This window comes from Strix aluco, chromosome 26 (assembly GCF_031877795.1).
Source record: "Strix aluco isolate bStrAlu1 chromosome 26, bStrAlu1.hap1, whole genome shotgun sequence".
Classification (NCBI taxonomy): domain Eukaryota; kingdom Metazoa; phylum Chordata; class Aves; order Strigiformes; family Strigidae; genus Strix; species Strix aluco.
This window is the reverse complement of record NC_133956.1, coordinates 5,149,014-5,261,487: the sequence shown is the minus strand read 5'-3', so window position 1 is coordinate 5,261,487 and position 112,474 is coordinate 5,149,014. Positions and strand designations below refer to the sequence as shown.

At 49.8% G+C, this 112,474-nt stretch overlaps 2 protein-coding genes across 38 annotated transcripts; one reads left to right on the top strand and one right to left on the bottom strand.

Moving 5' to 3' along the window:
- The first annotated feature begins 2,332 nt into the window (after window positions 1-2,332).
- TMEM200B (transmembrane protein 200B) lies at window positions 2,333-12,217 on the top strand. 4 transcript variants are annotated; one of them, XM_074850768.1, is made up of 2 exons: window positions 2,333-2,523; window positions 10,554-12,217. In XM_074850768.1, the coding sequence occupies exon 2, from the start codon at window positions 10,577-10,579 to the stop codon at window positions 11,879-11,881; it is 1,305 nt and encodes a 434-aa protein (XP_074706869.1). In that variant the 5' UTR covers window positions 2,333-2,523; window positions 10,554-10,576; the 3' UTR covers window positions 11,882-12,217. The 4 variants fall into 4 exon arrangements, with proteins under 4 accessions (XP_074706869.1, XP_074706867.1, XP_074706870.1 ...); XM_074850766.1 differs by lacking the exon at window positions 2,333-2,523 and adding an exon at window positions 8,226-8,600; XM_074850769.1 differs by lacking the exon at window positions 2,333-2,523 and adding an exon at window positions 8,227-8,666.
- Window positions 12,218-21,644: 9,427 nt separating this feature from the next.
- Window positions 21,645-109,291, bottom strand: EPB41 (erythrocyte membrane protein band 4.1). Of its 34 annotated transcripts, none has more exons than XM_074807283.1 (26): window positions 109,205-109,291; window positions 108,895-109,025; window positions 73,035-73,503; window positions 70,468-70,698; window positions 67,967-68,071; window positions 64,892-64,934; window positions 62,873-62,948; window positions 62,157-62,375; window positions 59,837-59,924; window positions 59,112-59,264; window positions 58,136-58,233; window positions 57,613-57,785; window positions 56,425-56,541; window positions 54,966-55,094; window positions 53,777-53,881; window positions 51,310-51,521; window positions 49,458-49,514; window positions 49,292-49,336; window positions 48,416-48,478; window positions 45,398-45,577; window positions 31,290-31,745; window positions 29,908-30,036; window positions 28,119-28,220; window positions 27,569-27,649; window positions 26,669-26,776; window positions 21,645-25,316 (listed from the first exon to the last, which is right to left on the bottom strand). In XM_074807283.1, the coding sequence occupies exons 3-25, from the start codon at window positions 73,494-73,496 to the stop codon at window positions 26,678-26,680; spliced, it is 3,423 nt and encodes a 1,140-aa protein (XP_074663384.1). In that variant the 5' UTR covers window positions 73,497-73,503; window positions 108,895-109,025; window positions 109,205-109,291; the 3' UTR covers window positions 21,645-25,316; window positions 26,669-26,677. The 34 variants fall into 34 exon arrangements, with proteins under 34 accessions (XP_074663384.1, XP_074663388.1, XP_074663385.1 ...); XM_074807287.1 differs by having other exon boundaries at window positions 108,923-109,025; XM_074807284.1 differs by having other exon boundaries at window positions 108,895-109,005; window positions 109,205-109,287.
- Between the last annotated feature and the right edge of the window lie 3,183 nt (window positions 109,292-112,474).

The window sequence follows — 112,474 nt, the reverse complement described above, 5'->3', positions numbered from 1 at the left end:
TGTAGGAGCTTGTCCCCTGCGTGGTCCAGCTTTAACCCCTGGAGGCATCTTTTATCACGATAGTGACTGACCCACAGGGAGACCAACCACTCGGGGCATGGAAAACTGCTTTTGAGCAGGCTCCTGCGTGGGGATGGGCACTGCCTGAGCGTGACGGCCCTCTGCCAGCTCCGTGCTGCCAGATCCCATCCCTGCCCGCGCTGCCGAGAGCGCTGACCCTCGCTCCTAAAGCTGCCGCGCTGAGTTCTTGCCTCTCCCCCCTCCGGCTCTTTGGCCGGCTCCGCCTGGCACAGGTACAGCCTCTGAATAGAAATCAAATTTTGCTCAAAAGCATTAATTTCTTCTGGATCATGGAGTGCCCAGATGGTCTCCAGTGGCAGCGAAGGGAGACCTTGAACGTGTCTCTTGAACAGCGTGAAAAGCCAAAGTGAAATATCATTCCTGCCTGGGCAGTTGTGTTTATTACCGTGCCTGGATGGCCAGGATGAGCGAGGCACTGCCCCGGTCCGGCAGCGCAGCTGGCACCTGGAACCCACAGCTATAATCCCTCACCTTCCCCAGCGCTCGTCGCTCAAGAAACTCCAAAGTTTCCCAAATGCTGCTTTAATTGAGCCTGGCAGGGGGTCGAGGGAAGATGGCCCTGTGCAGCATCTCCACAGCGTAACCCAGAAGTGGGGATTTTATTTCTCTCATCACTGACTCACTGGATGGTGCTCCCCTGCCAGAGACAGGTGAGGAACCCGCCATCCTGCACCTCATTTCTGAGTTTTACACCTAAAAACCTTTCCTGGGCAGTTCTTCTTGCCATAGAGCTGGCTGACTGGATTCTGCATCTGCTTACGGACCATGGGGTGCCGGTGGCAAAGTCACGGGGAATTACAGAGTTGGGTTTTGTGGCTCCCTGGGGAGAGCAGGGGTCTGGCTTGATGCTCTTCAATTTACCACAACTATGGGGAAGAGGGGGAATGCAAGCTTGGTACATTTTTAATTAAAGGCTGATAAACAGCCTCTCTGCCTGCAAAACATTGATGGCCCAGGCGTGTAATGAGGCCGAACGTCCTCAGCACTTACCAGTGTGTTGTGTTGTGGTGTTGGTGCGTGACTGTGTTGGTGAAAGCTGGGATCAGCTGTGTCAGAGCATCGTGATGTGCCACCACCCGTTACAGCTTTGGGACACTGCTCACTGCCCCACAGGGATGGGGATGTGGGGATGGGAATGTGGGGATGTGGGGAGGGGGATGCGGGGAAGGCGATGTAGGGGTGGGGATGTGGGGGTGGGAATATGGGGATGGGGATGCAGGGATGGGGATGTGGGGATGCAGGGATGGGGATGCGGGGATGGGGATGTGGGGATGGGGATGCGGGGATGGGGATGTGGGGATGCAGGGATGGGGATGCGGGGATGGGGATGTGGGGATGGGGATGCGGGGATGGGGATGTGGGGATGGGGATGTGGGGATGGGGATGCAGGGATGGGGATGTGGGGATGGGGATGTGGGGATGGGGATGCAGGGATGGGGATGTGGGGATGCAGGGATGGGGATGTGGGGATGGGGATGTGGGGATGTGGGGATGGGGATGCAGGGATGGAGATGGGGATGCAGGGATGTGGATTTGGGGATGGGGATGTGGGGATGGGGATCCGGGGATGGAGATGAGGGGATGCAGTGCCATGATCCTTGGGGCTGATGGCGAGGTCTGCATGTGTCTGGCAAGTTCAGAGGGAGAAAAGCAAAGCGCCGCTCTCAGAGCCAGCTCCGAGCAGAAGCTCTGCTCTTCGTGCCTGCCTGGAGGAGAAGGTGCCTCTGGAACCTGCTTTAAACACTGCGGGGGGTGCATCACACGCTTCGGCCCCCAGAATTAACTTGGGGTGATGCTTTTATCCCAACTGCTACCCCCCCCTGCGCTCTCACAGCTGGATGGGGAAACCACTGCAAGCCCAGTCCCAGCGCAGACTGGCCTGGCTGGGAGACGTGGGATCTGCTGGGGCACCGCAGGCCGCGGGCGGGGCTGGGGGGTCTGTGCCGTGGGAGTGGGAGAAGGGGCTCCGGGCTGCGGTGGGGGGGTCCCATCCTGCCCGGGGGCTGCCTGCCCTCTTCCCTCCCCGGGCCCCGCTCGGAGGCAGGACAAGCCCCAGCGATCCCCGCAAACCCATCGCAACTTTCCCACGGCCGGGAACCGGCTGCCGGCCCCGCCGGAGCCCGCACCCCCGAGGGGGGGTGTCCCGTCCCGTGTCCCGTGTCCCGTGTCCCGTGTCCGTCCCCCCCCCCCGCCCCGTTCCCCGCCATCCCCGCGCTCCGCCCCCCCGCGGGGCCGCGGCCGGGGCCGGGCGGGGCGGGGACCCGGGGCCGGGCGGAACCCGCCGCCCCCCCCCACCCCCTTCCCCGGCACCCAGACGTCCCGGCGGCGGCGAGGGCGAGCTGGGAGCCGGGAGCTGGTCGCCCCGCTGCCTCCCGCCGCTCCATGGCCCCGGCCGCGGCGGCGGAGCCCAGCGCCCGCCACCCCCGGCCCCGGCGGGAGGCGGTGAGTGAGGGATGGGGGGGGGGCGCGGCCGGGAGGGGAGCGGAGCCCCGGGGGGGGGGGCGGGTGGGTGGGTGCGTACCCACGCGAGTTCACGGACACAGCACCGGCGGGACACGCATCAACCCCGGGGACACAGCGGGCACCCACGGGCACAACCACGCACACGCGTGTGCAAGCCCACGGGCAGACACACACCCCCCCACCACCCCCCCCACCCCCCCCCACCACGGCCAGAAGCCGGGACCTGGGCAGCAACCGGCTGTAGTAGCCAAATCCCGGCACTTTTTGCAGTTCCCCGAGGCTCCTCGCAGAGGGAGCGGTCAGGCAGCTCATCCCCACGCAGGATTTGATGTAGACACTCGAGAGAGGAGAAGCGGGTGGAAATTATCCCTGGAGTTTGGGATCGGGAGGGTCTTCAAGGGGCTCAGCTTTGCAGCTTGGACGGGGGGGGGAACGACCGCAGCCACGGCTCCCGCCTCGCTTCCAGGTGGGTTTTGATTCCTGTGCCTGAAATCAGGGAGACGGGTTTTTGCAGAGTAAAGAGTAGGGGAGATGATGGGAGGTTTAAAATGCTGGAGGCAAGAGTAATCCCAGCTGGGAATACGGCCGGGAACTTCGCTGCTTGCAGGCAGAGTGGGATGTGGGTCCCTGGGGTGGGAGGAGATGGCTTCTACGTGCTTGGACCCGCTGGATCACTTGGGCCATGCCTGGGAGCAGGGAGGACTTGGCAGCCCCCGGAGTCCCGTCCCTCCCTCCACAGTGGCAGGGATTTTTCAAAAGAGCAGCAGGGAAGGTGCCAAATTCAGAAGGAGTTTGGTCCTAATTCCCTGGAAATCCCAGCCGACGGATATTTTTTTCTCCCTCCTTCCTTTTCTCTTGGCCAAGAGGATTTGCAAGGTGCTTGGCCGCAGCCTGCATCCCCGGGTGCCCTGTCACCCTGCACCGCTTCCCGGAGGCAGGAATTCTCCCAGGAAATCCCCCTGAGCTCCCCACTCCTCCTCCTCCTCCTCCTCCAAGCAGGCAAAAAGCTGCCATTAGAAATCCGCTCTCTGTTTAAATTTAGATGCCTGCATTATCTTGAATTTGGATTTATTAATTATTTGCATCTGGTTCATATCAAAAAAAGTTGAGCAATGCAGATGTCCTGATTTCGGCATCAGCTTGGAGGAGAAACACAAAATTTGCCGGCATTTCTATTGTCTCCTTAAACAATGGCCCGTTAGAAGCAGCCGGGAATTACGATCCCCCTCGCAGGGGTCTGACATGAGTTAAGCATCCATCCAGCTTGCGTGATCTCCTCGCTATGGGTGACTGCTGCTCATTTCCCAGCCGTAGAGATTAGTCTAATTAGCAGAGCAAATCTGGGTAAGGCAAACTCTTGTAATTAGTAATCAGCTGGATGTTTTCACACACTTTCTTTGCCTGAGGGGTAGAGAGGAGTTTAGCGGATGGCCCCATTTTGGAGCAGGGAGGACTTTGGAGAAGTCAAGGTGAATGGAACTGGAGCTGCTGGTGGCACTGGTGGCGCTGGTGGCTCTCCTCGCTCCCGGGTGTTGCTGCATCCCATTTGCCCATCGGAACCTTCTCGCCCGGGGGAACCTGTCAAGCACAGGGTGGAAAGCAAAGAGCTGGACCCATCTGTGTCCCCAAACCACCCCAGCACCGTCTCTCCCCATAGCCTGCTGTCCCAGATCGTGTTCCAAGTGGCAGCGGTGGCCCCGGTGGCTCCTGGCTGCTGTTTGGGACGTGTCACCTGAGGATGGGAAGCCGGCAAGATGCTTCTCGGCAGCTTGGCCAGGCATGGAGGTGACGTCTCCATCAGCAAGTGCTTCATGGTGGTGGTTGTGTGTTAACGTCTCGTCCATCCCGTCCTTCGCTCAGGGAGACTGCAGGAGGGAGAAACAAGGTGTAAGGGACGTGACACAGGGGATGTTTCAGACGGATGAGCCATCACCTCTGGGTGGCGGGCGCAGGGTGGTCACACCCAGGGTCTTCCGTGCTGGACCAAAGGTGAAAAATGTATCACAAACCCAGTTAAAACCAGGTGTGAGACCCCCAGCCCAGGACCAGAGGTGGTTCCTGCTGGGAACGGGGATAATCCTTCCCGCGCCGTGATAATTGGTGTTACTGGGCTAATGTGGAAGCTTCTATGAGGGAACGTAATTAATTAATATTGATTAACAGGTGTCCCCAGCCAAAGCTGAAGCTGGAGAGACAGATTTGTCACCGCCTTGGGAACACGTTTGTGCTGGGGGCACGGCAGGGAGATTTTACCCCTTAGGACTGAGCCCGGAGGAGGCTTTGCAGCTTTGAACTGGGAGCTGCTGGTGGGTACTGGGATGGTGACAGGGTTTTCTCCTGCTAGGAGAGACCCAGAAAGATGCCCAGCAGCTTTTTATCGTGTTTCTTCTCTCTGGACACCTTTGATGTGTTAGCCAAGGGGGGTGGGAAATTGAAGCAGACTGAGAAAAATAGGAAAGGAAGAGGCACCACACAGGCGAGGACGTGAGGCCTCAAACCACCCCGAGCATCCAAGATGCTGCGGGGGGAGATGGGGAGCGGGGAGCCAGTGCCTGGGGGCTGCTCTGCGCGATCCCCTCCCTGCCCCGAGCCGGGGGCGGCGTTGGAGGTTAGGCTGAAAAAGGGAGATATTTTTAAGCGTCACATCTCGGCACAGACTGTCATTACCATTCTCCGTACCTTCCCCGGTGGGTGGGGAAGCCGGGGGGGCCCTCGCAGCACAGCTCAGCGTGTCCTCGCACCCAGAAGGTCTCAGCTGCCTGGGTCCCCCTTCCCTGCGGAGGGGGGGGTTGGGGGAGCTCAGCCACCACTGGCTTTGGTGTCACGGGCTCCCTCGGGGGCTTGGACAAGGCACAGGGGGCTGCGCTGTGCCTCGGAGTTTTGGGGGTCTCACCGATCACCGCAGCCTTTAAACACGCTGTGGGTTTTGCTGCCTGATTTGGCACTAATTTCAAAATCAGTTTATTCCTAAAATCAGGAGAGTGGCTTTAAAGTCACAATATTTTAGGAAAAGAAAAGGAAAAAGGGGATGCTTTCTGTTTGTCAGGCGTTTCTTGAGAGTTCATTAGAGCCTGGGCTGCTCCCGGTACCAGCTCCTCAGGGTGATGCTCTGCAGATGTGATGCACAGGACGGGACACTGGGCGCAGGATGGGATCACGCTCAGAGGACGGGCAGCACAGCCCAGAGCAGGGCGGGACAGCAGCGATGGAAACGCTCTCCCTGGGGAGATGCTGGGTGGTAAATCCCTGCTGGCGTGGTGGAGTCCGTCCCGCAGCGAAGCCCTTTCCAGGTGTGAGCCAAGCGTGCTCCTGGAAAGATAACTGGCAAGGGGGATAAACCTGCAAGGGGGAGGCAGCTGCCCTCAGTGCTGCCCGCACTTGGCCCTTTTCCACAGGGTGTTTTTGCAGCTCTCCAGCACATCACCGAGCTGGCTGCCCGCTGGCTGGCATCTCCTGCGGCAGATGATGCCTGGGCATCTCCCAGGCACAGCACAGCCCCTCATCCCTCGGCCGGAGGGAGATTTTGAGGCCAAATCTGCTTTTTGATAACCTGTGGCATGCTGCAAATTCAAGCTGGCAGCGTGGTCGTGGCATCCCCAGGGCACCCAAGGGATGCAGGGAGCCGCCTGCAAGAGGGACCCTTCCCACGTCCCGCTTTACTCTCAGTCCAGCTCCGCTGCTGTCGGATGCGTTGGGGTTTAGCGTCAAATTTTAGGAGCGTCTGTCTGAAGGCGGCGGGAAAGGATTGGGGTGGGAGGGTGGAGCCAGCCTTCATGATGGGGGGGATTAGAGAAATATTTGAGTTTATTTTAATGCTGGGCTTATTGCGGGGATTGGAAGCTTATCTCCGAACCTGGCAGCAGAGCAGCCCTCATCTCGATAACGCTAACGGCGTTTACATTTCTATACTGACATTCCTCCCCACCGGGCGTTGAAACCTCAAAACTGGAGGTGTCAGTCCCGGTGAACCACGGCTGCCTCCGGGCTGGAGGGAGGTGGCCGGGAACCCTGAGCCAAGGGACTGGGCTGTCCCCCTGACCCGGCAGCACCCTTGGGACCCCCGGCCCTGCCCTCCAGCTGAGCTGTGTCTGGCGTCGCTGCTCCAACACTGAATTAATCCGTTCGCGTGAGTGTCGGCGTCTGGGAGTTGCAGAATTGGATGGCAACGCTGGGGTTTATATTTTTTTAATTTTTTTTTTTTTTCTGTAAAGAGCTTATATAACCTTGGGGATTCTATTAATAAAAATAATGGTTTTGAACTCTGGGAACAACCAGCCCCGGCGATGAGCAATTAAATGCTCCAACTTTAGAAAGCGGGCAGCTATCGGGCAGCGAGGAGATAAGGGGAGAAGCGCTCGGCGCAGGAGTGGTGGCAGGGGGCTGGGGAGAGGGCGAAGGGGATTCCCTGCCTGCAGGCAGATCGCCGGCATCTGCCTGTCCCTCCTGCCCTGCGTCTCCATCCCTGTGCCCGGGGAAAGGGAGAGGAGCGGGGAGTGGGGCTGGGGCTGGCCCCCCTGGACGCGGGGTGGATGGGCACCCTCTCGTCCTGCTGCGCCCATTTTTAAGCCCCCCAGCTCGCACGTTTAACCCCGGGCTGTACCCAGCACAAAATTGTGGGAAGAGCAGCCGGCCACGGCCCAGGTCAGCGTCACCTGGACCCCACACGACACCCTGGGTGGGACCCCGGGGGGAGGCTCGTGGTCCCCACGGGTGCTGGCTTTGGCTCTGTGGGGGCTCAGGGGGGGTTAAAGGCGATAACGGCAGAATTGAGTTTAAAGAGGCACAGCTGAGGGGGGTGTTCAGTGCCACTTCGGGGGCCATGAGCCCTGGGGGGTTCTCATGTCCCCCCCCCCCCCAGCTGGTAGCAAAGAGGCTTTGCTCTGCTCTCGCAGTTTAGGGGGGTCTTACTTTTTTTCATCCCTAAGTAGCCAGCAAGGCATTTAAAGGGTTTGATCAAAAATTAAGAGAGATTGACTCTAAGATGGTAATTAGAGAAAGCTGGGACATAACCTAAATCAGGGCACTTGGAAGGAAAAAAACCCAGTCTTTGGGCTGTGTTCAAGTGCCTGGTTGTTTCCCTTTAATAGCAAAATATTTAAAAACTCATTTTTCCTCTCAGGGTGAACACTGCATTGGGTTTATTGTGTTTCCCCCTTTGCAATGCAGAATTATCAGCTTGTTTCATAGGAAGGTTTAACACCCCACTCAGCAGTGGGCTGTGGGTTTGGGTTGTTTTGTTTGGGACTTTATTTTTTTTTCCTTTAAATCTCCCCTATTCAGATTGTCACAGCTTGACAGCCTTGTGCCAGGAACACACTGTCATCCTGAAACTCATATCTTTAATTCCTTCCCTCTGATGCTAATAACACCTTAAGATGATTAAGACTGGGAAAAAAAACCTTAGTATCTTATTTTTCTGCCGGTGGTGATGCTGGTTGCTGGCTCTTGGTGCTTCGCGCGGTCACCCTCCTCCTGCGGTCGCTGCCGCCCGTGCTGGGGTGTTTCTCCTCAGTTTTACTTTCTGGCTTTTAACTGCTGATTATCAATGCTGCCGGGCTACCCAAACGCTTTTCTTTTGGAATTTAAGATGCCACAGCGCAGCGAGCCCCCTCCCGCAGCATCCCTTGGCTGGGGGCCACCCTGCAGCGCTCCCCGCTCACACGGGTGACGTGGCCCCGGTTCGGGAGCAGCCCGGGCAGCGTGCCCGTGACAGCCCCGGCCGTGCCAGGAGACGCGGGCGAGGGCACGGACACGCCGTCCTGCCCGGGCTGCACAGCCACAGCCCACACCGCCGGCCAGCGCTGGGCACACAGCAGCGAGCAGCCGGGCTGCAAGGACACAGATTCCTGTCAACGTGAGGTTATTTTGTTATTTTTTTTTTTAAAGATGTTTTCAGTCTGGAACATGTTCAGAGCGTGTTTTAGCTTCCCCGTATCGCGGGGCACCGTTTACCCCGTGCATGACGGTGCCAGCCCAGCTGACGCTTCCCTGCCAGGCTGGTCACCGGCTGGTTTTGGCAGCAACTCCGACACCTTCTTGCTCATCTAAGAAACGAGGTACTGGATAAAATGGAATACGCTCTGGAAGGCCCTGGAGATCCCTGGATGTGGAGCTTTACCTTGGTGTGTGCGAGGGCAGGACCCTGTGGATGCACCGAGCAGGTCGGCTTCCCCCTGGAGCAGGAAACAGCAGCAGATCAGGAAAAATGCCTCTTTCAGCTTAAATCCTGCGTGGGTGCTGGGTTGGTGGGTCCCATGGTCTGACAAGTGGCTTGAGTGCGATGGGATGTTGCTTTTGGTTTTTAGGTCATGTTTGGGTAGCGAGCGGAGAAAACTGGGGAGCTGCATCGCTTGCAGGGCCCCGTGCGGTGTCAGACCTTTGGTTTGGGTTTCCATGTGCAGCCGTGCCTCAGTTTCCCCAGTGGGCAAATAAATGGCCCTTTCCCTCGCTGCTGTCAAGCCGAGCTGGCTGCTGGAACCCTTTTGGAGGTGTAGTAGGACTTGGTGACCCAGGACAGGTCATTTGGGCCCCCCGATGCCGGTGATGTCTCTGTGTTGGTGCAGCGCGGGGCACAGCGGGGTCCCAGCCCTCCTCGCTGCCCTGTGCAACCCAGGGGGTTTGGGATATGAGTGCTGAGGCTTTGGCAGCGCGGGCGGAGGGAGCTCCTTAGCCCTTCCACTGCTCTCGAGTGGGGAGAGAGAAGTGGCGAGAGGAAAGTAGGAAGGTGAGGGAGGAGAGCAGAGCTGCTGGTCCCTGACGTGGTGCAGCCTGTGGGCTTGGTGTCCCCTGTGCTCCCGGCATCCCCCTGCTCCCAGTGTCCCTGTGCCCCCATGTCCCTGTCATCCCCCTGCTCCCAGTGTCCCTGTGCCCCCATGTCCCTGTCATCCCCCTGCTCCCAGTGTCCCTGTGGTCCCCACTGGCTGGATGGTCGCACTCAGAGTTGTGGTCAATGTCTCGATGTCCAAGTGGAGAGCAGAGACAAGTTCCGTTCTCCAGGGGTTGGGGTTGGCACTGGCGCTGTTTAACATCTTTGTTGGTGACATGGACAGTGGGATCGAGGCACCCTCAGCACGTTTGCTGACACCACCGAGCTGTGTGGTGCGGTCACACGCTGGAGGGCAGGGATGTCATCCAGAGGGACCTGGACAGGCTGGAGAGGTGGCACATGCCAACCTCATGGAGTTCAACAAGGCCAAGTGCAAGGTCCATGTGCAGGGGCAATCCCAAGCAGAAACACAGGCTGGGTGATGGGTGGGTTGAGAGCAGCCCCAAGGAGAAGGACCTGGGGGTGTTGGTGGGTGGAAAACTGACTGTGAGACAGCAACGGGCGCTGGCAGCCCAGAAAGCCACCCGTGTGCTGGGCTGCACCCAGAGCAGTGTGGGCAGCAGGGCGAGGGGGGGGATTCTCCCCCTCTGCTCCGCTCTTGTGAGACCCCCCTGCAGTGCTGGGTCCAGCTCTGGGGGCACCAACATCAGAAGGACACGGACCTGCTCGAAGATGCTCGGGGGGCTGGAGCACCCCCCTGTGAGGACAGGCTGAGAGAGTTGGGGGGTTCAGCTGGAGAAGAGAAGGCTCTGGGGAGACCTTAGAGCGGCCTCCCAGGACTGAAAGGGGCTACAGGAAAGGGGGGAGGGACTCTTGATCAGGGGGGTAGGGATAGGGTGAGGAGTAGTGGATTTAAACAGAGGGCAGATTTAGATCAGATCTAAAGAAGAAATTCTTCCCTGTGAGGGTGGGGAGGCCCTGGCACAGGTTGCCCAGAGAAGCTGTGGCTGCTCCCTCCCTGGAAGGGTTCAAGGCCAGGTTGGACGGGGCTTTGGGCAACCTGGGCTAGTGGAAGGTGTCCCTGCCTGTGGCAGGGGGGTTGGGACTCTTTAAGGTCCCTTCCAACCCAAACCAGTCTGTGATTCCATGATTCTATGTTCCCAGCATCCCCATGCTCCCAGTGCCCCAGACACGCAGACCCTCAGTGATGCCTCTTCACCTTTTTCTCCTCCCCATCCCGCAGGAAGAGCGGCCAAGCTGGAGACGATGACGGCTGAGAGCGCTGAAACCAACGGACCCATGCGGGAGCCGGAGGCCGGGGGGACCAAGCCAACAGTGCCCCCCGCCCCGCCCCGGCGCCGGGGCCGCAGGCTGCGGCACAAGTCACCGCCGGAGGTCCCGGTGAAGGGGCAGCTCCGCATGCGCTCGCCGTCGGGAGCCTTCGTCATGGTGGGCATCTCGGTGGTCCTGGTGGGCATGACCATTGCCGTGGTGGGCTACTGGCCCCACCGGGGACCCGGGGGCACCGGGGCCAGCGTGGGGAATGCCAGCATCGCGGGGGACATGAGGAGGGAGGTGGCCGCTGGGCGCCACGTGCCCCACAGCGAGAAGCTCAAGCTGATCGGCCCCGTCATCATGGGCATCGGGCTCTTCATCTTCATCTGTGCCAACACCATGCTGTACGAGAACAGAGACATGGAGACCCGCAGGCTGATGCAGAAGGGGCTCTACTGCATGGCGGGGGTTCTCCCTGAAGGCTCTGGCCCCGAGGACGGGCACTGCCAGCACGGGGACAGCCAGCCCGTCCCCAAGGCCAATGCCGAGTGCGTGGAGGGCTGCTACCAGGTGGATCTCTCCTGCCAGCCCTGTCCCGGCCCTGGCAGCAAGTGGTCCGACTGCTACGGCCCCAACAGGCTCCAGACCACGGCCGAGTTCCTCCAGCACCCAGCAGCATCCCCCGCCGCCTCCCTCCTCAGCCTCCGCTCCGGCACCTCCGCCGAGGCCAACTTCAGCCTCTCCTGCCACACTGGAGCCGAGTCCCTCCTCTCCTCGGCCATCGGCACCTTGGCGTTGCCCGTCATCAAGCTCAACAACCGCTTGCTGGATGCGGCAGCGCGGGGGCCCGGCGAGAGGGTGGAGGGGGGCCCCACCAAGCCCCCCTGTGAGGCACCACAGCTCTCCCAGGCTCCACTCTCCAGAGGCAGCAGCATCACACCCCGTGGCCAGGACTGTGGTGGCGGTGGTGGCCACATCATCATCAACGTGGATGGCAGCTGCCCCGGTGCAGAGCCGGCGGTGGCAGAGCTCAGCCCCGATGTGCAGCTCCACACCCCAGGACACTCCAAGTCCCTGGACCTCGGCCGGCCGGGGGTGCTGCTGGTGGCCCCCATCAAGGACCGTAAGAACCGGAGCTGGCCCCGGCTGGACCACATCAGCCTGGTGGGTTACGCCAAACTGGAAAGTACTGGCGAGTCCTCGGACCGGCTGCTGGAGCCCAGCGAGCCCCCGAGCCGGGGCGAGCCCCGACCCAGCTCCTGGGTGGTGGGGGTGGAGCAGGGTGCGCAGGTCTGACATCCCCAATGCCCTTGGGGACCGTGATGTCACAGTCCCTCATCCTGGCCCCCAGCACCCACCAGCGACCCCTAAACCCCACGTCCAGGAGGGGTTCAGGGACAGCGTTTTTTAAGCAGATGCCAAGAGGGAGGTCCCAACCCACTGCTCCTGGGGGAGGACTGGCCTGGGGTGGGATGTCCTCTCCTGGCTGCCTCTCGACAGCTTCCTGGTGGATGCCCTTGGCCTTACAAGCCCTTCTCCTGGTGGCTTTTCCAGAGGAACCCTCACTTTGAGACCCAACACAAACTGCGGGATGGGGGACATGGGGGTGGGTGAAGTCCCACCAGTCCCCACAGCACTTTATTTCAGTGGGGTTGGGGTGGGGGGATGTTTTGGGGGGGTGGGGGTCCCCTTGACCAGCCTCAACCCACCAGAAAATTTGCTTGACCAGAGCACGTAAGCCCAGCGGGGCTATTAAATACTATCTCAATGCCATGCGGTCCCACCTTGCCTCGTCGTCTTCCCCACGAGATGCTCGGGGTGGGCAGCGCACCCGTGGCAGCCGGGCCCAAATTTTTGCAGGGTCAGGTGATAAGCTCAAGGTTTGGGGTTTGTTTTTCACAGAGTAGGGATGCAAAAGGTGCCCAGGGGAGCTGCAGGCAGTGAGCGGGGTGCTGCTGTCCAGGCAGCTGCAGAATTAAACCGGAGTCGCTGGGGTGTGACAGTTCCCAAAGCCCGTCTGTGGATTGGGGTTTATTTGTGCTGTTTTCTGCTGGGGTGAAGTGGGAGGAGGGATGTGATGGGGCAGAGAGGTAAGGGTGAGTGTTGGTGCTGGTTTTGCTGGGCCCCGTTGGGTGCCGTCGCGTTATTTGGTGTCTTTTGGATGCAGAACAGGAGCAGCACGGGACGAGGCCAGAGAGGTGGCTTTGGCACAGGGGTGGTGAGATCCCCAGAGAGGAGGTAGCACAGAAACAAAACCCTGGGGGGAAAAAAAAAAAAGAGCATAGCAGAAAAACGCAGTAGGAAAATGTGGATAAAATGAAAAATGAAGTAGAGAAACAGGATTCGCTGTGTCGGGTAAGGATGTGCTGCGGGATGCAGCTCGTGTCCCATCTCGGGAGGCAGCTCCAGGCTCAGCAGCCCGGAGAAGGGAAACGTCAGCTGCCCAGTTTTCTTGCAAATGATCAATTTTTGCTCCAGCATTTCTTTCCGGGTCCTTTCCCAGGGCCTTTGCCATGTTGGCCCCCGGGGAAGGCGTGGGCTGGTCACTGCTTTGGTGCTCAGCCCCGATTCCTGTTGATTCCCCCCAGCACGTGGCTGTGAGGTCCCCCGTGGGTGAAGCCCCCCTAGGAGGGCTCGTGGGGACAGGGGGTGAGGAGGTGTCAGGTCCCACTTGGCCGTGGCACAGCCACGAGGCAGCGATGATGGGGCCTGGTTAAAATAAATAGGAACTGGAGGAATATCCTTCACCTTTGTATTTTGAAGGCAGGGGCTGGAGTGTCCCAGCTGTGCCACCAGCTCATGCAAACGCAGGGACAAACCTCCACCAGGGTGTCATCCCGTGATCCTGGGAGGCACCACACCAGGGTTCCTGGTCTTCCCCCCAAAAAAACCCCTTTTTTTAACACCAAGTCCATCTCTGGCTCTGGTGGAGGCCTGGGGGTGTTTGGGCACCCACCGCTGGTGGGCGCTGAGCCTCGGGCAGCTGCCGAGGGCACGGAGGTGGGAGCATCCCCGCAGCCCCTCCGTGGCAGGGTACCACTTGGGCACACGTGAATCTTTCCAAACCATCTTTTTGGTCTTTGCTTGTTTCTTTTCCCCCATCTGCGGGGAGATGTCACCTACCAAAAAGCAGAGAAGGATTTTTTTTGCAGCAGCAGCAGCTTTGCCTTGTCGAGGCATCCAGCACCAACATCTTGCCAGGCACCTGAGGACCACCCCTGATCCTGCCCTCCCCATCGATCCAGAAGTTGGTGGTGCCCCTCATGCTCTGATCGCTGCCCTGATCCTGGTCTCCAGCCAGGAACACCCCATCCGTCCACAGCAGCCGCGCCTGCTGGTGCTGGGGGCTCAGCCCAGCCCAGCCCACCCCCCCAGCTCTCAAGCAGGAGGAGCCCCGGGATGCTGGGGGGTGTCAGAGGCTGGATCAAGCAAAGGGACGAGGACAGCTTTGCTTTCCAGCGACTTGGGAGGCTTCAAAATGTGACGTTGCAGCTTAGATGGGATCTCTGCCTTTTGCCTTTCCAAGACCAGAGCCCACTGTGGTGCCTGGAAATGGCTGAAATGTGTTTTATCTGGATTAAGTGTTTTGGGGGGTTTTTTTTTATTCCTGTCTCTGCTTCTCCCTCTCTCCCATCTGAAGTGAGCACAGAGCCTTGGACCTTGCAAACCTCGGGGACAAGCCTTCTCCAGAGCAAAACATCCCTGCAGAATGGCTTAGAAACTGCCTTTTCTGGCAAAAATATATTCCCAGCATAAGTTCCTAGCCGCTTGGAGACTGATGTCCCCCTGGCCTGGGACTGGGCAGAGGGGAACCGTCCCCAGCTGGGGCTTTTGTCACCCATTTTTGTCACTCCGTGGGGCTGGGGACAGGGGATGGGGCTGTGGGAGCCAGGCAGGGTTGTGCTGATGATGCTGTTGCCTCTCACTCGGCTTTCGGTGCCTTCCACATCGCCCCACGTTACCACCGGGGCTGGGAAGCGGCAGGTTAAACCCTGCAAGAAACAAAACTGCTCTGTGCTCGTTTTGGAAAAGCCAGGGTTTCTACAACTATTCAACTATTTTTTTTTTTTTTTCCCCTCCCTTGGAAAACTCAGCATGTTTTGTTTCAATTTTTATTTTTTCATTTTAATTTCTAGTTTGCCTTTCAAACAGGAGCTTTGTGTCCTATGGCCTGGAGCAGATCTGGCCCCATCTCCACCTTTCCCCCTGCCCCTCCACCCGCTCCCAACCTGCCCCATGCCAGAACCCCCCTGCTCCGGGGCTGCTGAACCCCTCTTTTCCCAACTAAGCTCCCCCCACACCCCTGCAGAAGGTTTTTTTCCTGCTTCACAAGAAAAGGCTGTCTCTCTTTCTGATGCAAACTGTCCCACGGAGGTTGGGTACCAGCATCCCCCTTTGCAGGGAGGCAGAGCTGGGGCTGACGCCTGCGGTTTGGGAGTCGGTAGCATCCCTGAGGTTTCGCTGGGAGTGATACCAGCCCGCAGCTCAGCTATTTATTTGGTTATTTAATCTCAAAATTATTTAGGCACTGGTTCAACGCAATAAACAGCAACAACAAAAAGTCACCAGCGGGGTCTGCCCTGAAGCAGCATCCCAAGGGACGTGCCAGGAGGTTGTTTTTAGCTGAAAATAACTTTTCATTCGGGCCTAACCAGCTGCAGCCAGAGCTAACGCCAGGCCCTGGGCCACGCTTCGCAAACCGGCAGCAAGAAATCGGAGCCCAAAATGCCGTGAGGAGCTGCACCAGGAGCTGCTTCAGGGCTGGGGGCTTTTATTTAATTTTTGGCCTTCCTTTTCTGTCTGGGGCTCAGCCCAGCCTCAGGAAGTGGATCCAACCCAACGTGGCAAATGATGGGGGACAAGAGGGGAACCTGCCTGCAACATCTGCCTGGACCACACACGCCCTCCAGCATCCTCCTCCTGCCCAGTTTGGCAGCATCCTCCGGGGAGACATTTCTGAGCCACGTAGGGATCGTTTCAAAATGCAAAGCTGCTTTATTAATTAATCCAGTGGGGTGAGAAGGCCCACGCTGTCTCTGGGGAGAGCGTTATCTGCACATCCCTTACCTGCAGCTCTGCCTGCAGATACGGCTTCAAGAGCGTTTGTGGGATTTTAACAGCGCTGGTTTCGATGGGTGGATGCTGTGGATGTAGATTAAAAATTCAGCTTTATCACCCACCAGTGTATCCCCACCCCAGGAGGGGCCTGCTGCAGGAGGAGATTCCTACCAAGAGAAGAGGAATTCACCAAAAACACCAGCAAAAGAAAATAGTGGGGTTGTCCCCCATGCTGACACATCCAGGCTGGCCATGGGTGTCCCTTGGGCCACCGTGGCAGAGGATGGAGGAGGGAGAGGCCCCACTCATTGCAATTATCCCCACATCACCGAGGGACCTCTAGGCTGGTGCATAGCTATGGGACAGCCGTAGTTTGGGCCAAAAATGGACAAAATGTGGAAAATGGGTTGGGGGGAACTGCTGCTGCAGGCTGTGTGTGGGAGAGATGCCCTGGGGAGGGTGCAGACCCCACCAATGGCTGTAAGAGGGTCTCCTATACCCAGGGCCACCCCAGACAGTGCCAGTGGGACTCGAGGTTTGCTTCTGGGACACCCCCGTCCCCAGGGGAGGGAGTGGGGGGGTCAATAACAGCCATTCAACCACCTCTTTAACAGGGCACCTACAGGGAGCTGGAGCCAAGGACTGTGCAGCAAAAATGGGGCAGGGTTGGAGCTGGTCCAAAAAACATCCCCCAAAGAGGTAAAAAGGGGGAACAGAGAGGGAAGGGCCAGAGCAGCCACACCAAAAAGCAGCAGATCCCAATTGCAGAGGATCCAGACCCAACCCCCTGAGCACAGACCCCTACGGCCACGCTCAGCCAGATCACCCACAGCTGGGGGGTCAATGACCCCCCACCCCACACCTGGTGCTGCTCAGCCCACCGGGTCCCACCAAGCTGCCAGCCCTCAGGCTGGTTTGCAGCCTTTGCAGCCCTTCCTCCCCCTCCTCCTCCCTTCTCCTCTTCCCCCCGCAGCGAGGGAGGCCACAGCCATGAGTCTGCTTGGCTGGTAAGTCCTTCCTTAAGATTTAAAGTCTCTGCGAAGGAAAGCGCTCTGCGAGCGGCCGCGCACTTGTAGTACAGCCAGGGAATGCAAATGTTGGTGCATTATTTAGGGCGAGTGCTCTCTGCTATAAATCTCCTTCCCAAAGTGCTGGGAAGATGAAGTGTCGGGGCTTTCCGTGCCGGGGCTGAGGCTGGGGCCAACGTGACCTGTGAGAAGCGACAGTGCGGTGCTTTGCACCTTATCTTTAGAGATGAGGACCCCGGAGCAGGGCTGATGGGGTGTGGATGTGCTCCCCAGTGCTATAAAGTCTTGTGACCTCTTGGCGTGGTATATAGGGTGCTGCTTTTGGATGTTTTATTTTAAAAAAAGGAAATAAATGTGAGGCAAAGTGCCTCTCTGCATTAATGAGCCAACACTGCACCAAGGGCACCCACCTTGGTGCTTCCCAGCACCCGAGGGAGCCGAGCTGGGGCTGGGACTGGAGCTGGGGTGGGTTTCGGGGTAGTTGCTTGATTTTTTTTTTTTTTTTTTTTGCTTTATTTTTTGGCTCTTGTGAGTTTGGGGGTGTCCTTCATAGACTCCCTGGCACCCCAGACTCTGCACATTTCTCCTGCTGCAGCAACGGGTTGAGCAACGTGGGGCTGATCCCCCTGGGGCTGGTTCTGGGTGGGACAGGGTGAGCTGAGCTCCAAAGTCCCCCATCAGCTGTTATCAGCAACCGTGCGGTGTGTGCTCTCCTGACAGCCCAGCACTGGAGCCCAAATCCTCAGGGCTTTGGCTTGGAGCCCATGGGGAAGTGCTGCCTGTGCTGGGGGCAAACTAGGGGAAGGAAAGGATGTGTGGATAATGTGGTATGTCTGGCATGCAAGGGGTTAACTGGGCTGGGGGCATTTAATGGCTGGGAATCTGGGCTTTGGGAATCCATTCCCACCTCAGGAAAACTGTCGTATCTGGAGAAGCCTGGTAGGATGTGCATGTTGGGGGGCAGCAAGGGAAAGGTTGTGCCTTGAAGTTGTACTGCCACGGACCCGGAGCAGCGTGTGGGTCAGAAACAGCCCAAAGTCCCTGCGTGTGGCTCCCTGGGGGCTCGGCGTGGCCAGCTCAGAGCCTGGACCAGCCTCGGTGTCCCGTGGCGGGCAGGACGGGCAGGGGCCCTGTGGCTGCCTGCGGGAGATGAGGTGTAGCCCCTCGGGCTGGCAGAGCTGGGACTGATGGAGCAGAGGAGCAGCCATCGGCTCCTGGACGTGTCCTGCAGGAGAGAGCTCCCACAGCACTAAACACTGCGGCCACCCGAGATGGCCCCTGGGTGCCAGAGCTGCACCCACCCCACTGCCTTGTCCTGGGCGAGCATCTGGGTGCGGGTTTGTACCAGCACAACTGGCCCTGCTGCTGCCTCGGATCCCACGGAGGCAGCTCTGGAAGTTTCCTGGCACTCGCTGAGGGCGGTGGGATGTGTCCAGCCTGGGTGTCCCACTCCATGGGGTGACAGAGGGACCAGGGAGCAGCCGCTTCCCCCGTCCCGGGTTTCGGAGGGGGAGGCGAGGCAGCAGCGATGGAGCGGGCTGGAGGGATGCTGCTGCACATCTGGGTGTGATCCTGCCATTGATTTGGTTTTCCAGTCTCCCAGGGGCTGGCGTGGTCCCCGGCTGCTCTGCAGAGCGATGGGGATGCCCTGCTCCCCCAAACCAACTTGGGGGGCTGCTCCTGGGGGAGCATCAAGCCCTTAGAGCTGGGGTGGGAGTGAAGAGTTGCTGGGGCTGATGCCTACGGCCCTGCAGGTGTCCTGCAGTGGTGTTTATCCCAGAGGGACAGGGACAAACCTGGTGCCACCACCCCAGCTGCTGCAGGACAGGAGGTCACTCCCTGCCTCTGGCTTTGACTTTTCCTCTGTGCCTCAGTTTCCTCAGTTACGGAGCTCAGGGCTGAGACCGGTGTGTCCTACCTGCCCCGTTGCAAATGCAATTCACAGAATCACAGAATCATTCAGGTTGGAAAAGCCCCTCGGGATCAGCGAGTCCAACCCTCAGCCTGACTCTACAAAGTTCTCCCCTACACCACATCCCCCAACAGCTCACCCAAACGACCCTTAAACACACCCAGGGATGGGGACTCCACCCCCTCCCTGGGCAGCCTATTCCACTCTCTGACCACTCTTTCGGGGAAACATTTTTTCCTCATGTCCAGTCTGACCCTCCCCTGTTGCAGTTTAAAGCCGTTCCCTCTTGTTCTGTCACTAATCCCCTGGGAGCAGAGACCAGCACCAACCTCTCCACAACGTCCTTTCAGGGAGCTGTAGAGAGTGATGAGGTCTCCCCTCCCCTTCTCCTCCTCACACTGAACAGTCCCAGCTCCTTCAATCTCTCCTCACAGGATTTATTCTCCAGGCCCTTCCCCAGCTCATTGCCCCCCTCTGCACTCGCTCCAGTTTCAACCCTGTTTATCCCAGACCCTAAATCACCCCGAGCTCTCCCATCTAGAAGTGATGGAGTCAACCCCGCTGCTTGCCTGGCTCCCGCAGCAACTCCCCTCGGGGCCCTGAGAGCGGCCCTGACCCCGGGGCACCGCACTGACCCGCCACGAACACGACTGGCTGCCCGAGCCCCCGAAACGAGAGGAACGACCTAAAAATAACCCGGGCTGGAACGAGCTGGTGTTTGAATGGGAACTTTCTCTTTCCAGCGTGATGGCTGCTCCTCCGGGTCCCGCGTCGGCGTCTGGGATGGAGACCTGAGGAAGGCCGAGGGATGGGTGACAAAAGGAAAAGGCTTTTGTGGCTCCTTCCCAAAGGATGGGACCTTTGAGATGGAGCCGTTGCCTTGGGTGTGGGATCTGGGGGCTGGAGCTGGTGTGGGGCCACCCAGGAGCCTGGGCTCAGCCCCCTGGGAGCCTGCGGGCTGCTGCTGCCTTCTTCTGGTATTGGGACAAAGGGTTTGGTTGGGTTTTTTTTTTATTTATTTATTTGCATCTCTCTAGATTGCCATGGTGTTTGTTTACCTAATATTTTCCCCTGCTTGTAGCCAGGCAAAGCACCACGGGGCTCCGGGCTTGGCAGACTTTGCACTCGAGAGGGGGAAACTGAGGCACGGGGCTAAAGGGAGGCGATAGGGCTGCAACCCCCGGCTCTGGCTGTTGGGGGGGTAAATGCACCCCGTGCCTGGGACACCCGGCCTGGGGGAGGCTTTAAGAGGGGGGAGCTTTAAGGAAAAGTCTTTGTGGTGGTCTCCTGGTTGCCAGCCCCGGGGCTCGGTGGCAGAGCGAAGGGTCGTGGCCAAGCATCAGCGGTTGGTGTTCGCTGTCCTTGTCCTTCTCCCCTGGGGAAAGGAGCTGGGGACAAATTCCCCCTGGGCACTTGAGATGGGGCTTAAATGTCCCCTGTGCTGTGGGTGTCCCTGGCCCTGCCTGGCAAAGCACCGTGGCTCGGGCGGAGGGGCTGTGTGGGATCAGGTCCCTGGTGCCATCGATGTCCCCGGGGTGGCAGGGCTGGTGGTCAGCTCGGCCTCCCCTCGCCGTAGGGCTGCCCTGACACGGGGCTCCCAAGGCTGATGGATTTTCTGCCAGGACACACAGCTGGAGCCCAGCGCCCCCGGGTACGTGATGGTCCCCCCGTATCGCTGGGTGCTGTGGGGATGAGCTGGGACCCACCTCCGCTGTGGGGCAGCTCCTGGGAGCCAGGCAGAGCTTCCTGCTGCTCCCGGGGTGATGTGAAACAATTCTTGGAGGGGCAGGAGATGGCCTGGCTGAGCTTGACACCCCAAAGTGCTGCTCTGAGCAGAGTCATTAAGCTGTTTCTTTGCTGTTTGTCCCCCAACACGATGTCTTGAGCCATGGGTTGTGCCCAGCTGTGGCTCATCACACCAGTGCCTTGTCTAAAGGAGCCAGGACCCCCGCAAGCCCCAGCTCCCTGGGACAGGGTTATTTAAAGTGCATTTTGGCGTGCAGGGGTCCAGCGTGACCCTAATCGGGTTGGACAAGGCGAGGGGCCCGGGGCTGCCCCGACCCTGTGCGACAGCCCGCAGTGGCTTGGGGAAACAACGTGATGCTCGACTCTGCCTCGTTGCTGTAAGTAAATCAAGTTGCTGTGACATGGTGCAGACAGGCAGCCCCAGCGGTGGCTGTTTCCCAACGATCCGGGGCCGAATTCTGTGGCTCCTTTGTAATTTTTGCTTTAGAGTACACGGAGATTGAATACTTGGAGCAGCTTGAAAGCCAACTGGCCGAAGGCAGGGCCTCAGCGAGATGCAATGACTTGTCCCTGGAGCAACGTGAATTCATGTTGCTTTTAGCATGTGAATACAGACATAACATGGCGTAACCCTTCCCCTTCTGGCTGCTGGGGAAACTGAGGCACGGGGTGGGTGGTACCGCTGCCAGCCCGGCGCTGCTCCTGCCCCCAGGGATGCTTTTCCCATCCCACCCCCAGTCTCTGGCTGCCCTAACTGGGCCAACTGGCTTTTGTTCTCTGTCGGGCTGGCGGCCAAAATGCCCCGTCAGCTTTCTGCTCAGTATTTCTGTCCCTCCTAAAGCTGCTGCAGTCAGAAGAAATGAGACGGGACAAAAAAAATGCCGGGTTAGACCATCGCCCTGGGTTCCAGTTCAATCACATTCACTCGGGGTTAAGCAGCAGCTGCTGAGCTGAAACCCTCACCTGAGCCGACCTCAAATTCAGTAGCACAAAGGGAGGTTTTATATCAAGCGATGATGCTTTAGGGAAAACTTGGACTCTGGGGCTCCCTTCTGGGGGCTCTGATCCCACACGTGTCCCTGCTGGGAACCGTTTAAAGCGTCTCAGGTCACTGAGAGCGCAGGAAAACGCAGCCAGCAGCGGCGGCAGAGCCCGGCGTGGGGCCGGGGAGAGCTCCAGGTGTCACAGCCGGGGACACGCTTGGGAGGCGACGGGTCCGGCTTAGGTCAGAAAAAACAAATTGCCACAAAGCCAGGCTGGGGAGAGAGACCTGAGGGAGGGTGAGAAGAAGAAAAAAAGGCTTCAGGGCCAGGGAGACAGTTTTGTTTGAAAATTTATTGAAAAATGCAATACAAGAAGCAATACTGAACACTTACGTCTGTCTAAATGCTACGGCAACTTTCCCTTTGATTTACTATGAAAGTCCAAAGTAAGAGCTCCCATCACTAGTCGATCTATAAAGATTTGCCAATTTTAAAAGTTTCTATTTTTATAAAGAGTGTAAACAGCTAGCCTAGACAATTCACAATTGCCTTAAAAAATTTTACAAAGCTCCTTCATATTCTCAACTAAATTTTTTTTTTTTTTTTTTTTTTACAAGTTTCATCTCTAAGGCTGGGACACTACCACCTCTTAAGGTAATTGTACAATTAGGAAAATCAGCAAACCACAGTTTATTAAAACCAGAAATCAGTCAGTCCTTTACTAACACATCTGTGTTGGTCAGAGATTGCTATTTGGCAACCGGAGCTGCCGTTCCAGTTTAATGGAGGAGAACATGAACTCCTTGCCTTCCTTTCTATAAAAACATTCATTCATATATAAATAGCTTCCATATAATGTGTATTATACAATCAAGACAGTCTCTGGGTGAATTTGTGGAGTGGGAAGAGCTGGGAACATTCATATAAATAGACCTTACTTAGCTGGTTTGTCCCTAGAAAAATAACAGCAGGCTGAGAGCCAAGGATTTTAAAAACCCGACGGAGGTGGAAGGGGTGCGGGCAACCCCACCACGGCCCCGGCCGAGGATGGGAGAAGCTTCTTCTGCTCTTAACTTTTATCTTCTTCCCAGGCTGCCGCTGCTCCTGTCCAGCTCGTGGGCTCAGGCGCTGCAGGCAGGCGGCCGTGGTGGCTGGAGAGGGTGGGCAGGGCTGGAAATCCCCCGAGGGGGCAGCAGGGCGATGGCAAAGGTCGGATGAGGCTCAGCACAAGGGATGAGCTTGCTTGTCTGAGACCAGCTCCTGTCAGGGCTATCGCCGTGAAGAGGCGATAACTTGTGTAAAATACTCAGGGAGAAGCAAGAACTTAAAAAAAGGGGAATTATGAGAATGAACCACCTGGAAACAGCCACCCAAAATCCAGGGGAAAAAAATTAAAATAGGGTTATTCTAGTCTACGGGCCCTTAAGAAGGGATGTAACGCAGCCACAGGGAGCACATCCTTTTGGAAAGGAACCACCTCTCGTGCCAGCAGGTTTCTCACCCTAGAAATCCCCTGCTCGGGGTGTTTTGTCCCGCTCATTGTGCTCAGGACACCCCAACTGAACACCCAGAGCCCAGCTTCAGCCTCGCACCACGTTCCCCTACATTCTCGTGCCAGCCAAGTGCCTTTAAGTGCTATGGACAAACTTAATTTATCACACTGGCTTTCTCTAGTAAAGCTCAGAAATCCTCCTACTGACAACTCGGCGTGCCCGTTTACTCCTCAGGTAACTGCTACAGGGTGAGAAGGAAGGACCAAGGGGCAAAATGCTAAATTCCCAGCAAAGGGACATTGCCAGAGGGATGCTCAGCATGATGGGCGTTTAAGGCAAGCGTTACCCAACTAAGTTGAGAACAGCAGGGACACAGACCTGTTAAAGGATCTGCACTGCAGAATAAGGAAGGAAAGGGCTGTTCAGACATAAATAGAAGACTTAATCTCTACACTACAGCTGTAGAGCTCAGGACTCCCTAAATCCCCGGAGTAGGATGCCTGGTACCCAGTGGGAGGCAGAGCATCATCACGGGAGGGGACCAGGCACCCAGAGCAGCCCGAGAAGCAGCTACTGGCATGGGAAGGCTGGAGGCTGGTAAGGACTCACGGCCAGCAAGGCTCAAAGAAAGCAAAAATCCACCAGCTCCAGCGTTTTCAGCATAGTCTCCAATCAATACTGACAGCTTAATTAAAATTGCACCTGAACCTGAGAAGCTACACTAGCCCCAGTGTAGTTCGAAGGCTGTTTGCAGTTAAACAGCAAGTCGTTGCAGCCTGAGCTAAATCCAGTGACTTCTAAAACACATTATTCAAATTTAAAATAGCAGAGAGCTTTTTTTATTGCCATTTTCTTCCCATCCTCAACTGAGGAGCAGCAGCAGAGCACTCCATGCCCTCAGCTACCAATGTGCCACACTATATATAAAAAAAAAAAAGAAAGCACAATCTAAAGTGTACTAAAGTGTTCACACGTGTCTGGGCAGACTCTTTACAAAGCTTGTTGCTTTTTTTTCTTTTTAAATTTAAATGCTGGAAGGAGAAACCAGGGCATGATTAAAACACTTCCATGAAGCTCAGAAAGCAGCAGCAGGAGCTCAGCCCCCAGTGCCGTGGAGGGAAGCACATCCAGCCCCAGAAAAGATGGTCTCTGGTCATCCCCACCACGCTGGAGCTGGCCCTGGTGGTCTGTAAGCTCAGCCTAAAGATGCAGACACTAACCCTGGTATTTCATTCCAGCACAGCGGTCACGAAGCCAAACGAAGTACAGACCCTTAAGCCAGCGTGGAAGAGGGGGTGCCAGCACTTTCCACGTGGCTTGGCTCTATCACGACCAGCAACACCTGACACCTCCTAAGATTTCTTGTTCAGCCTCTCCAAATACAGCTTTACAGGCCTAGGAAGGATTGTCTGAAGGATTTTAAATTAAACGATAGTAGGATATACGCCCTGGTATATGGATAATGTGTTTAGCTTTAAATAGCACTGTGAGGGGAGAAAAAAAAACCAACCCATGACTTACAAAAAAAAAAAACCCTAATTTAGAAATCATGAACACAAACAAGTGAAAAACTATGACACTGAAAAAAAATCAGTTACTGTGAATGCTGCATAAGCCTACCTTAATAGCATTCAGAGTCCAAACACCTTAAACGCACACTTCTAAGGGCTTTTTAATTTAATGGCATCTAGAGAACACAAACAGGTAGGTAGCACTCGGCAGAGACACACAGGAGGAAGGCGAGGTGCTATCACAGTCCTCTTAAAGCTCTAAAATTCACAGTATAAGAAACTTGAAGCAACTTCCAGTATTCCTTAAATCTAGTCAACTATTAAGATGTGTGCACAGGCTACACCACAAAACCCTACTGTGTTCACACACCGGGGGCCTGAAACCCAACGGGGAGGAAACTCGGAGCGAAGGCAGCAGCTCCGCTGCGCACGCCCAGGGATCGCGGCTGGAGTTTCAAGCTCCCTAGAGCTAAAAATAAACTCAAGAGGCAATCGGAAATGCTGCACAAAACTGAAGTCTGATTTTTTTTAAACTGACTCTCCTGGCAGAAGGACCCGTGGCTTTTTGAAGGCGCGTACGGATCCCGCGCTCGGAATATGCACGGATGTGGCTTATCTCCGTTATCCCTGACGAGGCGGAGGAAATACGACTTAAAAAAGTGACCCTTTGAGCCCTGCGAGGTGTGTCTGGGTCTGTATCTGAAGAGGCTATGCGTGAGAGGGAATGCAAAATTGAAAACCTGTAAAAAATATTCAGTACAGTTAGAAATATGGCATACTTTTGTCACAATATATATAAAAAAAAAAAAATCTATATCCAATAGGATCCAGTGGAGTCTGGAAAACCCCAAGTAAAATGTCAAAGAGCAACTCTTAATAAATGATATGAGTGTCTCTGAGTGTCAAGTCTTGTAAATCTGAGGTCTTTGTGCTCCAGGTAGTTTCTTGGTAGTTTTGCTGGGTTTCTTCTTCCTGGTGTTGTGTCTGGCAGGAATGCTTCCTAGAGAGAGAGAAACACGGTAAGTTATAGCTACCAACAGCTTTCTGGGAAAGAGAGGAACCTGCTTCCCTGAAGGTGCTGGAGAGCCAAAATCAGAAGGCGAGTTACCATCAGTGGTGGTGTGAATTCAGGCTGAGCCACCGCCAGGCACCTGGCACAAACAACGCCCTGCTCCCATCCCTGAGGGACCGTATTTTAAGAGCTACAAGTCCAGGAACCCTTAGGAAACCTCTGCCATTTTTATTTAGGTTTGGAGAGTTAAAAAGCTCAACCACAATGTCTGTTAAACCATGCTGCCTTTCTTCTTGCTTAACTTCTTCTTGTTCCACCTCCCAAGTTTCTGCAAGTACCAGCTTTGTTGGGCTCAGGCACAAGCGGGGCTGCGTGTGGGCAGCACCAACATCACCAGTGTGGGATAGAATGGGCTTCACAGCACTGATGCACAGGCAGAGCTCCTGGACTCCTCAAGCAGCTCTATCCCAAAACCATCAAGGCTGCAGAAAAGGCAAGTCAGGAGCTTGGGGTCCAGCTCAGGGGCTCCCTGGCACTGATCCAGGCAGGGGTCTAGGATGAAACCTCCAGCTCAGTGTGCTGCTGGGGCATCGAAGGTCTCTGGCAAGGCAAAACAGCCTCGTCACAGGAGTCATGCAGCTTCTTTGAGACTTTTTTGGCTCATTTCCACTGCAGGATTAGTCTGTATTTGTGACTGCTTCATCAGCCTTAAATGATTTAATAGGAACAGCCTGAGCGGGACTCATCAGCTAATAATTTTACTTAAACTTTGACCATATTTAGTCAAACTTTGCTTGCACAAAGATCAAGCCCCCTGCCCGGGGTGGGGGAAAGCAGCACACGTCACTCACAGAATCATTCAGGTTGGAAAAGACCCTCGGGATCAGCGAGTCCAACCCTCAGCCTGACTCTACAAAGTTCTCCCCTACACCACATCCCCCAACAGCTCATCCAAACGACCCTTAAACACACCCAGGGATGGGGACTCCACCCCCTCCCTGGGCAGCCTATTCCACTCTCTGACCACTCTTGCTGGGAAACATTTGTTCCTCCTGTCCAGTCTGAACCTCCCCTGCTGCAGTTTAAAGCCGTTCCCTCTTGTTCTGTCACTAATCCCCTGGGAGAAGAGACCAGCACCAACCTCTCCACAACGTCCTTTCAGGGAGCTGTAGAGAGTGATGAGGTCTCCCCTCCCCTTCTCCTCCTCACACTGAACAGTCCCAGCTCCTTCAATCTCTCCTCACAGGATTTATTCTCCAGGCCCTTCCCCAGCTCGTTGCCCCCCTCTGCACTCGCTCCAGCACCTCGATAACTCATTTGTACACAGCCCCCCTACTTACTCAGCCTCGCTACTCCTCTGCGATCTCTGTCTCCTGGTGCACCACCACTTTGGTCACCGACATGTCCGGGTGCTGCTCCTTTGCTGCTTTTATCGCCTGCGCTAGAACCTGAAAGAGAGACAAGAGACTATTTCTAACCCTGGGGAGAGAAAAAGGAAAGTGACTCCACTTCAGCTGCACAGTTTGGTGACTTTAGGTAGTATTAGATTATTTCTGAAAAGAAAAGCTGTTTTCTAAGAATACACTGTTTCTCTCCACTGCCCCATGGATGAATATTCTTCCAGCAAGTGTGATGAGCACATTTCAAACATCTTCTCAGACATTTTCTTTTGGAATTAATAAACTAGTTCTTCTACGAATATTCTCCAGCCCCATGACACTTACAACTAAAATTAAACTCAAAGTATAATTCTCCGATGACAAAATTATCACTTCCAACACACGCTAGAGGCCAATGCGGCTGACTCATCAGAAAGGTTTCATATAAAGCCGATGAGATTTAATGCAGGTGCTGAGTGCTATGAAATGACTTCTGGCACTATACAGCAGCAGTAGCACTTCAGAGTTACTAGAAAATTAATGCAGATCACCTAGATGTGAAGGAACACTTTTATTTCGTATTTTTGTGTATTTTTTAAAATCGCATTTGTCCAAAACAATTCTGGAATCAAAATTTTGCTGCCAACACCAGTTTCAGGGCAGAATTAATCTTTCCTACCCCAGCTATACAGTTGTGTACTGTCAGAGAGGAATTTATTACTGAAATCAGTTTTGAAGTTTTATTTCTACCCCAGCAGAATTTCCCTAGGTTGTTTTCTGGTTAAGTTGTCTTCAGAAAGGCAGCCTGTCTAGTTCGTGCCAGCTCTGAGAAGCTCTTTTGGACGACATCCAAGCTCCTACCTGGTCGTGATCTACATCTGCATCTCCTGTGATGACAATCCTCTTTTCAATCCGTGTCTCTGAAATGCCACCTTTTACAGTCTAGTACAAAAGGAAAAAAACTACTGTTAGTCTAGAAGTGAAAAGGAATTCAAATGCACTGGGGCTGCCTGTCTAAAGATGATATCCCAAAATAGCATTACCAGATACTGCCGTCATACCACGGTATCAGAATCACGGGGGAAAACTGCTGCTGCTCAGAGAAAAACTGTCAAATGTTTGTTTTCTGATAACTGAGCCAGAGAAGAGCTTTGACCCACAGTACAGTTCTTACCCATTGTACCCCAGGACAGTCAGGGCCCGTGTCCACAGACCACACTGCAATTAATGTGTAATCTACAGTCTTAATTCAGTGCAGGTGAACCTGGGAATCTCATGCTTTCTTTCCAGTATTAATCACATTTTTTTAAAAAGAACTGGGGTTTAAGCTTTTTTTCCTATTACTCAGCTCTGCCGATCTCTACCACGGTGTTGTTTTAGCTGTTGTTTTATTGTGTTCCCGTGCTGTTACCTTTGTGATCTGGGTGGTGGTGGTGCTGCTGGTGGTTTCCGAAGTGATGGTCTGAGCAGTCAGCAGGATGCCAGGGTCTAAATCTCCATTGCCACCATCTGTCTGGGGGACAGAAGAACAGGCCATCAGTCTCTGCGGGCAGTGTGGACAGCGGCAGGGTCTCCACATGGACAGAGCAAGACACAATCCGAGGACAGAAACTCCTCTCCATCATGGACGGTGGGACAGAGCAGGACTGTGCAGGTCTCTGAAGGCTCAGCACAAAGCCCACGGACTTTAAGGCTGGAAAGGCAGGGATCCATAAAACCCCCCAGGCAGGATCTATGACACCCCTCAGACCAGGTGGGCTGGGATATACCCAAATGTGGGTGCACTGCGATGCTGGTCATGCTGCGCCATGCCAAGCTGCATGCTTTGGACCACGAAGGGAGACCAAAGCAGACACCTATCCTGAACTACACCTGCCTGGATCCACAGAGCTGCACAGAGTCAGAGAGCACAATCTCATTCAGAAGGTACTTTCTACCCTTCCTCCCTCCTGCCAACACCTTGCACATCACTCGCTTTAAACTCTGCAGAAGCAATGGATGTCCAGATACTTGTTGAACTAGGAACAACGTCTTTTATAGCTGGTTACTTGGTTCCCATCCTGCACGACTCAATCTTTCAAGATCTGCCGAAAAACCTAAAATAAATCATCCTTGCCAACTCGTGCTGGCCACGTGTCCCTTATGGTGCACCAGTAACCAACGCTGGGCAGCATCCCCGGAACCACGGTGGGACGATATCTGGAGTTACCACAAGGTGGGACCATTTTCCACAGACTGAGAGAAATCTCAGGGCACGTCACAAGCCAGTGCGTGCAGGGCCGACTTCTCCCAGCCCCAGAGACGCACTTCTCCTTTTCATTTCCCAGTTAGAAACGGTAACGGCAGTAACCGGAGCAGAACTGCTCTATTCATCTCCTCACTCGCTGAGGAACAGGGCGATGCTCACCACTGCCCGGTGCTGACGTGCCTGAAAACCCCCTCTACTCCTGCGATGGGGGAGGATGCTGAGCAGCCACGGGACCCCTTGGGAATCCAAAATTATACAAGTGTCATCCGCAGGATACCCATACCCAAACCTACATCCCAGAGCCGCTGCGCTCCAACAGCAGAGCACGGGCTGCTTCTAACAACCACAGTTACGACAAACCCAAAGCTAACAAAGGCTCCAAATTCTCAAAGACATAAATAAAACCTATTTTAGGTTGAGGATTAATTTTAACCTCAGCAGTGAAACCAGACCTGCGTATGCCAGTATTGCCCCACTAACGTTTCTAGTTTCCAATCACCAATACCCACTCTGGTTGCATTTTATACAGTATTTTTGGTTTTCAGGGTTGAAACCTAAAGGACAATCCATAAACATTTCCAAAATAATTTATAAACCAAGTTCTGAAGAGGCATAAACAGCAAGGAGAGCCAGGGAAGGCAAGACAAGGCATCTCCCGCAGAAACTCGAGTTAACTCTGTGCGGCCTACATCCCAAAGCCACCAGTGGCTGAAGATAAATTCTCTTCGCACGCTTGAAAAAATAATTACTCTTCAGGGATAGTAAAACCACTGCCACTCTAAAAATACCAGATACACCTGGAAATATAATCCACAATACTGGTTAACTTCTGTGCTGTGACTCAGATGCTTGGAGAAAGGTCGGTGCTGCTGTCTCATCCGGAGGATTCGGAAACAGAACGCTTACTTGAGTTTAATTAAGCGCCTGGAAAATTAATCAGAACACACCTTACCTGTGCAGCTTCATAGGTGATGGTCTTTGTCTCCGTGTGGACAATGGGAACTTCTTTCGTGGGAATTTCACTTTTGACGGCGCTGGACACGTCGGAGATGGTGACTGTCTGTGTCTTCACTAGCGGTGGCTATGAGACAGGGTTAAAAACACCTCCGTAAAGACCCAGTTAGCACTGCCACATCCTGACTGTGCTGCTGGCAAATGTTCTGACACTGATCTGATAAAAGCACTGTGGGAACCAAGGTCAGCCTGGAAATCTTTGTTCTTAAGCCTCTGGTACAACACGCTGCTCAGAGGGCAGAGATCATGCGTGAGGATTAAATGGGCAGAAAAATCCTCCAGACCTTCCCCAACACCGTGCCCTCAGGTCAGCCTAAGCGAGGCATTAAGGGTTTAACCGGTGTGTCACAATACCACAAAGAAACTGCCTCCACTGATTATTAACTTTCTAATTACTAGAAGCTCATTGCCAGCTGCCAGTAAAAGATGACCCTCACCTACCGATGACAATGTCAAGATTAACACAAACCCTGGGCAAATAAAGACTTGATCATAGCAGAGAAGCTTTATCCTGACTGCAAGTGAAGCACTGCATTATTTAAAACCCTCATCAGATCCAAGGTCTTTAACTTTTATTAAATCAATGTCAGACAAAACAGAAACATGACATCTCAAAAGAGAAATGGAGGGGGGGGGGGGCGGGGGGAGAGAAATCAGTTGTTCCACCACCTGATAATTATCCAGAAGAAGACAGAGTTAGTTCAGCCCCACAGTGTTTTCCCACGTGGCTCGATTTCTGCTCACCATCCCCAAACCTGACAGATGCCACCGTGATTGTTAGCAGGGGAAGTGGACATCTATTTAACCGTAAGCAATTAATATCAACACTGAAGCAGGCAAAAATATCTCCCACGGTGGGGAGCAGGAAGGGGACATCAAAGCCCACGTTCAAAATATAAAAGCACGTTTGACAGCGCTTCAGATGGCTCTGCTGTGCTAAGGCTCAGCCTCCGGTACAGCAGGAGACAGTAAAAACCTTGAGGAACTAAAATTACATGGTTTTGGAGCCTAAATATTTCCCTTTTGGGGGATACAATGGGCTGCTTTGATCAAAGAAAGGCAAAGGGCGCTGCGCTGCAGCGGTTGTATTTAACGCACAGACAAATCGAGAGGGGCTCGTATTCAATGCAAGGAGAAACTGAGAGGGGCTTGTGTGCACTGACTGCGGGAGATTAACCAGCTAATTAGCTCCAAGCAGGAGCCCGAGCCAAGCAAACACAACTCCCCTCTGGGTGCGTGGCATCTGCTTGCTGCAGTGTTTGGGTTCCCGCTCCAAAGCCGGCCGGGGGGGTGGGGGGAGCAGGCGCTGGGGCTCACTACCTGGAAGCAGCGAATGACCACCGGCAGCCCGTTATTAACCTCCGAGTCGTGGCACTCGCCATTTAGCCTTCTAAAGGCAAATCTGTCTTCGCCATCCTCTGCCACCTCCTCCTCTCCTCCCCAGGGCTGCCAGGGAGGTGCGGCAGGGCTGGCGGGGGGCTCCAGCTCAGAGAGCTCCGAGTCCTTCTCCGCATCCACACAAACCCCCTTTGCACAGCTCAGGTCCTCCTCGCTCGCGGGGAGGCTGGGAGCCGCCGCCTCCTCCTCCTCCTCCTCCTCCTCCTCGCTGCTTAGGGAGGAAGCACCAAAGTCCCGGCTGGGAGAAGGCTCTGAGGCGGGTGGCACTGGGGTCTCACTAAAAGCTACCGACTGCTTTGAGCCCTCCCACGCAAAGTTAACACTGCTCCTCTCTGGCACTGCAGCCACATCCTCTCGGGAGAGAAAGTCACTCATTTTCTAAAAAGAAACGAATACACAAAAAAGGCCAGAGAGAGAGAAAGAAAGAGAGCGTTAGGGAGAACAGGAGGTCATGAAGCATAAAGGCAAAACATCGGTTTCTTACATCACATCTCCAGTAATGCATGCAACAGCAGTGGGTGTGGACACCTGAAAGCTTGAAAACCTTTGTGCTATGCGATGTATCCAGTGCATTTACTGACACGGCCTTCCCGGTACAGCAATAATCCACTCTCCTAAAGTTTAAGGTATTCATATTAAAACAACTCTCTGCAACTAAAGGAAGAGCCACCACTAAGCACTTTTTGCCCAGTTTGGAAACAGGAATAATTTCAGTGTAGCAAGCGGGGACTTGTGCACAACCAAAATTCCCATGTGCAATGAAACCCACCGACTACACCAAAACCATACCCCAGCTCTGCTTTTAAGTCCTTGAAATATTTTATGCCGTGTTTTAATTTGCACATGGAGGTGAAGAGAATAAGCCCAGAATTAGTGTGCACAATAATCCGCAGAGCCTGTGCTTCGCTCTTTTCCTCGCCCCCGGGAACGCTCACACCTCCAAGCACCCTCTTTGCTGTTGCAGTCTCCAGGATAACTTGTCATTATGGCTTTGATAAAATTATTGTAAGAATATCCGCAAGTTAGTACCGAAATCAACTGCTTCAATAACCGAGAGGCTCCTGAATTGACGATGCAGTCTGGTCATCTGAAAGAATTTGTGTTATTTCGTCGAGACAAACCAGTACAATTCACTCGCACAACTTAGCACAAAACTTTTCAGCTGAGGAATAAAGAAACGTGGCTTTAAACTGGAAAGCCAGATGTTGGCGCTGATGCGTGCTGACCCCACCGCCACCGAGCATGCGGTTCGGTTTATTGCTCAACAAGCTCCATTTGACTGTTTATTTGGGACTACTGAAATATTTGTAACATACTTTATCTCAAAAGCAGTTGGTGCACGGAAACCTTTGCAGTAGCTAAACCTCCTGAAGGGACAACGCAGTTGGCATTTGTGATGGTGCACGGGAGAGAAGACACGCAATGAAGCGACTCAGCCCTCCGAAAAGCAAGCAAGCATGTCTAGAGCACCTGAGGTATTTGGGAAGAGTGTGCCAAGCCAGAGGGTTTAACTAAGGCTGGTGCTATTCTGCTCTCCATTCAGCTCGTTAGCAAGGTCTCAACTAGGTCTTCTCACATCTCTGGGAGCCCTCTAGCCAGGAGGGAAGCAACAGTGACAGAAGAGAAGAGAAGCGTTAAAACATGAACAAGACAGAAAGCTTTAGCAAAACCCAGCTGTTTGCCCAAATGCCCGAGTGATGAATATTTCATATGCACAGAGAAGCAGCATTTCAGTCACCAGCCGTGTATGATGGCTCCAGTCCTGCCCTGTGCTAGAAATTGTGTTTCTCTCATTATTGACGTGGAAAGTTGCCTTCAAGGAAAGGCAGAACAAGCAGTTACAGGCACCTACAATTTTACAGATATCAAAGCTGTCACATCATCCAGCATCAGGGAACAAGGAAGCGAAAAAACCCAGAGGGATGCTACTTCATCAATGCCATTACTATTTCTTCTCAATAATTAACCTCATGGTTGATTTCTGGTAATTTTGTATAAATACAGCCACCTATCTGTTCATCCAAAAACAGTGATTAAATTTTCATAAGAGCATGGCAAGTCCATTTTGTCAACTGTTATTCTAATTTTGGTGGCGGTATTAAGACGAACAGAAACTGTTGCCTCGGTCTCTATTAAGAAGATTCTCTGGGCAACCAAAAAGATGTAATTTGGGCTTAAAATGTGAGGTCTGAAGCCTGTGGGTTATCCAGTACAATGCATTTTCTGTACCCCAGAGGCTTTCACCCTGACTGACCTCATCTAATGGCACAGTTCAATAGTTTGTTAAGAATAGGAGCTGCTTTATGTAGGAACAAATAGATGCTTATTTTAGTATCTTTTCAAGAAATGACTCTTCCATCATTCCTCCTGGATACTTTTCAGTTCCCTGCTTCTTTATGTTGCAGATAAATTACCTGTAAGATTTCTATCCATTAGGATTTCCAGCCTCTTGGGTTTCTCTTAAGTTCTTGGGATATTGCTTAGGGAAGGGACAGCGATCAGCACTGTGATGATCAGGTCACCCCGCACATATAGGAAAATGATATTGCTGATCAAAAACCACTTCCATATGTGCTCCTCCAAGGGTATACCCAGCTCCCACCCTCAATTTGCCTAACACAAGATACTACACGGCAATATTTCACAAAACAAAATAGGAACAGAGGTTATCAGCTTTGATGTCTTAATCTTGCTTTAAAACCTGGATTTATATACTGCCAATATACCAATCTCTTCTTAATTATATATGCTAAATCTTGCAAATTAATCACGGGATCTCAAGAAGATGCAGTATAGCTTCTGGAGTTTAATGGAAAATGCCTTAGGAGCAAGAATTTCCTTAAATACCAGCTGGGGCACTATTTTGACCCAGAGGAAGAATGCAACCCACAGATAAAACAAAGCAGATGAACAGCTACACAAAGGCAGATCTATTTAAGAGAGAAACATTTGTACCCAGGCAGAACAACTTCCCAGCTCCCTTTTGTATACAGAAAAATAATTTGCATTTTGGAATTATCTTGCACGGTAAAAACATAAAGGAAGAGAAAAGCTTAGATGGAGCCTATGGGGTACATATACTGGGCATGAGGAGCGCCAAGCGCGGCAAGAAACATGCAAGCTCTAAAGGCAGAATGAAATCCTGATAAGATCAACTGTCAAAAGCACTTTTTGCCTTGCCTTCCTATTCCACTGGTACGAAGATAGACTAATTGAAAGGTATTTGTTTCTATATAAAATTGTCTATTTACATATACTTTAAAAAAAAAAAAATACAACTGTTTGTTCCTATATTTAAAAATGCAGTTTGAGTGTAGGATAGAGAAGATTATCTTTTTATAAAAAAAAACAAACAAACCAACCCCCCCTAGGAATTTGAACACTGTTACGAATTCTGATCTTATCAAGATTTATTTTAATTTCTAAATGCAAAAGCATTCCTATTTTGAGGGCTCAGATTTGCAGAGTTCCAAGCTCTCCTTGAGACCCACGAAACCTGGGAGGGCCTGGGCTGCAAACTGCTCATTTCCAGAGACACAAAACCAAACCAGGGATGCCCAAACCAAACACGGAGCAGACTATTCGCACAAGCCATACGCAGCGTAAAGAAAATACAGGACAGGATGCAGTGCCCCAGAAGAAACAAATCGAACCAGACATGAATGTGACTAAAACATTAACCCTGTTAAATACAAATCTCTGTGCACCTGATGTTGACAAATACTGAGGATATAGCTTAATTTAAGCGTTACAGCGTAAAAAGTGACACACGATAATTCAGACTGGGGATAAATTAATAACAGGCTGAACTGTATGGCTGATATCAGTGACCAAAAGGATTTATTCTTAAAAAGTGGTTTTGTATAAATTTCTTTGCCTGTACTTTTTCAAGAACCTACTATTTTGGATCAGGGTATATTCATCTGAACCAGCTGCCCGGCGCTGCCAGAGCAGATGCCCGTTTTCTGCAGCCCATGCAGACATGCTGCTGCCTCTCTGCCCAGAAATATTTAAGCACCTTCGTCCCAAACCAGACTCCTATTCTGTAGGGAATTTAAGGAGTGCTAAAATGAAGTCAATCTGCCAATTACGAAAGACATTTGATAAAAATTGATAAAGACACATTGGTGCATGCCAACTCCTTATAACAACCATATTAAATGCTACAAATTCCTGCCAATTATGAAAGATACTTGATAAAAATTGATAAAGACATGTTGGCGCATGCCAACTCCCTACAACAACCACATCAAATGCTATAAATTCCAGACAGTTAGCACTTCCCAGCCCCCTTCTTGCTCACCACGGCGCTGCCGTCGTTCACGCTGGCGCGTGTTATTAGGTTATCCCCAAACAAGGACCTGCATAAGCTGACAGGCTCGGTGTGACCGTCTACAGAGGCACAAGGAGATGATGTTGCTTTTGCAGTGAACACACTCACCAGTGAGAACTCCCAGATCAAATGATGCTCAATCTCACAGCTGTCAAAGCACTTGGGTAAAAAGTATTACAAAGCAGAAAAGATCCTTATTTTACAATACCTGCCATGCCTTATAGAACTGCTTTGCCTTAAAGACAGAAGTTACAAAGTTTAGAAGCTGTTCAAACAACGCTGGCATTTGGAAACAATGGCCATTACCTACAGATTTGCATTTTTGGATGGATTTTTTAATTGCCACTGATGTGATCACAGCATCCTGACCAGCCTACTCAGACAAAAGAAGGATGAATGTGAATTTAACCAAAGTTAAAAATAGTAAGGCTAGAAAATGCACATCATGCTAAAAACTTAAAAAGATTAAATTGTTCTCATGAACAAGAATCCCAGGATATTACATGATACACAGCAGCCACCTCCAGTCCACTGCATCAACACTTGGCAACACGAAACAACCTCAAGATCAATACTTAAATTATTAAAATAAGGTTGCTGAGCAATACGATTCCTCTCTCCATCCACCCTGATCCCCTTCCATCCCTTTTGTGCAGCAGGTACCCCTGGATGAGAGGCTTCTTATTCCAAATTCCCTCTGCAGAGAAAAAGCTGCTAGTGGCATTGCAAACACTGCCTCCGGCTTCGAGTAGCAGCAGCAAGTGAAAAGAGTGGGGATACTGTCAGGGGTTATAACTGACATCAAGTCTGTGCGGCTGCATTTCATAAATAAAGTCACAGCTCTGCTCTGGTGCCAGGCTCACCCAGGAGAGCAGCAGCACAAGCCTCGTGCTGCTCCACTGTAGCTTTCCCGTGATCGCTCGTGACAGCACAGAATGAGCCAAACAGTTTACCCAGAAGTAAATAATCTCGCAGAAGAAAAGGTGGGAGTTAAAATTAAGACTGACTCTTGATACAGCCCTAGACACAACCTCAGGCAGCTTCAACCAGCTAAAACCCAACCAGAGGCTTGCATTGTATTACCAAGCAGAAAGGCTGTGGTTAATTAGGAACATGGTTTCTTCACTTACAAAAATAGAAAGGAGCATTTTTGTCCTCAAATTAACACAGCATGCAGAGCAGAGGCTCTTGCAGTTGCATTGCACAGGACCTGCAACACTTCAGCTCTGGGGACAACTTTCTGCAAGCTGTTTTTCCTGTCATTCAGTCTCAGGAGTGAAGAGGGAGAACGTGTTAGTGTTACATTAAGTATTTGGTAGAGAGCTGAACCTTTTGACTCCTCTGCAAACAAAGCCTTTCTTAAACCAAGCTGGATTTAATCCTCAATCGATTATTCTGGCCAGTTTGAGAGTATGCATTGCTTACAGCTGCAGCCTTGCGTGTCCCCTCTCCCCAGGAGCACAAAACCCACACCAGAGAGTGTCCAGCAGACCCAACACCCGGTAAGGACTTGGTTTGGGAAAGCGATACTTGAGGGTTAGTCTGAGGAAGTTAACACAGGTCATATGTACCTTTTTTTGTTAATAAGCAGTGGAAAGAAGAATCTGATTTGCAATAACATTTATTAGTGATAAATGTACATATTTACAAAGAAAAATCTGAGAAAAAATACAAAACCAAAAAAGTGTTCCAAAAGAGAGCATTTTAGGTAGAAAAGAAAGTGTTTTTAGTTGCCACAAACTGATCCAACCTGACCAGGTACCACCACTAGAAGATCCCAAAGCAGTACAAAGGCTAGTCCTTCCCTGCAGCTTCACAATCCAGAACAGATGCAAACAGGGACACAAGAGAAACCACCACTGGGGGGTTCTCCAGTGTCACCCACTGGTAAGTGCAGACCAAAGAGTTTCTAAATGAATCGGTAACGCTTCTTTGGGCTAAATTTTTCCAGAAAGCATCCTACCTCAGTCTCTAAGTCAGAACAGGCACCATCAACTCATGACCAGGAAAAAAGAAAACCCAGTAAACCAGTGGAATAAATCTCAGAGTGACAAATTACTGACCCTTATGTGAAGTGAAAAGCCACTTTACCCATAACCTTCCCGAGGAGCCCCACAGTACGGACACAGCAAGGCCAGCCCAGCCTTGCTCCTGCAAACACTAACTACTCCTCCGGTGCCACGCCAAGGAAATCCACCTCTCCTTGCTATTTCAGGATAGGAAATAAATATTGAATACCTACTTTTTAAGGTCATCACTAGTTACTGCACAAACTGCAATGGAGGAGAGCTGGTCTTAGCTTAACTCCGTATTCTAAACCTGACCCGCCCACAGAGAGTCCTCAGTTCATCTTCTATTGACCCACAGCACAAAGCAGCACGCCGCAGGAGATGCAGACAACACCCTCATTTATCTGTTTAATTCTAATGATGGAAAAGCAAAAAAGGGATGTTGTTTTACAGTAACACACACCTTGAACCACCAACGATCACCACACACAGAGCCCGATACCCAACGCAGCCTCAGAGCTGAAGCTGAGTTTGAAGCAATCAGCTCTGGCACACTTGCTGCTTCAAAATACTAATGTCCACCTTTTCCTAAAGTATGAAAGCACAAGAAACTATTCTGCGTTTTATCTGGCGTTGAGAAGAGATGATATCAGGGTAAGAAGATTCGGAAAGTAGTTGCAGAGCCAACCACAAATTTCATGATGGAAAATGCTGAAGCCTTGACAGCCGCTAACTGGATCCCACACGTGAGCACCAAAGAGCCTCGCTGCAGCTGAGTGGTCACACCACAAAACACTGGGAAAGTCTAATTAACACCAAAACTGCTGGCAGTCTTACCATAACTACATCACTGGCATGCCAGAGTCACTGAAATGTCATTTTCTGCAGCAGGTCACATTGAAAAATCAGGATTGTTCAGGCCAGCCTGGGTGAGGTTCTGTGCTGCAGACATTTCCAGCTTCCCTCTGGGAGGGATCATTCACTTCTCCATCACTCACAGCCTGGCCCTGCACCGGCCACGTACCAACAGGGTTTGTTAACCCCACCGCCGCTCGGGGCCGGTGGCGGTGCTGGGGCAGGCGGCCGGGAGGGCTGCCAGAGCTTTCCAGAGAGTTTGTTCCTGAGGAAAAAAGGGAGCAAAGTACACACGTTGGTTCCTTTACAAAAACCCTGAGACCTCTGCCCTTATACAAAGCTCCAGCGAATCAGCTCTCCCTGTGCACGGGTCTGACAGCAGGCATCCTGAAATCCCTTCTTTCAGCCCCGCATCCTGCGCGGACATCAAGGGAAAAGGGTGAAACCAGGACTCAACCAGCACAGCACCGACGTGTACGAGATACATAATGTGCAGGAACAGGATATACAATGTGTAGGAACGAGACCTTCTGTGGACTGCCACGGAGCACGTCTGTAACTCCCTTTGCCTTACGAGCAAACAGGAAAAAAAGCAGAGGAGCAGCCGGCAAAGGGGCTGGAGCACAGCGGGCACATCACTGCGGCATCGATGAGGTTTCTGTTCCTGATAAGCTAGGGGCTTTCTCTGTCAGAAGAGATCATATGGGTGAGTACAGATAACTGGCCTCCAAACTGCCATAGAAATATAAAGCATTTGTTCAGTTTCTTTATACTTTGCAGTGATAATTGTTATATAAATCCCAAAAATGTTCCTGAGCATTCTCAGAATGTAAAGTTTCAAAGTTTTTTTGCTGATGATAACCAGCCTTATCTCGAGATTTTTAAAAAGAAAAAGCAAGAGAGAGACTGTTTTAAATAAGAAGTTGAAGAATTGAGTTTAAGTGACAGAGTGCATCTCTCATCGCTCTGAGATAAGATACCCTGAGCATTATGTTCAAACATTGCTCTGGGCAAAGATTTTTAGACTTCAGGTCCTTTGGAAATGGTAGATAAGAGTTACAGAACCCACAGCTTTGTGAAAGCCATTGGTATGGCTTCAAAGTACTTGTCATCAGCTCAGAAAGACAGCATGCAGTAACCTCAACAGTGCTCAAAGCAGCATCACGGCAGCTAACCCGAGCGATGGCTTTTGGAAGGAAGCAAGTGTGTGTTTAAGCTGCTCTTCTCCAGGAAACACGGACAGAAAATGGACAGAAAGAGCTCCAAACAACTCCTGTCCCTTCCCTCTCCACGCCAGGTTGGGGAGAACAAAAGTCCCTGTTTTTCATCATGTCTGTTCCAATTTTGGGAAGGAGATTCAGGCAGGGAATCCCAGCCAGAAGCATTCCCCAGGCTTCTTCCACCCTGCACCTTCTTCTGCACAGCACGTGGCACCTCACCATCCTTCCCCACCTCTCCCACTCTCCAGGGCCCACCTTTCTCAAGACAAGTCTTCCTAAACTTCACGCCAAAGCTCGCCCAGAGTTCAAGTGCTTTCTACGGCGCGCTCCTAGGATGCAGGCACGCGGCCCACCGAGCAGCACTGCCCGCGCCGGGCCCGCAGGCAGGTCACGCTGCCCACAGCTCTCCTTCGCACCACGGCACATCCCTGCAACCACCCAGCGACTTCTGCACTTCCAACTGCTGAAAGAGGAAGACTGTGTATTAAAGGCAGTGTATTAAAAAGGGAAGAATACTTTCCAATGAAAAATCAGCATCCTCACGAAACAAAGTCCTAAAGGCACAAACCGGTGAACTCAATCGGAGCAGGTTACGAGAGTTAATTGGAAAGATTCCTGCGAGATTAAAACGAAGGGTTTCACTAGCGACCTAAGTTTCTGAGACAGCATTTAGAGAGCCTCAACCTGTACACTGGGAGCACGAGAGAGGAGGCTCAAGTGGTCCGTGATACGCCACGGTCCTTCAGATCAGACAGCACATGCCATATTTGCCTTATGTCTTTTTCCTGCAAGCTTATCTGCTAGCTTCCTAAATAACACTGTTCACACAGATACAGATCTATAAAGGGATATAAATACATGTATTTATATATATATTCACACATTTTAGTCCCTGTAATAAAGGTCTACTCCTTTCTCTTCTGTGCTGCTGGAGCAGCTGCCAACACTGATGGTACTGGTGGCTGTTCTCAGAAGTAATTGTGTCTACACCAATCCTCCAGAGAAAGCAACAGAAAGCAGATTACTACCGAAAGGAGAAGCAGTTGGCTCAGTTCAGTCCCGTAAGTACTATATACAGAAAAGAAACCCCTTAGACACAAAGTCCCATCTTCCCTCCAGCTTGCAAACCAGTTCTGCTCAGCCCAGCTGGGCAACTCATCTTGGAGCCTACACAGCTCAACCAGGGTAACTCGGATAAATGTGAGCATCATCCAGACATTTACATTTGTAGGCAATAAACAACAGGCGGCATGCAAGGGTTTTGTTAGAGAAGTCAAAACAATCGATGGCTTTAACATTAGAAATGCGTCCTGATGTGGTAAAGTCAACATGCTAACAGAGGAGACGTACCTAACAGCAGGTTACTCCATTCCTGTGACCTAAGCAAACATGCGTCAGTTAGTTCAACACAAATTAAATAAAACACATCTGAAGTGCACCAAGACCACCAGATTCAGAAAAATGATTAATCTATGTTTACAATAAATACTTCCTTGCAAAGGGTTTTGTCCTATAACACAATGTATTTTCTTGGGAACAAGAACAGGGGTGCGAGAAGGAAGCTGCGATGCTTTGCAAAAGGCTTCGCCCACCGGGAAAATGAAAAGTTGCCTGTCCCTGTCTCTAAGTTAACACTAGCAGCAGATTGATAATCAACACTTTTTATTTAAATGCCAATCTTAGTTTCCTAGAAAAGGAGTGGTTATGGATTAGATTCAGCAGATTACTGTAAAGCCTCTTTTGGATCAGGATCAAATGTTCTTCAGCTTGTGAACATCTTAATGTAAAACAACAAGCTTAAAAGCAAGTCTTCAGCAATTCCTATGTGGCATCTACAGGGGCTGAAGAAGCAAACGTCTCCTCCCATATAGTTACACTCCCTGTCTGCCCTCTCGCAGCAATCAGGAGCACGGTTCAGAGAATTTGCTTTTGCACACTAGGAAACTTCAAAATGGACCTGGCAATCCATGACCACTCCTGCCAGGTCCCGGATCACAGCTACACAACGACACAGCAGGATTAACACGACGGTCGCGGGCTGTCCCTCCCCGGGACAGTGAACTACGGAGATCAAAGACCAGGACAAGGAAGATGCAGCAGAGGCTACGGCCAAGAAATTCAGGAGCTTTGGTCTTGAGGTTTCAACATGACCCTGTTGCCACTCAGAGAAAGAGCAGCCACCAAACAGTCAGTGCTACGACCAGGAGAAAGGACATCATAAAGGGAATACGTGGAGAAGGAAAAATGCTAGAGTACAGCTGACACTTTTTGAGTGATTTCTGCTCTTCAGGAATTGGAATAGAAACCTTTGGAAGAGTTTCTCCACTTGCTTGCCGGGGAAAGGCTGTCTCAGTAGGTATCGCCTGCTTTTTTAGTTTTTCTTCATCCTGTACTAACAGAGGACGTTCCTGTGTCTGCTTTCGTGGTAGAAGATCAAGAAAGACAGAGAGAGATGAACAAAAATGACAGATGGAAAGTGCCCAAAATGATACTTGGAGGTGTGCAAAGCATTAGGACAGCCTTCTTCTCAACGTAAAAATAAACCGCCCTGGAGAACAGAGCCGCTGGTGGCTTGGGTCATACCAGCCTTAGAGCTACGAAATCGAGTCCCCTCTGCAGAGCTCGTGAACATCTGGATCAGGACCACGTGCGTTTTGTCACAAACCTCTGGATCATGATCACAACGTGCTTTGCACCTGCCCTCCCCAAAAAGCGTATGCTCAAAACCTACTGAAGTGTTTCGGAATTGGAATGGTTGAGGAAAAAGTTTGAGGCATTAGAAATAGAAATGGGGTAGTACAAAACGTGGTCTCTGGCAGCTTCCTATTCTACAGTGCCCTTAAAAAATAGAGTTTGTTAAATATCGTTGAACACCCAGACTGCAGTGCAGATACAAAATGCTTTTTCAAAGTTCTGACAACAGTATCAAAATTTCGATTGTTTTGAAAATTCTACTGGAACAAGTGAAAAATTGTTAATCTTAGAAATCCTGTGTGTGGAACAGGCAGGATGGCAGTAGGAGCATTGCAAACTCCTTGAATTTTCCTCCGCATTTTAGCACTTGTTTTTGGAGTCTAAAGAATGTAAAAAACCAGAATGAGTAAATCACCACACAGGATCATGCAAGGGCTCTAGCACTTCTGTTGAAGAAAGAAAAGATTGTGGACAACATTGCTGTTTAGTAACTCTCCATCCCTTTAATTTGCCTGACCTGGTCAAACCCAAGTGCACCTAGGAGAGGAAAAACCTGGCTCTAAGCTCTCTGAGTTGAGCTAGTCTCCTCTGATCAGTGCGGTATTTTGGGACTGCTTCTTTGCACACCCCTAAGTGATGAGTATCAGGGAGAAAGTAGCTGGGAGACTGGGCAGCAAAAGAAAATATAAAATGCAAGAGTAACATGATAATTAAAACAAAAAACGGAAAGGAAGACAACATAAAAAGAACAGGGTACAGTTAAACTTTCATAATTGCTTTTCTCTCCGAATACACGGTTATATCTTTCATGCAGCTTTTTCGAACCAGCCATGCACCAAAGTAAGCAAAATCGAAAGCTGCAAAAGCTGCAGCAGTGCAAAAGTCCTCTCGGAGTGAGTTATGAAACTACTTCATGTAGCCAAAAGAAAGAATGTTATCCAGCAGCTGCTGTTGAGTTTTTGCTTGGTGCCATTGCAATAGCAAAAGTCTGGTTCAGAAGCACATATCAGAACAGCAGCTTTACCTCAAGCCCACCAACCTGTCTCTCAGAAGATAGGACAGTGACTTTCTTGACCTGGACACACAAAGCGTGTTAAGGTTCAGTTGTCTTGCAATAAAACATACAGGAACAGCAGAAAAGCAGCCCCTGGCAAAATGCCCTCTGGCCACCACAGCAGGGTGAAGATACCACCGTGAACAGGAGAAACAGGATTGCTTTGCATCTTTAAGTGATTTACCATCCTTAAACATGTGCAGGTAAAGGAAAACACCCTCCCCGGTAGGTGCCCAGCAGAGATGCAGTTCTGGAAGTTCACAGCAGAACGTGTCCACCTTCACCTCAGAGCAAGACCACTTCAGAGAGGATCAGATTAAGAGGGAATTTCCAGAAATGCAAATCCAGGGCTGACACCAATTCTTGCATCGCTGTGGACCACTGCAACCTTAAGATGGGAAAAGCCCACAGCACCCAGTTATTCTGAAGAGCAGCTCCCCAAGACCTCACAACGAGGTCACCATGCAAGAAATTCTTCATAATAACCAAGAGTATCCATCATTCCTGAACTGCAGTTGTTGAGTTTGAGAGCCCCTGCTCTATCCCACCCACACGTCCATAAACCACGTGGCCTCATGGGCAGAGCTCTGCGTCGCTCTGCTGCCCAAATTCCTGCAGAATTTACGCTAAGACTCAGCAACCAAAGAGGAAAGCCCACCCATGTGTTAAACAGGGTAATTCAAAGCTGAACAATCAGCCCTCATTAGTTCATTCTGGGGGTTTTGTTTTTCTAGTGGGGGAAAAAAGGCCTGTAATTGTCATGGCTTTTATGCTTTTAGGAGCCTGTAGTAAACTTGGCCTTTAAAACCCCTTATACCTGTTCTAAAACCCCTCCATTCACTGCAAGATGACTTTTGTCTATAAAGTATCTCCCTTGCAGGGGTTTGAAGATGAAATGCAAGTTATCTGCAGCGCTGTGAGGAAAAGCTAGGCTCAAACCAGGAGAGACTCTACGACTGCCGCCACTGCAGCCAGGATGCAATTTTTCAGTTGTAACGAAAAATCGCGTTTAATATTTAAGAGACTGATTACCACAGGCTCTAACTACATTTTTTTCACAAGCTTCAAATCTGAGCGAGGTAACACCAATATTAAACAGAAGCTGTCTGTTATCCAAGAAGAAACCAGTTGGCAGGCAGATCTCTGCTGCTCCAACTCGGTTTCTTTGCAAAATTACCTTTTTTAAGGAAATTAGCAGAGAAACTGTGAATGTATGTGGCTACTAACATACAGGCACTGCTCCTGTGAGGAGAAAGATTTCCACCACGTATGAACAGCCCTGTTGTAGCCACCTGAGGAGTCTTCTTGACGCCTCCACAGCAGATCAGCACCTGCAGATCCTAATGCAAGACTAAACCCAATGACATACTGGATTAACTGGACAACAAAGTGACTTTTGAAAATTGATACTATCCTAGTGCTTCTCCACTGTGTTATCTGCCAAATTATCTCTTAAGTAATAATTCCCTTTAACTTAGGTGTTTGGGTTTTGGAGGTTTTTTCCCACATTTTGGGGAGATGCGTTCCCTGCCACCAGGAATAAGCCAGTCCCCAAAACAGCCATGTGAAATAAAGTCTAGCATCACGGCTGACAGCAATACTAGGAAAAGGAGCACCAAAACCAGGTGAAGGATTCCTACATTCTTTTCCACCCAAAAAAAAACCCCATAAAAAAAAAAAAATCACATTTTTATGATACTACGACTAAAGCATCAATTCTCTTGAAGGCCGTTATCCATGTTAGAGGTCAATATTAACTATTAAAATTCAATAACTATGGGGAGCTGAGGCTGAATCCTAGGTTGCAAAGCTGTCCCTTGGAACAAGGCAGTGCACTGACACCCCCACGCCGCCGAGGTACTCACTCCATCCGCTCCCACGGGAATCTGCCCGTTGACGTTGAGGGTTCGGAAAGGGGAGTGAGTGGACAAACGTTTGTCCCATTCACTCGGCCGAGGCTCCGGGACGGACTCCATAAAATTCTTCTTCAATTCACTGATGTTGGCGTGATGCTTCTTTATTTCTTCTTGGGTCTTATCTAGATCCTATTAGTAAAAGGACAGGATAAATGAAGAGACACGGAGATGACACCTGCGATTGCCTAGGCTGCCGCATAGCAAAGCTGCGCTCAGCAGAGTTGTTGCCGACTTCCATCACTGTGCTCACACTGCAAACACACAAAGGGAGCGTCCTCTCTCCTCTTTCCTCTTGTATTAATTGGGATAAACTGCCATCGGCACGGAGTGGGGTCTCCTCCAGGAGCAGGATGTGTTCATCTCAAGCTATACCGAAAGAGATGACAGCTGAGGTGTAATCTCACGGGTTTTCCCCATATGGGATTTTTTTAAGTTGCAAGACTGTTTGAGTTATTTAATTTAATGTCTTTAAATTGGGAGGGGGTTCTTTCTTCTCCCTCTGCCAGCCTGAATATCCATGGGTATAAAATGCAATTAATATTTAAGAAAAAGTTTTCCCAATTTTGTTTATTCTCTTCACAGCTAATTCTCTTTCATCCTACCAGGAATTACCTTTGGTCCCAGAATACCCCCATTACCATTTTTTCCCCCCTCATCTCATCCCCCCAGGAGCTACCACAGGAGGTTTTAGACTTCTGAAATAAAGATGAGATGACAGCCCTTTAAAAATAAAGCTGAGAATTTACTTCATGTTGGATCAATCAAGAAACTCCTGCTAAAATTCTTCATCTGGAAAAAGCCAGATTTCTATTCTGTGATGCCAGTTTACAGCATAAATGCATGGACTTCAAGGCAAATCAGCTCTCTTCAACTTGTTTAAAAACAGCTTTTCCTTGCAAGCAAACCAGAGTTTGTTGAAAACAAAGCTTTTGCGTAAAATAGACATAAGCCAAACAACAACTTTTCTGGACAGTGCCAAAAAGCAGCAAGCCTCGCCCATTAGAAAGGGGAAATTAAAGTCAGTAAAAGCATCACAGAAATGTCACTATTTTTGTGCTTTTAGCTGTTACTCAGCTCATCGACTTCAGAAAATGGGAGAGCAAATGCATCCCTAAAGGAGGGTCCCCCCAGATAACTGCATCCCTGCAGCTTACCCAGGACACACCGCCCTCCCTCTGCAGGGCTAAAGCCCCAGATGCCTCATTAACAACATTTGCTCTTTTTGGCACAGTTCTGGGGGGGAAAAAAACAGTTTGGGTATCTGTCCCAGATGAAAGCACAAGACAAGTGCCTGCTAGTTAGAAAAAAAAAAAGCACAAATAAGTCTGCTGGGGACTCCAGGGTAAAGCCCTGCCCGTGTCCAGGAGCCCTACAGCTGCTCCTGGTTTAGAGAAGAGAGAAAGACCACCTTGGCTATCCACCACTGCGCAGGAGCTGGTCCGGGGAGGGCTGGCAGAGAAGCTAAAGCCACGAGGAGCTACAACGGGTCTGGAAAGCATCTTGAAGAACAAGCTCGCTAAGCATTACCGCTTTTCCTCCTGTTTTGCCCTTTTTGTAAGAACACGGAGCGCAGGTTATCGAGCACGGAGCGTTAAACGGCTTTCAATAAAATCAAGCGGCAGCTTCGGGAGTATGAGGCCTGCTGGAAAAACATCTGATCTGCCAAATGCATGGATTTAAAAAAAAAAAAAAAGAATAAAGGGGGTGAGCTGCTGCGGTCAGCCCTTTTCTAGGGGAGGGCTGGAGCACCTGCAACAGAAGCGGTGGGAAGGGCAGCGGAGAGGGAATGGGCTGGAGAAGGGGCTGGGTGCCAGAGCCAAGTATTGCACTACCAGGAAAAAGGGGTTTAGAAGCAATGAAAAAAGCTCTGTTTGGGGTTGGGGAGATGGAGCTGTTTGAGTTGGGCAAAAGAAAGCAACAGGCACAGTCTTCGCAGCGCTCTGGCGGCGGCTGAACCCTGCCCGTCGTGCCGCAGACCCTTCACTTGTGGCCAAAAGCTTAAGTTGTAGCAGTCAAAAAAAAAAAAAAATTTAAAAAAAAACCCAACACCCAAAAGCTGCAAAATTTTTAAAATTGAGATTAGGAGAAGGCAGTTAGTACACTTCACTTGCAAGAGATACCACCAGGGAAACCCTACCAGCTGCTGGTGCTGCAATTTTGAGTAGAAACACATAACACAGAGTATCAGAAGCCACAAAACGTCTTCCATAACACAGTGTATTAAAAAAATAAAATATATGATTGGCGTGGTCTGTTCTGAGACCGTGCTTAGGCAAAACCAAGTGTAAAGGGCTCCCCAAGCCAAATGGAACAGCTGTAGCAGAGGGATGAAACAGCTTCTTGCGGCTCGCAAGCCACTCATGACCATTGAGCCCCCGTGTCAGCTCCAAGGGGACCTGGCGCCGATGCAGGATGGGGCCCAGGGGAGCGTTAAGGTGCTGCATGGCAAGCAAGAGCTGGGAGAGGGATTGCAAGGCTGCAATCCGAAGGAGAACTCACTCCTGTCTGAAGCAACGTGGACATCGCGGTGGCCTGAACACCACGGAGGTGACAATTTCACCTGCAGCTTATCCCGGATTTTGTGTTTTCATAGACTGTCTCTTCCCCCAGGAAAATAATTTATTTCAAGCAAGGAGATAATTGTAAATGACACCCCCCCCCCCACGATTCACGCCACTGTGAGCAGCCAGCGGGTCCAAGAGCAGACCTGAGCACGCAGCTCTGCCAATCATGTATTTTGGGTAAGTATGAGAGAATGAAAGTCAGAAGAGGTAGAAGGAAGAATGCCTGCAACATTGTCATGTTTACTGTCACCATGCAAAAGCGTATTTAAAAAAAACAAATAAAGGTCTCTCATGCAACAGCATGCAAAAACAAAGGCAGCGGCAGAAAAGGAAGAAAAAGTTCAGCGCAGATGCAGAAGGTCTAGGCAAACGCAACTGAAAAAAGCTTCAAGTTCATACAAACCTCCAACATTAAATTGCTATGCCTGATATAAATGTTTTCACCATCTAGCCTCTTTGATCTTTTCTGTGAAAATGAAAGGGGGAAACAAAAAAAAAAAAAAAGAAAAGCACAAAAAATTAAAATGTTGTTCTTGCGGGATAGACAAATTGGCAAATTAAAAAAGTTAACTCAAGGTTGGGAGTGCAGCGCTGTGCCAGCGTGGGGTGGGGAACCCGGCCTGGGGCCACCACCAGGAAATGGGGGGTTCTTGCTCATGGAGAATGGGGAAATGCAATGAGTCCTTTAAAGAGACAGCTCCCGGGGTTCCACGGCTTTTGCCTTCATTTATATCGCTCGCCACAAAGAGAGACTTTACCGGTTTTCTGGGGAAGCCTTGCATGAAGTCACAACTTCATGTTCCTGACAGCGATGCGTGCCCACCCCGGTGTACGAGGCTGTACTGCCTGGTGTAACTTTCACAAGGTCTCAGTGTGCACAGTAACTAGGTCTTAACCACCTCTCCCATCTTGGATATGTCCCCTATTACTTAATCAGTATCAAAAAAGCATTATACTTTTTTTTTTTTCCCCACTTCCTGGAATGCACACTATACAGTTTTCTTTGGTTTTTACCTAAATTTGTTACAAAGATAAATTTTATCAATCAAACCAAGTGGGTTTCTCTCAAACATTCAACATGCATAATTTTAGCAATCAGACTGTCTATGGGACAAAAAGCTGTTCATTTTGAAATCAAATATTTGATAGTTGCAGTTTCAAAAAACCCCACAAAAACCCAACCCAAAGCACATGAAGTTGGAGCACTGTCTTTTTAAACAGGTTACAGATGCATGAATGATATGGCAAATTTGTTTGGTGAAAGTGTAAAATGGCTAACCTTCCTCATTCTTATCAGTTCTTCCTCTTTTTCTGCAGGCTGCTGCTGTTGGGCAGTGATAAAAAAAAAAAAAAAAAAAAGTTGTTGGTTCATTTAACTATGTTGAACCTCACTGTTTAACCTTAAAAAAAAATGTGAGCAACCTAACTGAATTATTAGCACAAACCTGGGGCTGGTCACCATTCGTGGTGGGTACTGTGACCTCAATGTGCGTTTTCCTCACCTAAATTTAAGAAATAAATTGGTAAAAACATTTCTTGTTAGTAGACCGTTTAGTTTCAAAACACAGCTGCATAAAGTTGGTTTTGAAATGCTGGGTGAACATGCAAAAACCAACATGCAGTCCTCCGGAAAGAGTTAATGACACCGCAGCTCTCTGACAGTCTGTTAGTTACCAGCACATTTACAATAATTCCTTCAGCTTGAGAATTATTTGCATTTGAAACCAGTGCTCTCCAGTGCTTCTGAAGAAAGGCTTCCCATTTGCATTAGCTTTGCTAGGCAATGTTTTCAAATTTCATTTGCAGCTGGATCGCCCAGCGAAATCGTACCACAAGCAACATGCTCAAATTAACACAGACCTCAAAAACAGAAAATTATTTGTTATGCACAGGTATTATGTTCACAGAGTCAGTAAGAAGAGACCTAGCTACAAAACGAAGCCTAACATCACAAATTAAGTTCTTTACTGTCCGTAAGTAGAGAGCCAAGATTGTCCTAACACTTTAAAGGAAAGTATTTTAGGGAAACTGGATTGCCAAATACTCCAAAGGCAAAATCATTGGTGGGTGTTAAAAGAAGTGATGCAGCTACATTTGAGAAACAGGGTAAATCTGGCACGTTCAGATCCACAATTTCCTCCCACATCTACATTTAAAAGAAAAAAAAAAAAATCCAGTGTTTAAGCATTTAGGAATAAACCCTGTAATAAGTGAGATGGAATGAATAAAATTTACTTGTTCTCAGTGTAATGCTAGGGAGGGTGAGCAGCCGTGCAGGAGAAGCATTACGGGAACCGTGTGCCACGATGCACCATCCAAACTGTCAGCCTGAATATCCCTTCGGTATTTTCATTTAAAAATTACTGGTCACACAGGCCACGAAATTTTTTGAAGCAACTGTCTTTTCTCCCCCTCCATCTCCCAGCCTTCATTAACAGTGATCTCCCCTGGAGTATGTCATACGAGACCCACTGCGTGACGTGTTAGAGCAAAAATGTGGTACCAGTAATGCTGAGAACAGCTAAATATTCAAAGTAATGTGAAAATTGTATCTCAAGGTGTACACCTCTGCTGCAACACTGGAAGGGTTCAGTCAGTAAGATTTGCAGAATATTAAGGACACTGTAATATAAACAATAATTTTGCACATTATTTTGACTTATGAGAACAATACACATATATCAACACCAGCAGAGGTCTCAGACATTTTTAGAAAGATCAAACAATGTTTAAAAAAAAAAAAAAAAATTAAAACAATCAACCCCCCAAGATCTCAACAGTGCCATTCAAAAGTTTTAGTCCAATTTGCAGAAACATATTAATAGCTCTCCCAGAGAAAGCCTATCAATGTAAAAAACATCTGCGTTCAGACGCTGCGGACAGATCCGTATCACTGATTTCACTGAAACTGCTCCTGCTGCCGTACCAGGAATCAGCAGAGACAGCCTAGCGATGGGTGAGCCCTAAACTCAAGTACCATCAACTCGTGTGTATGTGCAGTTCTTGCCAGTTTTTTTAACCATATATCAGCAAGTTGCATTTAGCTGGACTGCAACCACCAAAACCCAGCCACCCTGGACCTCCTCCTTCCTTGCACCCCCAGGGTCAGGGCTGGGATCTCGCTGGGACCCAGACCCCCCTGTGCCTCACTCCCACCCAGTGCTGGGGGGGGATTAAACCCCTTGCTGCCTTGGAGGGGAAGGGGCACACTGCTGCTGCTCCAGGGTGGCTTCTAGAGCCAATGCTTCAGCCTGGCACAAGCACAGCCTCTCCCAAAGAGGCTCTGGTCTGACATACCTTTGATGCATCGGCTGGCTCCGGCTTGGCTTTCGCCGGTGGGATTTCTTCATGTCTCACATCAGGTTTCACTATTTCCTTTTCTACTTTAGATGCAGCGACCGCGTCCTTCACACCGGGCTTAGCTGGGACTGGTTCTGCAGCGTGGCTCTGAGCAATGGCCGGGGCAGAGGTGGGACGGGGGCTCCTCTCAGGGGTTATCACGGCCACTGCTGAGGATGAGGGAGAGACACAGACAGGGACAAGGGTCAGAGCAGGCAGCGTTTCTGAAGCGCTAGGCAAAGTCTTTCCAAATTATAGTGCTGTCGTGTAAAAAGAAAGGGAGGAGGAAGAGGAAAGAAGGGAAAAGAAATAAAGATGTTGAGCAAAGCAGCTTGTGCATTTAGTACGGGAAAGTTGAGATTATTTTCTTTATGGTTTAAATAAAATAAAACCCCACAACAGATGGTTTACAAAAAGCAAGCTTGCACTCTGCAGAGAAGCCACACCAGAAAGGCAAATCTATTTTTGACACTGTGCCATCAATTTCTGGGTCCTTCACACACAACAGACACAGAAGTCCATCCCAGTGCAGCCGTTAAAATAGAAACACTTACAGCTGAAGTGAGTTCTTGACTCACTGGCATCTCCTCAACCAGAAACGGATAGCTTCTGGAAGGGCAACAGAGGCTCTCCCCTATCTCCCCAATCTTTTCAGCAAAAAAATAATCAACAAGAATTGCTCTATAAAACTTCACAGCAACTTCCAGGTGGGTTTCAAAGCAGGCTGGGGCTGCGTGTCCAAGATGAGTATCTCCTGCTGCAGCCCAAGGCAGCGCTGCGAGAAGATACCCAGCATCTCCAGATCAGTGACAGTGCAGAAATGAATAACATGCTGCCAAAAAGTCATCTTTCCAGAGGATGACGGTCTTAAATACAAGCACTAGGTACACACAAAATCAACTGCCTACTCCTTTGACTCATGTATTTCCAGACAGTTCCTAATCCCTGAAGAGCCCAACATCTCCAAAATATTCATGGAATCACAGACAGGTTTGAGTTGGAAGGGACATTAAAGACCATCCAGTTCCAACCCCCCTGCCACAGGCAGGGACACCTTCCACTAGCCCAGGTTGCCCAAAGCCCCGTCCAACCTGGCCTTGAACCCTTCCAGGGAGGGGGCAGCCACAGCTTCTCTGGGCAACCTGTGCCAGGGCCTCACCACCCTCACAGGGAAGAATTTCTTCCTTATCTCTAATCTAAATCTGCCCTCTGTCAATTTAAATCCATTAATCCTCATCCTATCCCTACCCCCTGATCAAGAGTCCCTCCCCCCTTTCCTGTAGCCCCTTTCAGTCCTGGGAGGCCGCTCTAAGGTCTCCCCAGAGCCTTCTCTTCTCCAGCTCAGCCCCCCAATCCTCACAGGGGGGTGCTCCAGCCCCCCGAGCATCTTCGTGGCCTCCTCTGGCCCCGCTCGAGCAGGTCCGTGTCCTTCTGATGTTGGTGCCCCCAGAGCTGGACCCAGCACTGTAGGAGGGTCTCATGAGAGTGGAGCAGAGGGTGAGAATCCCCCCCCTCGCCCAGCACACGGGTGGCTTTCTGGGCTGTGAGTGCCCGTTGCTGGCTCACAGTCAGTTTTCCACCCACCAACACCCCCAGGTCCTTCTCCTTGGGGCTGCTCTCAACCCACCCATCACCCAGCCTGTGTTTGTGCTTGGGATTGCCCCTGCACATGGACCTTGCACTTGGCCTTGTTGAACTCCATGAGGTTGGCATGTCCCACCTCCCCAGCCTGTCCAGGTCCCTCTGGATGACATCCCTGCCCTCCAGCGTGTGACCGCACCACACAGCTCGGTGGTGTCAGCAAACGTGCTGAGGGTGCCTCGATCCCACTGTCCATGTCACCAACAAAGATGTTAAACAGCGCCAGTGCCAACCCCAACCCCTGAAGAACGGCACTTCTACCCCAGCCAACGCTAGGTTACTAGTGTCCATCCAGCTAGTCAAAGACACTAGAAAATTTGGCATTAGAGAAGAAATTGTAATTTTAAGTAACTGCTTAGTAAGAATTCCTGTTTCACTGAAAAGGTAACTGCATCTCTTCTGTGTGTATAAAACTTGTACAGAATAAAGTATCCATGTGGCCAAAAACATACAAGATGGAGGCGCAAAACCACCAATTTTTCAGAGACTGAAATTATACTTTTAAGTCAAACTCCTGGACACCAGGTCTTGCTGAAAATCCACCCCAAAACCCACACCACCACTGCTGTCTCCGTTATCTCCCCTGTTCTTCAGAATAGCAGTTCATTTCTGTGAGCCAGCCATTGCATTATCCTCTCAGAAGGACAACGGGTGCCATGTCCTGGTGTATTTATGCCACGGAAGCAGTGACAGCCACCGGAGAGGTTGCACAGAGGGACGGTGAGATGGCAGGGACAGTCGGGATTAGGAGGATGCCGGGTGTGCAAAGCCATCGCCGTGGTACCTGACTCCTTCGAGACCGGCTCTAGTTCTCTCATCACCACCATTTTTTCTTCCTCCTCCTCCTCTTCAATTGGGCTTATCTCAACACTGCCAAGAGCACGTTTGGCTAAAAAAGTTATGAATGTGTTAAAATGCCACCTCGAAGATGAAGTAGCAAAGGAAACACTGCCATCAGTAAATCTGCACAGCCGCCTCTCCTGCTTCTCTCACAGTGCTTCAGAGCATCAAGACACGCAGGAAAAGTAACAACAGATACCAAGCTTTTCCTTTGCCATTCAACGATGAGTTCTGTCCAGAACTGCATTATTTTAGTTACATTTTCTTGATTAACTATCTTCGGCTATTTTGACACATGACAACTTAACCACAGTAAAAAGCACTACTCCAAAATACAAGATATAAAATATCAATCATCATCGCCCTGGGCAAGAAAACAGTCCCTACTGGGAACAAAAGTGTCAAGAGGAGGAAAAAGTGCAGGAGGTGAATGAGAAGAAGGGGCAGCTGCAGCAGGGGACCCCCAGGAGTGCTCGGGTCTGACACTGGCTGCTCTGTGCTCTGCTGCAGCCTGTCCCATGGAATATCCTCAAGTTGAAGTGCAGGGGCTGGTTTAGTATTTTTCATAATATTCAAGAAAACATGTGAAGTTCCCAGTTACTTCCCTCCACGGCTTCAATCTCCTCTTCCTGCAATGACTAACCAACTCCGCTTTTAATTATGATTAGCGTGGATCTGTCTGCTGCAGTGAAGTTGCTCTGAAAAGAAACCCCAAGCAGGGAAGGCAGCGGCTCCCTGGCAAAGGAAACCAGCATAGTGCAGGTGACCTCCAGCAGTCCCAGAGCTCACAACCTGATTTTCAGGCACCGCACATTCCTACAGCTCAGGGGAATGAACCTTACAAGAAGGGACAGTAACAGCGGAGTGTTAAGAGGCCACTGCACACTCACTTCAACACGCAGGCACACAGCCAAGCCACGGCACCTCCTCGTCTCAACCAGAGACACACGCCGATAAAGCAGCGCTCGTGTACTACAGCACAGTTGCAAAGCAGAGTGGGATTTTAATGGCAAGGAACACCACTGCAAACAACGCAACCTCTGTCCTACAGCACTGCATCACTTCAACCCAGCAGGTGACAGCACGGGCGGCCGCGGGAGCCACACCGATGGCAAACGCCGCTGCGGCTGTACCTGACCGCGTCTGCAACGGCTCCGGTAACTTTGGCTTGGCAACGGGAACCTTAACCACCTCTACCTTCTCCTCCTCCTCTTCCTCCTCTGCAATGGGTTTCATTTCAAAAGCTTCAAGAGTGTGTTTGGCTAGAAAGAGGTTTGCATGCATTAATAGAGGGGGTTGGAGGGTGACGTGGACACACAACGGTTGCCGCAGCAGAGGAAAGAGCGAGAGGAGATCCCCCGTCCTTGAGAACAGCAAGGAGGTTTTTAAACCAGGCAGCTTAACAGCAATTTTGCACACACAGTTGCACATCGGTCTTTTTAGTGCTGCCAGGCCCAGCAGTGTATTGGATGAGAGGAGAAAAAAAAAATCAGCAAGCTTTGCAGGCTTCTTGCCCAGGAAGGGGTACACGGGGACACGCCAACGGCTCTCGAGTGCGGTACCAGGCCCGGCTCTGCCTGCAAAGTCTGGGGAGGTGCAGCTGCTGGCTGGAAAAACCCAGGAAAGACACACCCAAGCTCCTCTAGATAAAAACCTATACAAAAACTAGCAGCTTTAATTAAATATACTTGAATGAGCAACTTCAAATCTAAAAATTAAGAACATACAGCCATTCACTCTGGTGTCTTAAATTCTCCACCTTCTGTTTTTACAGCATCAGGTTTTCCCTGCCAGGCGATGCTGACTAGGCAGAATTCAAGGTAAGACAGGGGTAGGGAGCCAGTCTGTCACACTACTTCATGAAAACTTGATCTGGATTTCATATAGAGAAACAGTGATGTCAAAAGCACGCTGTAAAAAAATCAGGGTGCAAGAAGGGAAGTGGAGCAGTACACAAGGCATTTGCATACGAATTATCTCCAGCCCTAATGCACCACAGGCATTCGCTGTTTAAGTGATGAAGACTGTAAATATTTGACAACACTGCTGCTGCGATACGCTTATTAGTATTCAAATATGCTGTTGTACCTACACACCTCTTAAGGGCATTAATATTTATTAATACTACCTAGCTTAAGAGAAATATAAGCTAGATGTAGCAGAACAGGTGGCATTTCTCAAACCCCGAAAAAAACCCAGAATACACTTTAAAAATAGCAAGCAGGTCCCAGGATGAAGAATTTCAGAAGCTTTACAAGAAGTTTCAAGATAAAACTTTAAAGTTTTCTAATCCACATTTACAAAAACACCCAAATTTAATAAGGAGACAGTTTTCAAATGCCACCACATCCTGAACTTTTCTGCACCTCCCCACAAGAATGACAGTCTAACGAGGTGCAATGCAGAAATTTAACGAGTCTCCCAGAGCCAGGGCTCTGCTGGGCTGTCTGTCCTCTGACTGCGAAACTCTTCTTGCAAAGAAATGGAAAAAGAAAGCCGCCAGATTTGGTGAAACTTTGAGTTGTCAGGAACAAGCATGTAAAGGATAGGAAAGACGCTGCAGAAGAGTTGTAGCCACCACCACAGCTATACCTGTCTTCTCTCGGATCTGATCCACGGGTTTTGGTTCAGGAACCTCAACCACCACCACCTCCTCCTGCTTCTCTTCCTCTACGGCTCTGAACTCAACTTTTTGAGTCGCACGTTTAGCTGAAGAAATGGGGCACATGTTAACGACTGCCCACACAGCAGATGGAAAAAGGCTGCAGACTTCAACGGGGACAGAAGTGTTACATTTTCAGGCTGCTCTTTTCCAAGCTCTGACATTCCGGTGCGGGATTACAGCGGGGATTTCTCTACTCATCTGGGGTCATGCCCCATCTACAGAGCATGGCCAAGGGGCAACCAACAGCACGGGTTGGGTCGTGCTTGGGTAACCTCACACCCCCAAGCTGCCGGCAAGCAGGCATTTTGCTCTGCTGCAGTACGGAGCTCAAACCAAGCAGCCCTTCCCTCCTGGCCCTGAGGCATGAAGCCCCGGCTTGGGGTGTCACAAAGCCCTGTATAAACCCGCACCAGGAGCAGGAGCAGCCTGGCTGCTGCTGGCCACGGGGCACTGGGGCAGCCAAGCTCCGTTCTGGCTTGCAGCATGACCTCAGGGCTCAAAGCAACACTGTTCCTGCTCTGTCAGGTGCCCTCGGTGCAAAGGGATTCTCCCCTTTCTCTGGATCCTAATTTTACAGACACCCCATTGTCTAGATCAAGGGGAGCAAATTTAGGCACTCCCCCTTCCATGCCTTACCTCCTCTAGCCTGCTGCTATCCGGCTCTTTTAAAAATATCAGGGACGAGCCCACCTGATCAATATGCCACAAACTTCAACGTTAGCTTTGCTTTAGCAGACACTGAAAAAGCTTCAAACAATTGTGGCAAAGAATCTCCCCCTCAAGGAAAACTATGTAATTTAAGAAGCTACATTAAACAAAACAAATCCTACAATACCTTAATTCCTGATTTTCTAAAAGTAAAATGCGTTGAGATTGAATGAGGAAATATCTTTACAACCAGAACTTCGCCATAAGCCTTCAGCACCCACCTACATCCTTTCTACATCAGTCAGTTGTTGCTAGTACTACTATCGGTTTGCACTTTAAATCCAGGCCTTTGTATTAAAGTGAGAAGTAATGCTTTTTTTTTTTTTAAAGCAGGGAATTTAGGCGGTGTTTAAGGAGTACTTCAGCACTCTGCTGAGGGTAAGAGGGAAGAGGCACCAGACACTCACCTCCATCGAGGCTCCTGGAGGCTCGCTTACTTGCCGTCCGCTCGAACTGGGGAGCGGGTCGGTCGATCAAGGCACTCGCCTGCCTCGTCTGCGCCTGCGTCCGGCCGCTGTAGCGGAACTTGGAGCCCAGTGCCAGGAACCTGCTCTTCGGGATGGCCTCGGTGGAAGTCAGCCTGAAAAGCACACGCACAATTTAAAAAGTCGTACCTCCAGATCTAGGAAGTGTCAGGTAAAGAGGAATTGAAATACCAATTAAAGAAGCCTCTTGCATACACTTGATTAGCAAAACAGAACACACTAACAATAAGCCCCACATCTACATAAGCTACAAGACCTCTGTCTTATGCATCTTATGAAGTGGAAGCTGCCTAGAAATTTATTCAATATAAACAACTTCATGTCTCTGCAACCATTTCACTCCAATCTCTGCGAAACCCTAAGGAACGCTGAAGGAGTGCTCATTTTCAGCAGCTAACCTAAAGCATTAGTTATTCAGGATGAGCCTACTGTTTAGAAAACCCACCTGAAAAACGTGTGATGTTCAACGCATACTTTCCACAGCTTCTTCGCTGCCCGGTAACTTGGTAGCTTGAACCCAATTGTACTTTCATACTGTTCTTGCTGCAGAAAATAGCAGTTATTTAGGCATAGCAAGAAATAAATGTGGCAGGCGTCCAGTCCCCAGCCCATCGATCTGTTCTGCTGCGGCACAAACTGCTGGTCTAGCCCAAGAGCAGCTGAACTCACTGCACAATGTGCAGGAGGAGCTTGGGTCCAAGAAAAGACAAGGCCTGGGCCATCTCTCAGGATGCACCAGGATTTGCAGAGGAGCATGATATGGGTTTTGCAGCCATTCAGACTCACTTACCCTCCCTGTCATACTGCCCACCTATGGGATGGGGTCAAAAATTGACCTCCCTGCAAGGCTGTGTCATGGCAGTTGAAGCAGGAGGAGGAAGAAGAGGAAGAACGAGGCAGACCCCCACTGTAGCCTCTCTCCCCACTGCGTTTCCAGTGACCAGGGTGCTCCAGGGATCTCCCCGTTCACAAGAGGCAGCCTCGGGGCAGCCACCCCCTGCCTGCTGCAGTCTGAGTGAAAAGGTATATGTCTGTATTTTTTTAATTTTTTTTTTTTTTTTTTTTAAATGAAAGTGAGACAAAGAGCCTTTGTCTTGCCCCGTTTCCAAAAAAGGAGTTAGTCCTCTCCCAATTTCAACTGTGAACTTCCCACCGGTTTCCTCTGGATGCTGGGAATACCACACGGTGCCAGGAGGTGGTGCTGGATGACACGTTGTTTAAACTGTCACCGGCTGGTTTACAGCTTCAGCAAGGTCAGCGGGCTCTACCTGAACTTAATACCAAGCCAAGATCAGAAACCCTCTGATGCTCACCCAGAGAAAAGCTTGCTCCCTCCCCCCACTTTGTCTTAGTGAAGCATACACGCTGCTGATAATCAAAAGGCAATTAAAGAAGACACGAGCACAAAACGCAGAACGTACTTCCCCTGGCCGAATCTTAATAAAGAAGCTGCTGCGTTTGTAGGAAATCTTCAGGACTTTGGGCCAAGGGAAGCGGTTGATTCTCAGTTTATCTTTGTAAACAAGAAGGCCACTGGCACAGACTCCCAGAGTGATATCCACTCCTTCCAAGTCCTGAGGAAGCAGATGAGGATTTAAGCAGTGTCAGAGTTACAAGTTTCAGGTCAATGTCTGCCTTCCAAATTACCCCTTTGGTCTTCCCCCAAATTCACCTCCCCACCACCCAGACTTCAGCTTCCAGCTCCCCATGCAGCCAGGGCCAGGCCTGCTTTTCCTTCACATTTCTCCTTACAACCTCCTCCCTCCTGCTGATCTCTCCCGTGACGCTGTTTGCTCAAAAGGCTGGTCTAGAGTCTAGCCTGCATTTCCCTGAGCAGACAGGCTCACCTTGCAGGCTCAGAGCCTTATGCTAAGTTCCTCACAGCAAGGACCTGTCTACATCAGTAGCTTTGCAAAGCTTCCTGTCATATATAAATAATAAGCAGTCGGCAAGAATCACTTCTCTTACAACACTTGCAACAGTGCTTGAGGCACTTCTGCTGTGTGTCTGTGTTTCTGTACCAGTAGCCAGCTTGCTTCCTACATCTTCCAAAAGGAGCCTCCTGAAACAGGTAAACTTGCTCCCTCAAGGGAAGGATAATCAAATTACAAAATCTACAGGCAGGTGCACGCGTGCTGATTCTCACCTTGGCTTGGTGAAGGTCGACTCCATACATAGACAGCTTTTTTGCATTCTCAAGAAATTCCAGGTCTGCTTGGGCTGGAGTCATGGATCTGGGGAAAGAGTGGAAGGACTTGGTATTCCCCTAACTGTTGCTTTTAGGAGGGGACAGATCAGACTTCACAAAACCATTTACTTGTGAGATTTTCTTTTGCTTTCAATACAAACAAATCTGTGCCCAGATGACAAATTATTAAATTACTCTGAATGCACAAATTCGTGCTTTGAAACATCCTCATAAAACAGATGCACTTTATGTTTGTGGAGCTGTACAGACACTAGAGAAGAAAGCAAGGAAGTACAGTAAGGGGCACAGAACTTGATTCAGTAGAAGAAACACTAATTCAGCCAAGGCAAAGGGTGACAGGCACTGTCCTCCCAGACCTCCTGCCTCGGACCTCCCCAAACCCAGCTATTGTTCTCCAAACCAAACACAAGGACAACAGCTGAGACCACTCGGCAGCGAATCCTACTGGGGCAGAGCAGATGAATGAGACGTTTTCTGGGAACAGATGGTACCCTGCCTGCAGGAGGGGCAACGCAACACAACTTCACTTAACAGAAACATCCTGATAATGGAGGCTATTAGCCACACTATTGAAGTGCCCTTGTTAATAAGTTTCTGGTGTATGAGGTACATCTAACAGCTCTGTTGGGAGAGTATTCAGTTGTATACATTTCCTTTTGTCCCCTGCTTTGATGTCTTCCTTACTGAGCACTCAGACACATCTTGTGTGCGATGAGAATAATGGTTTTAGTGGTAGGAGGCAGGGCAGACAAAGACAACTGTAAGGACAATCCTCTAGGAAAGATCCAGGAGCGGTCGCCATCTCCAACATGTGCCTTGTGCTTTGCAAATGAAGCAGCAAGAGGCAGCGCACGCTTTAGCAGAGTTTTCCCACTGAAAACCCTCTGGCAGTTTAATGTTCACAGAATACAGACCAGAAATTAAATGGGTACACGTTGCTCCCTCCTGCACGCACGAGCAGGTTAAATATAACTACATCCTATACCTTGAAGTATCCTTCTAATGAAGCCATGAATAATTCAGCAACGTGATCTGCCACTTCTAGCACAGCTAAGGGCCTTTGACTTCCAGTCATGAAGCTTGTCAGTGGCCTGGTACTTATTTTCCCTCATTTCCTCTCCTCTCAGTGCAAATGGAGGGGAATCAATTTAGAGTATTGATTTGCAGGGTTGAGCGAGGTGTTAATTGTAGCTTTGGTCACAGCTGGGGGCACACGTCCACCCCTCCCTACTGCACTCAGGTTATTAGTTGCCGTCCGCCTGCGAGAAGATCTCCTCTTTGCTCTGTTCTCGTTATTAGTGCATCAACCAGCAGCTTTCCACAGGTCAAGGGGCTGCCAGTTGAAGACCTTGGTATCACCAAGTGGTTTTATGGGCTTTTTTTTTTTTGTTTTTAACCCCCCTAAACCCCAAATGTTTCTCTGTGAGGGTGCAGAAGCTGCCAGCTGGCTGCTCTCCACACCAGCCCTGTGCGCTGGCGAGCACACAGCCCCACACAGCTTCTGCAGTCCAAGCACTCGAAAGCATCTATGAAAATAAGCTCAAAATAAGATGAGGATTACTGTCACCCTTTAATCGGGTACCAGGGGGACTCCCAAGGGTCCTTCAACCCTACCTGAAAAGACACATCTGCCCAGGTCATGCCCATGCTGGGAAACACGAGGAGGACACCTACCTGCAGGTTTACACCTCCTGCATCATCTGGAATACTTCCATGTTAAAAAGTGTTACTCATTAAATGCAACAGCAGAAAACCCCAAACGTGCTGCAGGCTACAGCATATACACAAAGAGGCAAGATCTGCTCCAACCAGACTGCAATCCAAAAATTACATAAATCCCAAAGCAAATATTAAAAACAAATAAAAAATAAGAGGAAGGGCAAGGTTAAAAAAAGCAAGCTTTGTATTTTCACATGAACTAAAACCCACTTTCACAGCTATACTGTTGAAAAAGAGCACCTGTTGATAAATGCAAGACTTTGCACCTGCTTTCGGAAAATACAGTTTCTTCTTCAAGCAGGAAAAAAGAATTCCAGCCTCTAGAAAGATTTTGTTATAAAGTATTAGAACTTTTTTAGAAAGCTGATGTTCTCAGTAGCTGAAAATTCACACCATACTGCTAAAGCTTCTGTCGCCAACATCAAAAAACTGGTGCAGGAGGAGACCAAAAGCAACAGCAGAGGTGGGGAAAATACCAAAGCGCCCCATTATTTCAGGCTGCTGTGCACAAACAACTCCTCCAGCCACTAGATCTTACCTGTATGTTTTATGAAGCTCCACAACCTTCTCTTCGAGCTCCTTTGTCTGGTTTGGGGCCAATTTAAATTCACTGATGTAATCTGGGCTGTGTAGATCAGGGTCGTAGTCTCCCAACTCGGACTGGACCGTGTACGAACCCAGCAGAGCCAAAGTCGCAAAGGAACAGGGCAGCCGCCCCATAATGATGTCTTGTCTAAGCTGAAGACACAAATAATACCTGGGGGAGAGGAGGAAGAAAAATACTACTTACAGAGAGCATAGAGAAACTTGAGGATCCAACAGAATCTCTTTTTTAATGCCACTGATGAATGCAACATGATGCTTGTTTCTAATTTCTACCTGAATTTCTACTTATGGTTAATATTCCCGTGGTAAACAGCACGGAGGACAGGAGGACTTGAAGTCACCTCCACTCTGCAAAGTGAGTACAGGACACTTACAATCAGAAAAACTCGCTTTTAAATAAAAATTTACTTTTCTATATGCATGCCAGGATTATAAACGACACTGCTGTACACATGTGGACTTCAAGTGGAAAGTGGAAGCATCCCACACACCCACCAAAACCAAACAAAACCCCGTCCAAACCATTCAGACATCTGATTTCCTTGCCAAAGGATGGAAAAACACCCAAATATTAAAAATTTCTATTCAATATTCACTGCTCTGCTGAGCGAGCTCCCTGGCTGGCAGCAAGAGTCCCAGGTAATTCACCTGGTTATGTCCTCCGTCAGCTGTGCAGGGTCCGGTGGATAAAACTTGACATTGAAGGTAAAATCCCAGGGGCCTCCTGCAATTACAAAGAAGAGGTTGAGAAAAATAAACACACCAGAACAGCTTTGTGATGGTCATTACAAAAAAAGCTGGGAATATCCAATCTGATCTTCAAAATACAGCCAGCGGATCATTAGTGATTTTATACTGTCTGCTCGCACAGCTGGCTGCTGCTTAGCAGACAGTGTAAGATACAATTTCATTTACAGGAGAAAACAAAGCAGGGCAGGCAAATACACATGAACAAACCACAACTTGTGAAAAAAACTAAATTCATTGGTAAGAGCCTTGAATTACGTATTTTTTCATTGATTGAAAAGAAGGATTCATGAAGAGAGGTCAGGCGTGTGCTATAAGTTAATGGAGTAGTACTGTTTTATCACTCAACCCAATTTTCAAATTTCTCATAAAGAGCAGATGTGCTAATTCCCTCAGCAGCCTACTGCACTGTGGTCGGGTGGTCAGAGCACAGTTTAAACTCCGCACAATACAAGCATCAATCTCTGGATGAAACCAGCAAGCACCGAGACAGGAAGAGCTTTACAAGTCCAGACCTAAATGCTTTAATACAGCTTGTTTCAAACCTTGAACAGCACCATTACAGGCATTAACTGGAGCGAGAATCCACATGATCACACCTAGAATTGGCATTATATGTGGTATGGACAGTCTAGGTGACACAGCTGAAGGGGTTACTCCCTCTTCCTGAAAATAATCGTATTTACCCACAGAAAATAGTCCTGACCAACCCATTAAGCACTGGAAGTCATTTTCACAGTTACAACTCCCCCCTGCTGCGCCCTTTAACACTAGTTCAAAACAGTATTTATGTCAGAAAGAGAAGATGCCTGAGCTTAACTTGGACAGCGATTTATCACAATCTCAAACAGGGAGGAGGGGGGACGTAGCATTCATGGATTTATTTCTTATGCAACACCATAACTGGGATTAAACACAAGGCATGTTGTTTTCATTATACACGGTTCATGACAGGTTATTCCAAAAAGACATTTTAGGTAGCAGAGGTCACCTAAACCAACATACATCGGTGTACACATATTCATATGTAAACATGTATTAAAGTAAAATCAAATAATTTGCCATTTAACCCGTCTCAGGGGACCACATTCCATAGCAGGTTGCTCATCGCACTGATGAGCTGAATTTTACCTGCACAGCACAGTCAGAGCAGCTCATGCCCTTTACACACATCCTGCTATTGATTCAAAGAGAAGTTGAGAAGAGCAGGAGCTTTTCCTACTCCATAGCCCTGCAGCATTTCCCCCCAGTCTGTACTTAATGACATGCTTGTTCTGCGCCCCCCACCAGAAGCACACGTAAAACAGTATTTTACTTTCATAAAACAGTATTTTACTTTCAAAGCAGTCAGACTTGCTCCTGAGAGAAAACAGAAGACTCTAAAATTTATTTAACTTTGACACTGCCCTCATCTTGAACTAATTCAGTGCCAGCAGACCTTAAAATACAACTCTGGAGAGCATCTGGTATTTGCCCTGATACTACTCGAGGCATTTATCATTCCAGTACCCCTATTTGGACCTCGAAACAGCCTCAGAGTCCACTCTGCTACAGGATACAATTTTGGTCAGGCTCTCCCAACCTCCTTTGAGATTTAAATGGTTCTCACTGACACCTGTTTTCCCATCCTCCAACAGGGAACAAATTTTCCATTTCAGCATCACACGGTAGCAAGGACAGCGTGGGTTTGCATAGGGCAAACACAGCCCAAGCAATGTTTTCCCAAGGAAATGGCATTTTTTCCTAAATCTAGAACGTCACTAAGTACTTAAGAAGAGAAGGGATGTACAGACTGCCTCCACTTGTGCTGATCCCTGCCAGACACCCTTAGGCCCCCCAGATCGCCCCGCCAAAACCATGCTTATTTAGGGAAGCAGGGAGAAACCACACACACCCACATGATAAATTCGATCTACTTACCGTGAACCTGTTTTTTTATTTCTTTGGCAGGATCCAGCCACGTCTGTAAGAGGATAAAAACATTCACAGTTTAACAGACGTTCCAGAAACACCACAGAAAACTGCAAATTGCTAAAAATACAGCAAAAAGACAACATTTGACATGAACGCAGCCATGGAAACTGGAGAGACGGTGCATTTTTTACAATTTTTACTCCAGTGTGTGGTGTCGGTGGGTGTATTTCCAACCCTTCACCTACCAGGTACTCACAGGGGAGGCACAAGAAGCAGGAGAAAAAAATCAAAATCAGTATGTTAGGCTGCAAGCACACAGCAGCAGATACAGTCCCAGTCATATCCAGCTACAAGGAGCACTTGTGCAACACCTTTTTTTCTCTTCAGAACTTTTAAAAATAGGCAAATAGGATGTTTGCATTAATTTTAGGCACCCTATCTCCATACTTACTCTACTCAGAACAAAGATTATCAAGACTTTCTATTATTAACTATGTTTTTTAACAACCTAATCACTGAAATACGAGTGAAAACTTCCAATCACCAGGGAAGGCTGGAATCTTTTACAGGAGCATGACATAAACTTTGTCTCTTAAGTATGACTCAAGTTTCTAGTAATTATCTCAGCTACAAATTTAGAAATATATCCTTTTTTCCCTCCCACTCTGTAATTTGGGGGTTTGTGGGATGGTGGTGCAACATAAGCCTGAAAAAACAATTCCTGCTTTTGCCAGCACAGTCTGAGCAACTCCTGGCACGTGAAGGCTGAGCCTTTCCCTTTGCAGAGGTCAGGGTCTGCCCCGCTGAAGGGGACGGCGCGGTGCTAACAGCCCTCCCGGAGAGGCTACATTAAACCACCTTCTTCATTTTCACGTGCTCTGAGCAGGCTTCGGACATCCAGGTCTCCCGAGGTGAAGGAATTAACTCACTGAATCCCCCAAGCTAATCTGTCTTGACGAGAAGGACACGTAACTTCATGGCAGGGAGACATACTTACATTTAATCTTATCTTTTTATACGCTTGCCCCTCTAACCCATAAAACTGGGGATACGAAAGCCATTTGAAAGGCAGACGTGTCACTTGCTGTCTTTTTAGGGCCACCGCTTTAAGCAGAGCATCTCTGCGTCCACGCTGGTCACTGCAGCGATAACAGCTGATAACAGGCTTCGGGCAGCCGAGCCCGGGGTGCAGTCACGCACCCTCAGCACTCACCCTGCCTCATCCAGCAGACAACAATGAGTACAGCAATTAACGGCACTTTTATCTACACTGTGTCATGAATCTGTAAGAAACAATCCTCCCTTTCAGAGCAACATGAGCATCAAGCTCCTTCGGCGCTGACCAGCTGCTCTATCCACTGTCACAATCTCCTGTTCCCACTGTCACCCTCTGCTATTCCCATGTGGGAAAACGTCCGTCCTCAGGAAGGATTATTCCCTAAATATCAAGGTGGAAAATGCTGTGTACAACCCTTCCCTGTCCAGGAACACACATGTGCATCTCTACCTGCTCCGCACAGCTGTGGGTGAGGCGCAGAAGCTCACCCATTGGTTTCCTATTAAGATTATTTCTACCTGTGAATCAGTAACTTCATGTTGGGTCTTGTTTGAAGTTACAGCAGGAGAGACATGGAGCTTCAGATTTTAAAGTTCAAACATAACCAGAAAGATTCCCCCCAAAAAAATCCCCAAAATGGTGTTTCCCCCCATCAGAGCAAAGACTTCCACCAAGCAGCTTACTCTGCACTGGAGCTAAACCCATGCACAGTGGCTTTACCTTCCTCAGCTCCCAGCTCTGGGACACAAATCTGACAGAACTATCTGTTTTCAGTCCCTATGGTTAAAAACCTGCACAAGCTCTTAGCCCTTGTTGGCTGGGGAGGAAGGAGGTACATGCTTTTGCTTTTGGAAGAATCGACACCAGCATGCCTGGACGCGAGAAGAGCAAGTCCCAGGGGTCTCGCAGCAGTGAGCACAAGTGTGAGAGGCTCCAGCTAAACTCTTTTTACTCTTAACTGGATCTCAAAGCACACCTATCCCTCCCTCTGCAAGCACAACAAACTCCTAGAGTGAAAAAATCCAGGCTATGTACATGGAAGCAAATTTCACATAAAAGAAAATAGCAAGACACCAGAGACAGTAAAACAAACCCAAGACAGAGCTCTGCCTGCCTCAGATAGCGACGGGGTGTTACTTTGCCTGTGTATTAAAAATTCACACTTGCAGTTATTAAGTCTACTGATAAATGTCTGTCAGCCACGGTAACCTGGCCCATAACTGATTGCTGTAGGTGAAGAACAGGAATAGTCAGAATGTTGCCCAACAGAACCGGTCTAAAGGAGATAAAACTGGGCCTTTGATTTCAGTTTAGCACAATTCATCTAGCTTCATCAAACAGAGCTTGAGTAATTGCTTGGGTTAAAGCGTAACCAAGGGTTTAAGATATAAGACACCGCCTGAGTCTAACCAAACAAAGACCTTAAACTGAAACCATATGAGTAAGAGTTTTGGTATGAAGAGTCACACATGTCCTTTCACAGGGAAAAGCCTCAATTCAAACCTGCTCAGGATGGCTCCAACCAAACCTTACAGAAAAAAAAAAATCACACCAGTGCCAGGGCTGCCGGCTTTTGCTCCTCTCAGTTTGGTGAACACAGGGTCCAGGACTGTCAAGTCTGCCTGCAGTGTGTCACCATTCAGGCTCATCTTCTACAGCCTAAGAGTAGTTAACCTCTTCTTAAAATCACAACTAAAAAAACCTGCTGCTTTTTTAGAGTGAGAAAAGACTTCTTTCCCCTAACTTCTTGAGCTATAGCTTTACAAATTAATGGCATCATTTTGCAGTAAACTAATATAATGAATTTTCTTCAGCTGAAGATACTAGTCCACATAGCTCTTTTATTAAAATCCACCTTCCTGTAGTCATTTATTCATAATTTCTGCCTCTGACCCTCTCAGTCCTTTTTTGGGGAGGACACCAAAAGCAGTTTTAAGAAGAACTTGTGCTCAGGGGAGATGCTCCCTCAAAAAAGCTGCATCCACCTGGGTGCAGAACAACAACACACAACAGCAGCTGCTTACCCTGGAGGTCGGCGTGTCCCATATGGCCAAACCAAAGTAGTCTTCTTCCAGGAGATTGAGGTGGTCACAGACTTTTTTAAGTAAATCCTGCCCCTTGGCATGTTTCTGCAAATAGACAAAAGAAGTTCTGTAAGTTGGGCTGCTTTTTGCCTCCTTGTGGGAAAGGGGAGAAAGGGAACATAATCAAACCACACTGTACATTGCCAAGAAGGGAAAGAAGTCCCGAGAAGCTCAAAATCAGATCTCCTGGCTGTTTCTGAGCAAGCACCCATTATAGGAAAGACCATCAGGCATAAAAATTCAAACCAGAGAGGCAATGGGAACTGCAGAGGGTCTCTCTGCTACCACCAGCTCTGTGTCTGAAGCCCCACCAAAGCCAAGCTTCTCAACACAACTCAACAAACACTGAGGATTTGTAGGGATTTTCCCTCTCAAAGTACATCTACTGCAGTGGTATCTCCCAGCTCCAGCCCGTCAGACAATCAGGTGTTGATCAAAAAGACGATCAACGCGGGTATGAAACTGCTGCTACAACCCACTGCTATGGTCGCCTATTTTGGGGCAACCTGGCTTAGCAGGGTCACAAAAGAAACAGCGGCTCAGAACCAAAGACCATCATTTCCGTGGCCTTTCCATCAACCCGAGCTGCTGATGAAACCCAGCTTCTCCAGTTCTGCCTTACGCACCAAAAGCTGCTTAGCACACAACTTCCTGCCTCAAGAAATACACTTTGAGCATTCCTATCTCCTTTTTTTTTTCCCCCCAAATCCTGCAGAAGTGAACTGGCCCTAGGAACAGATACCCTTTTAGTCCAAAAGCACGAAGGAAAACATCCCTGAGGCACAAAACTATGGCAACCAGAAGCAGCTCATTCTATTGGAGGCTCTGCTAAGAAGAAACCGTGGTTCCAGTGATGCAAAATAAGCTTTACTAATGCATTGCTTGTGCCCGCATCTCTCCTTTTAGTCGTATTTGCATGGCAGCTGATCCAAGATCATAGCCTTCTTTTATTCCAGCCCTTCAGCTGTAAGGTCTTTAGTGCATACGTTGTGACTCTATAGGTAATATAGTGCATCTGTTAGCCTGGGTATTTCTTAAGGAACTGGCACTTAAAAGACATACAGGAATTAAAAACCTTCCATGGCCATCAACTGGAGAGGATGTCTGAAAGCACTTATTCTTCTTGGATAAAGGCATTTGTGCTGCTCTTTGCCTACACTTTTGCAATTCCTTCCCAATTAAGTCTTAATAAATTCTCAAACTGCTAGAGCAGGATTACATCGGCGTTAAAGCCAAGGGTACTTGTCAGGTCAAGAGGGTCTCACCAGCACAGCAGCCCCTCCTAATCCTCTCCACAGTGCCCACCACAACACGCTGGACCTACAGAAAGAGACTTCTAACGTCCTGCTCAAGGCAGGACCAACCACCCCACCAGCAGCTCTCCCTCCCACGACAGCATCCGTGCAGCCTGCCGGGATTTGCAGGCATCGCTGCAGCAAACTCACGCACAAAGCCACAGCAAAGCATCACCAGCACTGCAGGGAACAGATTCCTTTTGGGGGCTGCACACAAAACCCCCAGCAAAGGGGAAGGCGATGGGGGCGGTGATGCTGATCCCAGGCAGCAACAGCAGTGACACCGTTACACAAACGGCCAGCACTGACCTACTTGCCCAGGATCACCCAAGGTAACAGCTCTCACAGGAGCCCTGTGCCCAGATACCCTCTCCTGGCCCATTTAAGCCAGCAGGACTGGGGAAAAACAAGCGGATGGGAATATGTTTGAATGGTGAGTACCAGATTATTAATATTCTGGACAAGTACTTCAATACTGAAATAGGCATCTCTGCTAGCTTTTTATTGCCCTGACAGCAAGACAGCCCTGTGAGAGAATGCACAAAATAAAGCAGAAGAAAAGCCCTCAGATTAAGGGTTTTGCATGGCTGTAGGTCAACATAATAATTTTAAATTGTTTACTGCAAATATATTCAAGTGTAGGCTAAACACAGCATGTTTTTCTTTACATCCAAGCTCCAGGAGTTATGTTAGCCAGCAGCCTGATAGGTGAAGGTACCTTGGGTGAACAGAAAAGCACAAATCGACAACCCATTTTGTCCACAGGAATGGGGCAGAAGATACTGAGACAATCCCAGCCTGACACAAAAACTCTACTCTGGGATACAAATGAGAGAGAAGATGAACAGCAAGTAAGATAAATTGGTTTGTTTTTTTTTTTTTTTTCAAACTGACCCCCACCTTTACAAAGCAAGGCACCCTGGAAATCGTAGAACAATTAAAAAAAAAAATTCCTAAGCACCCAGAGATTTTTACAACAATAAGTTGCTATAGCTTACAGCAATATTGTTCTGCAGTAAAGCCTGTCATGTAATTCACTGGCAGCAAATTAGGCCCCTATTAAATTGTGTTTGTGGTGATTTTTCAAGGGGAGGAGAAGGGAGAGGGAAAAGAGGCGAAGCAGAAACAAACCCCAGAAGTACTTACATCCATGGCGCACTCAAAAATGGTGTCATCCAGCAAGACGACTTTGCAGTACATGTTTCTGTGTCTTTTTACTGCTTTTTGGGCAGCTTTCAAATCCTTCTCTGCTTTGGTCTCCGGAGCCTCTTGTTTCAGCTCTGGCTTGGCACACTCTTCTTTTGCTTCCCCTCCTTCCTTGCCCCCGGGGTCTGTGCTGGCCGGCTCCTGGTCGTCCCTCCTCTCTTCCTGCGCAGGCTGAAACCCCCCCATCACCCAAGTTGCAATTTAGAGGTGTCAAGCAAAAAAACCATCACAAGAAACAAGCACTGCACAGGTAGGGCTGGGATCTCACCACAGAATTAGTGTGACCCGGGACCTGGAGCAGCAGCTTGCATGGGCAAGGTAATGGCATTAATTTTTAAAGCCCTTCAAGTCATTCTCAAGTCTTCATTTAATAAAGGATGTAATAAAAAAGAAAAAAGGATTGATTCGAGAAATCAGGGCTGGTTTCATCATGCAAATCTTCACGGTCTTAACGACAGCACCTTTTGAACTAGTAAGTTTTTCCCCTCCTAGGACACCCCAGCGCACCCACTGCACGGGCCCCCGCGCTCTCGCTGGGCCCTGGGTGACGGGCTTTGCTCCAGTGCCACCAGCCCTCAGTACGGCAGCAGTGGCATTAAAAGGGGGGTCAGTGCTGAGATTTCACAGCCCTCTGAGCTGATGGAGCAGCGCTCTGCCACCAAAAATGGAAGGCAGCCTTCATACCACTCTCCCTTTGCCTACTGAAGCACTTTGCGAGCCAGTTTAATTCACTAAAATAGCCAAAAGAGTTGCAGTTTGGGGACAGGAGGAGGAAGGAAGCTGTTTTTTTTTTTCCACTGCCATTTCAGCAAGTTAAAGGAGTTCACGGCAGGCTCTGACAAGTGCTGGAAGTGGCTCGATGCAGCAGGAACACGCAGCCGCGGCAGAGGAAGAGCAAAACCCTGTCTTTTCAGCCCATCGCATCTCATGAAATCACACCCAGGCACAACTGCACGGAGGTATTTAAAAACTAAATAATGTCCACAAGCTGCTGACTTCTGTTCCAGCAGGGCTGGGACAATCGGGAGCAGGGAATCAGTCAAAGCTCGTAATGCCCGTCAGCATTTATCAAACAGGCAGCACCTCACAAATGCTTTCACAGCAGAAATATCTGCCGAGTGTCACAGTTCAAAAAGCCACTGACACTGATCTAAAATAAGAACTAAAAAAAAAAGAAAAGCACAAATGCTTCGTCTGAAACAACAGCCCATGGTGAAGGAAGGCTGTGGCTGCACACTCACATGCACTCAGAAGCAGCAAATCAAAGTTAAATAGAGAAAGAAATCATGCATTTTCCTCTTGAAGACACAATTTCTGGGCTGAAATTGCATGAAAATTTCCAGCTCCTCCCCATTCTGCGAATCCCAACCCTCAGAGGTACAAAACACAAGCAGAGATCATCACATGGTTTTCACAAGCTCAGAAATTTGGGAAAAGAAAGAAAAAGGTGTTACTTACTACCTTCTCTACAACTTTGTCATTTTAAGGAGGTGGATTTACACTGACTGCCTGCAGTTGGCAATGCTCTAACTTGTATTGCTCCAAAAGTCAGAGTTTGCAGATATGTAACACCTCTCTGGTGTTCATTCAGAACTTAAGGCAGCAGGGTAAGTAATCCAGATTTACCACGAATATACTACGACTCCAGCAATACACACAGGTTGGTTGGGTTGTAAGAAATCCCCATCTCAGGAGCACCCACCTTCCTCCGGTAACTCCAGGCAGCCGCATTAGTAACAGCAGAGCTGCAATTACCCAAGGAGTAAGAGAGGGCATCCAATACCCCCAAATCAATAACCAGCTGCAGCTTTGCAAATATCTCCCTGTGGGTGTCTCTGCCTCAGTTCCTACCATGCTTTAAAACCTTTAAATTTTGTAGGAAAAATGACCCTGGCTGTAAAGAGTAGACATCAGACAGCTACTAGGAGCTGGGCTCAGCCCACGTGCTGAGCAGAAATCCCTGTCTACATGATGCATAAGCAGAAAATATTTGTATTTGGCAGGCTCAGCACCAGCCCGGACTGAACTGATGACCAAGTCCTGAAATGCCACGCTTGCGCTCCTTCAAGTTGAAGAAACCCTTTCCCAAATCCACGTCCTCTAGCACTCTCCACCTCATGCCACTGACCTGCCTTGATTCTGCACACACCAAGGACATCCTGATGAGCAACTGTGAATTACGTCATGAATTATGAATCTGAACCCTAGTTCTGAAGTGACTTCCCATGCCCCAGCAGAGTAAAGAGTCAGCACGGGGCATTTTAAGTTATGCTGTGAGGTCTGAGCACAATTTCAGGAGCAGGTACTTTGCAAGACAGTCTGATAGAGGAATGCAAGAGTGGGAAGTACGTGATGCAACACAGGGAGCTGACAAGAGCCTTTTTAGCATCTCATGAGTTTTCTGATCAAGCTTACCATCCTAGGATATGAAGTTTTTCTAGTTTTGGCTAAAAAGACACATTTTCAAGAAGATAAAGGAGCACACCACGTGGAGCAAGGTGTTTTACCTGCGTTTCCGCACTGCTTAAGGAATGGAGATCGAGCGATGGATCGGTTTTGAGCTCCGGCTCAGGAGCTGCAATTGGGGCTTTCACCAAGATGTCTTCATCAGGGTTGGCTCCTAATCCCGGGTCTTTCTGGTCACCTCCCACCTCTTTAGCAGCATCAGTGTCTTTGTCCTCTTCGGACACCTGAGACTTGGGCCTCCTGAGAAAGGATGAGAACAGGCGGGAGAGACCCCGGCCCTCGGAGGTGCGGCGCTCCTTCTTGCTCTGCTCCTCGTGTGTGGGTGTGTCGCCGTTGGAGGCCTTCGGCTTCTGTCCTGCCGCAGGCTGTCCCTCCGACGTCTGCTGAGCCCCTTCCTCTAGGGAAGCTTCTTGTTTTTGTGTTTCAGCAGCTCCTTCCTCCTCCTTGGCTTGCTGCTGCTCCGAATTGTCGGCGTCCGCCGCTAGACTCTTCTCTGTTGTCATGATGATGCTGTAAGAGAGGTGCAAAAGGTCTCAGTCAGGAGCTTTCCAGTACTAAAGTGTGTGTTAAGCTGTTCTAACCAAGCCACAAGCACAGACACACCAGTTCGCCAGTCACAGCCCCCTGTCCTGCCGACTCCAGCCTACAAAGTCATTAAGAGCAAAACCATTCATTTTGCTGTTTGCTTTGATCGAAACATCTCTATCGACGTTTGCCCAGGCACCTTCCACCATCTGGACAGCGCTGACTCCAAACTGCTAAATGCCCTGGCACCAGGTCTGCAGCCTGACAAGAGCAAATGATTAAAAAATGGAAACAAGATTAGGGAAAGGGGAGGAGATAGCAGAGAGTCTTGCTCCACAGGGCTGTCCTGAGGTCCTCTCTTCCTCCAAGCCCCTGTTCCCCTCTGGCAGCACTGGGAGCGGAGCAGATGATGACATGCACACGACCATGCAACCTTCCTCCTGCCACGCCATGCCAAAACCCCAGCCAGCCTGCGATGGCTTGCAGGGTTACAGCATCCTTCACCACCACTGCAGAAATCTGGAAAGGAGAAATCTGCTGCTTGAGAAAAAACTCATACAGTCAACAAGAGTCAAAAATTGCATGGCCGCAAGTTTCAACAGCTGCTCACTTGTAAACGTCCCTGAAAGAGGTCACAGATCCTCACCATGAACTAAAAAGGGGGGTATCTAAACACGATGAACCATACTGCTGCTCTGCTCGGGACACTGCTCATCAGTGTCCATCAACTATGCTGATCTGCACAAGACAGGTCCAGAGGAACCGAGCAGGCTTCAGGATTCACAAGATCTTTACACTGCACACTGGAAAAATGTAAAATGAAAAGGCTTCTAAACAATCTCCATAACGGAGAGCAGATTTCTTCAGAGCCTGTGCTATTAAGCTGATGCAACATTTATTTCAACTTTAGCCTGGGCTGTTGACACAAAAAGATGGAAATCACATGGGAAGAATATCTATTTAAGGTATAAAGAGGACCCAAAATAATCATGCTTTAGAGAGGATAGAACTAATCTTTGCACGTTGCATCACATGTATCTACAGCAATAAATTGTCACTGCTTACACAGAGCAAATAGCATATAATCCTATATGCCTTTCAATCTCCCCAGCTCAAACCTCAGCATACAAACATTTGCTCAAAAACATACTTAAAATTAAGAAACATTTCAAGATGTCGCCCTCCTACATATTATTGCATTCAACAATTTTAACTCATCCTGATTGCCAAAATAACCAGAGTGCTTGAAAGAGAAAAGCCCTCCTAGTCTTCCAAAGTACTCTTCCCTCGCATTTAATGCAAAAGCTTAATATTATTCCTAATGCTGTGGTTCAAACAAAGCAGCACCAGAGACCTTCACTGAATTTGTTTCTCCTGCAACACAAATCTCCTGAGTTTATGAGGTTTGTTTTGGTTTGGGTTTTGGGTTTTGCTTGGCTTTTTTTGCAAGGAGGGCTTTGGGAAAAGCAGGGATGGTAACCCACAGGGTCTGTGCTCCCATCGGAGTGATTCGGAGCTCTGTCAGATTTAGGACAGGCTCTCTGAACTCTTTGAAACTCCTTCACTTGGATTTAGTCCCCCAGCTCTGGGGACGAGCTGCAGGGCCCATTTTAGCCTGGTCTCCTGCAGAAGCCAGGTTTAGAGCATCATACCCTACACACGATCCTCCCCTCAGTGAGCTGCTCTGGGTTTTTCCAAACCCCACGGAGAGGTGGAGGCCACTGAAACAGCAGCTTTCTACCTGCACTGAGAGAACGGGGATCCAAGCAGCCAGCCTGCACGGGCATCCACGGGCACCTGATGCACCAGGGGAATCATTGCAAGGCAAAGATGGTGCTGAAACCCAGATGTGGCAATGCTCCGAGCTCGACAGAGATGCAGATGTGCAGAAAACCATACTGCACTGGTTCTCCTCCTCCAGTGCTTTGCACGGGCGAAGGCAGGACACCTTGGCATAACCCAACCAAGGCAGCAAGAGCACCCAAGGGGAATTCTCCGAAACACTTGTTGAGCTGGGCATTGTGTCACCTCATTTCCCCAGAAGTCTTGCAGGAGTTTGTTTTTGCAGGATTATCACAGAACAGGCTCTGCAAGAAAGCTGTAAAATCCAAGTTAAATGAAAGGCTACAGCGGATTCACACAGCACCCAGCTGTCTCCCACCACCACCCTCGAGGAGGGGGCAGCTTCGCGCCTGCTGCTCACGCTGAATTTCCTTTTTCCCTAAACCAGAAACATCAGAGAGAAGGGAAAGCAAGTTAAACCCAACCACACATGAGACGTAAGAGCTCTTAGACCAAGGGTTCACCACCCACAGAGCACACACCGTACAGTGAATACCTGAAAGCTGCAACTAGCAGCAAACTAGCGGGGTGAGGGATGGCTGCTGGATCGCAGGGACAGGATTGAGGTTACCACTGGTTTAGCTGGGATTATGCCACGAGTGGGGTCTGCAGTTTGGTCCAGGAGAGGTTTTGAAGAGGCTGGGCGCTCACTGCAGGGGCTAAGGGGCTGTGATCAGTTTGCAGATGGCAGCATGTGGGTGAGTTGCCCCTGCAGCTCTTACGGCTGTTCCCCTTCCTCCCGTGACCCCTTGCTAGGGACGCTGCAGGCCCCGTCAGCAACACAAGGCTCCGTCTGCAGAGTCACCCCCGCCACCACACAGCCAATTCATGCGCTCAACAGCTCTCCAAAAACTCCTAGAGATGCTACAAGGCACTGTGGGGTGCCACGAACTATGTTCAGCCAAATGCACATCACCCCGAGCCCATGACACAGGACAGACTCGCCATGGGCAACTCCCAGGGCAAAGCTCCCGACGCCCCGGCACACACAGAGCGGGGAGGATGCGCTGCAAGACTGTCCCACCACGAACACACGACAATAGCGAGCTCCCTTCCGCACCAGCTGCCAAAGCAGCCTGCTTTGTAGTTGCTTCCCACTGTGTTTGTTTTGAATAAATACATTTGTAAGAATCTTTATCGAAACACACAACATTGGAAGCACGTTGCTCTTAAAAATAAAAAGGCAGAATCAAGGCTCTTGAGATGACGACCGCAGGGAGGGCACAGCTGAAGAGCAGCTCTTATCAACTGTGGTAAACAAGAGGGACAGTCCACAAACAAACATTTCCTCCGTACGTAGTTTTCTCTCCTTAAATACCAACATTTCTGGAACAAGAAAAGTTTACTTGTTTGGATTTCAGAGCCGCAGTCACAGACCCTTCCTGGCGTGGGAAGGTGGGTCTCGCTGGCGATGAGCAAACGTCTCCGTGTCTTTCCTCCAGCTTCCAGCAACCACCTCACAGCTTGGCCAGATCCCCTCGGCGGGGCTGGGGATGCGGAGACGGGCACGTACGAGCCCTTCCCTTCCCGGCCCTTCCCCATAAACATTTAATAGCAGCAGCCAGCACCAATAACTCACTGGGTGCAGGCAAACATCTTGCTGCAAGACCCGAGTGTGCTTCTCTGACACGTGGGCTCATGGCTGCTTCCTCCCCTTTGAAGTTTTATGTTCAGAAACGGTTTCCTAAGCACTCAACCGAAAGCAAAGAGATTTGTAAGTGAGCAACATAACTGAGAGGCCACATTATTTAAAAAAAAAAAGCACCTTTGCTGCACGGAGATGTTTGCTGAGTAGTATTTTGTTTCCAACCCAGCCCACAGCAGAGCCAACACAAAGAGCAAAGTTCCCACTCTGCTGCTCTTCAACTTGTTATTTGGAGAACACACTGCCCACAGCCAAACCACAAGCAGATTTTTATTTAAATTAAACTCTCTTCCATCGCTATTCCACAAGGCAATTCAGCAGAGCCTGCAGGTGTCTTGGTTGCTCCATGGATGCTGAAGGAGGATGCTCTGCTCTTCCAGGAGCACCCAAGCAGTGCTGCTCACCTCCTGCCATGCTTGTAAATGCTGGATTTGGGGGTTTGTTTTGGTAGAGGATGAGGGTTTTATGCTAGACAGCCTGTAAAAGGCAGGCTCTTCACAAGTCTAGTGTAGAGAAGGCGTTTAATGCCACGGAAACAAGCAAATCAGAGCAAAACTTAGATATGATCCCACATAGAGATTTCAGAGTAAAAATCTCATCAGAAAACAGTTCATTTATACTTAAGCATTTTAAGTTTAAGAACATGCTACTCCAGACAAGAAGACTTTAGCAACAGGAAGGAATCTGAAAAAAAGGTAATTAAACACACCCAGAGCAACCTGTGGGGAGACAAATAGGCTTCTCCCCTCTGAGGAGACCCACACCACAGGTCGAACCCCCCACCATGAGCATCCCCCCCTTCACCTGCACCAGATCAGCCCCCAGAAGAGGACCTGGACCTCCTGGTGTCCCACGGCACCACCGGGAATGTCAGTGCTTCGGTGATGAAGAGAGAGCCCTGCACACCTCTTCTTAAAAGGTATCAGCAACTCTGAACATCAAATGTGAAAGCAAACTGCTACATGGGCACCGTATGATCCTGCTGTTCCCTGCACAGCAGACCCTCCAGCCACCCTGGAGACCCCCCAACCTCAGGGCTCACCCCTGTTTCTGTGCAAAGGCAACATCTCTACAGGCTTGCAGTCACCTGTACACTCAGCCTGCTTTTCTGCATCAAAATCCTTCAGAAGAAAACAGACTTGAGGCTTAAAAGGAGCGCAAGGGCTCACTGCTCACCCTGTTCCTAACACCCATGGTTCAGGCCAACACTAATTCATACCTGGCAAGCAGAGGATAGCAAAACTCGGTTTCAACCCCACACCGCTCCACAGGCTCTGCTCTTGAAGACGTCAAAAGATAACCACGCTCCAAGTCAAACCATCCCCCTTTTCCAGCCTGCACACACACACGATAATTTATCTACAATACAGATTTTACAGTGGCTCAACAGATCCCAACGGCTCCCTCTCGAGAAAGGCTCCAAGCCTGGAGGATGCGGAATTACTCACTCACTGCGCCTGCGCTCCCCGAAGGTTGTCATTAAGTGATGGTGCGTTAGTTCTCTGGAAATAATGATGCTGCTCGTTTGGGTTGTTTCGTGACAAGTTACAGAGGCCTAAAGAAACACTAATATTTAGATACGCATCTAGCACTGTCTTCTACCTGTCAGCATGCTCCGGTCTCTCTTATTTAGGCACACAAATAAGCGTAGTAATAGTAAAATCTAACAATCCCTGCTTGAGAAACAACTTATGCCTCATGCCATAACTGACTTAATTTCCAGTGTTTTAGACTTTCAGAGAGAAAAGAAAAAGGACTGTCCACCACCAGGAAGGTTCGTTTCTCAGAAACTCAAACCGTTTTGCAGCAATGCCCAACGCCAGATAATGGTAATCACGCTGCTGGAACAAACTGTCTTGACCTTCCTACCCAAAAATGCGTGGCTTCGCCAAACACTACTGCTACAGCAAGAGCTGGAGACAATGATAAGAGAGAAATTTCTGCTAAAAATAGGCAAAAAATCAAATAGTTTCAGCAACAGCGTGGTTTTTTAAATGCGTTCCTTCCTGTTTCATAATGTGTGTGAAAAGCACACAATTCACCAGGGAAACTACATAGAACATTGCTCTGAAATAGCATAGGCTGAAAATTCTGTTTTTTCAAGACCTGGTACATGTGCAACAAACCTGAGTCTGTGGGTTGGAGAGGAGGAAACTGCAACCGCCACAAGCAGGACTCGCCCCACGCGTGTGTTCAAGTTACGTATCCTACACATGATTTTTACTACAGTTAAAAAAAACATAGCAGAGAGCTGTTTGTTCCGTTTTTTTTAAACAAAATAAGAAATTCAAACGCAGTAAAATAAGCCTCTCAATAGGAAATTCAAACAACTTTAAAATACTGTAAAGCACCAGAACCTTTCAAAATTTATTTAATATATTTTATTAGAGGAATAATTAGCACTGGCGTTTTATAACCCGTTAGAATTAAGATGCATCATCTTTTTGTGCTGGTACTTTGGGTCTTGAACAAAAGGGATGCTGTCGCTCAGCTGGCAACGCTGCCTTACCCAGAGGGTAACAGGAGACTTCAGGAGCCTCATCGAACGGGGGAAAAATAAACCACCCAACACAACACAGATGGCACATTACAACCGCCCGGATTTAATTCTCACTAGACCAGCCCTCATAATCTACTGTATGTCGGCAGCACCATGCCCCTCTTTCATCTTCTGGTATCGTACAGCTTTCCTATTTAAATGAGGGCAAAAAATAGTAGCTCACCATCTGCTGAAAGCAAATCATTTTATGTCAAATTGAAGACTGGGCTTATAAAATGACCTGACTAAATGGAGCAGTAAGTGCATTACAACCAAAGGGAGCCAGGAGCTCCTCCCCTTTATCCTCAGAAATCCTCCTGGATGCTAGAGAATTCCTTATGCAGGAATTCATGGGCTTTGCTCATCAGTAAAGCACTGAAATTTAAATGAAAACATGTACTTGTCACTGGAACCTTGTCTACAGCAATGGGTTTGGAAAGGCTGCCCATGTGGGACCTGTTAAGAAAACTCACTTGAACTCGGAGCAGTTGGACCCAGAATAGAGCCACGGGGAAGGCGCATGCACCAGGCTGCCAGCAAAATAAAGCTGCTCATAGACTACCCCTCCGCGAGCTGCAACACAGGAGCAAATCAGTAGTTTGCTAAAAAGACTAAGAAAAGTGTCAGTTTAACACAAGTGTTGCTTCCTGTTCTGTAGCGAGCAGCAGAAGTGACTCTCGGGGCTCCCTTCCCCTGCTTCAACAGAGGTCAGCGCAGAAACAACAAGGTTTTGCCTCGAACGCACGGCGCCTGCTGAAGCTTTTCCTCCGCAGAAACAAGTCTCCAAACCACCAAACCCCCCACAGAGGAAACAGCGAGCTGAGCCTCTCAGGCAGGAGTCACACTGAAACCCTCCTTTGCAGAAGGAGCCGGTATCTGCCCGACCTCGCGGAGGAAGGGAGGGACCCCCGTCCCCATCCCCACCCCGCCGCCAGCTCAGGCACCTGCGCCCTGCAGATAGCATCCCCGGTCCGTCCACCAGCTCCCGTGGAGGCAGGAGCACGGGCAGCCCGGCACGCACCAAACGAGGCAGGCGCCAAAAATCTGTGCAAATAAAAGCAGCAGGAACGGCGCAGCCCGCAAGAGCGCCGTGAGCGAGCGGCGCTTCGTCACGAGCGAGCAAAGCCAAGGACGCGCGGGCTTCGTCCCTGCAGGTCGCTCCATCACAACCACTCCTGACTCTGCACTGAAGGAATACCTGCGGTGGCGATGACAGCAAACCAGAGACGATAACCCCAGCGCCGCACGCGACCACAGCCTTCCTCCTCCAGCAGCACGCTGCTTTCTAAAGCACCAGAAATAAGCAATAGATCTCAATCAACTGAAAAGGAGGATTTTTTCCATGCATTATTTATAGGGGTTTTTTTTTTTTCCCCCTGCCTGAACACAGATGTGTTTACTCACACTGTGCCTCATTTACACTCAAGGTTTAGCATAACAGGGCTCATTTTCCTTCCTTACAGTTTTTCAAGCACAGGGGTAAAGCGCTTTTTGCTTTTGTCGTTTTCCCTTTGGCTGTTTCCAAACCAAAGCTATAATTAGAACCCAAGAGGGACCTGCATGCTCCTTTGATAAAGAGCTGCCTGCTAGATAAATACCACCCGTGCACACACACACACAGAGGCACCTGCCAAGTACGTACCGCTGCAGCACCGAGAGCCAGAAGGATGTTTGATGCTTCAGAGCATTGATGTCTCAGAGGTTTTAGCTCTGAACAGGCTTCATCGCCTGCTGCTCCTGCTCTGCAGCGGGTGCCGACGGCCCCGGCTCACACACACGGGCTGTTCCTCCGCTGCGTGCTGGGGACATGGTGCTTAACCACTTGATTTGTAGTTATACGGCTGCAATACAGTTTGCATTCATCCGAGTGCCTCAAATACACCTGCCACACCCTGGTACAACGCCCAAAATTCTTTAAAAATAACCTATCGCGCCAGTTATTTTTACCTTATTAGCTGCACAATATATGCACAGCATTTAAACTATCTAAGGAAACCACTTACAAGAAGGGCTGGCACAGCCTGAGTCATGCGAGGCTCACCCTCCGCCAAGCCCAGGTAAAAGCTAGCTGAAAGCATCCTCAACCCAGGCTTTAAACTGGGCTTACTGCTTCAAGATTGCCACTGAATAGGAAGGATACTTAAACAAGTTAGCACCTATGCTACCCTAAGCTGATTTCAAGATCTTTTCTCCTGTAAATCAGCCATTGCTTCTCCTCCTCCTGACACCAACACTCCAAAAACATTCAATGCAAAGGAGACTCATTCTCCCTGGCAAGAGTCTGCAGTGAGGGATACCCCCAGGACACGCTGTCTAAACCAGTGCTACAAGGGTCTGCCCAGAGGCAGCAACGTGGGTTTGTTGTCATTTTTAATGAGTTAGTACCTGCTGCCAGGCTGAGTTTATTTACACTGTTTGCTCTAGCAGTGAAGATGGGGGCTGCAAGGGGACAATTACCTTTACAGTAATTATCAACAAGCCCTGAACATTGCACTTTTAAAGTTTAATGACCTCCACCTAGGAGTGCTGGAAAGCACTGGCCGGCTGCAGATTATTTTACTAAATTCCTCAACTCTTGGTTTTCTCAACAGGATGGGCAAGCCCCAGCCGCTTACACCTGCGGAGCAGCACAGGGGATGAAGAAGCTGGAGACCTCCTCAGCATCCACCGGCCTGGAACGACCCAGCCCCACCACAGCCACAGCCACTGGCTCTGGAGACACGACTGGGATGGCTGCAAAAGCTTTGACAAGCCTGGGATGACTGAGTCAGCTAGCAGGGAGGTTTGTAAAGCTGAGTTTCGCTGGGTGGGTACATACCGCCGCAGGTATCATACCCACAGCAGCAGCAGCCTGCGCTTGCTCCCGAGCAAGGGGAAGGCTTTGTTTCAGGAAGCTGCCACCCTTTGGTGTTTTCCCTTTTCTGAAGTCTCCTCTTCTTCTAGGGCTCAGCATCACAAACAGCAACACCAGGACAGGGAAGGAGGAGAAATCTGTTCCCACCACAAACCTCAAGCTGTATACTCCTGGTATAACAGAAAGAACCCAACCTTCAACCATCCGAAAGCTCACGACCACGCAGCTTAGCTTCAGAAACCACCAAGAGCTAATTAAAGTCCCCCAACAAAACCAGAAGAGCCTGCAGAACCACAACCCCCACAAGCCCTCTCCAAGCTGGCTGCAGCTCCCCAAGGCACATTGCAATGGGGAATGCAAACTGGGATGCAGACCCCCGGCCAGCTGCTGTCCTTGCCTCAAGGCTAGGGACAGCAAAGCATCTTCTGTCGGCACCCTGCACAGAAGGGAGGTGGGGAGACACCTGCTCCAGAAAGGTCCCCTTTCTGTTTTTAACTTTTTTAAAAAAAAAAAAAAAAAAAAAAATAGTACAGCTTAATTCAAACTCTGCACCATTCCCAGAAAAGCATCCCATGGGGATGATCCCACTGCGCATCTCCAGACCCAAGGAGAGCAGGCAAACACCCAACACCATTTAAAGCCTGGGTGCAACCATGTTCTCAACCAGACCTGGACCACGGGTAATCAACAGGCAGGCCTGCAAACCAGCCATTCAGATGTTTTCCCAAATACTTGTACCCAAGAGTCAGATGCTGTTTGTAAAGCCTCAAAGTATTAATTCAGTTTGATTGGGACAAACTGAAGTGCCACCAAGGCCCCAGAAGGATGTTGCCCCGATGAATTCACATATTACAGAAGAGCAGTGCATGTGCCAGGCTCGCACTCGGACACTAACACCACCTCCACAGGGGTGGTTTTCTTCCCATCTTCCCTGCTTGTGCTGTTCAGTGACTCCAAAGTCACCCTTTCCCCTGGGGTGGCTTCACAAGCTGGAGAGCAAAGGAGAAGATGGTTGCTGGAAAATCACAGCAGGCATTGCAACACCTCCCAGGCAGAGGGTGTTCCCCCAGTAGCCCTTCAGGGATCCTGCACCCCCACAGCACACAACACCCGCCTGGAGTCAAATAAGCAATGGGAGATCACAGTGTCAGGATTAGTGAGACATCCTCACTGGCAGCCCCCATCCCACAACAAAGTAGTTCTCCTCTTCGCAAGGCTAGAGAGAAACCCACACTGAGCACAGCTTCCTAGTATTTCCATTACACAACGTTCACTGTCCCACATTTGGCACAATACTGCCCGTTTCATGCATGCAAAAGCACCTCATGGGTGCCTGAAGGTCCTGCCCTGTGTCCAGCACCTCCTACACACATTTCACTTCTGCTTCTATGCAACAAGAACCCATACCATCGTCCCAAAGAGCCAAGAGCCGGTGACGGGTACCGAGACAGCGGGGAGACACCGGGACACCGACCCACCAAGGGGTGACACGACTGTGACATCCCCAAGGCTACACCCCAGCATGGCTGGCAGCCGATGAAAAATCCTCCCAACCCCACCAGGAACAGAAACCAAATGGGAGGGAGTGTGAAGCAGTGATTAAATATCTTCTTCTGTGCTCAGCAGTTAATTACGAATAAATTACAGGAGCAGCTCGGTCCTGTCACCCTCCCCAGAGTCGTCCTTTTGGTACCCGATGTGGCTGCAGCAGAACCACCCTACCCAAGACCTCCCCGCTGTTTCCACCAGTCAGTCTGTTTGTTTTTTCCACCCAGCAGTGAAATCAGGCAGCTTTAGGTTTTAATCCCCTTAATTAGGGGTGTGCAGCAGTCTTCATTCCTTAATTACATCCATTGACACATCTGATGCAACACATTTACAAACAACCATTTTCACTGGAGATGGCTTTGAATCAAAATTGCCGTCTTTCCCACACTGGCTGCGCTGTGTTGCTGATGGAGAGAACACACAACGCAGCTTTCCAGATGCTTTAACAAGATACACTCATGCACAGCTCGGAAATGCGATTTTCATTAAATAATCACCTGTTTCTTTGGCAGGATTTAAGCACGAGGTGACTACAGCGCTGAGAAATCACCGGCAGTCTGCTTGAAGCAGCAGAGCGGGAGCGCAGCTGTTAAAAGTTTGCAGCAAAAAAGTTACCGTTTCAGGCAATACTCTCAATATTGACCCAAGGGATAGAGGGACAATATTTCAATGCCCAACCCAGTTATTCCGGTACATCGCTGTTCCGTAGCTCGGTTAAAGGCAGACAACGGCACGCTTCATTTCAGTTGCTCAGCTGTCAGGAATCCCTTTGATCCTCTGGCAGAGCAAATACCCATCGAGCACTTTATTACCACCACTTCTGCTGCCGAACCAAAATAATTACGCTGACACCTTCTGCCTGCCCACGGAGCCATTAGTGAGTTATTCCACGGGGTGCCTGTGTTCGCTCTTGCTCTGAATTACTACCCCGGACTCCCGTCCTAATGCACTCATAGCTCACTAGGACACAGCAGCTGAGCTCCAGCGTGCAGCCTGTCAGCGATAGGAAAGAGTAAGCAGGATATTAAATATCATCTTGGGGGGAAGGGAGAGCATTGATTTAAAAAATGGGAAGGAAGATAACAGGGCACTGAGTTCTTCTCCACTGCTGGAGACCCAAGCAAGCATCCTCGCTGGTCCCCACAGCTCCCCTTGCTCAGCTCCCGCGTCAGCCCTCCTGCTCTTGGTTGTTGCAATCATTTGCATGGAGGAAATACGCACGAATGTTGTTTTCTTCAAACTACATAAAAGGAAGCTGCGTTCACCCTCAGTACCTGCAGGGAGGGGGTCAAACACACTTTGCACTCACATTACAGGGGCTGTTTGCTTATATTTTCGGTTGCTGCCTTCCTTTCTGCACTCGACAGGTTGGGATGGGAAGGGTTTTGTAGGTTTTGATTCCACTGAACAAGCACTAGCGCTGTCATGTTTGAGCAGTTCCCAAGAGATATTTTTTACTTCTTCAACTCCCACCTTTGCCATCCAGCACCCTAGGAACACAATACTAGCGCTGCGTCTCATATTGATGCTCCTGGATGGCCCTTGTATTTCCAAATAACACACTGCAGCACCTTCCTCTCCAGCCACACTTAATTCTGCCGATCCAAACATCGCTCCACCCAGGAATCCATACACTGCTCGATGGACAAGAAGCACTAAAAGGATCTCTCCCACCCTTCCATCCGGCTGCTCTAGACCTGCTCTCCCCTCCACCACCCCACTGATCCCCTCCTACCCTCTCCTCATTCACGGGGCCTGCCCAGGTCCCCTGTTCCCCAGCCTGCTCACACCTTTCCTAAACACACACATCCCTTACAACCTTCTCCCTTTCATTCTGCATTAAATGTTGCACCAGGAGAAGCTTAACATCCCCAAAGGCATTAAAGAGAGCCTGGGTGTAAAGACAGGCGGGCAGACCGCAGGCGTGCACGCTGGGGAAACGAGGGCATCGCTTTGAAGTTGTAAACCAGCCTTCTCCACTCCCACTGGTGCCGATGCACATCACTGTGGCACAGCCAGCACGCTGCCAGCCACCATCCAGCTGAGAAGACAACAGCTCACAACTCATTCAACATTGCAATTTTAAAAAAAAAAACCAAAAAGACCCCTGCAAGACAGAATATTTCCTTTGGTAGGGATAAAGAGTATGCAGAAAAGAGAAAGCAGCTGGTGCTAGTTTAAATATCTCCCCGTTAAAGTAAATTGTAGCTGAGGCTAGCACTGCTTTCTGGATGAGCTACTGGTCTTGTGTACACAATTTAGCATCCCATTGATACTTATTTTACAAGTTAGGTCTTAGAATAATCCTTACTCTATTCAAAGTATCAGCATGTGTGTGCGCGCACACACACCCAACAATACAAAGGCGGTGTGAATAACTGCATGTTTTTTTGGAGAAGCTTTGCTTATTTTTCCCTTTTTTATATTTAAATCCCGCTTGTGCAATTGCCTCATGCACAGCTGAAGCCTCATTGAGCCCAGGGCTGCTTCATCCAGCTGAAAGCTCTGCAGACTCATGGGGACTCAGTGCAGCTCGGGTATTTATCAAGTACCGAAACCACCAGAAAATTAAAAATAAACCTTTTTATCCTCAGTATTTTGGACTCAAAACCTACTGGTCTTGTCCAGCACCCAGTACTGAAGACTGAATGGAGAGCCCCAGCTAAAATTATGCTGCAAAAGGGCTGCGAGTGCCACAGTCGCAATACCAGACAAGTGAGCTACTCTTTTCACGGTGCTGCTGACAGCAGGAGCCACACAACAATATTGCTGAAATCCACATTCATGCAGCACAAGGGAATAAAATGCCACACAAATCCTCTTTTCTGCAAGCTCTGTTGATATCATTGTTCGGGCTAAAACTGCCATGAGAAGACCCTTCAAATGAGGCGAGGGCGAAAGAGTGGAGAGAGCAAAAAGCATCGGTGAGCTCACCCAGGCTCCCCGGCCAGGCGGCTCATGCCAAACCGGCTCTTTACTCCTCCAATAAATACCTTCTTAAACCACCCCCTTTGTACTTTCTTCAGGTTCTCTTCACATATACACAAGCTGAAGGTAAATGGTCGCCTGTTCCTCCATAAGACGGAAATAATGAACATGCAAATGAGGTCTGACCTAGGTCCAGCTTGCTCCAAGACACCTCCTTGTCGGTGTAAGCTGTTAGCAGAGCAGTACAGAAAATGAGAGTGGAGAAAAGCCACACCAGCTCCAGAGAGCAGGTTGGTTTTTGCAGCTTTTACCATGGCGAGAAGAGTGGTTGCAGAGTAAAAAGGAAAGCAAAGCCAGAAACAAACGTCAGGAGCTGGTCTCCCATTTAGGACGTTGGTGCACGCACACAGCAGCCCAAGCTCCTTCCAGCTCCCCAAACTAAACAAGCTGCAAAAACTCTTTCAAAGTGGCTTACAACTCCACATCAAGAACATTTCATAAGCTCATTCCTAAGTGAGGGAGATGATTAAAAAACATCTGCCTTACCGGGTGGTGTCCCCTCTTCAGCACAGGGGGAAGGAGGAGAGGAGCCCGCCCCTGTCCTGCCCGTTTCGGTTTCGCTGGGTTTGCTTTGAGGCACGCCTGCGTTCAGCACGCACCTTGCTCGCCGATGCTCGCAGCGCACTTCACGGCCATGTGGATTTGCCATTTCCCAGGCATTTTACCTGCTGACATTATGACTGCAAGCCTGTTTGTTTTATTTAACCATGCTCCTACTCTTAAGCTACCATCCAATTACTGCTCCCAATTACTCGGCGCTCAAGAGTTGACATTAATTAGAGTTCCCTGCACGCAAGGTTGTTGCCAGCTGCACTGCATGGTGTTGGAGGCACCGCTTCAAACCTGCCAGCATCCAGGACCAGCCTCTCCACCGGAAGAAGAAACAGAGATTCCTGGTCTTGGTGGCGGAGTAACAGCCCTGAGCACGAAGAGCTGGTTTGGTGAAACAGCGGATGAGCAGAAGGTCACTGTAGCCTCAACACCCAGATCTCAGCAGCGGCTGCCAGCCCCTCGCATCCCCCGTGCATCCACAGCACTAAATGTCTGTTTTCTTCTTTGGGATTCAACAAAACACAGCACCAGATCAAGGCTGGGGAGGTTAAGTTGGAAATCTCTGGGATGTGGGGCATATATCACTACATGGCTGGGCTGCTGATGAATACAGTCAAGTTGCCTTTGACAAACCATTCAAGAAAAGAAGATGGAGACCCCAAACTGCCCAAACTACGGGAGAAATGCCTGAAAACCATCTCCCACCAAGCACGAGTCACTTTAAACCACAAACTGCGTCTGTTCAGGCATTAACACCGGACCTGGGAGATAAGACCCAAAACAACTCCCTGTCGCAGAGCCCAGGGACAGTGTGAGCCTTAGGAAATGGCACGGAACGACCCTTTGCAGCTTGCAAAGCCTTCACGAGCACACCGGCATCTTGCAGACAACATCTGGCAAGAAGTCATTTTGCAACTCGTTCAGATTTAATAATGACCCCAGTGCAAGCTATTCTTCTGTTGGATTTTGAGAAAGATCCGTAAACTTTGGTCTCTATTTTCCCTTTCTACAAACAGATTTCTATTGCACAAAGGACTGATGCAGTGCCACTTGTGTGAAACAGCTACAGGCCAGGAGGAAATATTGCTTTACCACAATTATCTCCTCATTTTTTAATTGATCATTAGATTTTTTTTTTCAAAATGTCTGCTTCTCTCTGCGTGCTGCATTTTCAAAGTGTTTCACGAACAGCACAGCAAAACTCACTCTTGGCAACAGCAGGGAAGGTCAGTGCTAGACTTCTATATACAAGAGGAAAAATAAAAAGGTAAATAGCTCTTCCCTCTGCTTCATTTCTGCTCCCAGCCCTTGCCAAACACAAGCTTTTTGAGTGAAACCCATCTCATCGCAGGTTTGCTCAGCAGCAGGGCTGGGAGACTCCACTGGACCACGAGCAAGGAATGTGGCGGTGGCATGAACTGCTCACACCGGGGACGTGCCTGCATGGGGACATGGGGAACGTGGACAGCTCACACACACCTGGGACCGCTTCGGTCGAGCTCTTTGGGGCAACAGAACGTGCCTTTCTAATCCACAATATATTTAATATAATTTAATATATGGCAATTAAATCAATTAGTGGTCACCCAGTGAGCTGCTAGTTTACAAAAGTTCACTTTAAGCAGCAAAACGAACTTCCAGCACAGTTCCAAATAGGAAGATACTACAAAAACAGAAACACGCTCGTGCCATTCGGAATTAGACAATGGCTGCGTCGCAGGTGGCATATACCAAACACCCCTGTTTAATAAAAAAGATGGGTGGATCTCAGATTTCGAATGAAACACACACATCTCCCTTTATAGAGAATCAAGCAAAAAGACAGTCTGCCTACTAAAATGCAAGTGCCACATCCATTTTTCCTCGCAGTAAATGCAGATCACATACATGATCACTGCAATCCTCCAGAGACATAAGGGGCTGTACCAGGTACCACACTGGCTCATTACTTGCGCGACAAACTATCAACTTAAAAATCAAGTATCTGCACTGCTCCAAGCTGAATTTGTTCCAATTTGCATTTTAAAAAAATTATAATTCACTGCTTGAAGCAGCAAAGACAGATTTTTCTTTTTCTTTAAGAGAGCAACAAATTTCAAGCATTATTTCCCAAAGCACCACTAAAAGAGCTCACAGCTGCCAATACCAAGAGGTCTGGAGCTTTTTGTGTCTTGGAGTCAACCTTTAATTTTAAGCTTGTGCAAAGCCTGGGGATCTTTCAGGTTGTCAAGAAACTTGCCCCATCCTGAGCTCTAGTGATTCATTCCCAAATGTCTGACTCGCAGCATCTGAACTGGCTGCACCCACGAAACACCTTGTGACTAGGCAAAACCACAGTAAATGGGTGGGAAAGCAATGCAAGGAGATTATCTCAGAAAAGCAAATGAAAACTGCACGCTCCCCAGTTGCTGTTTCCTCTGGAGAGCAGGAACCAAGGGACTGCTGGGTTTGGCTTACGTAGGGACGTTGAGACCATGCTCGACTTCGCAGGGTGCAGTTGGCTGCATTTCTGCACCGTTTTCATCAATCCCAAACGCTGTTGCTCCATTAGAAAAGCTCTGATGCTGTTTTCCAACTGAACGAATACAGAGAAAGCTTGTGCTTTTCTCCACTTGCTTTTTTGTTTTAAAGAAACGTCTCAAAATATTTTCTCAGGGAGTGTTTCTGCTGAAGTAGATCAGGATATTCAACACAGGGGAAAAAATAAGCAGAGCCTTGAAGTACACAGGAACAACTCACCCACAAACCTCGCGCTTCAGAGATGCATGGCTGCAACTATGTCCTCTCCACCCTCGTCTAGCTTATGATAAAGTTTATTAGAATAGGTGTTTTCAGTAAAAAAACAAATCTTCTTCACCTAGCCTAAGATGTTTTTCTGGTGGTAAAGCTGAAGCGTTACAAAAGTTACAATTAATCAAACTTTAGTTTCAGTATAACTAATCACTACTTGACTTTTTGCCAGAGTCAGAAGTTTCAGAAGGTTTCCAAAACAAGCACAATCTATGACAGTTTTTCAGCTGATCTTATACTGAATGCATCAAAAGGGCACAGTTCTTTGTTTCCTCAACAATTCTGGTTTCAATTTAAAAGACCCAGGCAGGAGGTGGTATACTGCACAGCAAAACCAGGGCTGAGGGCTTTCTGCAGCTCTTCCTACTACATGAGCGATTCACAACTGTTTGCGATGAGAAACCATCAGAAATAGTTAATGTGCAACCACTTCCACCAGCAGCATTAGCCCAGCAAACAACACTAACCCAGTAATCGGGCTTGCACCTCGCCAAGTCACCGATTCGCTCTGTGCAAACCTTACAACCTACTGAACTTGTGTGTGATCGATCTCTGGGCACAGGGTGCTCACAGGTCTCCCTCCACCAGCTCTGTCACCCGCTTCACCTGTGTTTGCAATGAATCTAATCTCTGGCAGAGATGCAGCTGTGCATCTACCTCAAAAAAGGGAGAAAAAAGTTTAAGCCCACTGTGTTTGCATTACTACATCGCCTGTCTTCTCCACGATTAGCACTGCACGGATCAAACCCAGCCTGAACGGCTCCACCAGTGTAATAATCAGGCAATACTCATGCTGGAGAGTCCAGTTCAATTATAGAAAGAAATAAAGCTGCAAGAAAAGCATCGCAGTGAAATACCAAATTTCACTGTAATTGCAAGCCTCCTTGCTTTGCTGAAGTCATCTCTCATGTTCATTATCTAGTCCCATTCCTGCCTCTGGAGGCACGCAGGCACACAACACTAATATATTCAGTTTCCCCAAGCTCTCTCTTTCTATTCATCATGCGGTGGGAACTCTTTTTTTAATAAACTACATCTTTACAAAAGGAATATCACCATTTGTCATCATGAGGTCAGATGAAGAGAGTCAATCATCATTTTTAAATAAGCCAAGAGCAGCAGCTGCAAAATAGGAAGCCAGTAACACTGGCCATGCCACTGCTGGTTCCTCCACCAGCATCCAAGATGCTGTTCGCTGGACATTTGCAGGTAGGGATCGAGTGTACCCGAATGCAACCAAGAGGAGGAATATTTTCTGCATCAGTGCCCCAAAACTGAGGGGCTGGGAGAGACCAGCTACTCAAAGCATCTCGCTTCAGAAGCAAAATAAAACAGAAAAAAAAAACTTGCTCCAGCGTGCAAGCAGGGGGAAAAAGGTCATTCTTTGAGACAAACACTGCTCGGGCACTTGGGTTCTCGTTACCATTTCTAACGAGGGGGAAAAGCATCCCAAACCACACGGCAAAGAGGGGCAGGGACACGATCCCTGCACCGGGCCGGGCATGACGGCTGCTCTGACCCCATCGGCCAGCTCTGGCTTTTTTCCACCATTTCCTGGGGGAGGGAAGGGAAGTGCAGAGACAGGCGGGAGCAAACAAGCCACCCATAAACAAAGGAAATGTTTTTTGAAGACAGCATCTAGGTAGACAGAAGGGAAATAACAGAAGCAGCAGTTACAACAACAACAAGAAAAAAAACACTCAAGGAGAAATCTAAAGAAACTATTTCCTCTAATGAAACAGGCTGCAAACAGCATCGGACACCGCTGAAGTCAGAGGAGTTCAGCACGTGGCCGTTTCGCCGTGCCATCGGCAGCACACCCTTCCCATGTTGAGGCAATCACCCCCGCTGCTCCTCCTGGCTTCACTGCAAATACACCCCCCCTTCTCCAGGGTCCAGCCTGCCCCCGTCTTCTACAATATTAAATTATCTTTCAGAAACTCCTGAAGAATTAAGTCAGCTGATCTGTGTAATTAACTCAGCAAACCCGTGTGTCTGCAAGAGCTCTTTTCCATCACATTTAAACACCCCAGGGGGCCCAGCTGCACATGAAAATCGATAGAAAAGCAACATATATTTAGTCTGCATTTTTCCCTCCCAAATCGGTTTCTCTTCACAGTTGTTCCCCCTCTCCAAGAAAGCGTGGGGGTCTTTAAACCCTTTTGACTAAAGCTACGTACAACAAACAGCTGAAAACAGTCATTTTCCCTGCAGCTGGACTCCTCCCCAAGCCCCAAATATTTCCAACTTGTACCTAGATGAAAGTTATTCCAGCAGCTGTACCAGGCAGCCCACGCTTCAATTTTATAGTATTGCTATTTGATGTGCTTATTCACCAAGGCTTTCACTCACTTCTCACCACACGTACTCACTTTCAAGTTGGCAGCTGGAGATAAAAAAGGAGCAATATCGGCATCGGCACCGACCCTGGGAGGGATGGAGGGCCACAGGGGCAGTGCCCGGTACTCACCCCACCTGGTTTCTTACTGCTCAAATTTTAATACTTGCTACTGAGGATCCTAAAAATGTTGTTTTCTTGCATGGGAGGTGACCTCCTACAAGAAGCCTAGGAACACGTCCTCTGCCTTCTGCCCGTGTCAGGTCACATTTACGTTCTAGATGGCCTTTTTACTTCCCCTGTACGCTTACACACACGCAGGAGGGACGGAGGGGTCGATTAGGCAGCAATTCTTTTGACTTTGCACAAAGAACAACCCCCCCCGCGCAACTTCAAACACACAATTTCCATCTTGCACGTCAATCACTGCCAAGCCCAAGACAGAAAACTTTGGCCTAATGCTGGATTTTAAGACTTTTCAGACAAAACCAACAGCTGTGTTTTCATTTAGATGAAGAACAGGAGGGCTCCCTTGCCCCCTGAGGAGCTGCATCCCCGTAGGGTCCCACCAGCTCCTGTCTCTAAGGGCTGATGTGCACATTAGCATGACGTCACTACAACGTGTGTTTGCAAGCAGGACTAGAAAACTACCTGCACACAGAACCCAGTATTAAAAAGACAGACTAGCAGTTTTTGTTTGGGGACTTAAATGGGTTTGTCAGACCGCAAAATGCCACCCTGAGCTGCCACTACACCTCTTAAAATCTGCATCTTCCCGTAAAGCTGCGGGGCATCCCGCTCTCCTCTAGCCCTCAAGAGGTGAAATCAAGGAGATTTGGCTGTAGGACCCTCTTGGCATTTGTTTCAGGAACAAGAAGGCACCAAGCAAGGCACAGCTGCAGGAGGAAAATCACTTCCTAGCTACAGCAGCTGAAGCTGGACCTGAAAGATTTCTACCCTTCCACGAACCAGCCCCTGTCCAATGATGAACGAGTCTGAAAACTCCCCAGGAATGGTCACCAGCTGCATGTTTCTCATTTTCTGAGTGCCTGGCTTGAGGCACTGCGGGCAGCTCACAGAGGCAGAAACCAGGGCTTGAATATAAAATGTTCAACCGTGCTCCGCATCTAAGGGATAAAACCAAACCTCCCTTCCACGTTTATACCACTACCTGTCCCGAAGCATCCAGCCCTGTCTCACAAGCAAATTGCAAACACCAGCTCACGCTTTTGACGCACACAGACATCCTAGATGAACCCGAGCGGGAATTATCAATCCTGTCTTCAGAGCAGAGTTTGAATAGCTGGAAATAAATACAGCCTGGGGCCCCGTACACCATGGGACAGCACCATCCCTGCTTAGCGGGTGGCTTTCTCTTATATTTAGTGATATGCAAGCCCTGGGGAGGGAACGCCCGTGTGCACTGAGACCACGCTGGTCTGCGCTCACGCAGAAAGGCAGAGGAGATGCTGCGGGACCAGCAGCAGCACACGCCATCTTCTACCTCCAAGTGTTTGACTCTGCAATTCTACTATAAAGCCGCGTGAGCGGCTTAGTTATTTATTTAACTAAAAGCTTTTAATTATCTCTCTCGCACACACGCATGACGTGGGGCGGGGAAGGGGGGGAAATAATCAGCCTACAACCGGTGACCTGCAGGTTCAAAGGAATTGGGTTTTTCATAGAAACAGCTAACTAGCCCAAATCTTCTCCTGCAGCTTCCAAACCATGCTTCCACCCGCAGGGCTCCATCCCCAGTGTATTCTGCTGCGTTTACAACTCAGGCTGACCTGATCACTGTGAAAGGACCTCTGTCCGGGCAGAGCGAAGGTTCCTCCCTAAGTCCGGGCTGCAGGCTTCCTCAGGTGGCCACAGAGGATGTTATTTTGTGGTGTGAACCTGCTGGAAAGTCCAGCCGACACCCCATGGCACTCACCCTCACCAGAAGATGGAAGGGACCGCTCTCCAAGAACACACGCGTGGGAGGGGAGCTCACAACGTGATGGCCACGCGACCACCCAGTCACGGCGCCCTCCCACCACCAGAAACCCACTGCAAGCAGAAACGCTCCCCGGAGCCGCTCTTCTTCCTACATCTTCCAGGCTCTGTGTCGAGATCAGGGAGATGCAAAATACTCAGTCCTCTCCAAAAGCACCAGAGTGCGAGTGTTCTGCAATTTAATAAATTATAAACCACTGCTGTAGACGTTTGCTCCGAGCGCAGCAACTAAAGCAAGCTGGCATGGGAATTTGTTTAAAAAGCCCGTATCAGAAACGCAGTGGGGTCTGGAAAAGTGTGCCCCAGAAGAGTATGATTGCTTGAAAGACCCCCCCCAAGCCCACGCAATTTTACTCTCTGTGGAACTGCTTCATTTAAAAAAAAAAAAAAAAAAGATATTTAGTCCATCTACGCAGAAGAATTAAAAGTATTTGCTTTTAATACGTTAGTGGCATTACACAAGCAAAAATTCACATAAACAGAAAACAAGCGTAAACAACCAACTGAACTTAAAGAAACTAATAATATTAATCTGGATTAAGTACAAGCCATGAACATTCCTACCTAATTCATCTGACGGACAAAGATAAATCCCTGCTATGCTGTATCCTACAGTTCTTTGCAACTTAAGGAACCATAGTACTGATCAAAACAGCGTAGCAGATGAGAAGTATAAGGTGAAATCTTTACGTATCGCTGCCTGCTTAATCTACACAAGATTACAGCAAAAGCCAAGCACCAAGAAAGCAGAACAATCATTGCAAAAGATCACCAAGTCCAGAGTGCAATTTCCACCCGAGATGCAAAGCTTCACATCAAGCTTCCCCAGCGATGCACAACAGCAACAAAACACAGCTCCAAGTCTCAACAATCTGAGTATCTGCCATTTCTTAACGCTCCAGAAAAGTTGCATGGGGCTGAACCGCGGTTAGGAAGAAGCCAGAAGATGTGCAGCATTAAAAGCATAAAATAAGGTTTAAAACAGAAAATTATTTCCAACCATAGGGCTGCTGCAGGCCCCTCAAAGACTACCTTATTAAAGCAACACCTCTGATTCATCACAGCTCATTACCGTGAATGTAAAAGCAGCTTCAGCAAGCAGAGCAAGTCCAGACACTCACCCAGCGCAGCACACGTACAGCCCGGCCGGGGCTCCCCATCTGCAGAGCCGCGCATGCCTGCCCCCGCAGCGGGGTGGGAAGCACCCGCTCTGCCTCCAGCTCCGTCGGGTTTCTCTGTTCCAGGCAACCCCCTGGCCCAGACACCTGGAGAGAGCCCAGAGCTCTCCTCACCCACCACGGGCACAGCATCTCCGAGCAGCACCAACTTCTGGGGTTTCTTCCGTGAAACAGATGAAACGTGGCAGTAAGAGGCTGGAAAAAACCCCACTGTGCAGCAGAACGGCTACTGTCACGGTCCCCCCAGATGAAGAGGCTCTCATCAAACACCCCTCATTAGAGAATACAAGGAAAGGTGTTTGATGAGAAACTCCTGACCAGGTGCTGCAGACACATAACCCAACACCTCCACAAACTTCCCCGAGGATAAAGAGCCAGAGGTTTACTCACTGACACCAAAATCCAAGATTCCTTTGATATGCTAAATAACTCCCGGTAAAAACCTAGTACAGAGCCACTGCCTTCCATCAGCAACACTTCTGTACTCTGTACGGACAATTTTATTCCAACACGTTACATGCCACGTTCCCGACATCGTCATCCATCCATCAACATATCAAAGCACACGGAGCATCCCAACATCCCGTGGCTGGAAGCCTGCAAGCTACCCCGGCACAGCAACACTTTGATCACTAATGAATGAATTTGTAAATGTGGTTGCTTACTAGAGAAGCCACGTACCCACCAGCCTACCTCCCATCAATTCAAATATTTGCTCAACAAGCAGTAAATGGGGCGTCAGAATAGATCTGTTTTACCACTTGCCGAAAATCAAATGCTGTCAAGTGAAAATATCGCATCCGCTCATGCGGAGCACACGGGCAGTTGGCAGCGCGTTACCGGAGACAGAAGCCGTGGATTTGGAGTATCATTGTCTAAAGCATTTTTAGGCTTTGGGAACATACGGTGTGTGAAACAGGCTGAGAAGAGCCCTTCCTCCCCTCGCCCGGGCCAGGAGCGCCTGGGAGAGAGACCGCTGCCTACCACTTCTGATAAGAATTTGGTTTAAATTGCAACTGTGAGATCAGATAGAAACATAGGTAATTCCTGTTTTTCTAATCCAAACTGATACAGGAAATATTAATGCATTTTTAGGGAAAAAAAATCATCGTTCTCTCTGTTTCATACGGGTCTAGTTGAGTTTTAAAGGTAAGGAGCGCTATGTTTATCCTGATATTTAGCTTCTGCAGCAGATTATGTTTGTCCATGGGAATCCTAGAAAATCCTCACCTTCTTTATTAAGGCCACGTCAGCAGAGATATACAAAGGACCTCACAGTCTTTTAAACCATGCTTAGTGCTTAAAATTGTCACAGAAACGTAACTGAAGATGCCAGAGGTTGGCACCATGAGATACAAAAATAAACATCAAGTACATTAACAACACTGACACCCAACACACACCGCAAGCAGGACATCCCCCTAAACAACCACCACGTGGCAGGAAAACCTTAAATGAACTAAAAATACAGTTGTGCCAGCCACTACAAAAAAAAAAAGAAAAAAACCAAACCCTACTATTGCACCTCCACAAAACAACCTTTCAAGCGAAGGGAGCAGCTCCTGGGGCAGTGACATGCCAGTCAGCTAACTGGGAAAGGAACTGCACCCCGCAGCATCCCCACGGCGATGAACAGCGACAGCAGCCAGGTCAGAGCCCCGCAGCGTCTCCCGTCAATAGACGGCCGCATTCTCCTCCCCCCGAGACCTTACAGGGATTATTTTTACGTTCAGCAACTCAATTGTGAAATAAGAATCAACTAGCTAGAAGGACCATCCCTCCAGATCTACCTAACTTAGGCAAACAAAACCTAGCGTGCTTGGAAAGCCTTAAAATCCTAAGTATAAAGAGCAGCGTAAGGCAAAACTTGGTTTGGTGCCGTTGCTCAGAAATAACATTTTGCTTTGCTTCTCTGTATTTCGACCAGCGTCTTGATTAAATTATAGCACAGAGAACTGAATTATAACTGAACTATAACTTCCAGCACAACACCTGCCCCAGAATTAGGACAGTCTCTTAAGAAATTTTCTCTTTGCAGGTGGACATGCAATTCTTAAATAAACATTTACGCACCTACAGCTGGGAGAGCTGCCGGCCCCTGCCCAAAACCAGCCCCCCCCCAGGCGCACACAGCCCCCTCGGCTCACAAAGGGGGAACAAGTGCCTTTTCCCCAAGAAATGCTTAAAAGACAACGGGCGCTCGGGACACAGCACTCACAGCTGTCCTCAAGGTGCGATTTTAACTCATTCCAGGCCCTTTGGAGTCGTTTTCGTTGTAAAACGTTGCCTCGCTGGAGATAAAAAATAAAATTGTGCCTTGGCAGAAAAATCCTTTTAACCGAAGAGCGCTGCTTCCCAGCGAGCAGAGGTGTTTGCTTGAGCTGAAATTTGGAGGGAAGCGGGATGCTCGGCCGGGAAAGAGCCTTCGCCCGGTCGGTGCCAGACCCCGGCACCTGCGTTCATCCCAGGGTGGGCGAGCGAGCGGGGCCCCGCCAGTCTGCAGAGCCCAGAGCTCTTCCCCGCCATGTCTCCTTCCTCCTCCTCCTCCTCCTCCTGCACAATGGACTCCAGGCAGAGCTGGGGACCCCGGCTCGGCCACCGGCAGCCCCGGGCACCCCCTGCCCCATCAAGGGGGAGGACACTGGGTACCGGCTCCCCCCGTCCCGCTACCCCCCACCCCCGTTTCTTGCCTCCTGCAGAATCTGTCTCCAGCCGAGCCTCAGCCTTTCGGCTGCCAGTTCTCCATGACACACGCACCCTGGGAGCGCTCGCACACCGCACGGATACACCGTGCGCACACACACCGTGCACACACACACCCCCCCCCACGGCGCGTGTGCAGCCCACGCGTGCCCACTCCAGCCCCGTGCACACCCCCCCCTTACACGCACAGAGGCGGGGCGCACGCAGCCCACGCACACACAACCCCCCCCCCCCGCCGCGCACAGACCGCGCACCCGTGAGCACACGCACAGATGCACCGCACACTCACAGATACACACACACACGCCCAGACAGCACAGAGGCCGCGGGCACGCTCTGACACGCCGCTTGCACACGCACACGCACCCCACACACACACACACACACACCCCGACACACCGCGCAAAAACCATGCGCGCCCAAACCGTGCGCGCAGCTCGTGCGTGCACACACGCCGCACGCACGCACACGGTGCGCACACACACACACACACACGCACACACACACAGACACACACACACACACGCGCGCGCGCACACACAGACACACACACACATACACGCTCCCGCCCGCGCGCGCGCGCGCACTTACCCGGCCGCCGAGAGCGCGCGCGCGCGCGCGCGGCCGCCCCCGCGCGCGCAGCGCTCGCCGCCTTCACGCCGGGCCGCGCAAAATCACCCACTCCCCCCTCCCTCCCCCCCCCCCAGCCGCCGGTGCGGCACCTCAGGGCCGTGCCGCTCCGCGCCCAGCCCGCGCCGAGCCGAGCCGAGCCGAGCCCAGCCCGCGCCGCCCCGGTGCCGCCGCCGCCGCCCGCCCCGCGGCTCTGCCCCCCGCGCCGCGCACCCCCGGCCCCGCCCACAACACTGTAGTAAGTTCCCATTGGCCGAGAGCAGGGGGCGGGGCGCGAGCGCTGCCTCCCTATTGGCGGAGGAGAAACCGCGGCTGGCGGGGAGGGTGGGGGGAGCGCGAGCGCGCGCCCCCTCACCGCTTCCCCCCCCCCCTCTCCTCACCGCTTCCCCCCCGCCGCCCTTTTCCTCCCTCAAGGCCGGAGCTCGGCGCCCGCGGGCGGCCCTGAGGGACCGCGGCCCTGCCCCGCCTCGGCCGCCTCCCTCAGCCCGGCGGAAAAACACCCCCGCGCCGCGGGAGGGGGAGGCTGAACTGACAGGATTACCGGCAGCCCTCCCCCCGCCGGCCCGGCGCTAAGCCGATGGGGGCGGGCGGGGGGGGAGGAAGGGCCCGCGATCATTTGGCACCGCCCGAAACCGGTACGAAAGGGGCAGGCAGGGCCCTGCCTGCCGGTAACGCCGAGCGGCTTGCGGGCTGCTCCCTCCTCCCTCCGTGACCTAGATTTGAAACACAGTTCGCTGCCTCGCAGAGAAAGTTGTGGCCCAGCTCAGAAGGGAGGACCGGGAAGGCGGGGGGGTGGCATTGGGGTTTTCTTTATTTTTTTGTTTTTGAAACACAAGGCCCTTAGGAACCGAACTCTCAGTCGAAGAGCTGCCGAGCCAAAAAAGCGACAACTGAGCCGGCGAGCACTTGGTCAAGAAGAAAACCCCCCAGCCAGGCTGGTGAACGTGCAAAAACAGGAGCGCCAGCACAACCCCCCAGAGGAGACCAACCTGCCCACCGCTCTCAAACTGCGCGCGTAACAGCACGGAGTGGCTTTTCCACACCGACAGCCAAATTTGAATACATTATTTTCATCAGCCAGAGCTGTCCAGCTCTCCCCGCTACACACACCAGAGCAAACTGCTCCCCAGCTTCTTGTCAGCGCTTCCACGGGGCTCCAGCGAGGTTGCTGCCAGCACGTCAGCCTGACCAGCGCAGGGGGACCACAGCCCTCTCAAATATTTACACAACCCCAAAAGACACATGGCACCAAGGCATCTCTGTTTGCTTCCCAAAGAGACTTAAGTCACCAGGCACATGATTCTGTCTGCGTTAAGAGCAACCGTCCTACCTCTTCACCAGCAAATACCCGCGGCTGATGCACACGCTGGTTGGGACGGCTTCATCCTCGTGCTGAAGCCCTCGCTGGTACCAACCTAGCGAGGACCACTCACACATTAAATAGGACTCAATAGGAGCCGAACAAACACAATTTTCTAGAAAAATTAATGTGCTTCTCACAGCTATTTGTCTATACATCTATGACACTCAGCTCTGCCAAAACACAGAGAACGGAGCAGCTCGCCCCTTCGTGTTGAGATCACTTGGAAAAAGCTCCTTAATGGGAGGGAAGAGAGGTAATTTTGCCTTAAATCCGGACTATCTGGTGGTTTCCTTGGACTCAGATGAGCACATTTGATTCAAAGACACAGGCTGGGAAAGGGCTGGCGGCTGTAAGTCACTGCTCCCACACCAGGGACAGGCAGTTCCCCTGAAATATGCCCTGAAGCTCAAACTTTATTCCCCACGGCCTTAAATTAACACATTTTAATGGCCCGGGCTGTGAATGGAGGAGGCTCAGATGTTTGGTGCTGACCCACCACAGTAACTGCTGCCTTTGCTACTGCTCACCCACGGCTGGGCTGAAAACAGACTGTCAGAAAACAGACTGTCAGAAGAGAAACGCAAGTCCAAAGGGCTTTCAGGAGAAAACCACCGAGCAAAGAAGCCACAGTTTTCAGATGTGAGGGGTTAGCGATAGCTTCTTGCAATTAAGAACAACAAGCAAACAAAACCACACTGCTGCATCCTCACACACTGACCGACGGCAGCTTGCTGATTACATGGAGAAGAGACCAGGGCAACAAAAACTTTGCATCAAAACGGTGATTTAACACCACGCATCACGTCATCCACCACGCTCCGATCACCAGATGATCCCCAACTCCATCTGCCAGCATCTTGAGTAGCAGATCCCGTATTTTGAGCCATTATTTCCCAGGTGAAGCATTTATGCAGAGGGAGCACTAGTGCAAGCTGCCTTACACGTTGTGCATGAGGGCAAAGGACGCTGTTACCTCTTCAGACCCCAAACGAACAGCCAAGAGTTCGAATGGCAGGAGAAACTTAAGAGCAGTAGAGTCATCAGACACGAAAAGAGGCACATGGTCTGTGCCAGGAGAGTGCCTTGAAAATGTCCTTCTGGGGCAGGGAGATTTGAACCTAGGCCAAAGCAATCCTTTTGTAGGGAGCAGAAAAAAAAGAAAAAAAACTAAAAAAACCCAACCCAACACACTTCTGCATATGGAAATACCACCATCAACACACTTCTGCTGTAAATCGCTGGCTTAGCTTCTAACCTTTTCCTTCCTACACAGCCCCAAACTGACCTCTGAAATCCCATAGGAAGTAATGGAAATTTCTTAAATTCTTCACTATAAGAACAGTTTGCCCCGTGCCAAGCCCAGATTGCAAATATTTAAAGAACTCTCCCAGTTATAGCTGGTTTAAGTCGCTTTATAGAAGTCAATTAGAGACTGAGAATTATTTTAATAAGTCAGGATTTCTTGGTATTCAGCTGCTGGATATAGGAATAAGGAGAGGAATTACATTCATTTTAGGCATGCGCTTGTGGTCTCTAAGACAGAAGCTGTTCCCTGCACGCTGAAAGGCCGCTCGGGGAGCGCTCATCAACTGGGTCACAACAGAAAACGATGCCAAACCCTACCCTCTGCCTGTTTAATGTGCACGCAGCTAGCAAGCGGCTCAGGAGTACATGCTCCAGCATCTTAAGAGCATCTAGACTGTAGATTAAATCCAGCTCCAGTAAGTTGTTCATTAAAAAAAAATCCTTTGTAAGGTGATCCAGTGCTCTGCAGGCCCCCACAGGATGCACTACTGGTAGGATTTGTTGTAAAACAAGGCTCCTGATTTACACCAGTGCCGGTGAACGCTGAGCCCAGAGCACTACTGGCACAACAATAAACTGCACAGAGCCCTCCTCGCCCCGAGGAGCTTCTCTGCCTGAGGAATTCCCAATCTAAACAAAGAAATTGTGCATCACACCGGTATCGGTGCTCCCTCCCCCAAAGCAAGCAGGATTTAAGGTGAAGTGAAGTACTCGGGATTAAGACAAATTCTAGGAAAACAAAGAAATTAAGCTGGTCAACTGAATCATTTATCCACTACTGCTCTAAATAAGCCGGTGGTGTCTATAGTACGAGTACGTATGTGTACACACAATAGGCACATTCAGTTTACGTGCCACGTTCGCACACTTTGCGAGGAAGTGACAGTCTCCAAAGCAGCAGCAGCCATTTCACAAGAGCAAACAAGGTGGGAGGAGAGCAGGTGGCTCAGTTTTGCCAGCTCCTGGCCCTCAGCCCTTGGCTCCTCTTCTGAGATTTACTGTCACCATCAGCAGTGCTGATTTGGCTGAGAGCAGAAGGCCGGGATGAGGTGTAAAGGAGATCTCCCTTCAACTTCACAAGCTTTGTTTTACTGTAAAGTGGTGATCTAGAACAAAGATATTTCAGGTGAATGATTTACCTAAACAGAAGGGGTGCTTCAGCTAACGCTGTGTTTCTCCAGTGCTCGCCCCTCGATTTAGCACACCAAGTGGCAGGCACAGCAGAATTCACTGCCAGAAAAAGCCTCTGACGGGCTGAATTGCAAACAAGAAATTTTCACAAACTGGAACACGCTGCACCGCTTTGCAACATGTGTGTGCGCAGAGAAGGCAACCTGGAACATCTACACTCACCTGGCTCTGTATCAAGTATTTAACCAAAGATTAAATCTAGTCCAGCCCATCGTAGCACTCTCCAAAACCAACAATCGATTCATTGTGGAGTGAGTTATTAAAGGGCCAAGCAGCACCCTCCATAGTTGGTGATGAAGTGATTTTGCTATTGTAATCCCACTTGGCATCATGGCAGTTAGCCTCAAGTTTTGCTAAATCCAAGCTGCTTCTCCTACCCTTTTCTGCATAGTTTCCTACTGGAGAGTTTTCCTTTGCTGGTTGTTTTAACAGCAGGAGTTGTGCCCTTTAAAGGCTGTTGTTGCCAAACTAAAACCACATGTTCTTTCTTGTGGGTAGAAGAATCCAGTTCTCGAGCCACTCCATCTTTTTGGTACTGGGCTGGCGTATGCAGGTGCCTTTGGGGGAGATGGAGAGGGCGGAGGGGACGGCTGGGCAACTGATTCTGTGCACCTAGGAATTCCCATCCCACCCAGAATCTGGTTAATTTATGCAAAAAAGCTCCCACTGTGGGTTTCATCGGTTTGCATGAAGTTGATGTTCACTTGAGTCGGTGTCTCGCAGCACAGCAGACTAGCTCCAAGGAGAAAGAGGAATAAAATAGATGAAGAGGAGCATCAGCGCTCTCCAGGCTGCGTGCCAGCGCAGGGAAGAACAGCTCCCTGGAAAGTCAGCTTTGTTCCAGGGCTTAGAGATGGTGCATAAAGCACATTTCTGCCAAGATCCACCATCTAAAGATTAGAGGAGGTCAGCTTCAGATTGTGGGATCGAGTTTTCATACAGTGAATGTTTCTACATTGAGAGAAAAATACTTTTCCCCTTAAGTACGGGTAGGAAGTACTGAACAGGAGTGGCTGCACTTAAAGGATCTAGAAAGTGCTTTAAAAAGCCTGGACTATAGATTACAGGCGATGCTGTGAATACAAGCAGTGCAGGCTCAGGAAAATGCAGAATCGGTGCAGCGTGAGCCTGAGCTCCAGAAACAGCCTAAAACATGGACTGAAGCATTGAAAGAGACACAGCCGGCCCAATGGCACACTGACCTCACCGGGCCACGAGCTCTCCCTCGTTTCAAGCATTTACCAGTTCTTCATTCCCAAAGCAGTCTTAGTGAAAAGAAGACGCAACTAAAAGCAGAGGAGCGTGTTCACAGAGAGAGCTTGACTCACTGCCCCTCGTTAATAAATTCCAGGAGACGCTGCTGGAAACCCCTCTGTTTGGGCAGCAGGAGGAAGTTCAAGCCCTTGCGCCAGCCTCCTAAACCAAACACCAAACAGCCAGCCTGGCCAGAGACACAGCTGTCACTTCAGCGGGGGACAAGCTCAGCTATGCAGCCTTTGTTGAAATAAACCCAAAAATAACAGTTAGTGCCACCTAGGGACCAGTGCTAAGGCAGGGAGGCAGAAGAGCCATACCACAAACAAAGGATGTCAGGGGCTGATTTACTCCTTGCATGGATGAGAAGTCAAACTGTAGCGAGGAGAGGCTCTGGTCTATTGAAATAACACCAGGTGGGTGTTTTTTGAACTGCAGCTTCGCCCCAGAAAGGCACCAGTTAGGTGAAGCTTTCACAAAGGGCTGCTCAAGCGCAGATCGGACTCCATACTGTTACGCTCTCAATTTGGGCAAAGAGCATCCCTTGGCTTCAAAAACCTCAGAGCTCTCGGGTTCAGGGAAGGCAAGTTTCGAGATGAGGGTTTATTTAGGACCGATGTGTACAGCAGTAAGTTAGAGCTGGGTACTTGGCGGGGAGCCCTCTAGTCTGTACTAACACATCACTTGCATCCAAAGGCCGGGCAGCAAATGCACCCAAGCGGTGAATGCGGCACTAGACAACCAACAGTAGTTGGTTATTGCAGGCTAGGGACACCTGTAAGACCTAACATTTATTTAATTAAGACTTTAGCTGCGGAGACCAAATACAACTGCTAAACAGAACACGTGCTACCTTACTTCTTCCAGAAACAAGAGCTGAAGCTCTGCACCACTGTTCAGTGCCGTTTCCCCTACCTGCTACCTCCTTGGACCTTGCAGGGCTTGTCTTAAGCTACTAACTGGATCAGACTCGTCACCCTGAGTCCTTTCTACAGATGATCCCACAACCTAATACAGCACAGCCCAAGTCTGCTGAGAGAGGCATTTCTGCAGGTGCGCAATGATTAGCTGGTGCACATTTCTGTATCAAAATTAAAAAAAGACTTCTCGGCTTGGTTGAAATGCGGTATATTAACCTTTGAAACTGGCAGTCATGGATACCAGCTTCAAAAAGATTAATATCAATAGGACAAAATCCCAGAGGATAGCATCACATTGCTGCCAGTTTTTCTGGAGCTTTACAAAAATAAGGCATTTTGAGGCTTTGTTTAAGGTCATATCTTTCCACGCTCGTTTTATAAAGAAAACCCAAAGCGGTTCAGATTTATAGGCAGGAACCAAGTACTGGGGGAGGGGAGAGGGGGGAGAAATCAGAAGTTGGAGAGGAAAGCTGTGGGTACGGATGGGGAGACGGGGAGGAGAGGGCAGGAATTACGCTTCATCTGAGCTGTTGCCATTGTCACAGTTAATTGCCAAGAGTCGTCCTCTCTGAAGAGAGTTTGTTACTGAAGTAAGTAATATAACTCTGCTAGTTGGGCGTGTTCTGCAGGTCCGCAGAGGCTGCAAGTTAACCTGGTGGACACGGTAAATCTTTTGAGCAAGAGATGCAGCAACAGCTTTGAGATGCACACTAGCCAGATCTTACCCCTGCATTCACCGCAGACTGCATCAGAAAGAAGCTAATAATCATTAAGCTGCCATCTTTTATTTCTAATTATTTGTCTCCACAGCAGGGTTCCTCCAACCATCAAGCAAAAGGGAAGCAAGTCTCAAAGGAGTAACTGTTTTGAAGAGGGCTTGCAGCTGCCACCGCATGAATGGCCCTCCAAGAACAGTAGCAACTGCTACAAACTGCCCGCAGAGCTAGGAGGAAAGCATCTCTGTTTAGCCTGTTTTTCAGTGTTGGTTTTTAGGTCAACTAAAACAGCTTTTCTTATGCAACAAGAGATGCAGAAAGCTCACTTGCTTTTGAGTTTTTGCTTTCATTTAATTAGATGGTAATTCAGAAAGCAGCGCTGCTATTTTAAACACCACAATGAGAACTATTTCACTGCCTTACAAAGCGCTAAAGTGAAACCACTGAGCTAAGCCAGCCCTAGAACTTGACACCGCATCGGATTCTGATGGTCTCTTCTGAAGGGGTGGGACAAGTGAAAGAGATACCCTGCTACCACATTTCCAGGAGAGATTCAAAGCAGAAAATCTCACTGAAAGGTGGAAAAGCAGGAGACCTTATTTGTTCTTCCTCTTTGAGCTATACGTGAATGAGAATTCAGGGAAGACCCGAGTTCACAACACAACCGCCGTTCAACGGCTTCACAAAGCACTGCCCTTCTCTAGGTGACCCATGAATTAAGGGATAGAAAGAAACAACTTCAGGTACAGGTAAACTTTAAGATCACAACACGTGGCTCCCAGCATCACCGATGCCAACGTACGGAAAGGCACAGCCCAGCAGCAGCCCGTTAACAGACACGTTGCGCTTAACCACCTCCTCTGCCACAAACATAGCTCTGAACATTTTTGCAGCCAGCGCGCATGACCTCACCTCAGATTTCTTGACAGGCTTCAAATAATGGCAACATATGTGAATCTTAGCTTGAAGGTCAAGAGCACAACCTCAAACGTCACAGGCTCCTTTTGCTCCACTTGCATCTTCAGCATTTTTCTTGATGGTTTCTGCCCTCCAGCTTCTCGCAGCACATCCTTCCATGGAAGCTGCTGGTGTGTGACTTTTAGGACCAATGCCCAACGCTCTTATCAGACCAGGAGAGGAGATTCACTTACTACAGCTCCTATGCATTTTATGTTTACCTAAGAGATAAGCCAGGCTTAAAGATGGAAAGGCAACCTGAGCCTGCCGATTTCTCCACTGGGTGAAGGTCAGGGCTGTCCCTGATCCAATGAAACTGTACCACACCACCTTTATCTTTGCCATCGCTAACAAGGTACCACTTAGCTTTCTTGTTTGCTGACCAAGATTAAGACCGAGCATTCAGCAAGCAGCAAATGACATCTCGTATCAGGGTCAAAACCCCAAAAGCCGGTAACAAGCAGGACCACTGAAATGCAATTCTCTACCCTCTGTGCAGGACATGAGAGACAACAGGCCGCTCACGCAGACAAAAGCTGTAGCAAGATTGCTCTGGGGAGAGCAAACCGAGGGTTCTTCGGGCACCTGCTTTCCCCAAGGAAAGAATTCACCCTTGACCAGAGACTTGTTACGTAGCGATAACCAGACGGGTGACCATGTCCTGAATGTCTGCTCAAGCACTCAGGAGGAAGATCCTGCTGCTGCTCACCCTGTCCGGGACACCCTGGTCAGCCTGGCACAGTCAGAGATGCTGCACACGCCTCCTGCGAACCCGCTCCAACAGTCACGCGAGGGAGCACTTGCATTTTGCTCCAAATACGAACTCCTGGCCCGCACGCTGCCAGCCTGCATTTCTTGCAGCTACATCTGTGCAGAGCAGTTTTATTCTGCGTTCAGATGACTGCTGGGTGTTTGGTGGGGATGGGAGCTCAGCACCTCTGATCAAGGCAGGTTCTCTAGTTAATTAATGAGCCTTCTTTTAGGGATTTGGTAGAAAGGAACAGCTCATTCGGAACACGAGACAGCTGCTCAGCTTCCAAATATAGTGCTTCACTTCTGTGTAAGAACATCAGGTTTATGCTTGGATTTGATTTATCGCTCCTGCCCCCCTCGCCATGAGGCATCATATAATAATAAGTTTAAGAATAAAGCAATCTCTTCCCAGCACCTTCCTCTGCTTTCCCTTCAATTCTTTCATCAGTGACTGGCAGCACATCAGGTATGGAGTAAAGCTGCTCTAAATATGCTCAGTCCTTTCCATTACTGGGAGAGGAGAGGATATTACCGGGGAGGGGGGAGACAGACAGGAAAGGAGAAAGCTTAGCAGGAGAATACTTTAAATTTAAAAAAAAAAAAGTCAATTAAAAACTTCTGAAGTTTCCAGAGATAGCAACCTCAATGCAAAGGCACCACTGCATCCAGAGAACCAGCTATATACCAAGCAGAGAGCCCTTCCTTTCCTCCACCTGAGCACACACACTCCTCATTTTGAGAGGCTTGAATGCACAAACAGCACCTTACAGCCAGGCCCAGCGACAGGCACCAAACCTCTGCTGGGAAACCACAAGAATCCACCCCACCAGGACGATTTTCCCCCTGTGCAAAGCAGGATCTCCGTGAAGACAAGCTGGAAACATCAGTGCCCACCACATTTCTCCAAACTCGACGTGTGTTTCCCCTCCTCTCCCGCCAGAAGGGCCTCAGGCTCCTCTCCGTGCCCCGCAAAGCCCCGCACATCTGTGGGTTTGCAAAGGGGAAGCCAGCCCAGCGCCACGCTCCGGCCTTCAGAGAGTCCCTCACTCAACCACAGCGCTGATTCACCAGCAGCAGCTGCCAGGAGGCATCTGGGGAGAAGCAGGGAGTATTGCTTTCCACTACCAGAAACATTTTCACTTCTATTTGCTCACCTGCTGGCACTTAGTGTGCTTTTATCACCAGGTCAGCGCTCCGCAGCCTGGGCTGGCAAGAAAAAACTACTGCTGGGGGCTTTATCATCTTATAAACTTGGCCTGGAAATTGCTATATTAAGTGCTTTTCAATATCCAAAATCTTCACACACACGCACAAGATAGATCTCACTGTTTGATAACAACCAATGCTCCGGAGTTTAAGATGGAATAAACAAGTCAGTTCATTATTGAAGTCCAAGTGACTCGTTTCAGCTATTCTCCCCCCACTGATCTGACGAAGCAGGTACTTACCCAGAGATGAGACAGCCAGGCAGACCACGCAGGCGAGGCACCAAAATCCATCACGGGGCCGTGCATAGAAGAGAAAGGAGAAGAGACACTGGTTAATAAGCAGTTCCAGCTAACCATGAAAAACCCCACGCACCTGCCAGAAAAATCCCTCCAACCACAAAGCCAAGTGCTCACACTTGTATTTCACACGAGCGCCGCAAGCAGAGTTCATATAAGTGAACTTTGGTGTCTGACTCTTCCCAGAACTGAAGCTGGAACTGGACGGTCACGTTGAGCCACTTCTTAGAAATGTAAACACCAAAGTGGGGAAGGAAAAAAAAACACCACACATTAGCCTGACATGACTTAAAGCTGATAATACAGCGAGCGGTGACGCAGGCGTCCCGTTCCTGCCAGCCTCCGGCGAGTACGGCCTGCGGAGCCCCTGCCAGTGCCCGGGGAGCCCCGGCACGTGCCCAGGGAGCCCCAGCACGGGCAGAGCCCGGCTGGAGAAGCAGCGAGCACGGTGTGGAGCTGCAGACTGGTCCCGTGCGCTGCTGCGTCCGTCCGGCTCCTCCGGCCTTACATAACTTCTCGTTGCAAACTTCTGCAGAGGATGGACACGGCCCAGCGCCTCCGGCCCCAGCTCCACAGGGCTCCAACTGAGCCCTCTAGTGGGCTTTAAAACCTCAACAAAACACCCATAGACTTAATTTAATTAACACTCTGCCAGAGGCCTCTAAACCCTAATCCTCTCAACAAAAGGATCATTAACTAAATGAAGAGATTCAAGAGAGCAACGGTGTTCTCAGCTGCAGCAAGGCCAGCCGCGGGCACACGCCGGGGCAGGAGCAGGGTGCTGAACCCCAGCCAGCCCCCCGGCCCACACCACGGCCCCACCAAGGGTCCGGGACCTGCTCGACACGGGCACGCGGGGGAGGCCCAGCATGGTGCCACGGGGCACAGGACTGAGCACCTCTACGGCCGTCCTGCCGCACCGGAGAGACGGGCACCAGCCCGCACCCATCTTCTGGGATGCACCATGATGTCTCCGTCGAGACTCAAACCCCGAACTGCTGAACCTGGAGAGGATTTAGCTGGAGAGCTGGTTGTTTTTAAGTGTTATTATCTTCTGATGTCAAGAGCGTGGCAAGCAGGTGAAAGAGAGCTCTCCTTTCAAGAGGCAGCCTCGGTCCTTCAACTGAAGGCTGGGAAAACATCTCCATCTCGCCCAGCCCTGCCAGCATGAACAGCAGCAAGGGTTTTCCTCCCTTAAGAGAGCGGGGTGTGTATCAGCAGATGAATTTACAGCGTGCAGGGTGCAGTCCAGTAAGGTGCAGTCAGGGAAAAAAGCCTTTACAGCCAAAGGCTCCCAGCCCACGAGCTTCACCCCAGTGAGACAGGGACGGAGATTTGGGGTTGCCCTTTGCAGGTGGCTCTCCTGGAAAACCACCTCCAGCTTCAGAACCACACAGAGGCTCCAGAGCAGCTGTGAGGAGCACATCCACGAGACTACTCATTAGTATGGTGAACAGGAGCAGGAGAGAGCTTAATTACAGGGCAGGGACCGTTCCCTCTGGGTTCAGATGTTGGCAGCAGCCTCAGCGGGGCCGTGCTGCCCCACGGGACAGGCGTTCCTCGACAGAGCTTTACCTGTGCCACGTGCGGAGCCTGTGGTCAGCCGGATCCTGGTCAGGACTCTGGATGAGCTGCAGAGCCTCAGGCTCACATATGTAAGAACCCAAAACAAGGAAGAGTTCAGGCATTGCTTGCAAAAAAAGCTTCTCTCCATCAGCAGCAGCCTGCACAGATCTCTCTGGAGATGCTACTGCAGCCACCTACAGGTACTGGTCCCCTGACTTCAGTGCTGCAGTGAGCACCCCAGTCTCAGCAGCAGCTTCTGAAGCTCAAATCCGAGCTCCAGCCATGGCATTCACCAGGGCAGAGACTGCAGTAGCTGGGGTCAGGCTCATACCCCAGAGCCTGACACAACCTGGGGCAGGGCTTTGAGGGTGACCAGGAGATGCTTCAGCACGCTACCCCTCCCCAGACCAACGCAGCCTTCCTTGGAGGGACTGCAGCCCTCCAAGGTGCCAGCCAAGCCTCTTGCAGACCCTCTGCGTTTGGGTTTGGATGCTGGAAAGCATTCACAGCGGTCTCCATTTTCAGTAAGTGCCTTTTGTTTCTGCCCCTTCCCTGAAGCTTTTTGGGACGTGACTCCAGGATAGAGCTGACACATCCTCGAGGCCTCCTTGCCTGAAGATGTAGGAACAACTGTTCCCAGAGCTAATGAGGCTGTCCTGCTTTGACCCGGGGCGGTTTTCAGCAGACACAGAATAAGCAGTCCTCTCCATGTTCACCTCCTGGAATAAATCCCAAGAGCTCCTGTCTCCCCAGCCCAGGCAAGAACACAGATGGTCACGGAGATTAAAACATACAGAGAATTAACCGCCCCGTGCAAATGAGCTTCTTCATCCAGCCCGGCACTGCCAGGTGGTTTGAGGTACGGGGCTGGGATGTGATCATCACGGTTTGCTGAGCTCCGATAACAGCCTCCTATCAACCAAAACAGCGGGCCAGAGAGCCAAGAAGTTTAAAGGCAGTTTATAGGGGAGGCAAGATGCAAACTGCCAGAGCCAAGCAGCTGCCATAACCACATTTGCCTCCTGCTACAGCAGCAGAAGAAAAAACAACAGCATCAGGAAAAAGCCTGGCCAGCAGCACAGATCAATTCTGTGCTCAGATATCTTGTGTTTTCCCACCAAAAGGCAGCTTGGATGGATCAAGCAGCACTGCAACCCCAAGGTGAGCCATCTGCAACTCCAGACGCTGCCCCGACGCCTCCAACTGCTGCTCGCAAGGCACTGAGCACCCACGGGCTGGCAGCGAGGGAAACCCACACCAGCCCCTGCTGCCTTTCCTAGAAGGCTGAAGTCTTGGCACCCGCCTGAGACACAGGATCTGTCAGCACAGCACACAGGGAAGGATCCGACCGTTGCACAGGGCCAAGCGACCTTCCCGAGAAGGACAAGAGGGAATGGCCTCAAGCTGCGCCAGGGCAGGGTCAGACTGGCTCTTAGGAAGGATTTCTTTGCAGAAGGGGTTGTTGGGCGTTGGAATGGGCTGCCCAGGGCAGGGGGGGAGTCCCCATCCCTGGAGGGGTTGAAGAGTCGGGTTGACCCAGCGCTGAGGGATCTGGTGGAGTTGGGAATGGTCAGGGTGAGGTTCATGGTTGGGCTGGAGGAGCTTCAAGGGCTTTTCCAACAGAGATGATTCTGGGATTCTGAGAAAGGCAGGGCTTTTCAGCCTGCCTCCCAGGGAGGAACTGCACCCCAAACCCACAAGCACATTAGCATCACCAGCGATAGGTTTAAACCTCATTTTATTTTTACTCAAAAACCAGGGAAAAAATTCTGAAAGGAGTGGACTTCTTGCTGAGCCACATCTCAGCTGCCAGTTGGTACT

Coding starts and splice junctions, on each gene's coding strand:
- TMEM200B (XM_074850766.1), top strand. CDS start 8,504: ATGACGGTGCCAGCCCAGCTGACGCTTCCCTGCCAGGCTGGTCACCGG. Junction 8,601..10,553: donor TTGCTCATCTAAGAAACGAG/GTACTGGATAAA, acceptor CCCATCCCGCAG/GAAGAGCGGCCAAGCTGGAG.
- EPB41 (XM_074807307.1), bottom strand. CDS start 75,474: ATGCCAAGGTGTCCTGCCTTCGCCCGTGCAAAGCACTGGAGGAGGAGA. Junction 62,949..64,891: donor AATAAAAAAACAGGTTCACG/GTAAGTAGATCG, acceptor TTGTAATTGCAG/GAGGCCCCTGGGATTTTACC. Junction 26,777..27,568: donor CAGATGTAGATCACGACCAG/GTAGGAGCTTGG, acceptor TCTCTCTTTCAG/GTTCTAGCGCAGGCGATAAA.